Raw genomic sequence first — 144,179 nt, 5'->3', positions numbered from 1 at the left:
GGGTCTAAATACAACACAAATAAAGGCAACAGTAGTATACCGCTGTTCAAAACTCATAAATCCATGGACAAAAAACAAAATCGGGATAACAAACCAAAACCGAGGGAAACGCATTAAATATAAGAGGAGAACAACGACATAACACTAAAATGTAACACACATAGACAAAATCCCGCGAGAATAATATATATAAAAACATTTTCCAAAAGACCAAAAAAGTACAAAAGTATATTTGAACAAAACGCATTTGACTTGCAGGTCGAACAACAGATGTGCTAAAAACCCTGCTGACTGCCATTGGCGGTTGCAAAATAAACGAACCATCAGATGTAACAAAATGGATATTTACAACTTAATTTAATACCAAACAAAAAACAATAAACTTACGGAAAAGATGGTTTACCACAAACACGAGGTGCTAAAATCAGTATATATTTCTATTCTCAATTTTATATCTAAATTTCGACAATTAATGTCTCTTCAGTGATGTTAGGGATCGAAACGGTGTTTGGAAGGGCCATATAATTTATCTCAATTTAGGATAGATTCTTGAATTTGGATCAGTCGAAATAGGATGAACAGATCATATAAACCCGAAGGTGAAAGATAATACAAGCTCAATCGGAAAATGTAAACAAGTCTCAATTGAAAACAACATCCCAACATATGAATGCGTTGGATAAAAATCGCAATTTTTATACGTATTTATGCAAAACATCTCTGGTAGAGGGGTCCAAATACAGAACAAATAACATTTTATAAGACAAAAAAAGTGAATAAGTATATTTCAACAAAATGCATTTAACTAGCTGGTTAAATAACAGATGTTCTTAAGTCCTGCTGACTGCCATTGTCGATTGCCAAAAAAAAGGATGACCATATGTAACAAAATATATCTTATTATTTGTTTATTACCAAACAGAAAAGATGGTAAACCACAAAGATGAGGTGCAAAAATTTCTACACCATATCCGGATTCAGCAACATCTCAGATTCTTGTAATTGTCTTGCTTTAAAAGGTAAAAACAAGCAAAAGGATTGAACATAAACAACTTTCCTGTAATGTTCTTCTCATAATCTTCATGTTTGATATTCCCCTTGACTTATATGCGTGTTTTTAACAACACGGAAAATCAGAATTAAGCAGTATTTATATCTAGTGTTTTTATAGATTTAGAAACACGTCAGAGGGAATTCCCCAGTTTTGATAAATGCGAGAGTTCTCTGAATTCCGATAATTCTATTTCTGTCATATAAAAACTGAAGTGGAGTTTTTCTATATTTTACTGTTATGAAACTGATATTTGATACTGTACTCTCATAAAGAAATGGAGAACCATTCTTCATATCATTTAATAAACGTTTTTGTTCCAAATCGCAAGTCGCGGGTTTGTTTATGTATTAATGCGCATGCGTATAGTTTTCTTGATTTCAAGGGGTATCAGATTGAGAGGTTGCTCTGGATTCCCCGCTTCATTGATTAATTTGAAACTCATGGGATTATTTCTATGTCTGTCTGCTTTTGAGGGTTATTGTTGTTGCATAATTTTAAATCGTATGCATCATTTAAATTATAAAAATAAATGTCCACATCGTAACGGGTTTAGCTATAATACTCCTTCAGCCGAAATGGAGTCTTCCATATTATCGTTTCGAATTGTCTCCCTTCCGGAAGTATTTTCCGTCAAAATTGAAATACAGTACGACTCGTCAAGACACTCGTTAGATGTCGATAAACGTCGTATTACATGTATATTAAGAACGAATTTAAACAGAGGAGTGTGTACGGAAAGGAGTCATGCCCACTGACCCAAAGGAAATTAATATTTAAAGCGTTAGAAATGGGGTTCCTCCTAGAATTAACGGTGATAAGATACGAAGTGAAATACCTTCTCTCATTCTAAGTGACTGCTGTGGAAAGTAAACTTGGAATTGATAGTACAAAAAAAACAACACAATAAGTACGTTGCTCATACACTTGCATGGTATTGTATCCGGGATTGGCCATTTTTAAAGTTGAGTGACTATTCTGATTATTACATTTTGCATGTGCAGTCGAATTAGTTTTGCAAAATAAATAATACTATCCAGCTGTACCAGGGTTGCCAAAAATGCGCGAGACTCACGCATGTTCATGCTTTTTTGCGGCAGTATCCTTGGATCTATTATTTCCCTCTTTGATCTTTTAAATTTTGGCCAAATCTCACGCATTCGCTTAATGAAAAGTTGGCAGAACTGCTATACATGTGTCAATGAAAACTATGGCAATCGTATCCCTCAGAGCATTCTGCTCTTTGATTTGATAATCTAATGACAAAAAACAATATATTATAAAGATCAATATCACAAGTTGCAATGTCAAATATAAAAGTTACTATGTAATTATTATTATTAAAAGTACATGCACACATGCAGCACTTCAGTTAAAATAGTTTAATACGCCCGTTTCGTCTACAAAAGACTCATCAGTGATCACGCTCAGACCAAAAAAGTTTTAAAGCCAAAGAAGTACAAAGTTAAAGAGCGTTGAGGACCCAAAATTCCCAGAAGTTGTGCCAAATACGGCTGAGGTAATTTATGTCTGGGATAAGAAAATCCTTTGTATTTCGAAAAATTTATACTTTCGTTAAAAGGAAATTTAAAAATATTACCATATAATTGATATTCATGTCAACACCGACACGCTGACTACTGGGCTGGTGATACCTTCGGGGACGAAACGTCCACTAGCAATGGCATCGACCCAGTGGTGTTATTATAGTAATAAACGTTTCCAGGCTTAGAATTCAATATGCCAAACGCGCGTTTCGTCTACATAAGACTCACTAGTGACGCTCAGATCAAAATAGTTATAATGTCAAAGAAGTACAAGAGCATCGAGGACCAAAAATTCCCCAAAAATGTGCCAAATACGGCTAAGGAAATCTATTTCTGAAATAAGAAAATCCTTAGTATTTCGAAAAAAAACATACTTTTGTAAATAAAATACAAAATGCTGCATTAGTAACTTGAATCATGGTAGGGTTTTCCCCTTAAAACTAACATATGCACTATATCAAAAACAAACATAGCGTTTGGAAATCTGTATATTGTTGGGGTAATTTCAATTATCTTAAAGACATGACATTTTGTTTAACATAATTGAAGTATGTGACATTCATTTTCACTCAATTTTACATATGGTTGATACGTTCTGTACATTATTATATGTCTCTGAGATAATTGTAGATAACTGAACAAGTCAACAGGTACCTGAAAAGTAAACATAAATATAATTAGCATTTTTATCATCAAAGGTATGATTCAATGTTAAAAAAAAAGTTCAATACCAATATTAACCAATTTTCTAGATTATAGTTGATAGGAATTGAGAAAGGGATTACTTTAATCAATTACTTAAAAAAAGAGAAACGCCGGAACAGTTTTAAAACAAATGAGAAGAAGGGGGAAAATGTTCCTATTGAACAAAATACTCAAGATAGTGGATCCGGTATAGACATAATTGTATACATAATTTATGGACCTATGACACTACTTTCAGAAAAGGTTTATTGTGAGCTTTGCACACTAAAATGTTTTACATATCTCGTAGCTAGTGCCCCTTTACGGTTGTGCATTTATCTATACTCTGCATGGATAAAATAATTTGACGGCGGTAAAACCGAAAGCGCGAGTATATGTACATTTAGCAATGAAGGATAATAGACAGTTAGATAATTGACATAATGTCAAATTCTATACGTTGTAATACTAAATCTAACATCGACAATAACATGACTGATCTTGACTGAGATCAAAACTTATCCTTTTCTTCTACTTTAGCGTTTAAGTAACAAGTACTTAGTCTAACAAAGTCAATCATATGATGGGAGTAAAGTTTTACTTGGTAATATCTTATATTCTATTCTTATTGTGATATTTCACACTGTGTGTTCTTGGTATTTCATTGTTTAATAGTTGGCTTTAATTAAGCTATTTGATTTGAATAATATATTATTTGGTTAATTTAGACGAATGGCATGAAAATTATATCATGATATTACCAGTTCAAGATTTCCATTGTTTGTGTCCGATGAATCTTACCTTTATCAGTCCTACATACTAATGTATTAGCCTATATGATTCCCCATCCTGTAAGCAGTGGCCAGAACTGATATAAATAAACTGTAAATGTAAGTAAATAAGACAACTATAATATAAAATGCTCATTCGAGTTTTAAAAAAGTCACATAAAATAGACATCTGTTGTATCGACCAACTGAGCAAGCCTCTGAGACCATCATTATAGAACCTTTTAAATTATTATTTAAAAAAATATCGAGTACCTAGTATCTAAATGCAGGTTTATATTGTAAAATATAATTGTCTATTATTCAATCTGTGTGTACCATAAACACGTTTCAATTAACTGTAACAAAAAACGATCAGCAAACTAAAAGACTTGTTAAATTAGTACTCACATCCAACCTGTTTAACTTTCTTGAGAAATTTTTCATATCGAGGTGGATCAGGCTTGTAGTTGTCACGGTAGTATTGATATTCTATCCCGCCTTGTTGGTTGGGTTGCTGTCTTTGGTTTAAGTACTGCTCAGGTGGTTGATGATATCCATTTTGAGACATGGTTTGTACTTGATTAGTAAACTAAGGAAATTGCTGTTGGATTTGTTGCATTTGTTCAGAAGTCATATCTAAATTTGGTAGTTGATTTTTCATTGAATGAAGTTGTTGAAGTAAAATATTTTGTTGTTGGTCGAAATCTAATGGATGAGAATTTTGATTGACGTAACCAAGAGTGTTTGGATACTGGTGGTTAAGGTTACTTTTACGTGCTCCCAGGTGTGACACATACTGTTCATGGAAATTCTGGTCTTGTATCACATAGGCATCAACTGACCACCCACAACTAGCAAAATCTAGTGTTACTGTCCATAGTATCAGATGGCTCACTGTCTGCCGATGGAAAATATAATACATTGAAAACTTACCCATCAAACTTAAATATGTCTTGCCTTGAAATTACCACTTTCGGACGGGACGATAATTCTCAGATTGTTTAATCAATATGAACCGTCATGTGTCCAAAACCAATTTATTTGACCTTTTCTCACGCAATGTGTTTAGTCTGTGCAAAATTTTGTATCAATGATTTGTAAGGTTTTCAGCAATGGAAGTTTTTTTTATGTTTCCTTTCAGTAAACGTTTAGTGCTGAAAACTAACTGCATCTGACGATTCGACAGGAACCGTACAATGATGGAATTGTTCCCGTCTTTAATGTCACCTATTGGATGGGATCTACCAATATCTCTCGTTTCAATTTTAATTTCAAATGCTTATGACAAATACCAAGGATAAGTGCAGGAACATAATGAAATCGTAGACTAGTTCTTCGAAAATACTGTTCCTGTTCCTCGACTCTGGCTTCGATCTTGTCTATTTTGCTTTTTAAAGAATTCATTTGCTCTCTTTGATTGTTAAGTTCAATATCTTTCAAAATAAGTGCTTCTTTATTGTGTTTAATGGTAAGTAAGTGAGGTTGAACACATTCGTCCACGATCAGTGCAATTTTAGGTTTGACCATTGCAATTACTTTTTCAGTGATAAGAGAAATGATGGCGACCAAAAACTCTTGATTTGTTAGCGTAACGCACATAACATCAGATAGCTTAAATACAGTTATATGGTGTTTGTGCTACGCTACAAAAAAAATCAAGAGTTTTTGGATGCCATCCTTCCTTTCATTACTAAAAAAGTAATTGAAATGGTCAAACCTAATTGAACGGGAATATTAGTATTATATTTTTTTTCTTCATTAAAATTGTTTGATTGAACACATTCATCTATTACGAACAAGTCATACAAACATAAACCATATATGACGTAATCCGTCAAGTAAGTCCTATATGTAATAACCTCAGAGGACATACAACATCTAGTAAGCTCTACATACATTAAACCCGAAGGAAAAAAGTCATCAAGCAAGTCCGACATACAATAATCCCGTAATAACGTAAAACAACAAACATGTTCTACATACATTTAACCCGAATAAAGTAAAAAGAAAAATCCCCAAAATACTTAACTTCGAGGAAAATTCAAAACGGAAAGTCCCTCATCATATTGCAAAATCAAATGATAAAACACATCAAACGAATGGACAGCAACTGTCATATTCCTAATTTGGTACAGGCATTTTCAAATGTAGAAAATGGTGGATTGAATCTGGTTTTATAGCGCTAAACATCCCACCTGAACAGTCGCATCAAATTCCATTATATTGATAATTATGCATGAGCAAAATGACACAAATAGGGGTACAACACCAACTTGAACCTGGGGTGATATCAGGTGTTCCAAAAGGGTAAGCAGATCCTGTCGTGTTGCTTGTGTTATTACAAATCCGGTAAAAAGTCTAATTCGGTAGGTCACATTCATGAAAAGGGAAAAGGATTGTAGTTACGACATTAAAAAAAACATATCCGATATGGTATGTATAACGGATATTTCATAACGGTCAACCAACTCATGATGGCGTCCGTAAAATTCACTACAATGTAAATGATGATTTTTAACTTCACCATTCGGAACTCTTGGTTAAAGGAAAAGGTCACAATTGGGATTCTGAAATCATTTCTTTCGTCGTAAGCTTTGTTGTTCAATCGACCCTCATAGTAAATTTCTAGAAAAAAACGTAAAATATCAAATGAAGTAAACATCAAGCAAGACCAATAAACAATAACCCCGAAAGGACGTAAAACATCATGCAAGCCCTACATACAAATGGCCCCAAATGACGTACGACACATCAAGCAAGCCCTTCATACAATAAACTAAATGATCCCCACTTCAAGTAAGCCCTACATACAATAAACCAAATGATTTCCTACATCAAGCAAGCTCTTCATACAATTCTCAAAAAGAAATCAAACACCAAGAAAGCCATACAATAAGCAAAAGTAAAAAAAATCCGGTTGTCAGTCAAATGGTAGCATGATACATTGTTATAAGAACCATGTAGTTCTAACTGTATCATTATAAATGGCTAACCGAATTCCGAGTGTCTAATGGTACCAATAGATTTTGTTAGTAGAATGAATTATGTGGGTCTATTGTGACCTCGATATTTTTTTAGAATAATATTGTGGGCGAAATAATATCATGATGCATTGTTAGAAACAAATACCATTGATATAATGGTATATGCATATAGGGTAAACCCGTATATGGATATAGCTATAGTGTACGAAGAGTTCTTTGGTATAACGGTCACATGATACTTTTTTGGTTATCCCTTCTTTGATATGTTTGAGCTTTGATTTTGTCATTTGGTTCGGAGTTCATTTTTTTTTCATTATACTTTTTGTTAGACGAATCACTTGAGTTTAATGGTATCCTGGTTCATTGTTAGAAGAATCTTGTGGTTTAATAGTAGCATTGTATATTGTTATAAAAATCATACAGATTTTATGGTTGCCTCATACATTGTTAGAACCAGTGGGTTCTATATGGTTTCATGATATAGTTAGAAAAATGTCGTGTTCATGATATGCACACTTCAATATAGATAAGATGCTCTGGTATTCCCTATAGTTATGGACACTTGAACTTAGTTTAAATATATTTATTCATAGTGAATTTGGAAACAATTTATTGCAACTTATACTGATCTCTTTCCACTCTGCGGATGCGTGTGCTGCCTTGTAGCAGCATTATCCTGCTCTTTTTCGAAATCTACAAGGGTGTCGTTAACGTGCAAGAGATATTGCTCTCTCAGAACACGGCTCAGCCTTTTAGCGTCCCCTTCCGACTGACTATCGTCGTTTCCTCTAGACAATACTCGAAAATGGTGTCGATCTGCGAAAGGTTTGTTATAAATCATGTAATTACCGGGTCACTGCCGATGATACCTTCGCGGACTAATAGTACACAAGAAACGATACCAAACCAGTGCCCGTAAAAATGAAAATAACACTAAATAAATTCCATGCGTTCGAAGCACTTTTCTGGATTAACCTTCATCGGGAACGCTTAAAGCCGAACATTTGAAAGCAAAGGATGTTTAAGAACTCAAACTTGAACAGCTGAATGACCAAGAAAGTCCTAAATTCTTATATGACTCATTCTTTAGCTTTGTAAACAAACCCATGCTTGAAACCCAATATGTTTTTGCACATGCGTAAACTGACAACTGCAGAAAAATGAATTTTTAAACTCGAAAATGATGTACATGTTGTTTCTTATACATATATAGAATGAATGACTACTATGTGTTACAATTTGCAGATGACATGTATGACCTAGATACGGCAACGTTCGTGTTTGCTATTCAAAGCTACTCCCTCTGAAAAAACACATATATTTGCATGCGTCTGCTTGTTTACCAAATAAAGAACATGCATGGAAGAGCGTATCACTATCGCTCAGGAAAAAATAATTACAAATATAATGCCTACCATGTTAAAATCACAATATAGTAAAGCTTGCATCAATTATTTCTTAATTAATAGACAGTCATATGTGTTGATTAATATTATGTTTCGTAAAGTGCATGTAGGGATTTTTTGTCTTGAAATGATCCAGCAAAAACTTTCAATCAGGTTTATTTATGAAAGTAAGAAATAACAATTTCGCTACCAAATTACCCACAGTAGATACAAGATAGTATTTAGTGTCTTCATCAATGTCGAGGCCTAAATATAAGAAAAACTAAAACCTTATACAAACGTTGGAGCCGCAATAAAATGTTCAATGTGTAGCAAACTATGGTATGGTTTAATAAGATTATAGTACATAAAAAACACATTTGTTGAATGCAAATTAATTTTTTATTAGTTTTTCATACATTTAATAAGATATCTGTTTCAGAACAAAAATAGCTGTACAAAGAAAAATGTCATTGAATACTTGAAACACTTGTTTCTGGCCTCTAATTGTTTTTTAGTATATATCTTCTGATATAAAAGCAAAACTAAAAAGAGAATGTCGGTCAATTTAAGCTGGACTAACAGGTACATTTTTAGAACAGATAACATTAGTCAGTTAATTGACTTTTCAGTTCACACAATATCGAGTAGTGTAACAAACTAATTACAAGAACCGGTACTCAATGTTATATCATCAATTGCAATATCACCTTTATTCTTAATACTTCCTTTCGACGCCTCGAACATAATCTGAAAAAAATATCAATATAGAAAATACTATTGCGAGAATTTGGAAACCATTTGCTATTCACACTTTACAGTCTTATAACTAATTTGAACTACATTTTACGTTATTTTTTTTTTTCGCACAGATAAATCATTCAACATGATTTAACTCCCTCAGGCAAAGTTGGCTTTAGATGAATATGGCTATTTATTTTAGGTATTTTTGACATATAGCTCTTCAACGATTTTCGGTTTCTTATACATCTTCGGATTTCAAATGTTTGGCTTTGAGCGTTCTTGATCAAGGTAAATCAGAAAAGCGCTTCGGACGCTATAAATTATTGAACGTGTTGTTTTCCATTTTTTTCATTCAAGTGTTTTGAATGTTTCAGTCGGTAGCTTTATTTAATTGATATTTCACATTCTGATTAGTTTGAAATGTATTTATTTCGCGTACCTTATTTGGAAAAAGCTGGAATTGTGACATGTTCACCATTTAACCTGGTTTTTATTGACACACATTGGAAATTAAAGAGTGAAATTTTTGATTTTATAGGATAAAATCATTTAGTAATGTTTGTTCATATATATGGCTACATCATAAAAGTAACCATATTGTACCAAGTAAGGAATATTACAGTATTTCTTAATTTTGTTTGATGAGTAACAGTTTGATCTTTTGAGTTTGCCATTTAATAAGACACTTTCCGTTTTTTCCTTTGTATTTATGTTATTTGACCTCTTAAATATTTCTTGCTATGCATACACTTAATTTTATTGCATACGTCAAGGATAAATCGTGTTACACAAAATGTCGTCTTTCATACATTTACCCTATTATAAAGGACAAGCGTGTCATCAACGAAAGTATATAGACACCTCTACATATTAAATGAGGAGGGAAGATAAATTATATCAAGTTAGAAAAACATATGTTGCATCGATGAAGTATAATGATATGAAGTTGACTTACATGTAATTATAGCATCCGTATTTAAGGAATTGCAACGCAAGGTTAAGTTTTTATTTTTCCAAATTACAAAAGCTAATGTTAATGTCATTTGATCAGCAGAATCATTGTTGAATCACCAGGCTGTCGAATTGACAGCAAGACGGATTTTCATTATTTTTATTAGTGTTACTATTAAAACTATCAAGGGCTATAACTCCTGAACTACAGAAATGAAAATCGTCGACCCCGTTAATAAACTCCACTGTGTTATCAGCTACAAAAAGTAGAATCACAACAATACTGAACTCCGAGGAAAATTCAAACGGAAAGCCTTTAATCAAATGGCAAAATCAAATGATAAATCACTTCAAACGAATGGACATCAACTGTCCTATTCCTGACTTAGTACATGCATTTTCAATTGTAGAAAATGGTGGATTGAACCTTGTTTTATAGCGCTAAACCTCTCAGTTGTATGACAGTCGCATCAAATTCCATCATATTTACAACGATGCTTGAATAAAACATACATAATAGGTAACATTTTTATAATATGGGAACAGCAGTCATCCCTGTCACAATCGAAAAACAAACAAACATTTAACATAAAAAAAACAACTATCAAATTTTACAAGCACATGTATTGCTTACTTATATATGTATTTTAAATCAACCAGAAAGGCTTGAAATAGTTGAAGTCATGTGACTGCATTCACATCAACTCCTATATCATAACCTGAGATCACCCCTAGTTTTTGGTGGGGTTCGTGTTGCTTATTCTTAAGTTTTCTATGTTGTGTCATGTATACTATTGTTTGTCTGTTTGTCTTTTTCATTTGTAGCCATGGCGTTGTCAGTTGATTTTCGATTTATGAGTTTGACTGTCCCACTGGTATCTTTCGTCCCTCATTTAGTGTATAGAGTCGCATGTTTGACGTCAGAAAATGACATCGTCACACAGGAAGAAAAATATCCAAATCCGAAAAGCATTGGTGTGATAACTTTGAAGCTACTGCATGGACATTGCCATTTTCCAAGCACTTAAGGACCATAAAATACTAATTCTGACGAACAAAAGTTAAAATCATCAATATAGGACTTAACCTCCATTGTAGTATAAGAAACAATAACAGCGCATTTAAGAGCAATGTGAGAATGGTTGTCAAGTAATTACATGAAAACACTTGCAGCCGCTCGTCCGTCTGTTAAGCAAACGTTTTTACCCGAATCTTAGATCAGGATAGATATTAATGTCAGTTAAGCGTTGGATATAAATTTCAAGTCCAAACCGACTTGAAACTAATGATATTGACGAGTGTTATGTTTTATGACAGTGTTTATATTTCTTATAGTTAAAAAATGTTTTGAATTTTTGCGTTATAAAATCTTTATAACACATTTTCTTAAATCTGTTCTGGTCGAGATTCTACTTCCACCTCCCGTGTTGAGCAAGGGTAACATATTAAATATCTAGATAAGAACAGGTACTCCTTTGTCATTCTTATTCTTTTTCTCTCGCTAAAGTTTCCTGTGCTTATTTTATATTTTCGCTTAAATATCCGATACTTTGACACTCAAACTCCGTTTTTAATCGCTCAAATATTTTGTCATTTAGCTTAAATGTGAATTGCTGCAAAAAAAAGATACGGAAGGCACAAACTAATTTGTAATATCAAATAACAACAAACAACAGAAGTGTCAAAAGTAACACTCATTATGATGCCATCGATATGCAATATATAGTGACTCTCTGCTAAAAATCGACAAGGTGAATCCACCAGAATAAGCCTGTACCAAGTCAGGAACATGACAGTCGTTATCCATTTGTTTCGGATAACTTTTAGCATTTGGTTTTGCCATTTGCATTTGATTAGGGACTTCCTTTTATGATTTTTCCATGGAGTTCAGTATTTTTGGGATTATAATTTTTATTTATTTGGGACAAACATTTGATTGAGATGAAGTTCTAATATTTTCAGTACATTTTCTATAATATACTAATGGCGATATTAAAAATTGCTAGTTTATTTATACATTTGTATTTTTATATTAGAACCAGAATAATCACTTTGGAAAAAAATGTTTCTACCATACATAGTCCCAATATTTTCTAACACTGACAGTCCAATCAAAATTGAGTTTCTCCTCTCTAAAATATGATACTTCATAGCAATTACCGAAGTCAAAGATCAACGTATAAGATTTATTTAAGGTCATTGCTAATAATAAAACGCTAACGCAATCTCAGTGAAATTATATGAACCGACAAATGAAAGTGTATACGAGGTTTACTCTGTTACAATGTAAAAGAATAACTGGTTTTCTAAATGTATACTTACAACAAGGTCTGACTCTGAATTACCAGTAATATCAACACTAGCTTTTATCCATTGATTTCCTTGATCTCCAGAAAGTTGCCAAGCATTGGACCAACTCTCCGAGTCGCGTTCTTTGACGTACACTGATAGGTATCCAATATGTCTGCCATACATGTGATAATAAAACCTTAGGCAAAACGAAGAGGCTGAAATAAACACAATAATAATTCGACAAGTGAACAACGATGTTAGATATGATTGTTGGAACACAAACTGTAATATTTATATAATTCATTATCAAAACAAGTGAAATATGAGGTTCATACAAATGAACAGGGAAATTTAACAACTTTTAATAGCACGCTCATATACTCCCATGGTCCTAAATTAATTGGAAGATGGCAATTTCCATGCAATAACTCCAAAGATATCACACCGATGCTTTTCGGATATCATTGTTTTATAAATTAAACTATGTCTTGCTATTCTTAAATAGGGTAGCAATATGCAATGGGTAAAGTTAGGAGCTCGAGTTGCTTCGGTTTTCTTACCAACTAAACAACATGCATTCAGTTATTTAAAAAATAGTTTTGAAAACAAAAAACTGTTCCAATTTGTTGTTTAGTTTTAAATTACTACTAATTGATACCATTTTTTTAGGGATGCATTCTATTTGAACATACATTTCAGAATAAATTGATGAAAAACAACATAGCTTTCATAATTATGTCTGTTGTTAATATTGAAATATACACTAAAACTGAATATATGTAAAATGTGTAAGACTAAATGATAAGATAATGCCTAATTTTTCGTATACGGCAGTAACAAACTTTCATTTGGTAATAAAAAATAAAGATTATTGCATTTGTATATAGTAACGCTACTGATCCTTCAGTAACTACCATGACAAAAAAAGCATCACCATTGACAACACAGTTCAACTTTTACTTTTATTAAGTACTGAAATAAAACAAAAAACACTAAGCAAAAAACAAATATAACATAACATCAATTACTTAAAATGTCAATAGTGTTACTAAATAGTGTCATTGGTGTTACCAGCACACACCAGTTTGTGGGAAAACTTCGTAACTCAAGTCACAATTTGTAAAAGTAAACCATTCTAGGTCAAAGTACGGTCTTCAAAACGGAGCATTGACTCACACCGAACAGCAAGCTATAAAGGGTCACCAAAATGACTAGAGTAAAAGCAAAGAACAGATATCAGATGACAACTTTGCTGTTACAATAGTTAAGCAACATTAAGGGCAAAGGGGAAATTTCGTAAATCTACCAACTGCATCGGAAATAAAGAGACAGATATCCGATAATTTTAAAATCGACGGCTGGTTGTAATTGATATTGAAAATAAAAATTCGGAATATGTCAAAGTGACAACAACCCGATTGAAGAGCAGAAAACGGATGAAGGCCAATAAATCATCTCTCTCTGACACACACTCCATTTACTTGCATATTATAATAGCATAAACCTGGAGCACGAGGAGACCCTCTACTGTCTTCACGATGCATAAAGACAACATGAAAGCTAGTAACAAGAAAAAAAAGTGCAGTTGAATACTCAAATAATCACAAAAATACTAATTAAAGACCTGTTAGATAATTAAGGGTAAAGTCATAACATATATAAATAAATGTCTGATATACTTACAGAACAGGTCAGTATTCTTTGAGCTCAAAGAGGCAACAAAGTTCTGTGCTTGACCATTTACCTCAATATAGGCATATTGGTCACCACTGTGTGCAGAAGAAGGACCAGTCTTTTTGGTGGGTGTTGAGCCCTGTATTGCAATGACATTTATAATATAAAAAATAAAATTGTGTTTGTTGTCATGTTTTACAGTTCACACGATTATTTGTTCAACACAAGAAAACATTTCAGCGACTGATATAATACAATACTTTGTTCAACACAAGCAAACAGTTAAGTGATTGTTATTTCACAATACTTTTTTTAGACATAAGAAAACATTTCAGTGATTACTATAACACAATACTTTGCTCGACAAGAAAATATTTTAGTGATTGCTATAGCACAATACTTTGATCGACAAAAACAGGACACATAGACGACGACAAATACAATCAAAATAGCAGAACTATGTGATACAAATGTAGATAAATATCCATTATTCATTTGATTATTAATAAAACTTACTGATTTATCTAAAGTCCAATCGAAGTCGTCGTCATTAGTATTTTCGAATGCGCATGTTTGTCCTTGTTCAAATCCACATTCAATAACTGAAGAGAAAAGAGGCAATGATAAAGTCTGTATATTTTTTTCTTGAAAAAAAAACCAGTACTTGATATAGCAACTGTTTGAGACCGAATGCTGAGCTCAATCAACAAGTTACATCTCGTCCCGCCCTTTTATTATTTCCTTCATTTGAATGAGAATAAGTAAAGTATTGCGTTCAGAGTCAATAACTACAGGTACTTGTTTCCATCCAGGTGATGACCCACTATCAATGTATGTTTACGAGAAGGTACACAACTACCTTTTGTTCACCTCTCCGCTTCATACCCTTCATTTCGCTGTATATTCGTTCTCAGATTTATTGTTCCATACACCATTCGATTCACGAAAACTGTTTCTTTCAGATGATTGCATTGTTTTTACCCTTAGAGTACCCCTTACTTCCAATACACAAGATTTCTCAATGAATTTTCATGTGATCGTGTTTGGACCGCCTACCAATAAAATTGAAAATGGAAATCGGGAATGTGTCAAAAAGACAACAACCCGACCATTAAACAGACAACAGCAGAAGGTCACCAATAGGTCTTCAATGCAGGGAGAAACTCCCACACCTGGAGGCGTCCTTCATTTTGGTCCCTAAACAAATATATACATCAACTACCAGTTTGAAGAATTTCAAGGACTGAATACTTTTAAAAAAAGATAAACAATGCTAGAAATATTATTTCAATGGTGTATTTTTCAGTTAAATGTTAGAAAACAGATAATATATGGGATATATTTATTCATCTAGTCTTTACAGTTTAAGTCTTAGATAATTTGCATAAAACAGTGAATGATAAGTATAGAGAATCACAAATGATTAAGTTAAATCGAGAGAGTGTGATGACCTCTTACCTTTGAATGACACTATGAACCGACCAATCACAAGCGGTATTGAATTTGGCTGCTTTAAACCCGTAGTTGTTGTATTTTGTAGGCGAACTACATGATCGCATGAACATTTATTGACAAATCTTGTGTATTGGATGTAAGGGGTTCTCTAAGGGTAATAACAATACATATCATCTGACAGAAACAAAATCCTGAATCGAATGGTATATGAAACTAGAAATTTGAGAATGAATTGACAGCGAAGTAAGGGTTTGGCGCGGAGAGTTGAAAAAGTAGTTGGGTACCTTCTCGTGAATATACGTTGATAGTGGGTCTTCCCATGGATATAAACAAGTGCCTGTATCAATAATCATGAATAGAAAGCAGCTGAGAACTCCTCGTTGCTACTTTTATTTTATTTTTTAATCGAACTGATCATTATCTCCTTGCAAGTATTCTTGTCTTTAAATTTTAGTTAAGTCTGAAAATCAAATACTCCATAAGACAGAAAAAAGGATGCATACATTACATGTGAACAATCCTTCAAAATGTCTCAAGAGGTGATTGAGAAGGGGTATACAAGAATTTCATCAAATGATAAATAAAATAATAAAACACTGCATCCACATTTTCGTCCATGCCACTTCATTATACCTATGTCAGTTGTAGGAACCGTTGTCGTTGTGGTCGGAGTAGTTGGTGTAGTCGGAGAAGTTGTTGCAGTCGGCGTAGTTGTTGTGGTTGGAGTAGTTGGAGCGGGTGTTGTTAGAGGACTTTCTGTAAAATTGACATACATTAAAATGAGATTGGAAATAATAAAAATTGGGTAAATGAATTAAAAGAAAAGCCCAAATAAGTAAAAGAAAAGACATTTTCCTTTCTTAAAGTTTCTTTGTATCTATTTCAGTTTTCAAGGTAATTCGGAAAAATTAGGAAAATCGCCATTACATACCATAGCTTCAGTAAGCAGTTGACTAACCCTTACGTCATTCTATTTGATTGGTAGATTTTGTCTTGCTGGTCTTTTCTTTTATTTAAAGTGGATATTTATCTAGTATAACTTCCAAAATAATAAGCAAACATGCTACAAATTGATAAAAATCGTCAATAAAGACCAATAACTTCAACAAAAGAATGGCGAAGGATACCAGAGGAACTGTCAAATCATAGATCGAAAATAAACTGACAACGCCATGGTTACAAAAAAAAAGACAATAAGGTTTGACTGACGATTTCGATCATGTTGAATTATTTGTAGATCTTGTCTTGTTGTCCCTTTTTGATATTCAAAGTTTCTGCATTTCTGTTATAATTTTCGAGATAGAAGTCATAAATAAAGCAAACCAGTTTGGAAACATTCTTGTTAAGGGTCAACTATATATAATTACTTCTACAAGTAGTCGTCTGACAGTTATGTAGATCAATTTGTCTCTTTCTGTAGCGGTTTTCGTGTTTTAAAAGACTAAAAATACATCTTATCCCTATTGTTAGCAATGCTGGTCATGCTTGTTTGCAAGCGTATTAATTGGGAATATTTTTAAATCTAAATACCCCATTGATGATTATAGCAAAGTTTGGTTGAATTCAGGCGAGTAGTTTCAGAGAAGATGATCTTTGTAAAAGTTAAGGGACGGCGATTCAGGCAAGGGGATGAAAAAATCTCACGATGGCCCTTCGATCTAGGTGAGCTAAAAATGTGAAGAAATGAAGGTAAAACTTAAATTTCCTTTAAAAAGAAAATAACATGACCTAGCATTTTGAAGGTATAATGCATGCACTGCAAAGCTGCTTTGTCGACAGACACCAATGATTAGATGAGTTGACACATTACATTGAGACAATGCATTTAATTGTGAAAAAGGGATAGACTGATTTTTTTTTATTTCACAAGGTGAAAATATTGTTACTAATACAGTTAAGATTTCAGACAAAAGTTTGGGTAACAGATGTTTTTTTTAACAATTTACAATTTTGGAAGGCTACAAATTTATAGATTGAAACATTTTGAGCAAAATGTGCTGAAAAGTTAAAACAACTTATATAATGTCAAAGGACAACATAGTCTGTAGAAATAGACCAACCAGAACAAAACTTACTAACTAAATGTTCATTTAACAAATATCCGATTAATATATTGAAGCTGTGCAAAGCAAATACGGAAGCAATTATCTAACTTAAATACGTACAAATAAAGGAGTAGGCCCGGTAAGAACCCATTTTGGCCTCAAATTTCAGGTTCATCTGCCGAAAAATTTTGACCATTTTTTAAACACTTCAGTGTCTATTTCATTTGATTCAATTAGTCAATGTGAAAGATTTTAACTGATTTAGTCAATAAGAACGATCCGATTCAAGCTTAAATATGAAAAATCTACCAAATATGCAGAAAATGTCACTTTTCAGATGGTTTTTGTCAAAAATGAAAGTGGCCGCATCCGTGTTCATTCTCAACATTTATATATGTTATGTATTATCATAAAATACAACTTGCATTTCAATATTAAGGATGAACACGAATGCGGCCACTTCCGTTTCACACGAAAACCTTATAAAATTTAACTAAAATGCTAGAATTGTGAAGATTTCAGTAATTTAGCATGATTTAATGGTGCTAGTACCCAATATATGTGCATTGTTTTGTCAAAAACAGCCCATATTTATGTAGCAGAAGCATTCTACTGTCCTATAAATAACCAAAAGTTTACATTTAAACAATATTGTAAAACAGCTATATTTTGGGGCCAAAATGGGGTCTTACCGGACCTACTCCTTTACATGATAACGACATTCCAAGCATATAACCGATTTTGCCAGACTTTAATGTGGCATTCCCAATCCTATACTATTTATTTACCTCTAAATACAATAAACCTGAAATATATCAAATGAGGTTTAATATAAATTCGGTTATTGTGCACTCCCTCTAGCTTTCTGTGATGTATGCCACTTTTCTCCTGATTTACATACTCCAGATGAGCTTTAAAAATGACAGTCAGATCATTTGTCTAATAACGAAGTCATACTTACCACAGGTACCAGGAACCAAATATATACCATCTATAGCCATATCTGACATCCAACCAGGCCCTGATGTTCCGTTAATTGTAAGCTGTGAGGATAAATAATTCTGTAATATACTTTAACAATGGCTGTGATATCGAGTCTTTAAGCACAAGAAAGAAAGGCAAAACCTCTAAATGCATCCAAATATTAGGGACTTCAAGAAGCTTGGGTCGCTGATTTAGGAAGCAATATGCAACATTTAGATCTTGAACAGCAATTGCATATTGTGATCTCTTGGTGAGATTGTTACAAGGTCTGTTCCTCTCAGAACGCATTAAAAAAAATAGGAAACATACAGCTTTGTGGATACAATAGACAACATGAGGCATTACAGACTATTTGTAGATATGATCGTACTGATATTTTTTGGCTATTTAAAATCCTACTAGTTGTTTTGAAATAATCAACTATTTCAAGGTTGAAGGGGTCCATTGATGACTGTGTTACTTTAACTCATTAGTGTAGATATTATCATGCTTATCATATAGGTTGTTTTGGACGTATCGATAATAAAGGCGAGTAAACACAAAAGCGTCTTCAATGTTTCGTATGCTTTACTAGAGTCTAAGATATACAAAGAGACGTCGTCAAGTGACGACGTTGCGGGCCTATTGTTACGTAAAATGGCGGTAAAACGTTAAGCAAATAAAAGAGTATAAAATACCAAACTGAAACTATAACTAATTCACAACATTCTAGGGGCCGCAAAATGCAATTATTGTTCATGTATTGTTCATAAAAAGGGTATTGAAAAAAACACTTTTAACAATTAAAGTTCATATTTCCAATGGCACCAGTTTCACAATTGGTCTTGTTGTAATCAGTCCATTTGATGTACGAAGTTTGACTGCTCTCACTACTCCATCTTTCCCGGTGATCAAATCTTCAATTACTGCTAGTTTCCACATCATTCTCGGTGAATTGTCCATGATTTGTACGACGGAACCGATTTTCACATGTGCGCTTTGGTCTCCGGCGACGCGATGAAATTCTCTTAATCCGGTGAGGTATTCCATTCTCCATCGTTTTGCAAAGTGTTCAATCAAAGTTACTTTATGATTAAAACGTTTGTTTGCTTCTGTGAAATCTAAATTTAAATTATTGTCCTCTGAATCAGAATTGTTCTCTTGTGATAATCTTCTTCCCTGCAGTAGATGTGACGGCGTTAGCGGCTCTGGATCTCGGATGTCGGACGACACATATGTAATCGGACGATCGTTGATTACACGTTCAATTTCTATCAAAGTTGTTCGTAATACGTCAGAATTTACTTGAGATTTCCCGAGCACTTTTTTCAATGTCGTTTTCGTAATTCCAACTAGTCTCTCCCACCATCCACCAAACCACGGTGCTGCTTTCGGAATAAATTTCCAATTAATCTGAATGTTCATTTTCTTCGGAATATCATGTGAAGCGGAAACAAAGGTTGGTGCATTGTCGGAATACACAGTACTGGGAATTCCTCTCCTACTAACGAATCGTCTAAACGCTAATTTGAATGATTCGATTGTCATATCTGTAACAAGTTCTAGGTGAACGGCACGAATACAAGCACATGTGAATAGGCAAATATACGATTTTGTAACAAGTCCATTATCTTTAACGAATAGTGGTCCAGCGAAATCAACACCAGTTGTCGTAAACGGAATCATATCGGTGACTCTATCCTTTGGTAGCGGAGGCGAAATTTGCTGTGGAAATGCTTTTCCGGTCACTTTTCGGCACTTTACACATTTCTGAACGATGTGGTTAACGCATTGTCTAATGGAAGGTATCCAATATGATTGACGGATTTGCGTAATTGTCTGTCCAGCACCAGAATGCAACATCTGCAGGTGCGCGTTCAATATAATTAAGTCCGTAAATTGATTTTTCTTCGGAAGTAACACTGGATATTTCGCGGAGTCGTCTAGCTGTGAATTGTGTATGCGCCCGGCGCATCGAATAACACCTTCTGTATCTATGAACAAGCGCAATTGTCTTACTAACGGTAGATTCTTGTCATGTGACGGGTTTGCGAGTTGCATCTTTTCACTACTGAATTTTTCATTTTGAATATCTGTAATCCATGTATAAGTTGCGTGGTCGATTTCATCTTTCGTAATATCTTTTCCGTGTCTAGTATATTTCCTCAAGTTATACGGTCGCTTACTTTTACATATATTCACAAATTTAAACACGTAGCATGTAACTCGTAGTAACTTCTTCAATGACGAGAATCTTGATAGATCGATTATTTTCGAAATTCCATTTAATACAGACGGTTTTATCTTTTCGCTGTCATCTGTTGTCGTTAACAAAAGAGTTTCTTGTTTAACTTGTGGGGTCCATGTAGGCCAACTGGTCTCATCCGATATCCATGACGGTCCTTGCATCCACAAAGTCGATTCTTTGAATTGCGTTGATGATATTCCTCGAGTTTGAAGGTCGGCTGGATTTGAGTCTGTTGGTACGTATTTCCAGTCGTAGTGCTGTGTCGTTTCTTTAATTTCTATCACACGATTCTGAACAAATCTTCCAAATGATTTTAAAGACGAAATCCAGTGCAGAACGATCTGACTGTCACTCCATAGTACTGTGCGTTGTGGTTTTAGGGTTTTCGTGAGGTTTTTAGCCATTCGAGCTCCTCTTACTGCAGCCATCAATTCTAGCTTTGGTAATGTCATTTTTTGCAATTACTAGAGAAGAAGTGTTTTCTTTACATAAGTAGGCACTAGCTCCATAAGCGCGTTGGCTGGCATCAACAAAGACATGTAATGTTATTTTCTCGTTGCTTTCGTTCTCATTTTGATCGTTAAAATAATGTCGTGCGATTTTCGTTTTAACAGTTACATCTCGGATGTCATCTAAAATTTCATACCATGATTTGACTATGTTGCTAGGTAACACCTGGTCCCAATCGTATCCCTCTTTCCATAATGTTTGTATCAGTAGCTTAGCTCTTACAGTCACTGGTCCAAGAATTCCGAGTGGGTCGTAAATTGACGATGATTTACGCAATACTTCTCTCTTTGTCGCTTGTGAATTATCAATACCTATGCGATCTTCATTTAGTTTCGCAAATGTCAATATGTCTGACTTCGCATCCCAACGCATTCCAAGAATTTTCGTCTCGCTATCCTTATCAAGTACGTTTGCCTTTGTAGCTTCGTTGCTAAGTTGATTGCTATTTGACTTCCATGTTCTCAAATTGAATCCTGCATTTGTCATGAGTTCTCTAGATTCTTCAAAGAAATTTAAGGCGGCTTCTTCCGTATTGACACTTGTAACTACGTTGTCTACATACAAATCACGCTTGAGTATTTCAGCAGTAGCACTTTTAACCGTTGATAAATGTTTCAATAATGTAGCGTTCAGAATAAATGGCGAACACGTCGCTCCGAATAAAATTACCTTGAATCTGTAAGTCTCGAGTCCGCCCTTGGGGTTGCTTGGATCTCTAAGCCAGAAAAATCGGGTGGAATCGCGGTCTTCTTCGTCTAGTCCAATCTGGAGGAATGCTTTCTCAATATCAGTTGTTAATGCGTATTTCCCGTAGCGGAATCTTGTAAGTATATCTGTTAGCTTATTAAGCTGTGGCGGTGTAGAAGAAAGGCAATCATTTAAGCTGGGTGATTCTGAATCTTGACGACAACTGCAATCATATACTATACGTATCGGTGTAGTCGATGAATCTTTTTTCACTGGGTGGTGCGGAATATAATGCACTCGATTAGTAGTCTCATACGGGGTTTCAACCTTCTCTATGAAACCTCGATTTTCTTGATCGTTGATAATATTACCGTATATCTTTAGCATCTCTGGTTCTTTAGCTAGTCTGTTTATCACGTTGTATGTTCTCTTTTTGGCGATCATCTCGTTGCTAGGCAACTCCGGATGTTCCTGTTTCCATGGGAACTTGGCAATGTACCTATTGTCTTTCAAATGAATGTTATTCTCTTGGTAAGTGGTCATTTCTTGTAAGTCCGTTTTCGCTTTTACTTCACTGTCATTTTCTGTTCCTATGGATTCGATTTCCCAAAATTTATGTATTTCACATTCTTCTAGTCTGTGCGGGGTCAAAATATTCATAATCGATGACGTTGATTGATTATTACTGTGTGTTCAATTGTATAGGTCCTGATAGCAAGTATCCAACTTTGGACTGTACAGCGGTTGGTCCGGAACCTCTAATTACTCTGTCTCCAACTATATCCCAATAATGATCGGCGCCAACTAAGACTGATATCTCAAAATCCTCGTCCTGTAAAGCTGAGTGGGCTAACTTCAATCCATTTAAAATGCGTAAAACTCGACTGGTTCCTTGAGTATGTATGCATCGGATAAGCAGTCTGTGGTACTATTAGAACTTCAATAGGGATAAGCGTATTCTTTATGCCTTTTATATAGATAGTAGCAATTTGTAAATTTCTAACCTTCTTGTTGGATTCACCGAAACCGGATATCGTTATCGCTTCTTTCCTATGTGGTCTCAGGTTCAATAAATCGGCCATCTCTTGAGTTATAAAGCTTCGCTGGGCTCCTTCGTCGAATAGTATATTAGCGGTGTTAAAATGTGTCTTGTCATACGTGATAGGTGCTATCGCGGTTTTCAACAATACCTGCGATCTAACCGATGATGTGGATGAATGCATGCTTGCGACTGCGGCATCGGTATCTGGTTTTGATGTACTGCTATCTTTAGACTTGGTATACAAGTGTGTTTCATTCTTTGAACAAATGCTAGTATGGTGTCGTTTATTACAGTTTTTACATGTTTTATCGGATTTGCAATCGGCAACTCTGTGATTTCCTAAGCAATTGAAACATGCCTGTTTTTCCTTAACAATTCGTTTTCGATCTTCAATTTCCATGACATTTTTACAAGCTAATGGGGCGTGAACTCCTTGACAAAAGATGCACGGTTTCTTGGTTATGTCTCTTTTTCCTTTTTGATTAGCGTAGTTGCGATTTGTACCCGTGAAGAATGCTGATGTGGGTGTGTAATTTGGCTCTATATCATCCCCGTTTACCGACTGACCTGCTTCCTTAATTGTTATCTCATGTTGAATAGCTTGCCGTAACGACGGCAAGTTCCAGTGGTCGCGTCCGTGGGCACGTACCATGTTTTCTCGTATATTCCCAGGTAGTTTATTTAATATTATGGGCACTAAAAGGCTCCCGAACGACTCGTGAGACTCCCCTATACTTTCAAGGCCACGGATGTAGTCTTCCATGCTGTCGAAGAATTTTTTCAAATGTGTAATATTTGACGTTGGACTAGGAAGGCTGATTAAACTCTGCATGTATGTTTGTACTATCTTGTGTGGTTGACCGAATCTTTGTTTCAGTACATGTAATGCTTGTCCGTAATTTGTGTTAGTTATTTGTAGACCTGCTATGCATTGGGTGGCTTCTCCGAACAGTTGAGATTTCAAATAATTAAATTTCTGTACATCGTTTAAAGACAGGTTATCGTGTACGGCAGCACTAAACGAATCCCAAAAGGGTTGCCATTCTAACATATTCCCGCCGAACGTTGGTAAATTTAACTTGGGAATTTGTGGTACATGCTGGAGTTTGAAAAAACGGACGCTGATGTATTTGCGTGCATGAAACTGGGCTGTGGCTGACTTTCTTGATGATTCGTGAAATTAATAAACTCGTGTGCATTTGGGTTTAGCAATGACTTACTTGACTGTTAATATCCTGGTCACGGCACCAATGTTTTGGACGTATCGATAATAAAGGCGAGTGAACACAAAAGCGTCTTCAATGTTTCGTATGCTTTACTAGAGTCTAAGATATACAAAGAGACGTCGTCAAGTGACGACGTTGCGGGCCTATTGTTACGTAAAATGGCGGTAAAACGTTAAGCAAATAAAAGAGTATAAAATACTAAACTGAAACTATAACTAATTCACAACATAGGTATTCGGATGATGCAAAATGTATTATTGCTGCCACGTATGCCAACCAAACAGTAAGAAGTATACTTACACTAGATCAATGCTTATAGTGTGCGTCTTTCATAATTGGAATTAAAAAGAATTAAAAAATAGACAATTTTACAAAAAAAAACAAAATAATTCGATTGATATGTCGAAAATTGTTCACTCGGGGTTAAGTATTTTTGTGGTTTTAATTTTTAAGTGTATAATGGGCATTCATAAAACAATAATTCTTATATGATTTGCATATCTATGAATACTTGAATTGGATTGGTCAATTAGAATTTTTCTCTAAGTTTACACTTCGATAAACCATGTTTCCGAAACTACTTTTGTAATCTATTCATGCGCGATACACAAGCTTGCAGTGATCCCGGGATTTTCAGCAAATTGAGATTTAAAAACAATTGCATAACAGTTGTGACTATTCTAGTGCATATATAACAAACAAAGAAATAAATTTAATGCACTAAAGCTTCGAAAATTTATAAAAATAAAATTTAATAAAATTCCGCGAAATTTCATGATAGATTTGGCGAATTTCGTCATGGCAGAATACGACGTCATACGAATAGAAATTTTCAAGGGAAAGATTATTTCGTTACGTGTACGTACGCTTCAAATTCGGATAACATTTAATTAAAATGAAGTTTTTGAGGTAGGTGCTATTTTATTTAAGATTCCGTTGTATTTATCGGACATTTATGATTTTTAGAAAGTCAAGATGGCGGCGTACTCCTTATAGTTACGACTTGTCATTGTGCTTTTGATCAGTGGTAAATATATTTAGTAGCCATCAACAAAAAAAATGTTTTTTAAATATGGCAAATGTTTGGCTGAAGAATTATAAGGATTAAACACATTTTTTCTAGAGGTTATTGATGTGTAAACCGGGGCTCTTACTCACAAACTCAACATAAAAGTCCTTCGGACTTTTATTCAGTTTTTGAGTTAATCGCCCCGGTTTACACATCAATAGTCTCTAGAAAAAATGTGTTTAATCCTATAGTGTTGGCAGTCTTGTTTATAAGTTATATTGATCCGTTCTACACGAATCTATGAAGACCGTGGGATCAGGTTCAGATTTGTGTTGGATTTAGAAAACATTTATACTTTATGAATATTTCAATATGAGCGTCACTAATGAGTCTTATGTAGACGAAACGCGCGTCTACCGTACTAAATGATAATCCTGGTACCTTTGAAAACTAATTATATAGTTTCAAATTTTTCTATCAACAATATTTCATGTGTGAAGGGTAAACTTGGTCATTAAAATGAGTGACGTGTTCAGTACTTTACGACTGAGTTTTAGTATGTTAAATTGCGATGCTGTTTTACAATGGCCAACGTACGTCTTTGTGTGAATATCTCAAGTCAATAGCCTTTGTTTGAATTCAGCCTCATGTTTCTGCCTCATTGTTTTGCTTTAAATTGTTTTTCATTTTTACCCAAGGACCTTGTATATGATTCCCTTCAGTCTTACTTTAATGTGTTCATTACAAAAGGTCATACGATAACATGGTGTTATTTCCAACCTTCCTTATCCGTGGATGTTTATTGGATAGTTGTCTTAGAGGCAGTTATATTCCAGATCTTCTTATTATCCTATTAATGAGAAACACGTCTTTTAAATTGAGAAAGAAGTAAAATTTACGTACCTTCAAATTATCTACAGCTGGTATGTTTATTTTTTCTTCTATCCACTCTTTGTCCTGATTACCCGATCGGGTAAACAATAACGTTTCTTCTCCAGTACCATCTGTCATAGTAATCGTTAGTGTCCCCATATGTACTGCATAATAACTGCGCATGTGATACCAGAAAGTTAAACATCGCTCGACCTCTATCAAGCAAAAAAGTAAAACAAGTGCATTGTGAGTAATATTGATGCAAACGAATTAAAAGTTAAATGTATCCTTTCTAATAAATTCCTAAGATTCTTGGAAATAATATTAATACATAAACAATCATCTTTAGTTCTCGCACTATTCAACCAATTTCGAACGGATTAATATTATTTGTATTCCTTGTTAAAAGAATTTAACACTTAATGCCGAATCAATATTAAATTCTAAAATAAATTTCTTTATTCTAAGATTGCCTTTTTTATTACATGACCTTGAATGAAGATGTGCAATATCTTTTGGCTATAGTTGTTCCTAATAAAAAAAAATTCAAAGATGAAAATGCTTACCAAATGTGGCAAAATATGTTCGTTTTGTTTTGTTTAACTCAAATCGTTAAGAGCTTAACAGCATCTTTCGACAGCATATATCCTTCAGATTTTTATCATCAGCAACCCGTGTTTCTCTCATCATCAATTTGGTAAGCCTGGTACCTTTGATAATTATTAAGTATAGACCAGGAGTCAATTTCACCAAAATACTTACGACTAAGATTTATCTTAAGTCAGGAAGAAATAATTTTACTTACGATCAAACTTAGTCGTAAGATCTGTTGTGAAACCGACTCCAGACCTCATAAGCGAGATTGATACAAAGCTAGTATCAGTATCTTTTTCAATTAATGTTCTCATATTTAGTCGATTTTCTCTCACTTTAAAAAACCTGGTAACTTTGATCACATCCATCCAATCGGATTTAAAATAAAGGACATCACAGATATAGCTACATCATTGTTTTATTTATTGACTTACACCTAAAGATTTACAATAGTGATCGATTAGCGACACAGATATTTTATAACGGCGAATCAAATCTGTTGGCTTCAGTATAACTTTAGCCGAAAATTTCAATCTTGGTTAAATAGCTTCAGTGTTTTTCATGCAATATTGCATTTACAAGGGAATAACTCCTGGTAAAGGTGATGTTGAAATGTTGCTACATTAAACTGTTCACAATGGAGCACCACTTATGTTCTCAATCGATCACCATGGTAAATCTTTAGATGTAGGTCAATATTTGTGTGATGTCCTTTTTACGTCCTTTTTGGTCATATAGCCCGCTCTTCGATTGTTTTGATTCTTATACGCTGGATTTCATGACAATCATGAAACTCATTATGTGTTATTTTCCATTTTAAAAGTTAACATCATCAATTTTAATATTTTATCGGTTTGTCCGTGTCCTTAGTCTTGTTAGTAGATACAATTGTAACTTCCAAAGCGTTGTGGATTTATTGAAGGGTGAACTGCCTGTCTACGTGACCAATCTTATTATAAGAATATGAGTGTCATTACCATATAGTATACATTGAGAGAAAAAAAAATTTTCATAGGTTGACATATATATATATATAGGTAGTTAAAAAAGTATTCTACCTGTCAACTAACAATTAAGTAAATAAAAAAATCAAAGTATTACAAGCTCTCACTTGGAAAAGATATCTCAGTAGACATAACTGCATCATCGCCCGGTCTCCTTTCTGGATAAGTCCTTGTATATAAATATACAAATCCTTCTTTTGCACCACCAGGACCAGTCACGCCCGTTATTCCACTATATGTATAATATTTAGCTGGACCCTGAAGAAAAGTGGAGTGTTTTAGACTAGGGAACAACCACGCTCGTGAAAAGATTAAAATTACTTTCAACGTATTGAATTCGAACTCCACATTTCGCTAAATTACTCGAAATGTATGTTTCATAAAGGCAGGTACCTATAAGTAAAACTTGCATCTGGAGTTCTTTCATTGTCCATAAACAGCAACAAAGATTATTTTCAAAAACAAAAATAACATTTACAGAATGAATGAATTGAAAATTGTCACTGAACCATGCATTCGACCACACAATTTAATGTATACCACTGTTTATGTTGATATATAAACTCATCTTAGATACAAGCTCAATATATATGATAGAATCAAGACATTTAATAGGCCTCACAACAAATAAGAACAACAGCATAGGGAGAACAGTGATTCCATGCTCGTCTATGTTGTGTCTAGATCTATATCTCATATCGGAGAAACATGTCCAACGCCTTTCGGAGTTCATGTCGATTGTTAATTAGATAGCGAACCATCTTAAAATTTGCAGGAATTGTTGATATTATCCTTGCATTGATTATCGTTTTCTCTGAAACGTTTGTACAACTTAAAAGTATGGTAAAAAATAAATTTAAATTGTGAATCAATTTGTTGACACCAACAGAAAACAAAGAAATGTTATAACTGTAAAGACTAGTTCATGTTACCTGTAAGTAATGTTGTGTCAAATTCTTTCATTTACGTGTCTGAGCAATAGTAGTAAACCAAAAACTGTAACTGCCTTATCTAGCTTCGATTAGAACGAAACTTATTTGACCCTAGTTTTCAAATGATGTTATTTTATTCCTTAATCAAGTAAGGGTTATCATTTGAATATATTATACATTGTGTTTCAGCTAATCCCATATAGCTGATCTCAATATGGAAATATGGGTCTTGATTTAACCGCTCAACAGTTTTTGACTGTACACAGTCATGGTCTCTAAACTATGTGCTGTTCGCTGTGCTAGTTTACAATGCTTAGACTTCATTATATCATCCAATAAAAGTGTTGCCCATCTTTTTTTTTGTAATTCTTGATGTAAGGTTCGATTGTTTTCTAAACGTCAAAGACTTAAATTCCTATAACTGAACAACATTTATAAACTTTGGATTTTGGCCACGAGCATCACTGAAGAGACATGAATTGTCGAAATGCGCATCTGGTGCAAGAAAATTGGTACCGTTAATTTTATTATAAAGAATACTGATATTTTTACTCACTGATCGTTTCCCCCAGTTAAATGTATCATCAGTGGATTGAACGAAAACACAGTTTCGGTCGATCTCTGCAGTACACTCGAATATTGAATACACTGTAAAACAAAATAAAAGTATGTGTGAAGCCCTAAAGATGAAACTTCTTTTATAATATGACATAATTGTGTATTGTTTTAAAACCATGCAGCTGTTGCATTGTATATAATTCAAACCTAACAAAAACGTCTTATTTTGAAATCTAAGAATTGCAATAATGTGAAGGTTGAACATGTTCAATAGTATATCTGATTTGTCACAATATACAATAGACAGGCAAGGGAGTAGTAATATCATAAACACGAAAATGAGTAATGTCTGGTCAAATAAAAAAAACCATCTGAATTGCAAGTAACACTGGTCATCAGCACCGGTCAGAGGAATTCAAACTCACGATCCATACTCAGCGTGAAACTTAGCTGCACTACAAAACCGGAAGTATTGACCTATGCACCACGACTAAACTGGAAGTAATAGCCCTTGAATTTATGACAAAGTTTATTCTTGTTCTTCTTCTCGCTTACGAACAAAACTCTGCAACTGATTGTATTGACCGGGCGCTTCCCAAACAGACAGGAGGCCACTGCTCTGGCCAAAAGTAAAAGTCCAAGCAAACTGGATGGTATTTACAAATAAAATATAAATCAATTACAACTATATAAACTGGTTATCCTGTGGTGTTCTTCGTTGTTGTTTTGCAGTTTGCATGGTGTATCATTTGTTTGTGCATTTTTCTGTGATGAATATTCTTGCGTTTGTTTGTACTTTGTTTCTGTCACTTTGTGTTATCATTTTAGCAACATTTTGTAACATTGTCGTAAAGCGGGAGGTTTTCAAGTAATTATACCAGGTTGAACCCACCATTTTCCCTTAAAAGTCTTGTACCAAGTCAGGCAAATGGCAGTCGTTATCAAATAGTTTGTTTCTCTGTATGTTGGTGTTTGTTTTGTTGCACTTCAGTGTTCCTATTATTCCTTTGTTTTCCTCTTCTAGTTGATGTGTTTCCTTGGTACTAGTCTGTAACCCAAAATGTTTTTCTCTCGATCGATTTATGACTTTTGAACACCGGTTCACTAATGTTGCCTTTATTCATTCTGCTATCTATTCCAGATGTGGCTAGGGCCTTATAGTCACTATAAACAAAGCGAGCTGCTTGTCTTTGTACCTGATCTCTGTCGCGTATGCTAGTAATGTTGTGAGAATCACATAACGGGGAAGCATAATCTAGAGTGTGTTCTAAATCAGATGAAGTAAGCTGATGCTTTTCCTGTCGGAGTACATTAACCAGATTTCTCTGCAGGAAGCCAAGTGTTTTGTAGATTTTCCCTGTGGTCTATATATATAGCTAGTTGATGTCATTTGTCCAGATGAGGTCTTTGCTGATGGTGAGCCTAAGATATTTTCCTATTCCTTCCTTTAACTCTCGATTTTGACATTACGGAAAGAGACTTTAATATACTTACCATGGGCAACATTTGTGTGCCACGCGTGGAGCAGGATGTGCTTAGCCCTTTCACAAAAGGCGCCTAAAATCTACCAGTTTTGAATGATTTCGTGTTGCTGAGTCATAAGTTCTCTATGTTGTGTTTTGTGTACTTGTCTGTTTTCGGTCGCCTTTCTTTTTTGTTTTTTGCCCGATCACTGCCAGTTTCTTGTTTCAAGAGTCTTCAATATAGCATTAGTATCCTCCGTCTTTTGGTCATATAGGTCATAGCGTTGAAGGTTTTTACATGAAGAGTTTCGGACGCACAAAATTAATGTGATTTCTATTTTCCGTTTCTTTTGAGTTTAACAAATGAATGGGGAGACATATCATACAAATTTTCGTACACTGTTGTGTGCGTTATATTGTCAATACATTAACAATGAAAGAATATGAAATCAATGTACACCAATACCTCAATCAAAATTTAATAACCTATTTAACTGCTGCAATTACAAAAAGGTGGTATCTCATGGAATAATATAAGGGTTTTGATTTTACTTGGCAGAAAAAAAGTGGTTCGTATAAGATCTGAACGCTTTTAAGAAAACAACAATGTCATATTTGATATGTGAAATATCGCTTTCATTCACCAGGAAATCAATGTGTATAATTGCAATGATACGATATCATATTTCTAATGATTTTGTATAAAATACAGTAGTATGTGGGTTTTTTATACCTGAAGGTACGTCACAGTTGGTTCCAGAAAATCCCTGGTTACATGTACAGGTATAGCTGTCTGAATTCATTGGACTGTAACATGAGCCATGAACACACGGATTATTCTCGCATCCTATAACGAACAATAACATTTATAAATATCTGTCATCACTGTAATGCATGTTAAAAAAACATGACTGATAGACTTTGTTAGATTATCATGCTATTGGGAATGATATCACAATCATACGTCGTTGTATTTCTTATTGTTAATAAACACCGACTTTAAGTGGTAGTCTACCTAAGAATCAGGCAGTGGTGAAAACATGACAAACAAAACCCCACTCAGGTTGACATTAATTTATGTTCAAAATGTATAATGATGCAAAAATATACCATTCGTTTCCTTGTTCTGTTCTGGTAATTGGAGATAAAATTTGGTTACAATACACTAGAAATTAACAATTAAGGGGAGCTAACTCTGTCATTTGCTATCATTCTAACCAAAGTTTATCTAAAGATTTCTTAAGTTACCAGACACGCAGACACTAAAGACCTACCATTTCTAACTCAGGATGAGTGTTACTTCAAAATAGAATGGCTGGGTAGGTGGGTTTTTTTCAGCCATGTTTTGATTTTTTTTCAAAATTGCCTGATTCTTACAAAGACTGGCACTTAAATAAAAACAAATACACTTTAAAATACACTGGATTAAATGCACTGAATGATATGGTGTTTGACTTTTCGTCTATAATCCAATTCAACACGTGTCAACCAAATGGAAATGAAAGATATGAATTCAGCACACTTATATATTACATGTGATATTAAACTACTTTAAAAGTTGATCCGATACTTCCCAAAGGGTACCTGACTTTTGCAAGAGTTTACGGGTGCGAATATTTGAAGTCAATTGAGATTATCAGATTCGTATATTTTAAAACTAGGCGTCAAATTTGATCTATGTGTAACTCAAATATGGCTTTTTTGTCATTATTTTGTGCATATGCAATTGTTTTGAAGTAAAAACGAACTCAGAAGCATTAAATGGTCAACTTTACTTATGATTGACATTCTTTTATGAAATCAAACTTTAAAATCCAGTCGTGAAGAATAAGAATTTGATAAATATTTAATCTGATATTTTAGCACCTTTTCATACACAAACAAGTATAAATACAATACCGAATTCCGAGGTTGATTAAACATTGGGGAGGCCGTAAATTGTGACATAACCAAACGCCCGACTTTATCAATGAACAAAACGAATAGAGAACAACGGTCATATTCCTTACTTGGTACAAGAAAATTGTGGGTTAAACCTGGTTTATAATTACATATTTATTGGATTGTAGGTGTTAAGAAAAAGATACACCTACCGTGCAGATGATAAACAACAATACCGATGTAAATTTTAAGCGTAACATTTATGAATTGAAAGCTTATTATAGTAAACTTTTGGGTCATATCTGTATCAGATGACATTAACAATTTGCATTGGAACATTGTTATTTTTTTATATAAAATTAAAACATTTCAAATATTATTGTAAAGGATCATCGAAATTTATGTAAATGTATCACTTTATATTCCTGTGAGTTTTAGATTTATTTTTATCACGGTTGTGAATTTAAGGCCTTTTTAGGCCCAAATATAACTGCAAATTTTAAAGTTTTCATACATATTCTTTGATTTGTCCAAACTAGATTAAGGTACAAGGTATTCAGAAAATAAAAACAAATTACACATTGAATGAGTTACCATGGCAACACAGCATGACAAAATTTACATGTTTTGAAAAATGTCTTGATTTTCCTTGTTTTTCATCATTTTTTTAAATTAAATCAAGGTATGTGTGCACCCGAGGAACAAATTAAAATTTAATGAGATTATGTCAATAGTTATCATAAAGCTTCTGTTAAATGATTTTTTTGTTTCTTACCTTCGCACGATGTTTCCATAATACACCTTATCGCTAGCCCCGGCTGACCCGGCCGCTTGAACTTTTACGCATACAACAATCACTTTTTCATTGTGGCGTCAGATATTTTGTTTTATGATGTAAAATTTTTGCGGGAACCTATGTGATATCCAGTAATAGCGGACATGTAGCGGTAAGTTATATCGAAACGACGACAGATAAATTCTGTATTTTTCGTCGTTTTTGTGAAAACAATACATATTATGACGCAAGTATGATGTCATCAGATAATTTTTTTTATGTTTTTCGTTTATATTTTTTGACCCTTTACATTTTTAAACATTATGTGCAAATTTGAGACAGTTGTCAAACGTTATATTTTCTTAGTTCAAAACCGGGCCTTAATGCCTCTCAAATAAATGAGCAACATATATATAAGTATAGCTTCGCTTGATCGGGGTATTATTTTTAACTAAGCTTTAACTAGTATTAAAGATCATTGCTTCGTTAACAATTAAGCGCTGCTAGAATCTACAAATTCCCTTTTTCTTTATTCTCCCTTTTTACGTAAGTCTCATTTTTGAGTTTATAAAAGGTAAAATAATCTTCACTCTTTCCAACAACAAAGAATGTCAATGAAATTAAGATGAACTATTACGTGACAAGTTTGTATTTCTACAAACCTCGTGACTAATGCTATACGGTTAGACATACCGGATAAAACACCATAAATATTCTCAACAATTTCAAGCTTAATACATTTGCAGTCTATTTTGCAGCTCTGAGACAAATTGCCAAATGTGAAATTATTCCCAAAATGAGTAACAATCAATCCATTAATGCATCATTTGGTAGTGCTAAACATCTAAATTTTTGTAACTGAGTCTTTTTTTCTTTAAAATGGCACATCCTCATGAAAAATGCATCAAATGTTTGAAAAGACAGAGTTACTAAGAAGTTATAAGCATATGAAAACTTCCAAAATTGACACTAAAAGAGGGACGAAAGATACCAAAGGGACAGTCAAACTCATAAATCTAAAACAAACTGACAACGCCATGGCTAAAAATGAAAAAAACAAACAGAAAAACAATAGTACACATGATACAACATAGAAAACTTAAGAATAAACAACACGAACCCCACCAAAAACTAGGGGTGATCTCAGGTGCTCCGGAAGGGAAAGCAGATCCTGCTCCACATGTGGCACCCGTCGTGTTGCTTATGTGATTACAAATCCGGTAAATAGTCTAATTCGGTAGGTCACATTCATGAAAGGGAAGGGGATTGTAGTTACGACGTAAGGAACATATCCGATATCATTTGTGAAACGGTTATTCTATAACGGTCAACCAACTCGTGATGGCGTCCGTAAAATTTACGAAGGGATGATTTCAACTTCACCGTTTGGAACTCTTGGTTTAATATCTTCCTTGTGAGCAGTAACCCTCTATCAAGAAAATTATGATAGGAAATGCAAACACGGGAATATCGTATTAATTGGGAGATATATACCCCGTATGCAGGTGCTGCTGGAATGTTGCTACTTAGAAATGGAACTTTTACAAAACCCATAATAAAGACATAGTTCTATGAAAAAAGTTATTCCATTTTATATAAATTCGTGCCATTTTAAGCAAAAAACCCATTTTTAGAAATTTATGTTTTTATAGTACTATCAAATGATGGATTGTTCCTCATTTAGGAAATAGTTCCCCTTTGGCGAATTTTCACCAACCTGTTCAGCTCATCACCGTACACAATACCAGTAAAAATAATCCATAATGAATACTGGCTATGGCTTTTAATTAATCCTTATATACTATGATACAAATTTATGTAAATATTTATTTCGAACAATCATATGAGGAAACGAATAGCCTTCTTTGAAATAGTATACAACTAGATAGCATTCAGTTACTAACACATTACATGATACTTATATATACTTTTAACCGACCTGTTCCAATTGATTCTAATGTAATACTGAATCCCCGTGCAGTCGCCTTATCACTTCCTATAAAGCTGTCAAATTTGATGATCATTGTATTCATTTCTTCGTCGGACGATGTATCCCAGACTTCATGGTCCGAAGTACCGCATCGCCTAAAAATAATAACTATTTATATGTTCATTAAGTTTTAGAAAATTGTAGTATCATTTGTTAAAAAAATATTTTTCAAACAAAGCTATCAGGCAATCAACAGCAGGAGTTTTAATAACTGCAATGATTATGAAAGTTTGAAGGTCACAACTTTGAACGCATTTAGCATTTTTGAAAATTTCTAAACGATAAAAATTTGACTTCGACAGTGTTATCCTTCTTTGTAAGAGTATCTATGAATATTTGTAAGTTTGAATATCTTTATGATTCCATTGTTAACTTAATTACATAAGCAATTTTCGTATACAACTTTGTTTCATACATATAGATTACATAACGTACTCTGGACCTTTGTTGGCAAGAAGGTCATAAACTATTTCTATCCAGTGATAGCATGCATTGCCGTTATTGCTTATATTCATATCGGTAACAGTTGCTCTTATATGGTTGCCAGGATCTCCCTATAAAATAAAGACTTTAAATATCTCATTAAAGAAATTATTTGGATTATAATTTGCTAAAAAAGACGTGTATTTCGTCTACATATTAAGCATAATTTAGAAGATGTGATATGAGTGCCAATAAGACATCACTCCATCTAGATCACAATGTATAAGAAGTTGATAACTATAGGTCAAAGTACGGCCTTCAACACGGAGCCTTGGCTCACACTCGAGCAGCCGAAAACTTGTCATTCGTATTTTACATACAAAATTAGCTAAATCTTACAAACTTCTGATGAAACTAACTTTAGTAGATCCTTTTTTTTTATCAAAGGTGATAATCAGGAGTTCCAATACCACAGTAATATGTACACACATACCACTTTAACATATTTTTAATACTGTATCCAAATAGTAATACAATACCACTGCCTATTATTTGTTTTATTAAAGTTCTGTATGATGATTTTATTCAAACCACTTGGTCGATGGCATTGCTGGTGGAGTTTTTATTCCCCGAGGGTATTACCAGACCAGTAGTCAGCACTCCTGTGTTGACATGAATGACCATTGATATGGTCATAATTATAAATCATCTGTTTACAACACTTTGATTTTTTTAATACTACTGTAATGATTTTAATATGGAGGTTATTATTAATTATAGATACCTGTATTAACCATACGCATTCCAAACCGGTGTCATAATTCGATGGGTAACTTGGTGACGTCAGGACATATGTTTGACCACCTATTATGTTTATAATACCTCCACAATTGGCTAAAATTAATATCAGTACTTTATATCGTTTCTTTAATTCAAAATTTCCACCATTTCTATCATATTTCCACATTAATATATAACAACAATTTCTATATCATTTTATTATTCATTTTTTGTCTTTAATGTGTGCGTCAATTCGGTAAACCTTTAATTTGACTTATTAATTTGTTTGATACCACTGATGGTAGACTGTCAGTCTTCGAGTGCATCATCAGCTCATTGGTCAGTACCTGGCAACTGACTTGATATATAATATATGTATTTTTCTTAATCCCCGCTTTGATATATTACGATTCACTAAGAAAATTCCAAATCCATCAGGCAGTACTGACCGTGTATCAACTACACTTTACTTTTTATTTCCCTTCATTCAGATAGCTTCTACCACGAAAGAGTCAAAACATGTATACTAGTATACATGTAAAAATGTTAAAAAAAAATCATGGCATAACGTTTGGTTTTATACACTTTATACTCAGATTTTATTACGTACCGGTACTTGGATCAAGTTGTTGACAAACAGTACCCATTAAAACTGCAGGACAAGAACATGAACAAGTTTTATCAACAAATCCTCCATGCTGACAGGTAGGTGGTGAGACACACGAATCTAAAATAGAAGTACAGATAAATATCTTATTGGGGTTACTTGAAAACAGACCGAGAGACCTCATGGTCCTTTTTTTATATAAAAAATAACTATTATAAAAAATGCGAAAATCTGATAAATTTTTGAAATTTTATGAAATAATACCCGTAATAAATCTCAAACAGTTACATGACAATTGTATCACTTTAACACATAACACATAAGGAAATTGTTCGGACATTTTGTTTTTCATTGGAGATAGATATTTATTTTTTCGTTGATTTTTAGGAATTCCTCCTATGTGTAATATAGTTTACTATATTCATAACTAGTTAGATAAGATGTAAAAGGGTTTATTGGTATTTTGGATTAAGATTTATTGGTTATGAATGCATTTGAATTGCTTTGGCGATTTAAAAGGCAGGGTTCCGGCTTGTTATATCAAGAAATTGTTCAACTATCAAATCATTGAATGTGCTCTTAGAAACTACAAAGTACAGTTTACCATTAATTGTCATATTGGAATATGGATCGATCATATAGGTTATGTTCATTTACATATTACGATGTGTTGCACAATTTTGTGTATGCAAATGTCTGATAAAACATATAAGATTATTATGTTATTAAACATTGTTCGTGGAGAGAAAAAGAAGTTCCTGCTAGCAACCAAGCCTAAATTATAGTTAGGTCTTATTTATTTAAAGAAATTAGTAAGAAACAATTCAATTTCGGGCGAGTAGGCGATTGAAAAATTGAAAAACTATGAATTATATGTTAAGGAACGACAACCTTTAGATAAAAATATCTAAATATAAACACTTAACAATAACAAAGTGTCTATGAAATACGTCAAGAATTATATATTACTAGTTAGATAGTTATAGATAATGTTGACAAGTGCAATAAATAAGATTTTTTTTAAATCTTTTGATAATCGTATCCTGCGTATTAAATTCAAAGATATGTTCATTACTCAGATATGATTTTGTGGTTTTAATGTTCGATAACATGTTAAAAGCGAAACACAGAAAAAATATTCCTTTTTTATAAGGGAAAATGTTTCGGTAAATTTTCTGATCATTAAATGTTTGAAACATTCAAATAACTTTACTAAGAAAATGTATTGACCGAGCCAGATTTAAAATTAAAAATCTGAATTTGTTTCATTCACTCATCTACATCTCGTTTACCTTAATCTTTCATCGTATACTTAAATTGCACATAGAGTTTATTGTAAAGGAGGGGGCGAAAAATACCAGAGGGACAGTCAAATTCATAGATTGAAAGGTAAGCAGATCCTGCTCATTATGTGGAACCGTCGTGTTGATCATATTTTTACAAACGCGGTAAGTATTTTCATATGGTAGGTCATATTCGTGGAAAGGAACATATCCGATAGCATCTGTGAAACGGTTATTTCATAACGGTGATCCTATTCGTGCTGGCGGCCTTCACATTTACGAAGGGAAGATTTCAACTTCACCCTTTGGAACTCTTGGTTTAATAGCTTCCTTGTGAGTGGCAACCCTCTATCGAGGAAACTATGATAGGTCATATTACCAGAACTATCAGCTGGGAGATATATATTTTGATGGAATGTTGCTACATAGAGCGACTCATACAAAACAATTAATTCACAATGACAAATGCAAACATATAGGTTCTATATTTCAACAATTTAACAGAATAAATTGTAATATTCTTACCAGTACATCCATAAGCCGCAGTTACATCAGCAACATCATAGAAACTTAGAGTTTTACCAGTTCCTGCAAGAAACTCTTGTCTCCAGTCATGGAAGATTTCTGTTTTATCTCCATTTTTTGTGAATGCCTACAAAAGAAAGTGAAAAATAACTGCAAAGAATACTCTACCTATAAAGAAATAAAAGCCCAGTATATTTATTTCATCACACAACATATTGCTGCCTTTTGTACGAAAAAAAGTAAATTTATAAAGACAATCAAAAACGCAGGAATTATTAATTTAGCACCGTTGTGTAATGAATAGGAAAGAAAAACAAATATAATAGAGCATTTCAAAGAGCAACGTGTATGCAATATTTTTAGGCAACAGTAGTCTACCAATGTTCACATCTCGGAAATCCATGAAGTAGACAAATCGGCCCTCAAACTATAACCAGAGGAAATCTCATAAACTGAAAGAGGCGAGACACGTTAAGTTGACACTGTATTCGTCCCCTGCTATGCATTCAGTATCTGCAATCCCCCACACTCAGTTAAAATGGCATGTTAAATTACATATTAAACGATTTTGTTCTGTTGTCTTAAGATATTTGTATAAAAAGCAATCATGCACAATATGCGAGCGTCATAAACCTGGGAGAGGTTTACTTCTGAGAAGTTGGTGTTTATTGGAAATTTATATCATCACATCCAAATGTGTGTCAGTATCGAAGAAAAACTCGAGAAATGAAGTAAATCCTTTATTTTCGTTAGTACGTTAGATATATGAGATTGCACCACCGCCGGAGGAATACATATACTCATAATATTTCTAAACAAAACAGCTTATTGAATATACCTATCATAATGATTTTTTGAATTCCATCTTTTACTGTTAATGCAGAACATTTTAAAGTTCAATTTCAAATCCATTAAGTTTTGCAAATTTAACATCTGGGGCGTGGGAGGATAAAAAACAGACTTTACTTCTGATGAAAAAATCATGAACACCAGCCCTCGTATCAGCCAGATAGTCTTTCTATTAACGCAATATTTGTTACACAAACACAAGACTATCACAATCAAATGTGATAAGTTAGTAACCAAATTGTCCGCATAAAGCTTACCAACACCAATACCATATTACTGTTTGTGAAATCGGAACAAACGATAAGCTTCACATAAAGGTATATTACAAAATTAATAGCTAACTATATATGTATGTATATCTGATAATGCATTTATAAATGGAGATGTTTGTTTTCCAACAATGATACAGACACCCGAACATACAATACAAACACATGTTGATTCTAAATAAGACTTACATATATACCGTACATAACATTGGATGCTGGGTCAAATGGAGAATCAATACTTGTTTGTCTTATATAGAAGTTAGCTCCCCTTCCATCTTGTATATTATCCATGTCAACAGTCATGTAGTTATTTCGGTCCTGTCGAGACTGTTCATGCCAAGAACCAATGGCATGTAACATTTCATGAATAATTGTTCCTGTCTGTAATAGTAACAATAAAAATTGAAATATAATAGGAAATAAGAACATTATATTACTCATAGTGTCAGGGCTTATTTTGTTCATTTTTATTTGTATATTTGAATGTTATCAGTTGTTATTTTGATAACGACATTGTACGTTTTACCATGGACAGGCCAGGTCAAGTTGATCAGACCTCTTATGACTAGTCTTAACAAATCTGCTTAAAATCAAGTAATTTGCTTATCAAATATATGAAATCTCTTGGTGCTTATAGTGTAATTAAACTAACTGACGTTAGATCTGTAGATGCTTACTTTTTTCACTGCAAATAAATTGAATAAGCTGAATTATACATATCCCTACGTATTTATCACAAATTTTTAAAATACTTTTTTGCAATTATGGTTACATTTGGATCAAAATCTATAATTGAAGGGTAGGGTACAACCCCCCCCCCCCCCCCCCCCCAACCCCTAAAACAATAAACACGGACTAACAATAATAAAATTGCGTTTTTTTTTTCTAAAGACAATATTTCCCTTTACTCTAAAACCCATTGCAACCTTGTCTTTTGTTTAAATAAATCCAGTATCATTTCAATAATGATTTTTTTCATTTGGTTTGAAATTGTAAACTAGATACATTGTTTTAAAGAGGACATATTGATATTTTTGAATGTCCCTGTGGCATCTTATGCCTTTCTTTAATATAAGAACAATTATATTCGTTGATGTAAATCATATTAACACAATTTTACGAAATTTTCCTTTGATTTTAGTGACTGGTAATTTCCTTTCTCAGCACAGTAGAGTGATATGAAAAATTATCGCGTGAAACTAAGGGCACACGTGCCCGTTGTAAATGAAATTAACAACGAGGTAACATAGCGATAAACAGATTATAATTGATTATCTCAACTCGATTGATTTTTCTCACTTTCGCCGTACCGGCTCAAGCGAGAAAACCAATCTCGTTGAAATGATCAACGATAATCTATAAATATCATGAATGTTAAAACAATAAAATTATCATAAGGCTAATAATAAAAGAAACAAAAAACAAAAATACCCAGTACATACGTTTACACAGCCATTTGTCAAACCTATCAGTTGTGGAATTGCTGACATTTTTCCAACATACGAATAGCAATTTCTACAAGTAGTAAGAAAACAAATGTTTAAATGATATGTATGGCTGTAAATCTGTACAAAAAGCTTTAACAGGCATTTCATAAGGAGCTGTACTAGTATACACTATTAATTAGATACCCTTGAGTTATCACATTTAGCTCCTGATCGAGTAACTGTGGTATAGTGTTCTTGCAGTCCGTTCAGAATGAAAACGTTTAATCTGATGCCTCGTGAAGGGACATTTCAACGATTCTGCGCGATAAAAAAAACTTCGTGAGTTCTTATGAGATCTAACTGAAACTCAAATGTTTGAATCTATTATCTTATTGTTTAAAAGTAGCAACTAAACATTTTCGTCTTTCATCACAAACCACCAATTGGTAGCATCTTCATATTGTAAATATTGTTCATATGTTCAAATTGGAATATTTTTGCGATTTGACCACGTTAAAAAGTAAAATTCCCAAAATACTGAACTCCGAGGAAAATTCAAAAAGAAAAAGCTTAATCAAATGACAAAAGAAAAAGCTCAGAAACATCAAACGAATGGATAACAACTGGCAAAGTCCTGATTTGGTACAGGTATTTTTCTTATATAGAAAACGGATTAAACCTGATTTAAAAGCTAACTTAACCCTTCACATGTATGACAGTCGCATCAAATTACATTATATTGACAACGATTTGTGAACAAAACAAATAGACATAATATGTCAAAATGTCAAAAATAGGGGTACAGCATTCATTGTGGTATAATCTGAATCACTATAAAAATAAAAATAAAAATAAAAAATTTAACAAAGAAGCACAAAATGGCATATCAACCTAGTATATTAGCAAATATTAAAGACAAGAATACACAAACTTACCATAGTACAATACCACAATGACGGGATGTATAAAAACAGAGCAACGGCATATATGTATCAAAATAACATTGAAAGACATATAGACAAAGCACATCAGCACAAACGAAAGACAAAATATAAAACAGTTTTGTAATAGCACAATAACGGGATGTATAAGTACAGAGCCACGTCATATGTACCTAAGAAACACCTAAAGGCATATAAGGCATATATTCAAAGGACATAAACAACAAGAATGTGTCCAAAGTACACGGATGCCCCACTCCCACTATCATTTTCCATGTTCAATGAAACCGTGAAATTGGATAAAAAATATAATTAGGCATTAAAATTAGAAAGATAATATCATAGGGAACATGTGTACTAAGTTTCAAGTTGATTGGACTTCAACTTCATCAAAAACTACCTTGACCAAAAACTTTAACCTGAAGCAGGACAGACGGACGAACGAACCGACGAACGAACGAACGGACAGACAGACAGACGGACGAACGGACGCACAGACCAGAAAACATAATGCCCCTCTACTATCGTAGGTGAGGCATAAAAATGAAAGACAAGAATACGAGGGTTATCATAGAACAATATCAAAAGTACAAGATGTACAGATACCGATCCACATCAAATGGGTGTCAATAAACACAGACTAAACAGTAAAAGTAATATTCATAAAGACAAATAAAATACAAGTATAACACGTTATTAAGATGATTAACAGTGTCAGTACCTAGCATCTATACTTCAAGAACATCGTGTATTCTTTTAAAATTGGTACGGAATATTTATCAACATATCCAGAAATCAACGCCACTTTGCGTATTTGAATATTATACTAAAGAAATCGGATACGGGTCACGGAAATTACATTAAAATGATAGGGAATTTTGAAAAAATGTCTGTTTTAATTTTAATTTAAGTAATAGACAGGTTGCCGGGGCAGAAAATGAATATACACAACAATATACACCATTTAAACGAAACATAATGACTGTTGTTGCAAAAATACAGGTTCCTGAGCTATTTTAAAAATCGAAGCGAGAGGCTTTTAATATTGCAGTGTAAAATACAGGCTAAAATGGCTGAACCGTCAAATTTGCAGACTTCGTGTTGAAAATTGGCTACTAAGGTCATTACAAAAACAGGTTGCCGGGGTGAAATTTGAAACTTGAATTTCCAAAGAATAAGCAAGTCCAAACCTTGTATGTGTAGTCGCTGAACTCTAGGTTCCCACGTAAAGTTAAAATGTCACTATTTCAAGAAGAATAAACTCACGAAAGCACGAAAAATTCACTAAATTCGCGTTCATTGTTTTGATTTTGACCGCCTGACAACTTTACGGAAATATCAAAGTGATTGTAAATAAGGACTCTGTGACGGGCAACTTATAATATCCGTGTTTTAAAGATTTTAATGATTTTAATGATATCAAGCCAGTCAAGTTCAAACTACTATCACGTGGTACAATTCTCATTTACATATTATGAATATTAATTAGCAAAACCACTACTAATTTCTGGCTATGAAGAAGGTCTTGGCACCTTCCGATGAACTTATTTTTTAGAAAAATGACGAGACGTTCTTAGGAATGTCCCTGTTTCGTAAACTTTCTGTTCAGACACTGGTGACGTTTTACAAAGTCTGAGTAGGAGCAGCAACTCTTGAATATCGAATAAGTTGGGAAATGTATATCCCATATGCAGATGATGTTGGTATATTGATACTAAGATGTGGGAAATTGATAATTTCAAAATTGAAATCATCTTGTTTGTCATAGATTCTGGTACTGAGATGACCGTGTCTGTCAAATTCGATGTATAGGTCTAAAATGAGGCAGAGGGAGTCGTGTCTGTTGTTTCTTTAATTTAAAGTTCTGAGAGAGATATCAATGGAAACCAATCTGAAAAGTTTGGATTGTTATTGGAAAGAACATCATAAATATATCTGAAACTGACATTAAATGACCTGGCTTCTTTGAGTTTTTTGTTTTTACAAGTGTCTGAAGATACTCCGATTCATATGAAAATAAGAAGAGGTCTGCTAGAAGTGGCACATAGCTCGTTCCCATAGGAATGCCGTCAATTTAATGAAAAATTTTACCTCCAAATTCAACAAATATCAACTTGATCTGATAGAAGTTAGAATTATAAAATAGAAAATCGGGAATATTTTTAGATTTAGCGTGATAAGCTTCCTGAACTGGCGAACACATTGTGGTCCTCTTTTAAAAATTCGCTACCGCTTTTTATCCAATTTACAGGTAGAGGTCGTCTTATTTATAGCCTTACTGTGAAAATATTGTATTGTGTATTTAAGGTAAATAACATACGACAAAGTGCAAGGTTTGGACGCATGTACAACTAGTTAACCCCAACTACATGTTGTTCCTGTACCAAATCAGACTTTCTGGCACTTGCGTTCCTCGGGGTAGGTTTTAGATGAGCTCAGTTTTGGTGGTTGATGTAGTCTGTTATACTGTGCGGTATTATTCTTGATTTTTTTCTTTGACACATTGAATGATGTTCCTATATTAACTCACTTTGTATCAATAACGAATTCAACGTAGTGAATATGAGTATTGTTGTCATATGGTATCCAGTTTACACATGTTTTATCATTAAAGTCTGCTATTGCATTAATAATAACTGTTCTTTGATTAGCACCTGCAAATAAATATTTGTCTACATAATTTAATGTTTTAGGTGACTTTGCCAGGAGCAGAAAGAATAATGATACTACTGGGTTTTAGATTTATCTATAAGGCTATGTTGAAGGCGTTTTCAAATTGATTTAGTTAGAAGTATTTTACTTGTAAAAGAAATTAAAAAAAATAGATAGCCAAAAAAAATAAATTAAAAAGATATCAGAGAATAATCAATTAGGTAAATGTAATACATAACTTTATACCTTGATAAAGATGTTCTGGAGAATTGCGAGGCCTTGTTCTTATATTATGTCGAATTTTTGAATCATCATTAAAAGTTATCGTAATAATGATAACACAGAATATTGTATTTGAAGTAATATAAACTTTTAGGAAAACAAATAGATAAATTAATTTAAATATTAAGAAAAAAATAGATAGCCAAACAAACAAAACTAATAAGATATAACGAATAATAAATTAGATAAACTAAAACGCAGCCTTAACTAAAAAAAATGATTATGGTGTCATTGATATAGAACTGTAAGGGTCTGTTCAAATGTCGAATGATCGAATCACTAACTGTTTTTAGGACTCTAAGTTTTTGATTGAAGGTTAATATATGTTGCAAACATGCGCACAGAAAAGCAACTACCAAAAAGATCGGCACACATTCCATTTGATTTGCTACCTTAAATTTACACATACATGCTTCATAGTGACGAATGTGTTAACTATCAGAAGTGTTTACCGAAGTTTAAAAACTTATTTGGAAAATACAAACCAAGACTACCAGACGGAATAGAATGAACTCAAAATGGAACAGTACTAAGTCCATCTAAATGTTACCTTTGCGTCATCTCTTATAATGCACGTTACTCGAATGTTTGAAAATGAGGCTTGTTGACTGAGTATGGTTGAAGACTATTCTCAAAAGCTATACAAAAATGTCTATTCTTTTATGATAAATTCCTTTCATGTGGCATGGCAACAAATAATACATGTATGTATGTATATGATAAAATATAATAAAATTTACCGTTTAACTCCTAGTAAAACATTTATTTACAATTGTCTTAAATACAAATCAACCTACTAAATGCTGAATTAATCCAATAAGGAACAATTCCGTCCGTCCAAAAATGTACAGTTTGGTCAAAATTTCTCTTATTTGGATCCTAAAAAGAAACATATATATACCAACATTAAGACTACAAGATCTATGAGTATAGGAAGCTAATTTGTTACCGGTTCCTTAATCATGTGATAATTTCATTTACATTCATTACGAGATGAAGAAGTAATGGCGAGAATAAAACTGCTATCCTGGTATCTTTGATTAGTTTATGAATACCCGAATCTTAAATACTTGTTACAGTGTTCTTTTATTTGTCTTTGGAATTTTTATCTTTTACTGTTTAGTCCATTTTTAAGACTATTCATTTGACGAGGCTCGGTACTTATACATCCCGTCTTCGTGTTCTTGTGCTATGATTTTTTGTGTGTCATTTTCTTCGTTTTTGTTAATGTGCGTTGTTTATATGCCTTTTTTGTATTTCTTTGTTGACATATTTGGTTTATTTATAGTGATTAAGGTTATAACAAAATGTTGACTGTTGTGCCCTATATTTTACATATTAACCTTTTATGTTTGTTTGTTTTGTTCACACATTGTTGTAAATATAATTTTTTCTAAGTTCAAGGATCATAACTCTGCATAAAATCACCAGACCGGAACAAACTTTGGCCTAGATCTGTAACTTATTACGATAAAACGATATGCAAACTATCAACTCAGTATCTTTAAGCATGACGAAACAAATGCGGAAAACAATTATTTGAGTGAATTTTCCAAGGACCACAACCCAGCACACAATCATCAGACCAGAACAAATTTCAAGCTTGATATGTAACATGTCATGATAAATTATATTCCAATTATCAAATCAATATCTTCAAGCATGACAAAAAAGTGTGGAAAACTGGATATTTAATAGTCCGAGAACCATAACTCTGTACATAACCAGCAGACCGGAAAAAATTCTGACTTGATCTGTAACGTGTTATGGTAAAACAATATACTGATTATCAAATCAATATCTTAAAGCACAAAGAAAAAAGTGGGAAAAATTGATTTACAGGAAAGGCGGATGAGCAGAGAGACAGACAGACGACAGAAGTGCACACCTAAAGTCACCTTCGACTTCGTCGGTAGGGGAATAAAAACAGTCAGACTTTGAACAGGCGCTAAAATATCGATCAACGATACATTCAATTAAGGGGTATTTTTCAGTGGCGGATTAAGGTGTGGCGTAGATGACAATCCGTTTTTATTGAAAAATATATGATTTTTGTAGCATAAAATCGTCCCATTAATGTTTGACTCGATTCGCTAACCGTGAAGTTTCATATTTTCGATACCCTCTTTCGTCCGTTTTTTTTCTTCATTTTCATTGAATGTTAAATGGATACACGATACTTTAAACCTAGGTTACAATTTTGCATCGTTAATGCTAATTACAACATTATTCTTAAGCAAAAATATTCATTATTTAAACAAGGTCAAATAGCAATTATTTTTTATACTCTTGGGATGCTCGAATCGCTTTTTATTTGGAACCAGACGACAATGACTATTTTTTTATTTTATATTGGTATACATTTTTGTCATTAGCGGTTAGAGGATGCTGACAACAATTGCAATATATTTCACCTACTGGGATGAACAAACTTTGAATTGACGGGTCCAATACCTAATAATACGACAAGATATGCTGCTTATCAGGCGGCGATGGAAATCATTTTGTCGGAATTATCTATTTTAGTTTTGTTTCTACAGTCAAAGTTGAACTTAGATTCATTCAACTGTGCTTGATTTATACATGTATATACATGTACAAAGTCAATTCGGAAAGGACGTTGAGAGATCGGTTCTTGTTCTGCATGTTAACAAATTCTTGAAATATCTTTCAGGTAGCTTGATAGCAAGTTGAAAATCTGTCCATATCGTTCATATCGTCTATTCCAGTGTCAGCCCAAATGTTTTGCCCTTCATTAGGAACTAAGTATTTTTCTTTTATAATCATCTCACTAGACATTACTTTTATTTTTGTTATTATGACAGAATGTGTATAATTGACATTAAAATGTTGTCATAAACTCGAACTCTCTATATAAAACTACTCACTGAAGGAGGTGCTGGATGGTAATCCAAGCCGTCTGCAATGGCTCTCGTTTTATCCTTGACATTACGTCCAATGGGCTAAAAATTGTCATAAAATGGTTATGGTAAGAAAGGAAAAACGCAGACATGTAAAACAGCATTATGTACTTACTGCGCTATTTTAACACTTTTGTTATTGTAACTGGTTTTTTACTTTTATATCAAAACTATTTTGAAGATGACTTCTATGATAACGTGTAAACTAACTACAAATCATTAATATCAATTCTGCCAAAGAGAATGTATGTCATCAGAAACCGCTTTTTTATGTAAAAAAAGGGAATATTTTACCAATGCAATGTTCAATGTTAACATTTGGAGTATACTGCGTCCGAAGCCCTAAAACCCCAAACATTGAAATCCTAAGATGTATAAGTCAATATAAAAAATGAAATTGAAAACGACAACAGTGTTTGGGTGCTTTACACATTCAACACCAATGCAACTCTTAAACGTTTGAGATATAACTTTCATTGGATACGGTTACGACCAAATGTTTAGATGTTAAAACAAACGATTGTGAACATAATAACGCACAGCCTGTACAATACATATACATCAAGTCATCATCGTCAAACATTTTAAACCAATTAAACATTCCAAGTATATTGACAAATTTTAGAACTTACTAAATAATACCCCAATATCGCAATTGAATGTAACAACCTTATTTCAAAAGAGGTACACACAAAACCAAGAGGGCTCTAAAAAATCCCTAGTCGAAAAAAATAGGCAAAACCATGATAAAAAAGAGGAAAGACAGAAAAAAAACAATAGTCAACACAACTCTACACACAAAACTAAACATTGTACAATACAAAACCCCCCGCGTAAAGCATTCAAGTGCTTACAATTGATCAATATTTCCAGGTTATTGAATCAAAATGTAAAATATGATAAGTAAAATTAGCTGATTATGCATGGTGCAATAACTGATAGGTAAATACCGCTTGTCTAATTCTGGCTAAGACATCACCAAAATCTATTATTTAACCCCTAGCCTTGAACGAAAGTGAAATTTAAAAAGGAAAACTATTTTCACAAATATTGTTTAAAATCTACAATGAATATACTACTACAATATATAGAGACTTTATGTTACAGTTAAAGGTCGCGAGGACTTTTTTGCTTTTTTTTTGCGACACATTGTCATTCTTCCGTGGAAGTTTTTCATCATTTTAGATTAAAAAATCTGAATAATCTACTTACGTTTACACTTAAATAGTAGTTTTAGTTTTCTCATTTGAATTGGTGTACACGTGATGATGTCTTTCACATGTTATGGTTATTGATAAAGGCCGTGTGTTTGATTGTCGTAATGGTATCCAGTGAATAGTTGCCTAACTGTATCATATTACATCTCCTTATTTTATATTTTATAATAGATTTAGTTTAGTTCATTTAAATTATGTAATAGTACATCTTTTATTATTCTCAGTTGTTTTAACAATGAGATGAACAAATGATAAAAAAAGGGTGCGTGTAAGTTTCAATTTGTAATCACTCATTGTTTATCTTAAAAGAACATGAATCATAATCTTAAGATAAGAAGGCTATAAAAGGGGGATTGTGGAATTTAATCCAATACAGTCGACGGTAACCACGGTCAACGCATTATTTTTCTAATGACAATATGAAGATGACTTTAAGACTGAATGCATACACTATCTATGAAGTAAATTGTACCTGGTATACTTTCCCGTGGTCATCAATACTCATTCCATCCAATAAAAACGCCAAATCCGAATCAGGGTCAAGATCCTGGGGGGAAAAAAGAATAAAATCAATGGTTTTAAGTGTAAATTGATCGTCAAGTATTGTTTTGCTGTGCCGACTTGTTCGAATGTCCAACAGCCTGTTTTGATAATGATTGGACGGTGATACGTAACAGTATTAGTCCATATAAAACATGAAAATTGTCGACCCCGACTTTTGCCTGCAAGTTTCTATCCCTAAAAGGACATTAGATCTTCATCAGAGGAAAATCTCTTTCAGATTATTTTTTGGTTTGCTTTTTTGTGCATTATCTCTATTATAACTCCCTGAATAATTTGGTTATTTTAGTCGATGTACATTTTGAGTTTCAGCCAACATTCATAAATTATGCTTGCATTTTACGTTACATATATGTAACTCTACACCTCTAAATGCATCGTGTATTTAGATATTTATTGTTATCAGATTACTGTCTTAGGAAGTATTCAGTAAATGATTGTTTTTCTTCTCATAAAAATACATATATATAACTTTGTTTAAGTTAGAGGAACTAACAATCTCCAGTCCAAAGACACTTGTTAAATGGGATTAAACAGAAAACTGAACATTGAGCAACAAGCCCTTTTGTTTTGTTATAGAGACGGTAGATACTAGTGCTAAAATCCATTGATAAATTGTTTCACATATTTTGTCTACTTAATGGAATTCCATGCGACTGTAATACAAGTGAAAGGTTGAGCTAGCTATTAAACCAGGTTTTGTCCACAAATTTCTACATGAGGATATATCTGTACCAAGTCATGAATATGTCAGCTGTTGTCCATTCGTTTGATGTGTTTGAGCTTTTAATTTTGCCATTTGATAAGTTACTTTCCGATTTGAATTTTGCAAGGAGTTCTGTTATTTTGTAATTTTATTTTTTATAAGATGCGCTTTGAAGTGGTTCGAAAGTAATGACTTAACAACTTATCGAATGTATATATATCGCTGTTTGATGTGATTATAAGGATTGACATGTTTATTTAATCATATTGCCAGGTTCGCTTTTTACTTTGATATTTCAGAATCTATTTAAGGTTCTTCATTTCGCTTTGTAGAGGCTTTAAACTAAACAGGTTATTGCCGTAAGAACAGACATTATATTCCAATATGATTTCATAAAGTAAAAGACCGTTTTGTTCTTAGCCTCTGTTGAATGAGGCACTGTTTTAATGGATGATTTTTTTCCGATATAGGCAACTCAACAGACGATTATTTCTATTACCTCTACTGAAAATAAGACAACTCTTACTAAATAACATATATATTATGTACAAAGAACTAATAACCTTTCAATTCTAAAACCTGAAAGAATCCAGTTCAACCTCCTCTTTTAGATTAAATGTGTTGTAAGATAACTACTAATTATTTGATTTCTCAGAATATAAATAAAAACACATACCGTTGGTTTATCAAATTTGTAACCCTCTTCGAGACCTTTTTTTCCATTTCCCTTCGGCTTGTCTACTTTCTTTCTTTTCTCAAGGCTTGCTTTCTGGTCAAGTGTCCAAGAGTTTTCAGTAAGTTTTCTGTTGCCTCGAAAGGCATTTCCATTGCTGATATAGCCTTCGTCTTTATTCTTTAATCGCCTGTGTTGACTTATCTAAAATAGTCGTATTTTACAATGCAATTGTATATATGTTATTAAATCATAGCTTTATGTGCAAACGGAAACAGCTAGCGTAAAACACAGAAACAAATAGCAAAGTGATATACGATGAAAGGTTATTTCTTCCTTTTTTCTTAGCCACGTTAGACATTTATGTACAATTAGTACACGGAAAAAATACGGACAAAAGTTGAGGTTCAGACATGAGTAGAAATAGTTGTGTTACGGAACAAAACATACAATTAATTGATGTATGACAGGATTCCGGGAATTTTTTCCGAGACAACTACACATGAAAGATCTTTTTACATGTCTTATAAATAATATTATAACATACGTTTCTCGGTTGTAAAAATGAACTGTCGTAAAGAGGAGATAATTTTAGAATCCTGACATTTGCAGCATCTTTAATTTACACTCTTAAGCATTTACAAAATCTAATTTGGTAATTGCATCAGTTTAACTTGAGACTGGTCCACGCCAAGATAGTTTGGATGTTAATCGTTGCTATTTTTAGACCCTTTATTATTATAGCTAGTTTAAGAATGTTTTACAAACTAACCTCACGTAATTGTCTTCCATAAAGGTTATCCAATTCATTAATGGTTTCTGCTACTTCTTTTTCTATATAAAGAAAATAGAAAATGAAACACATATCCTAAATAAAGGTTGTACAATTCCTGAATAGTCACTTTGAGTTTTATTTGTAGAAAAAAAAACAATCAGACGGAAAAGTAATACAATCAAAACAATTCCTCTTCCTACTCAAATCATTTGCCAGATAAACAAATTTTAAAAAAATAAGAAAAAATGAAGAAAAAAAATAACAAAGGCAATCAAATTACACAAAAGTCGTTCAAACTTTTCTTCACTAGTATAATCAATAATATGTGAAACAACTTATGTATCAAGCAGAAGGTAAACATTATCTTTTCGAAAACTAAAAAATTAAGAAACTATAAAAAGAAACGAAATATTCTTGAAATTATTATTTGTCCGACATGAATAAGCCAATATTGCAAATCATGTTATGACTCCTGAATTCCATGTTGTTGTTTAATAGTTACCCTAGTACAAAACATTTTTGTTAATAAAATTGAGAAAGGAAATGGGGAATGTGTCAAAGCGACAACAACCCGACCATAGAGCAGATATAATCGAAACAGTTCAAATAAAGTTTGAATTATGAAAAATTATGAAATAAATAGATCTCGGACAATTAAAGCTAAGTGATTTTTTTCTAAAATATAGATTCCTCAAGCATAGGTGTTATTCCTTGTAAGCGTTCACCAATGCAGCAGCATTTTTCAAAAATTCTATACCATTTCTATATAAATCTGGCTTTCGACTTTTGAATTTAATTTCGAATATTAAAATATATAAACTTTTACCTATAGCATAAGTGTAACTCACCCTTTTTAACTTGCATGAAAATACGGACATTGATTTTATAAAATGTTCAGTGGTATAACCTAAGAAATCGTTGATAATAAGGAATGTACAAGCATATATACGCATAAAGTGATTTGTTGTCCAGATATGTCTACACTTTTGAACTGTTTCGATTATATCAGCTCTTTATCGTACTTTTTGAATATAATTTTACTTCAATTATCACTTAAGAAAATTAATTACATTGGTACAGCTTAGTTTTATTAGTTGTGTATTGCAAACCAGTTTAAAAATGGTCAAATATATGAAATAAATATCTTATATTATCGACAAGCTGATATTTGACAATAGTCTATATGAGGGAAATATCTAAAAACATTGTAATGCATGCACGTGTTAATACAGTTTTTCCATTTATTTCAGAATCGAAATGGAAGACGGCTGGCTAAATTCCTAGTAAAATCCGGGATTTAAATTTTATAAGGAGCTTAGGAAAGGTCGATAAATGTCTGGAATGGATATAACAAGTGGGCTTGCATAGACTTCAAAATGACTTTTAAGGATGTCTGCTGCTCTAACAAGGATTTCATGTGGTTGCTTAAAATGAAAACAACTTTGATATTTAAACAAAATAAAGTAATAAAATCATTAGTCTCGTGTGTAGTTTTCAAAATACGAGACATTTAGAAAATGGCGGGAAAAGGGTTTTCTTCAGACTTTACTATTTGTTAACATTGGAATTGTTTTTTACCCTTTAAACCAAGAAAAAATAACAAGGATTTCATGCCGCCGGATCGCTAAATCTTAAATGATCTATTGAACAGATTTATGAAGACAAAAGTGGGGTGTCGTGTAAAAAAAAATTTAATACATTTGGATGGATAAAACCTGAGAAAATCGAAAATATGACAAGAATTCAAAAACATGACCAGCAGACATCCTTAAATGGTAAATGATTTAAGTCAGTAAGAAAAACAACCAAAGGTAATATGTAAAACAATTCAAATGAAAAACCAACGGACAGATTTATGATAAAACAACAAACATCTAAAATCTATAGCAGACAGCAATCATCGACAATTGCTTCAAACTACATGCTCCTGATATTCAGGATTCCGTCGAGAATGTTTTGTAGTAGGTAAAAAAATGTAATTGAAATAGTTATTTATATTTGATGTACATATCTTGGTGATCGCTTACCTTTCTTTATATGAATAGCTCCACTCAAAACTGCAAAATGAACCAGAAAAATAGCGTGACGGATGTACATTTTTAGTCAATCTAGTTGTCTCACCAAAAAAGCAAATAGCTATGACATTTTACTGGACTTAAACACTTTAAATACTGGAGTTCCAATAAATGTTGCTCAACATAAAACATCTTTCAATTGGTCCTCATAATTGAATGTATAAAGATTGGATATTATTGGGTACGAACTATTCACAAATAACAGATGAAGGAGGATCTTTAATGAATGAATTTATTTTCGTCGATTTTACATTTAAGTGATAATAATCATGTGTACTGTTTGAGATTTTCATATCGTGGACACGCGGGTATCCAACGAACTGTTTAGAGCTATATCTGGTGTTTCAATATTCTTTGTGCTACTGTAATGCTTAATATTATACGATTTGTAACTTTGTAACAAGTTTCACGTAACATGGAACATGACACAAATGGGAATTTTAATAGAAACTTCAATAAACGCACAACTGACGTATATATACCAACTGATATGCCTGGAATCTTTGATACTTTTTCATACACTGTGCTTATGTCACTGCCCATATAACAAATAAATGGTCCTGGGACACAGCTATCGTCTTTTGATTTTCATTGTCTACAAATTTGGTCCTTACTATGGTCGGTGTGTCAATAGCATTTTTTATACACTTTAAAAAATAATTTCTTTATTCCTTATGCATAAATTGCAAGTTAGGGGATGAAATGCTATGTTAATATACTTTTTAAACTAAATTTTCAATTTTGATTTTAGGAACAAATAGGTTCGATTCTTCTAATTTGTATATGGGTTTTTTTCTTTTTAAATAACGATTAGTATTGGGTGATTGTAGTTCATTCATATACTGTAATGTATATTATAGGCGATATTGTTCTTTCATCCCTCAATATCTATTTGACATTTTTATCCACCCAAAAAAACGAAAATACCCTGGTATATATTTGGGGAAAATACTTAAATGGTTGAACGTCATCTTTCAGAAAATACATATACTGATTAACTGTATAGTAACATACATAGGCGGTCTATTGTTAATATCTCTACATAAGTACAATGTAAATCAATATTTGGAGTTATCTATCATTGTCTATTGCGAACATATAACTATTATACAATTACTGTCTTCAGTGGCGTAGCTAGGTCATTTTAACGTGTACGCCCCAACCTTGGCAAGGGGTCTGAGGACCCCAAACTGCTCCATGTCAAACAATTTCTGGTAATGGATTAGATCTAGGGAGCGAGGCCCCGGACGCTAATGAGTTATCGAAAATGAATACCATTCCTGTCATTAAAAACTCATCAGTAGCAACATACTTTACAACCTAAATGGTTTATTTGTTAAGTTAAATTATTCATTTTGTTAATTTGAAATATAATAGTCATTGGATTCAGAGATAATTTCAAAACCAGTAGCTTTTAAATATGTTTTAAAAGAGCTGTGAGGGTAAAGCAATTAACCAACAAAATCACCTTTCTATTTCCAAATTTCGTAAATGAACATTAATCTTCAGAGATGTTCAGGTGCAATTATAGATATCGTAAAGGGTTCTGTGGAATCCTGGTTTTTTTTTATCAAGGATTCCTCTTGCAAAAAGTGAATCCATTTATCAGTCCATTACAGGATTTTTTAACAGGATTTTTAAAAAATCCAACATTTTCTTTAGATATTTTTTCTTGATCTGGAGTACTACTAGTTTTGGCCCAAGTTTCATGACAATTTATGAAGATTGATGCATTGATAATTTTTAAAAAAGTCATATAGAATCGCTATGTCGCGCTTTGGCGTCATAAATACAAATGTATGTCACAGGCTCAACAAAACTGTAAACCACAAAACGATTCTAAGGAGATAAAGGATTGCTTAAAACAAAAGGGAAGGGAGTATATATATAAAACTCACAGTAGCTTCAGACTTGACAGAAAATGAACAAATAAATGATATGATACCATTTGACTGAAAGTAAATTTCGTCAATTTTATCCACAATTACAAGCCAACGAAGAAAGAATTATATTTAAGCTGATGTGCTTCTAACAAGTTTTTTTTTTTTTTATTTTCTTTAGATTAAAATATTTTTTTTGACAAAATTCAAGTGTACGCCCGGGCGTTTTGACGTAAACGTAGCTACGCGCCTGGTCTTTTGATGAGGTAAATGTGTGGTTTTATTGACTTTTGAAAAACTGATATTCACTGAGGGCAACGGCCGAATTGAATATCAGTTTTTCAAAAGTCAATAAAACCACATATTTACCCAAACAAAAGACAGTAATTGTTTTATTCCATATTCCGTTAGAAATGTATGTAAAGGAAAATATTCACCAAAATCAATTGTACATCAAACGATTTTTACCAAAATTATACACGTAAAATCACGCGACGTTTTGCGTGGTGAATATTCTTTTTCGCAGGTGAATATGCTTATTAATTCAAATTCCAATTCATATAGAAAAACCTACTAAAGTTTTAGCCATATGGAATAATAATTTTTATTTTATTTTATTTTTTTTGGGGGGGGGGGATAAAGAGAATTTGAAGTAATATTATAAAATCAGAAATAAAAACAATGAACTATTATGATCAACCGTTAGATTGCAGAATTGAATACTTTTTTTTTTTTATGTTGACACTTTTTTCAGCTCAAATCAGCCCTGACTTTTCAGATTTTAATGTTAATCCTAACCCATCCCACCCCACGAAATATCGAATTGTCATCCCTCACAATTTAAACACGATTGAACTATTATTTTGAAATATTTAAAGTCAAAGTTATCATTTTCAATTACGCAATTTGTATGGATGAATATGAATACTCTGCCAATTCATTTCAAAAACATTTCTGACAGATTAGGAAATTTTAAAGTAAAAATTAGACATGTATGATAAGTGCATATACATATGATAATATCATTAGTTCATAAGTAATCAACCAAAACGTCAATCATATGAATTGTATACATATGTTAAAACCTTTTCTATTTCTATTGCTAAAACTGTGTGACTACCCAGACTACCCGAATTAATATTCCATAAATAAAGTTTTTCAATTCATGTTTTAATAGTTTGAGAACAGTAACACATTGCACACTCGAAACTCCTACATACAGTAACCTCGTTTCTTAATCTGTCCAAAAACAATTTATGTTTGTCTGATTTTTTAGTGCAAGTTATTTTAAAATTAGATATAAAAAGGTCACTAGTATCAGATAATAATAAGTAAATATAAGTTAATGGAATAAACGCTTTGTAATTTTCGTGCTTTCGAAGAGTTTTTCTGGATTTACCTTTCATATGGGAAAATTACATGACCACATTGATTTAATTTAATTTGATGGACCAGACTAGAACACAAAATCATTACATTTTTATGGCATTTAGATAAATGTTGTAATTAGCTGGCCGATTCATGGTAGATGGATTATATAATGAATGCTATCTTCATATATTGTAGTTTCATCCATTAAGAATAGCGGTACATATCTATTATGATGATGTTGTAAAAATATCTTTTTTCATACTTACCAATAATTTATTTTAGACATATTAGTTACGATATGTAAATGTGTTTATCGGCATTCTCTTGGGAACCAACTTCTTTCCGACTTATTTCTTTATTACTATGAGACTAACATCATACAAGAACTTTGTAAGAAGAAAGAAAAGAAGTTAGCAGTATCAATTAACTTTACTTTCCGCTATATATATGATGTTCTCTCACTAAATAATTCAAAATTTAGTGACCATGTTGAAAGCATCTATCCCATCGAACTGGAATAAAGGATAAAACAGATACAGTCAATTCTGCTTCATATCTTCATTTATTTTACCTGCTATACATTTCTAGGAATGTGATTGGTTAACAGCGCCCTCGTGGAGACCGTGTATATTTCATATTAGGTTAGTAGGAAGGCGGGGCTTATTTCATACACGGTTAGTAGGGTGTTACGCCCCTTTATATACCATATAAGGTGGAAGAGAGGCGGGGCGTATTTCATATACGGTAAGTAGTGGTGTTACGTCCTTTTATAAAAACAAAACCGGTACTGAGAAAAAATCGTTAGGGTTTCAACAGACGAAGAAATTGATGATTAAGATTAAAATAAATTCATAAAACACATTTATAATTAAACCTAACAAGTTGTTATTGTTGATATCTGTTTTTTTGTAGGATCAATGGAAGTAGTTTCTTAATGCTAACAGTATTGAAGACTTGCTCATTTTGATTGTTCACTTGTCTAAATTTCACACGTTAAGGTAGTCGGTAAGATACATTCGTTACATAGTGTGCTAGTGACCTAATACGGTAAATATGGGGTCAGAAAATTCCATATGGGGATTCGAGCTTTGCTCTTACCCCATATGGAATTTACTGACCCCATATATATATATATATATATAAATCCGGATCTGGTGTACTAAAAAAATATATATATATATAAATCCGGATCTGGTGTACTAAAAAAATATTGACATCGTATGTTTGTGGCATAACATCGTTAATTTTTTTTCTGTTTAGTATTAAATTTATATTAAGATCCATTGGCAATGGCAGTCAGCAGGGTTAAAGAACATCAATTGTTCGACCTGTTAGTCAAATGCGTTTTGTTTAAATATACTTTTTCACTTTTTTGGTCTTTTGGAAAATGTTGTTTATTCTGTTTTTAGACCCTTCTACAACGGAATTTGTTTTACATGCACACGTATAAAAATTGCGGTTTTTATCCAACGCAATCATAGGTTTGAACGTAGTTTTCAATTTAGACTCGTAAATATAAATATATATATATAACAGTTTTAAGTAAAATAATATTAAAAGCGGTATTTCTAGCTCTTGAAATTCAAAACATAGTACTTTGCCAAGTTTTGATATAATGATAATTACTGACCCCATATATATATATATATATATATATATATGACGAGGAAAGGTAACACACGGCCAGCGAAAGCTCTTTTTTGAGAGCCCAGGTGGTCATGTGGTCTATCGGGACGGCTGCAGTGCAGGCGATTTGGTGTCACGATATCAAAGTAGCATGGGTTCGAATCCCGGCGAGGGAAGAACCAAAACTTTTGTAAAAGCAAATTTACAGATCTAACATTGTTGGGTTGATGTTTAGACGAGTTGTATATACATTATGTACACAGCCATGTATCACCATCATTGATGGCGATCCGATGGATACATCTGTTGTAGAGTTGTCACTGACTCAGACGTACTTATAAATATAATTATTTTCTGTGACTGTATATTACATTAATTTGTAGGATCCTTTACTATAGATACATGTAATTTAGCTGATCTGTAACACTAACATCTCCATGCCTTATATATCATGTACTGTAGTACGCAGCTAGATTAAAACTGACGAGGAAAGGTAACACACGGCCAGCGAAAGCTCTTTTTTTGAGAGCCCAGGTGGTCGTGTGGTCTTGGGTTCGAATCCCGGCGAGGGAAGAACTAAACATTTTGCGAAAGCAAATTTACAGATCTAACATTGTTGGGTTGATGTTTAGACGAGTTTTATATATATATATATATATATATATATATATATAATAAAACAGTTTTGAGAAAAAAATTATTAAGAGCGGTATTTCTAGCTCTTGAAATAATTATAAATGTGTTTTATGAATTTATTTTAATCTAAATCATCAATTTCTTTGTCTGTTGAAATCTTAACGATTTTTTCTCAGTACCGGTTTTGTTTTTATAAAAGGACGTAACACCACCGCTTATTTCTCTCACCCCATATGGAATTTAATTATTCCATATATACCGTATTAGGTCACTAACACACTATGTAACTAATAATATCTAAATAAATTGACAATAAGGGTCGGTTGAAAACAAAACTTTACGACAAAAGATATGACTTCAGCTTCAAAATTTGTGAACTTGCCATTTCTATGTAGCAACATTTCAGCAGCACTTGCACACGGAGTATATATTTCCCAATTGATACAATATTCTCGGGGTAGTATTTCCTATTCAAACGAAGTATTTCAAATGATGAAACTAAAATAACCCATGTGTAAATGTTACGGAAGCCGTCACGAGTTGGGTGACCGCTTTGGAATATCTGTTTCACAGATGATAGCGGAAATGTTCCTTATGTCGTAGCATCAGTCCCGTTTCCTTTTTAAGAATGTGATTTACGGTTTGAGACTTATTACCGGGTTTGTACTAACAAGAGCAACACGACAGTTTCACACGTGGAGCAGGATCCGGTTACCCTCTCGGAGCACCTGATGTCACTCCTAGTTTTTGGTGCGGTTCTTGTTGCTTAGTCTTTATTTTTCTATGTTTTGTTTTTGTATTTTTGTCTGTTTGTCTTGTCTTTGAGTTTGAATGTACCTCTGGTATCTTTCGACCCTCTTTGATAACCAATGAAATTATCATTATATCAAAACTTGGCAAAGTACTATGTTTAAAATTTCAAGAGCTAGAAATACCGCTTTTGATAAAAAAAAAATCTCAAAACGGTTATTTGAAGAAGTGCCCTAAAAATAATCTCTAAAAAAAATGGTTTCTAATAATGTGAAGAGATGAAATAGAGATTCTGACAACCGTCTTTCTTCCAAAAAAAACCCCAAAAAAACTCAAGGATATCTTCAACAATAGAAACAGTAATCACGTTGTTAGTATCATATCAGGGTCTTATCTATTGATATGATTTTATTATTTGTTTTTATTGACTGTGAACTAGCTTCTAGTAACTGCGAGTACTCTCTGATCTGTACATAGTGTCTCTTGTGGGTTTTTTAGTGTCTTTTATGTTTAATCATATTCAACTGATGCTTATAGTTTGTTCTTATATTGTACTGTTACACCACTGTCAAAGATTGGGGCTGGTCGCTGATTGGCGCCTTTAAACATATTTAACACCGTATATCTGTATGTGCTTATCCAAAGTTATATAAAAAGCCTGTAATTCAGTGGTTGTCGCTTATTGATAAATATCATATTTATTTCCCGTTTTTGGATTGTAGGCCGCTATTTTTTTTTTTCATTTGAAATTATCTACTTTCGTCATTTTTCTGGTCTTTAATAATCACTACTTGTATATAGTATTGGTTTTACTCATTGTTGAAGTTCGAACGGTGACCTATAGTTATTAAATGTCATTTTGGTTTCTTGTGTAGAATAGTTTCAATAGCATATAGAACGATTGCTCTCTTTCTATTTGCAGGATGATATAAAAAAAATGTTTTCATTAGAAAATCCCTACTTTTTTGTCTATTTTCAATATATCTTTTAAATTCAAGACATGAATATACTTAAAATCGAACCATAATTGACTATGGTATGAAATAACTGCGATATAACATACATCCCCAACTGTGAATGTACTGTTGAAGGTCGGTTTGATTTTTAATGAAAAACAAAACTGAAATGATGTTGCACTGGACTAGTGCAATCACACCAAGAATAATATCCTAGATGAAATGATTGTTAAAAAATGAAATTCTAGTTTGAAGGGAACGATAAGCGAAACCTGTTTACCGAGACAAGTGCATATACACAGACAAACTTAATGGAATGTAAAATTCTCATCACACATTTTTTTTATTTATACTTGTACTTTTTTATTTTGACACTAAAACTTGGATAATTTCCAGACTAAAGTTTATGTAATGACGTCTTTCGTGAAAATTACTGTATTGTCGTAAGTTAATCATTTGAGATCACCAGCTGTTATTTATTTAAGAATTGAATGCTTCTTTTTGTAAATTTATTGGGGTGTAAAAGCGTTGACCGAAGTACATTTTGTATGAAGCGCGGAAGCGCTTCATTCTAAAAATGTACGCACGGTCAACGCTTTTACAACCCTATTAAGTTACAAAAAGAAGCATTCAATACTTATAATTACATTTTTTAGCTATAATCATGAAAACACGAATTTTATATATTTTATTATTTAATTCACCTGTGCACTTTATTGTTGGAGCACGTGTTATCATGAAGGAAAAGTTGTATTGAGCAAACCAACTGCTTACGGAATAACACGTGATGTGCAGTTAGCCAATCAGAATAAAATATTAAAATGAAACATACATCTAATGTAATCATATATAAGTACAATTTTATGTAAAGATAATTTTCATGTATTTTGTAAATATTATTAGTGTTCAGCATATCCCAAATAATATCTGAAATATTTATATCTGCGTCTGGTGAATCATCGTATGGGCCTAGCATTGTTGCTGAGCCTTTAAGTATAACAGTTTCAAAGATTTGATATTCAGATTTGTTGTTACTGAAATAAATGCATGTGCATCCAATTGATACAAGATGATGGAGATATTTAAGGTTTGCAATGTGTATAATTTTTATAATTGTGCTTAAGAAATTATCAAATTATTATCATTTGGTATGCCAGACACTTAATGATCGCTCAGTTGTAAAGTACATAATTTGACCATGTCTTTTTTTTTCAGATTGGGCTGAGTTTTATGTTTTTCTTTTGATGTCAAGAGTTCTTCCAAGAAGCTCTTCGTAACGTCAACATATAATGAAGTATGAGGTTGACAAATTATTGAGTTGTAAGATTTAAAGATCGAATATAAACTGCGCGTCACATGAATGGATCAACGTATTCTTTGTTACGTTTATATCATCACAAGTAAATTTCTAAAAATAAAATAGATTTTGTTTCATTTATAAACACGTACAAGAAAAATTATATCGGGATTGATTTTGCAATGATGTTATTTTATTTGTTTTCCAACAATAACAAAAATATTCAAATTGAATGTGTTCGTAGTGGTGTTATTATTAGTATTTTCGAACCATGTTAGGTATTCTTCGAATAGTTTCTTAAACAAAAATTCATATTAATGGGGTAGCTGATTTTTTTATTTCACCTTTAACATACTTATGGATAATCAAAATGAAATAACTGCAATCTAAGGCAATCTAAGGCCAAATCATGTAATACCAAACAGTAAACACGCATGAAACCAACCTGTAGACCGACAACGAGTAACTCGACTGTGCTGACAATTAAGGCATATGTGAAATATGCTGAAAATACAGAATTCAAACCGCAAAAGACAACAATTTAGCAAAAATTACCAACCGGACCTACACGAAAAAGAAAGTAACAACGAAATACCCGAGAGAGAGATTTAAAAATATTCAAACAGCGTACATAAGACTTAACAAAATATCTAACCGGACTAGCAAAAAAAAATAATCATAAATAAATACATGAATTTCGTGACAAACATACTCAATATGCAGACGCTGTTGTGGTGTTGGTTATACTCGTAATGTTTTTGACAACGAGGGTATAACCTTCCCAGTTTATAACACTCTTATATACTGACATGATATCATTGAACGGCAATTTTCTCTAAATCTACTGTTTGTTAATGATCAAATTATAATAAATCGTTCGAGACACTTACGTTGTTCTACCTCGGCTTGATGGCCTAATTCGGATTTGAACATTAGCTCTATCCAATCGCTACTTATATATGGTTAAATCAATCGAAAAACTAGATTTTTTCCATGTACTGACATCTAAGACCTCAGTCGATTTCGGATCCCACTGATGATGATTGAGTAGACGAGACGTACTTGTTTGTAGGTCTGATTGATTTTACAAAACCCCTGGGTCAATGAATCTACTAGTTAACGTTCCCCTGTACATTATTGTACTGACATGAAATATCATTGATGCGGTAATTTTTTGAAAACTATAAATGACAATATTATTCGAAATTGTTCAAATCTATCCTGGCATAGATGGCGTTATCCCGATTTGACATAAATCAATTTTCTTTTTGATTGGTTTTTATAATTTGGTAACATTTCATCAGTGTATTTCTTACTAAATATCTTCTTTCTCAAATACCGAAGTTCTTGTCGTAAATACGCGAAGTGCTTACATTGAACTATGGTAACGTTGTAACCCATAACGCTAAAGTGAATGACGTTATTGTATAAATTCATTAGCTATTACGACGATTAAACGTATATAGAAAACACAACGTATTTATTGAGATTCTTCAACATTTAATGGTGCCGTGACCAGGATATGGATTCAAAACTTGACCAGGATATGGATTCAAAACTACAGTCAGTTCGTCCTGGGCAAAAAGGAGCCGTCACAAAGTTACTGGGAAAAAAAATGAAAACAACACGTTTAATAATTCTATGCGTCCGAAGCGCTTTTCTGGATTTACCTTCATCGGGAACGCTCAAAGCCAACGATAAAATTCGACGAGTTAAAATCAACAACAGACACAGAAGTTTTCGAAGTGGAAGCTTTCAATGATGCCGTCACGCAGAAAAAGAAAACATTGCTTGACCCGAATAACGCTATTGGATCAGACATTGGACGAGAAAATCTGGAGCAGGAAATCACCGACTCAGATGAGTATATGTACGAACTAGATTGTAAGCTCAGACAGATTAGAAAATTCATCAATTTTTTAGAATCAAACAATAAAACGTCACAGGAAAATGTTGAACCTTCAACAAGCAAACTTAACGCTTACGAATTAAATTTCAAGCCCGAGGTCAGAGTTTATAAGAACACATGTGCAATAGACTCTATGCACTAGCAGTATTCAATTCACGCCCCTGCAGTGCATACCCGTCCGTCAGAAAATGTCATGTTTCAAGTCCCGTCAGAACCGAGATCTTCAAAAACTAATTAACATAGGATTCCAAAGTAAGACTTGTCCTATTTTAATGGGTTTGCTTTAACAAATTCAAATTACGATACTGCAGTCAACCTTCTCAGAGATCGGTTTGGACAACCTAACAAACTGATACATGCTGACATGGAAAACACACATGAACTTACCCGCAACGACAAATGATGCATTCAGCATGAGGTCTTAGGGAGACAAACTGCAATCATATGTGCAAAGATTAGAGTCACTTAGTCAAACACCAGAGATGTATGATTCGCTATTGGTACCACTAGTTTTGGACAAATTACCGATTGACTTTAGAAAATCTATTGCACAAGAACACGGGAGAGATAATTTGAAATTGGAAAAAAGCTAAGCAAATCTATAACCAAAGAGATCGACATACTCGAAGCTGGAGAATGATTCACAGATTCAGACAGATTGTACGCCACTGCATTTTTTATGGATTACGCAATCAAACTTCTCAGACTACAAGAAGCTTACCACATTTAAGAAAACTGAAACTTGCAGATTGTGTACAAGGTACAGAACGTTCCGAAGTTGTCTTACTCATAGGCGTTGACTACTATTGGGTTATAATCGAGGACAAAGTTATTAAAGAAAACGGACCCACCGCTGTTCAGTCAAAGATCGCTTATCTATTATCAAGACAGATCAATAGAAACATCAGCCAGCCGTCAACATCTACAGTTTTTGAAAACGACATTTCATACAAAAACACAGCTATTGACAACAAGAAAGGAAACTCCACGGCAAAGTTGCCATGGAAACATGACCATCCAGATGATATACTTTCAGGTATGACCAGAAAACAAATCGCAATGGCTCGTGAAAAGTAGGTCGCACATAAACCCATTTCAGGAAAATCTCCAAGGAAGTAACTTGCTACATAGACCGCCCGAACGTACACACCCTCATCTGATGGAGTCAAGAAGCCACACAGATACAGGACAGAAACTTAAAACGCGCGCGCAAAGATTACCGTTTCGTGTAGCTGTCGTATGTGCCAGAAGAAATATCCATGAAGAGATAAACGTTAATTGTGATCAGTTAAGGTTAGGTGACTTCAGTATTTTATTGGAGATAGACATTAATTTTAAATTTCATTTATCTATATTGTGAACTTAAACTTTTCATTTTTCGTTACATATTTAACTTGTGTCGGCCCCAAGAATGTCGGAAAATACGCGAAGTACTTACATTGAACTATGGTAACGTTCTAACCATAACGCTATAGTACATCACATAATTGTATATATTCATTTGCTATCACGACGATTAAACGTATATGGAAAACAGTTCTAAAAGTGTCTATTCCGATTTCCTCATTTTTGAAGAATAATCTTCTTAATCGTTCAAATACACGGCGACAGGAGGTACATTCTCTCTATGACTTACACCACAGTCACGTCTTAAATGATTCAGAGTATCTCTTAATATATGTCACAATGCTTAGGACGCATTAATTATATATAAATTATTAAACGTGTTGTTTCCAATTTTTAATGAAAGTGTTATCTTTTAATCTGGGTCATGTTGGATGTTTAATGGTTATAACAGGCTGGTGAAATTTAAAATGTGATCACAAGCCCATACAGCGGTTTGGGTATAGCTTATTCATGTTTGTTCCCCTGACGGGAGGAATTGTGCCTGATATTTATATGATGAAGATATAATCTTTCAATCAGTTAATTGAGGTCTGGAGCAGGCATGTCAGTAACTGCTAGTAGTCTGTTGTTATTAATGAATTATTGTCATTTTGTTTTAAAAAAAAATTTTGTCTTCTTGCATCGGACTCGGACTTCTCTTAAATTGAATTTTACTGTGCGTATTGTTATGCGTTTAGTTTTCTACATAGGTTATAGGTATAAATGGGGGGGGTTGAGATATCAAAAAACATGTTTATCCCCGCCGCATTTTGGCACCTGTCTCAAGTCAGGAGCCTCTGACCTTTGTTAGTCTTGTATGATTTTTAATTTTAGTTTCTTGTGTATTAGTACGGTGACCAAGTAAGAAAAGTCGCTTATTTAAGGAGTTTAGTCGTCATTCGGACTATACGGCTATACATTACAGTATCGGTAGTTCAAAGGTTACACTTCACATTTTGACTTGTCGTCAAAAAATCGTACGGTGCAATTTTTGTAAAATGGGCTTCGAAGTTCGTTCCCTTACTTTTATTTTTTTTTAGAGAAAAATTTACTTTCAAAAGATTTTAGGCCTAAATTCTAAAAGAACATTCGTGATATGTTTTTTGTTATTATATACATTGTTGTAACACCTTATTTCAACAATTTTAAACAAAGTTTAGCAAAATTAATCCGTTATTGAAGAGTTTTTTTGTTAAAATTGAACACTACGAAGAATATTTTGCATTCATTTTTCATCATTTTTTTTACGCAAAATGTAAAATAATCAACATTTATATGATATTTCAAACCTTTATAAAACAAGAATTTCAAAATCATTTATCTCAAAAGCATAATTTCGACTTGTGCATTGAAACAAAATATACACTACAAAATGAAGATACAGGTTTTCCTCTTGAAATTCGACTTGTACAAAAATATTGAACCGGACCGATACTATTATTTTAATCTATAAAATTTAATGCTATTTCGTATCACAACGATTTTTCGATGCTAAAATTTGTTCAATACGATCGATCTTTTTTGTTTGTTCATGGTACTATTTCGTGTTCGTTATCGTGTTTTTTTTTTTTATGTATTTTTAAAAGATTTCTTATTTTCGTATGTTTATTGATATGGATTTTTTTCTTTTTATATATTTCAAAAATTAACAACCAAGTCTGAATTTGAACATGTAGATATCTGGAAAAGGTTTGATTTAGGAAGTCCTTTGCGATTAGGTCCTAATAGTTAAAAAAGGCAACACATGTGTTTTAATTTGAAAAATGTATCGTGAGCCAGAGAAGAAGTACTGAATCACTTTCATTACTGTAAAGAGTAAACGTTGCCTCTTAAGTTCTGTTGAAAGACTTAATCATGGAATCTGCCAGCAATGTGTTGAAGAGTATGAGTCGTTTGTTGAGGTGGTATGGCATTGCTTAAATGTATTGATGATAATAAAAAAAGGAAAAAAATTGACGACCTTGCAGCTGACTATTATAAAAAAAAGTATCCAATGCTTTTCTCTAGCGCACATAGTAGCAGACATTTTTTTACCGCTACGACATGAAAAACTCAAAAAAGTTGTCTGCTGGAAAGGAAAGCCGCACAAAGACTACAGCTTCCACCAAAGTATATCAGATTATTGAAGGAAGAATGATTCCTGACTGGAAAAGTTTCTTTCTGTTAAAGAAAACCAACAGGCTCTCCCTAATTTCTTTTGTGGTTTTTCTTCTTCAAAACTATGACATATCCCCTGTGATTCCACCTTATAGTGAACTTTACTTAGCTGGAACGTTTGTAAATCCGAAATTGTCGAAGTCATTTCAAACAATAAGGTTAATGGCTGTAGTAACTTGGTTAGCACTCAACAAGGGCCAATACTCGTATGATAATTAATGCCTTATACTTTGACATGAAGTTAACAGAAATGAGAAAGAGCGACAGAAAAATCACACGGACCTCTGATACGGGTGTATAAAAAAGAAGATGTTCTGTGTGTTCACTACTCTAAACAGATGACACATGCATTCGATTTGTAGGTGCAGATGGGGAACATTAGCAGTGTAAAGAATAGTTGAAGATGTTTACCCGTTCACCAACTTTGTGCTGGCTTTCCCCAAACAATTTATAAACTGCCTCCTGCTGTACATACTCTTACCGGATGCGACACAACTTCGTCTCTGTAAGTAAATAGTCTACAAGACTTTGAAGGACACTATTGTAGTTACAGAACTTTGGGAGTACTGACGAAGATGCAGCCTTTGTTTTTGCAATAATTTAGTTTCTAAGATGTATGAGTTGAAGAATCTCTATAAATCATGATATGATTAAAATGCATGTCACGCTTGCCACCAGTGAAGATGTAGGTTAAGTCAGGTTACCTCTCTATGAATCGGCAATTTTGACCGCATCGCACATTGCTAAAAACCCTGTTCCGTCATCCTTAGAATACGGTTGGCGAAAATTAACTAATTCATTACATCCCATTTATTTTGAAGGGCACATGTCAGCAGAATTCTTGCAGGATCTTGTGTGTTCATGTAAGGGAAAATCTCCATGTAAAAAGTGTTTGTTCATAACAAAACCTTACATGTACGGAGCTTTGCTCCCGTCAAGGGTCAGAATTATGTAGAAATTCCTTGACAGATGAATTAGAAGATACTCCTGGATGAAATTTGTTTTGTGGATCATTTTCATTGGATTTTTTAACTGTTTTGAGGTACATTTGTAATAAGTGTTTTGTTGTTGTAATGAATTACATGCATGAGCTTTTGAAAAATAAACGTTTGGGATAGAAGGATTGCTGAAGTTGAATGTCACCCGGCACCCAGCAAGGTAACTACTGTAACTTTAACGGAATTGTATTGATCTTGTATAATAGAACAAATGTTTGAAAAACGCCAATTTTCAGAATTAATCGATTACTAAGTAATAAGTTCCTCTTTTTTTTTACATTTTCGAGATAATTCATTGTCAATTGATTAGAAATTTAACACAAAACGCTGCTTATATCTTTCAATTTTTTAAATATAGAAAGAAAAAAAACGAAAACAGTATGTTGATCTTTGACCTTAATTTGTGCAAAACCGTTACCACATTTCTTTTTGATGACATCAACAGGCGCGAAGCTACGTTTACGTCAAAACGCCCGGGCGTACACTTGAATTCTGGTAAAAAAATATTTTAATCTCAATAAATTAAAAAGATCTAGTTTAAAGCACATCAGTTTGTAAATCTTCTTCAATGAATAGCTGTAATTGCTTATAAAAGTAACGAAATTTACTTTCGATCAAATGGTACCGTATAAGATATTTGTTTATTTTCTGTCAGTCAAAGTCTGAATCTTTTGGGAATTCTTTGTACTTTCCTTTTGTTCAAAGCAATTCATAATCAGCTGTAATTTGATATGTGGCTTGACTTTTAGCCGAGCCTGTGACATTCATGTCGCGAAAGCTAGAAATAGCGTACCTTTACTTTGTCGGCGGCGTCAACATTTAAGTTCAAAATGTGCATGTTAAAGTTTTTTTTTTATATCAATATTTTTTCAAACCTTCATGAAATTTTACGACAGTTGGACACAATTTTTATTCTCTAAAAAGTATCGAGAGCTATAATGACGAATTCATATTTTTTATTTTCCCGTATTTTACAGATAAAAGGGTTTTGTTTGCAGTTAACAAGTAGATACAGTCTGTGGTTAAAGCTGGTGACACTTCAATTACTATATATATGTCAACCCTTCAACGAATTTTATGAAACTCTGGCAGAAGCTTTTTTTGTGATTAATATCTGAAGCAAAATTTTGAAAATAGTTTTTTTTTATTTTTCAATTGACTGTAATACAGACTTATCTTTTAGTAGTTAACAGACGGTCTGTGATTAATATTTCTTGCACGAGAATTTTGTAAACCTTAATTTCGATCATGATTGTCATGCAAATTGGGCCGAACTTAATATTCCAGATCAAGAAAAAAAACTCTAAAGGAAATCCTGTAATGGACTGATTAATTGATTCAATTTTCGTAACAAGCAGTAATTCTAGGCGAGAACCACGGTTTCACCGGCACGGAACTCTTTACGAATTTTCATAATACACCTTAAAACATCTAAGCAAATTTATCATTTCATATTCATTAACGACATTTGCACAAAAAGGGGTTTTAGTTGAGTAATTGCTTAACCTCACGGTTCATTTTTAACATATGTCAAGGTAACTGGTTTGGATTTTTTCTCTAAAACCAAAGACCACTAGTTTCCAAATCAACACTATGCATATATTAAACATAAACGATTTAGAAAGAGGTATTCTCTAAGGTATGTTCAACTTGCTATTGGTTAGTTTTTTTGATGACAGGAATAGGCCTCCACCTCGAACCCACTGCTAGTAGGTGTTATAATCTGGATCCGATTGGGGCTCTCAAACCCCTCGCCGAGGTTGGGGCGTACACTTCAAAATAGCCTAGCTACGCCACTGATCAATATTCCAAAAGTTCTCATTTTTCCGAATCCAATGATATATAATATAGCCATATAGTATGTTTGACGATTAAATTTTTTTTAAATATTGGGTCTGGTCACCGTACTATAATTATAATTCAGAGTTTAGTATGACGTTCATTATCACTGAACTAGTATAGATGTTTGTTTAGGGGCCAGCTGAAGGACACCTCCGGGTGCGGGAGTTTCTCGCTGCATTGAAGACCTATTGGTGACCTTCCGCTGTTGTCTGTACTATGGTCTGGTTTTTGTCTCTTTTACACATTCCCCATTTCCATTCTTAATTTTATTCAGTAAAACGATTTAAATAGTAACAGTTATTTACCAATATTACCATAAATATAATATAAAGGAGCCAAATGAAGCTAACAGACATAAAACATGTGAAATAATCGCACGAACTCTAGAAGGAGCGAGAACTAGTGCGTCGACAGGGTAAGCATCTCATGCCATGCATGGATCTTACGCCATGCGAATTTACATTCATTCGAAATTCCACGATCGGTTTAATTACAGATCAGATGTCATATCTGGTATTTATTGATATAAAACCGTGAAAACTTTAAGAGTCAGTTGTATCTTGGCATCAATGTTAGATTTATAGGTACGGGGGGTGGTATAAAAAAAACATAGGCGACGTTGTGTGAAGAATTTTGAGTGTTTAATGGTACCATGATACATTGTGAGAAGATTGCCGTTGGTCTAGTTGTGACACATGTTAATTACCGCATTGCTTTAACACGAAACTTCCAAAATACGTGATTTATATTATAATGGTTATATATACTAAAGCACAATCTGCTGGCGTAAACATAGATTTATAAACCTTTATATACATTAATAGAGTTTCTTTTCCGAATTTTCTTTTAGCATATGAATGATTTAAGTTTACAAAAGTAATAGTTAGAAATGTGTAAGTTCATAGAAATGTAAACACATCGTTAGTTCATCATAAATCAACCGAGAAGGTAATCATCTTACGTATACCCGTTTGAATGGTTTTACATTAGTAATTTTGGGGCCCTTTATAGCTTGTTGTTCGGTGTGAGCCAAGACTCCGTGTTGAAGGTCGTACATTGACCTATAATGGTTAACTTTTTTAAATTAATATTTGGATGGAAAGTTGTCTCATTGGCACTCACACCACATCTTCCTATATCTATATATGTTAAAACCATTTCAATAACTGATTATAGAATTAAAGCGTTGTGAATATTAGTATTCATTTTTTCCCTCATTAAAATTGTTAGATTGAACACATTCATCTAGTGCGACCAAGCCATACAAACATGAACCTTGTATGACGTAATCCGTCAAGCAAGTCCTACATTTAATAACATAAAAGGACATACAACATTTAGTAAGCTCTACATACATTGACCCCAAAGGACAAAAGCCATCAAGCAAGTCCTACATACAATAACCCGAATGACGTGTGAATAAAAAAAAGAAACTGTACATACATTTAACCTAAAGAAAGTACACCTATAAACAAGTCATACATTCAGTAATCCCAAAGAACGTAAAACATCATGAAAGTCCAACATGTAGTTACCCCAAATGAGGTATATCATCAAAGCAAACCCTATATACAATAATCAAAAAGGACGTTAACCTATAAACAAGCCATACATACAGTAACCCAAACATATAATAACCCCAAATGATGTATACCATCAAAGAACCCTACATGCAATAATCACAAAGGACGTACCATATCAAGTAAGCTTTACATACATTAAACAAAACGGACGTAACAGATCAAACAATCCCTACAAACAATAACCCTGACAGACGTAATACATCAACCAACCCTTAAATACAGTAACCCCTAATGACATATATGTCATGAAAGCCCTACTTACACTAACATTAAAGGACGTAAAACATCAAGCAAGCTCTACATACAATATCCAAAAAAACGTAAAACATCAAGCAATGCAAACTCTATATACAATACCCCAAAAAACGCAAAACTTCAATTAAGCCTTACATACAAATAAACCATAATAACCTAACGCATCAAGCAAGCCCTTCAAACAATAACCCAAATGACGTCACACATCAAGCAAGCACAATATCCAAAAACCAAAATGATGTTATAAATCAAGCAAGCTCTACATACAATGTCGACCAAAGGGACATAACCCAACAAGAAAGTTATACAAACAATAAGCAAAAAGTAAAATCACAAAAATACCGAGCGCAGAAGAAAATGCATGACGGAAAGATTTATTATCACACGGCAAAATCAAAAGGGCTACATACAATAACCCCAATGCACGAAATAATCTAGCAAGCTCTTCGAACAATATATAACCAGCAAGGACGTAAAATATCTACCGAGCCCTACATACAATAAACCCAAAGGATGTAAAACATCAAGCTAGCTTCACATACAAAGCCAATAACCCTAAATGACGTAAAACATAAACCAACAAGAAAGTTATACATACAATAAGCAAAACTTAACATCACAAAAATACCGAACGCCGAAGAAAATTCAAAACGGAAAGTTTTTTTATCACACGGCAAAATCGAAAGCGCTACATACCATAACCCCAATGCACGAAATCATCTAACAAGCCCTTCGAACAATAACCAGCAAGGACGTAAAATATCTAGCGAGCACTACATGGAATAATCCCAAAGGAAGTAAAACATCATGCAAACCTAACATACAAAGTCAATAACACCGAATGACGTAAAATATTAAGCAAGCCCAACTTCTTATTACCTCAAAGAAGGAAATATCAAGCAAGCCTTTTTTTCACATAAATAAGACCGTTTATTTAGTGACTTAGTTTTCTCGTTTGAATAGTTTTACATTGTCATTTCGTGGCCATCTATAGATGACTATGCGGTATGTGCTTTGCTCATTGTCGAAGGCCGTTCGATGACCTATAGTTGTTAATTTCTGTGTCATGTTGGTCTCTTGTGGAGAGTTGTCTCATTGGCAATCATACTACATCTTCTTTTTATACTTACATACAATAACCAAAAAGGACGTAAAACCTCAACAAGCCCTACTTACAATAACCGAAATGACATCAAACAAGCAAGCGTGCAAGCTCAACATACAATTCCAAAAAAATCTCAATGCAAGCCCTTCAAACAATAACAAGCAAGAATGTTTAACATCAAGCAAGCACTTCATACAATAACCCCAAAGGAATTTAAACATCAAGCAAGCCCTACATACAATAACCCCAAAGGAGTGAAACCTCTTTGAGGCCGCGGAACATTCAAAACGGAAAGTTCGTAATCAAATGGCAAAATTAAAAGCATTACATATAATTAACTCAATGCAAGCCCTTCAAACAATAACCCCAAAGGAAGTAAAACATCATGCACGTCCTACATACAATAACCCAAAAGGAAGTTAAACATCACGCATGCCCTACATACAATAACCCCAAAGTAAGTAAAACATCAGACAAGTCCTACATACAATGACCCCAAAAGCCGCCAAGCAGTTGTCTACTCCTTACTTATGTTAAAGGTTAAGCTATGTGAAAATACGCATGCTCATACGTCCAGGTGGAATTAACCGCAGGATCATTCTCGTCGGAAAGGTCTACTACGTTTTACAAATGTGTTCTTCAGATTAAATGTGCATGCATTTTTTTTTCTCTTAACCGCCTGATTTTCATTAGATCGTAAGCCATAGGATAGCGTGAAACGTTTATAAAGAGTTATAATATTAAGGAACACAACCCTCGAATCAGGAATATGTGCATAACATGGCCTACCCTTTTTAATCGTGGTTGATAAAGAATTTAAAAAGTAGTCTATAATTAGTATAAAATTATAAAACCATAATACTATGCTAGAAAAAACACAAAAAAGATACTTAATCCCTTTGCAAATCTGTACTGAACATGTTTAAATCCCCTTTGCCTAAGTTCTGAAATCAATGGTCCAATCTCAACAAACTTTATTTACCAATGTCGTACACACTAACATGAGGACTATGTTAACCATGCACAGGACTAGTAATAGAAAAGAACTTCGGGTCATTTTAATTTCTTGAATTGGATAAGTACAGCACATCGGTCGGTCCAGGACAGATTATATTTGTTAATACTATTAGGTACCGCCTTACATTTATTATTATTTAAATTGCTTATATGGTCGAGTTACTAGTTTCAGTTTTAGAAACATCAGTTGTCATACTAAAACCGTCATTGAGGATTCCAATAAAAGAAATAAATGGACATTCTGTAAATTCAAAGAATCAAACGTTGGAAAGTATTTAGTTTTTATTAACTCTGTTGATGTTTTTTAAATGAAATATTTAGTAAACTATCTAGTCTTAGATACACGATTTATTAATAAATTGTTATTTGTTTTGAATAGCTTAATGTAACTGTAAGTACCTTTATTGAATCGATTCAAAATATTCATTTCGGGGCCTTTCATACCTGATTATGCGGTATGTGTTTTTCTCCTTTTTGAAGGCCGTAGTGTTTCCTATAATTGCTTACGTTAAATATAACTTCATTTGGTGAAATTTTGTGCAACTGTCATACAAGTGAGAGGTTTAGCTAGCTATAAAACTAAGAACATATCTGTATCAGCTATTACCTATTCGTGTTAGGCTGTACAGCGTGTGATGGTAATCTTATGTTACATCTTTTTACGAATCTTGTGGTTTAATTTTATCATGACACATTGTTTCAAGAATCTTCTGGGTCTAATCGTATCCTGCTCCATTGTGTTAAGATACATGTGGCCTTATTATATCATGATTCATTGTAGACGGATCCTGTGGTATATTGGTATCATGGTTCATTGTTAGAAAGAGCATGTGGTCTAATGGTATCATGATTCATTGCTAGTAGGATCATGTAGTCTACTGGTATCATAGTTCATTGGTAGAAGGACCATGTGGTCAAATCGTATCATAAGTCATTGGTAGAAGGATCCTGTGGTCTAATGGTATCATAATTCATTGCAAGTAGGATCATGTAGTAAAATGGTATCATGATTCATTGCTAAAAGGATCATGTGATCTAATGCTTTCATTGTTAGAAGGATCCTGTGGTCTAATTGTATCATGATTCATTGCTAAAGGGATCATGTGATCTAATGCTTTCATTGTTAGAAGGATCCTGTGGTCTAATTGTATCATGATTCATTGTAGGAAGGATCCAGGGGACTAATGGTATTATGGTACATTGCAAGAAAAAGCATGTAGGTGAAATGGTATGATGATACATTGTTAGAAGGATCCTGTGGTCAAATGGCATTATGTTACATTGAAAGAATAAGCATGTAGGTAAAATGGTATGATGATACATTGTTAGAAGGATCCTGGGGTCATATGGCATTATGTTACATTGAAAGAATAAGCATGTAGGTAAAATGGTATGATGATACATTGTTAGAAGGATCCTGGGGTCATATGGCATTATGTTACATTGAAAGAATAAGCATGTAGGTAAAATGGTATGATGATACATTGTTAGAAGGATCCTGGGGTCATATGGCATTATGTTACATTGAAAGAATAAGCATGTAGGTAAAATGGTATGATGATACATTGTTAGAAGGATCCTGGGGTCATATGGCATTATGTTACATTGAAAGAATAAGCATGTAGGTAAAATGGTATGATGATACATTGTTAGAAGGATCCTGGGGTCATATGGCATTATGTTACATTGAAAGAATAAGCATGTAGGTAAAATGGTATGATGATACATTGTTAGAAGGATCCTGGGGTCATATGGCATTATGTTACATTGAAAGAATAAGCATGTAGGTAAAATGGTATGATGATACATTGTTAGAAGGATCCTGGGGTCATATGGCATTATGTTACATTGAAAGAATAAGCATGTAGGTAAAATGGTATGATGATACATTGTTAGAAGGATCCTGGGGTCATATGGCATTATGTTACATTGAAAGAATAAGCATGTAGGTAAAATGGTATGATGATACATTGTTAGAAGGATCCTGGGGTCATATGGCATTATGTTACATTGAAAGAATAAGCATGTAGGTAAAATGGTATGATGATACATTGTTAGAAGGATCCTGGGGTCATATGGCATTATGTTACATTGAAAGAATAAGCATGTAGGTAAAATGGTATGATGATACATTGTTAGAAGGATCCTGGGGTCATATGGCATTATGTTACATTGAAAGAATAAGCATGTAGGTAAAATGGTATGATGATACATTGTTAGAAGGATCCTGGGGTCATATGGCATTATGTTACATTGAAAGAATAAGCATGTAGGTAAAATGGTATGATGATACATTGTTAGAAGGATCCTGGGGTCATATGGCATTATGTTACATTGAAAGAATAAGCATGTAGGTAAAATGGTATGATGATACATTGTTAGAAGGATCCTGGGGTCATATGGCATTATGTTACATTGAAAGAATAAGCATGTAGGTAAAATGGTATGATGATACATTGTTAGAAGGATCCTGTGGTCATATGGCATTATGTTACATTGAAAGAATAAGCATGTAGGTAAAATGGTATGATGATACATTGTTAGAAGGATCCTGGGGTCATATGGCATTATGTTACATTGAAAGAATAAGCATGTAGGTAAAATGGTATGATGATACATTGTTAGAAGGATCCTGGGGTCATATGGCATTATGTTACATTGAAAGAATAAGCATGTAGGTAAAATGGTATGATGATACATTGTTAGAATGATCCTGGGGTCATATGGCATTATGTTACATTGAAAGAATAAGCATGTAGGTAAAATGGTATGATGATACATTGTTAGAAGGATCCTGTGGTCATATGGCATTATGTTACATTGAAAGAATAAGCATGTAGGTAAAATGGTATGATGATACATTGTTAGAAGGATCCTGGGGTCATATGGCATTATGTTACATTGAAAGAATAAGCATGTAGGTAAAATGGTATGATGATACATTGTTAGAAGGATCCTGGGGTCATATGGCATTATGTTACATTGAAAGAATAAGCATGTAGGTAAAATGGTATGATGATACATTGTTAGAAGGATCCTGTGGTCATATGGCATTATGTTACATTGAAAGAATAAGCATGTAGGTAAAATGGTATGATGATGCATTGTTAGAAGGATCCTGTGGTCTAATGGTATCATAATTCATTGGTAGAAAGAACCTGTGGTCTAATGATATTATGATACATTGTTGGAAGATTCCTGTGGCCTATTAGTATAATGAAACATTGTTAGAAGAATCCTGTACCCTATTAGTATCATGAAACATTGTTAGAAGAATCCTGTGGCCTAATGGTATCATAAAACATTGTTAGAAGAATCCTGTACCCTATTAGTATCATGAAACATTGTTAGAAGAATCCTGTGGCCTAATGGTATCATAAAACATTGTTAGAAGAATCCTGTGCCCTATTAGTATCATGAAACATTGTTAGAAGAAGTAATCATGTGGTATCATAGTACATTGTAAGAAAAAGCATGTGGGTCAAATGTTAGCATGATACATTGTTATAATAATCATGTGGGTCTTATTGTATCATTATATATATAAGGGGAACAGAATTCTGAGTGTCTAATGGTACCAAGATATTTTGTTAGAAGAATAAATCATTTGGGTCTATTGTTACCGCGATATTTTGTTAGAAGAATATTGTGAGTTGAATAATATCATGATGCATTGTTAACAATCCTGTGGGTAAAATGGTATAATGATACAGTGTACTGTGGTATAACAGTTACATGATACGTTTGTGATTCGTTATAGACAAGATCGTCTGGTTAGTTTTCCTATAGTTTTGGAATTTTGAACTTGTGATCGCAACTCCTTTTGACATGGCTTTCTGGATTCATATAAAATCCAGCCGTTTGTTAAAACTTCGTGATGTGCCTGTAGGTACAATATTCTGCTCCATTGAGTTTCCCACAAGTTATACCCATTTGGACAATACTTTTGAGCTCATCCAGTATGCACCTTGGTCTATCTTGACATTGCAACTCCATTAACAGGGTAGATTGAATACACATGAAAAGTAGTAGACTTTTTCGCTAGAATGACTTGGTTCATCGAATTTACCCTAAGTTATAACCCTTAGACTCATTATTTATGTATCCGTGTTTAACTTGTCATTGTCACTCTTCAAGTATGGTATGCTAGATAATCGTGTGTGTGCGACGAGGTTCATGGACCATTGATGATCAACCCCTTCACCAGCAAGGACTGGTTAGAGAAACGGAGATGTGTTCACAGTTCTAAATTTCTCGTGAAGGGGGAAAAGAGGCATATCTGAATGAAATGATAAGTTAAAAGAGGAAAGCAGGAGTCGATGAGGAGGAGAGCGGGGGTCAAGGAGGAGGAAAGCGGGAGTAAGGGGAGGGAAACGGGAATTGAATACCCCCTGTCCACCGTTCTCTAATGGTATTCATTGTAAATACCCACGTGTATTCTTTTCTAACTGTCACAATATTTTAATGAATATACTAACAGATTAATGGTTCGTTGAATGCGAAAATTAAAATTTTAGATTCGATAATGTAACCTCTGCACGTAAACAGAGACATGTATAGTTTATTTTTCTTTACAATAGAAATAGTATGTCTTAAAAGGCATCAACTTGATATGTATGATAAGTGAATACAAATATGGTCTCGTCAGTCCATGAGAAAGTTAATCGTCTTACAAACATACATTGCGTTCAAACCATTTTAGTAATTGATTCTAAAATTGAAACGTATTAATGATTGATTAAACCCATTCATTGAGTACGTATAAGCCATACAAACACTAACCCCAGGATGTCAACCGTCAAGCCATTATTTCAGTTCTTATGGATGTTTAAAATGAATACATTTTAAAAGGCATATTCACAATCCGTCCCGGAAGAATGATAATGTCATTATGACCGAAAGAGTCTATGTCATAAACTTCAGAGTAAATGCGCATTACCAACTACCAATTTACTTTCGAAATATCATTGCTGGGTATTCAAGAAATGTTGCATCTAATTTCCTAATGCATGTAGAACAAAACTTTGGTTAACTTGCTTGCTTTGTTTGTATACTTGTACAATCATTAGAATAACACCCAATTAAGTTCAAATATGATATATACAGGTTAAACTATGCCTATATGAATTGTTTAAAGATGTCAATCTTATTTACAAAGCTTGTATAAACAATTATACAAACAAAGCAAGCAAGCCAACCAAAGTTTTACATTGCAAGCATTAGGAAATCAGCTGTAAGCCATGGCAGGCATTTAAAACTGTTTTATAAAAATGATAATTATGATAACAGCAACCCTAGAATCAGGAATGACTTATAAATGTTTAGTTTGTATACATTGTCACTCAGATGGAGAATTGTCTCATTTTAACTGTTCTGAAATTGGAATAAAATAATCCATGATATAATACATGTATAAAACAAAAAAAAACAAGCCCTTTCTAAAACAGTGTTAAACAGTGTCAATTCAAAACATGTTATTAAGCCCCTTTAGCCTATATGTACTGAAAACAATGACAATTGCTAATCTTCATCTGTATACCAATGTAGATTACATTGCTCAGAAGTTATCTCCTTTGGAATTGTCAGGAAAATATCATCATCAATTTCCCGACCACACTATGCCATTTAATCGGTTCGACCACAATTACTTGAACCAGATTAAATGTATGTGTGTAAACGTCAAAACTCAGAATAAACCTGGATTAGGATTACCTCTCACTTTATAATGAGTTAATGAGGGGCGACCCCGGGTTAGTTACCTTGCCTTATATATAGGTGCGTAAAGTGAAATTAATGTGAGTTTTCTGATATGGTAACACATGACTTTTGCTTACGTTATTCGAAATAACATAGAATTCCAGATGATGGGCTAAATACAAGAATCAGTTTTTAAAACAAAAAATGTAGTCTTATATGCATACACGAGGAAAAGACAATAATCTAGCTATCTTTATATTGGGAGATCATGAGCTTTACTCCTCCATTACGAATATCTATGTATTCGGAAACATGTAAAGGAAGGTGGGTTGATGATGCAAGCAGTTCGCAAAAGAATTTCAGACTTTGAAATACTGCAACTGTGGTGTTAAGAATGTAAATAACTAGTTTACCAATGGACAGATACGTGAACCTATGTGAGACATAGTCGCATATGTTACTATTTTTGTTGAAAGAGAAAATCCCAAAGTGGGTCAACTATACCGGGTTCGACCGGCTGCATAAAACAGTAAAATAGAGAATTAATCGATTTTTTTTAGTATACCGGATCAATGAAAAACAACTCTTTTTCCATATTTTAATAACAAAAGAAATATAAAAAATAGTTTGACTTTACATAGATAAATTAAGTCGTATAAGAAAAGCAATATGAGTATGTTAAATTTGATGTATGCCTTTTTGTGCTTCTTCGTTTCATTTGTTGTTTTTATAGTGATATTAAGATGATAACACAATATTGACTGCTGTACCCCTATTTTTGACATTTTTACTCTTTGAGTATGTTTGTTTTGTTCATACATCGTTGACAATGTAATGGAATTTGATGCGACTGTCATACAAGTGAGAGGTTTAGCTAGCTATAAAACCAGGTTCAATCCACCATTTTTTACATTAGAAAATGCCTGTACCAAGTCAGGAATATGACAGTTGTTATCCATTCGTTTGATGTGTTTGGACTTTTGATTTTGCCTTTTGATTTTGGATTTTCCTCGGAGTTCAGTGTTTTTGTGTTTTTACTTTTTGCTTTACACAATTTTCTGTTCACATTTGCTTTTTTAGGCTTATGGCGATGTTAAATCGAGATAAAAAAAAAAAAACATTATTTAATTTGAAGCAGAACTTTATAATTAAATTAAAGAATACCTAGATTAAAAAATTTCCTTTACCGGAGAGACGATACAAAGGTTTTACCTTGAGATACCATCATGACCATACGACATTTTTTGTTAGAAGTGAACGAAAAAGTAAAACATGCTACACAGAGGAACAGGTGATCAGTATGCTGTAGTTTCTTATTGACATAAAATTGAGAATGGAAATGGGAAATGTGCCAAAGAGACAACAACCCGACCATAGAAAAAAACAACAGCAGAAGGTCACCAACAGGTCTTCAATGTAGCGAGAAATTCTCGTACCCGGAGGCGTCCTTCAACTGGCCCCTAAACAAATATATACTAGTTCAGTGATAATGAACGCCATACTAATTTCTAAATTGTACACAAGAAACTAAAATTAAAATAATACAAGACTAACAAAGGCCAGAGGCTCCTGACTTGGGACAGTCGCAATAATGCGGCGGGGTTAAACATGTTTGTGAGATCTCAACCCTCCCCCTATACCTCTAGCCAATGTAGAAAAGTAAACGCATAACAATACGCACATTAAAATTCAGTTCAAGAGAAGTCCGAGTCTGATGTCAGAAGATGTAACCAAATTATTGACAACATATTTGTTGAATTTGAAGGTACATTTTATTTACTTTTTTAAATTGTTGGCATTCCTTTGGGAACGAACTGTGTGCCTTTCCTTATTCTTGTGTTCATATGAATCGCAGTTCCTTCAAACACTTGCCAAATCAGGAAGATCAAAGAACCAGGTCATTTGATTTCACTCTCAGATATATTGATGATGTTCTTTCCATTAACTATCCGAACTTTTCTGATTGGGTCCCCTTAATATATCCCCCTGAACTAGAAATTAAAGAAACAACAGACAAGGCTTCCTCCGCCTCATTTTAAGACTTATACCTCAAACTTTACATACACAGTCATCTATGTACCAGAATCTATGACAAACGAGACGATTTGACTTTTGAAATTATCGATTCCCCCCACCTTAGTAGCAATAAACCAGCTTCACTTGCATATGGGATATACATTTCCCAACTTATTCAGTATTCAAGAGCTTGCAGAACCTTCTCATACTTTGTAAAACGTTTCCAGTGTATGAGCAGAAAGCTGATGAACCAGTGGTACATGTATGTCGAAGAACGTCTTGTCCTTTTTCTAACAAAAAAAGTTCATCTGACTTTGTTGTAGAATATTCCGTATCAAACTTCACAAATAGTACACGATTGTCCTGAAGTATAGATTCTAGGAACTGACGTTGCTTTTCATCTTAATAACATGTTATAGTATTCTTTTATTTGTCTTAATGAATAATACTGTTACCATTTAGTCTGTTTTTGATTAAAAAAAAAAAAAAAAATCCCATTTGACCTGGCTGTGTACTTATACATCCCATCATTGTGTTATTGTTCTATGGTTAAAAAAAGTCTTATATTCGTGTCTTTCATTTTTGCTAATGTGCTATATGACTTTTGTGTTTCTTTGTTACATTACATGGCTCTGTACTTATACGACCCGATATTGTGTTACTATGCTTTAGCATTTTTTTTAATTTTTTTTTATTCTTTTCTTGCCTATATGCCTGTTCGTGCTTTTTTGTTAGATATATGTTTGTTTTCATAGTGATAAAGATTATAACACTATGGTGACTGCTATTTCCATATTTTATTTATTTTTACCTATTATGTCAGTTGATTTTGTTCACACATCGTTGTTACTATAATGGAATTGCATGCGATTTCATACAGATGATAGGTTAAGCTAGCTATAAAACCATGTTTACTCCACCATTTTCTACTTGAGAAAATGCCAGCCCGAAGTCAGGAATACCGGTATGAAAGTTGTTAACCATTTGTTTGATGTATTTAAGCTTTTGATTTTGCCATTTGATTTCAGTATTTTTTTGGATTATATGTGTTACTTAACTAAATACTTTTAGTGTATCATATCATTGTTTTATTACACCAACTGAAAAAAAATCAGAATAAACATAGATCAAATTTATTCGTTCATTGTGTGTAAAATTGTGTTACTACGTTTTTTGATTGAGTTAAGACATTCCAATTGATATTTTATAGTATCTTTTTATGCTGTGATGTTACATTATTGTTTCAGAAAAGGGTGAAAGTTGGTACCATTAAAACGTTTAAGCCTGCTACAATTGTTTGCACTTGTCACAAGTCTGAAATCTGATGTTCAGTAGTTGTCTTTTGTTTATGCGGTTCATACGTGTTTCTCGTTTTTTTCTTTTATGTATAGATTATACCGTTGGTTTTCCCGTTTGAATGGTTTAACACTTTATAGCTTGCTGTTCGGTGTGAACCAAGGCTCCGTGTTGAAGACCGTACCTTAACCTTTAATGATTTACTTTTATAATTGTGACTTGGATGGAGAGTTGTCTCATAGGAACTCATACCACATCTTCCTAGATCTATGTTCTCATGTTTATATTAATTTTTAATAGTGAATGAAAACCTACCATTTACACAACATCAACATCTATTATTTATTTGATTCATTCATTCAAGAATGTTCCTATGTTTGACTCCTTCGTTTATTTACACGAAAGTTTAAACAAACGCCTAGTCCAATAGCAATAAAGGACACAACACATGTTAGAATATATCCGTTACGTGTGCAGTGTAGCCCTTTACAAAACAACCCATCAGTATCCTTAATTTCTATGTCATAAAAAGCACCAAATATCACATGTAGGATTATTATCAATATCGCTCGCATAAACATCACTATTCCCCAATTCCGCATAAAGTTGTCGATATGGAATTGTTCACTCATAGTTGTTGGTCCTATTGTATAAACCATTCCGGTTCCAATGGCTGCCAGTACTAAGGCTGTTGCTATAACAGCTTTGTGTGATGACAAAAATGCATTCAGCAAAGAACTTAATGCAAGAAATAATCCCCCGATTATTAAGAATGTAATGCGTGACACGACATTTTTGATTTTATCCGATACTGCACTGAAAGATAATGCTGAAACAATAACAATAGGAGGATATAACAAGGTCGTCACGTTATCAAACGAACTCAATTCCTCCTCTTTTGTCAACACTGTCATGTTGTTACTAAGCAACAAGGACACAGCGAACGTCAAAGAGCACATCCACGCCAGTAGATGATAATCTGCATTTACAAGAAGATCCCTGAAAGAAGTTTCTTTTAAGATTTGACGTTCTTCTTGTAATGTTTCGTACTTAAACCCTGAAGTTTGAAGTTCAGATTCATCAACAGACGGTATGTTAGATGAAGGAGGCCTTAAAAATATCATACAGAAAATATATACAACAGCGTTAAACGAGACAAGTATTATCAACAACCTTTCAAATCGAGTTTCTGGTGGGAACGCGTGATAGTAGATGAGTGTAAAACTGATCATTCCGGAATCTATGAAAACAAACATTACAGCTATGACTCTGCCTCTTTTATCATCTGCAAAATGGTCTGCATTGAATCTTAATGCCATTATATATCCAACAGATCCACCTAGACCTAAAATCAAAAATAGAAAACAAGTCATTTTTTAAAATGTTTGTGTTAGTATAGACAAGTGACATTTTTGCGGACTTTCAGAGGGATAAACTTTGATTCGGGAAAAAGAAGAAAAGTGACTCTTTATGCGATGTTTTACAATATCTATTATCAAATTTAGGAAGTTCTTTTAAAAAATAAATTAACTGGTTATTAGATATAGGAAGATGTGGTGTGAGTGCCAATGAGACAACTCTCCATACAAATAACAATTTAAAAAGTAAACCATTATAGGTTAAAGTACGGCCTTCAACACGGAGCCTTAGCTCACACCGAACAACAAGCTATAAAGGGCCCCATTACGATTTTAGAGTGGTGTATTATGTTTCCAGTCTGTATTGTATGTCCGTCCGCAATCAAACAAAAAAAATGTTTGAACGTAGTTTGAAGTCGCATTAACTTCAAAATTAGTACATATAAAATTGAGAATGGAAATGGGGAATGTGTCAAAGAGACAGCAACCCGACCAAATAAAAAACAACAGCAGAGGGTCACCAACAGGTCTTCAATGTAACGAGAAATTCCCGCACCCGGAGGCGTCCTTCAACTGGCCCCTATACAAATATATACTAGTTCAGTGATAATGAACGCCATACTAATTTCCAAATTGTACACAAGAAACTAAAATTAAAATAATACAAGACTAACAAAGGCCAGAGGCTCCTGACTTGGGACAGTCGCAATAATGCGGCGGGGTTAAACATGTTTGTGAGATCTCAACTCTCCCCCTATACCTCTAGCCAATGTAGAAAAGTAAACGCATAACAATACCACATTAAAATTCAGTTCAAGAGAAGTCCGAGTCTGATGTCAGAAGATGTAACCAAAGAAAATAAACAAAATGACAATAATACATAAAAAACAACAGACTACTAGCAGTTAACTGACATGCCAGCTCCAGACTTCTATTAAACTGACCAGACTCAAGCTGGCAGCCACTTTTATCGGCCAATCAAGATAGCAGCCACTTTTTTCCAGCAGCCAATTTTGACGATATGTCTAAAAACCAAAAAACTGCGTGAGGCACAAACGTTCCAAAAATCGCTAAATCTTAGTTAAATGCAATCTAACAGCGGAAATCGACAATTTCACGGTTTCTGCTAATTTCTAAAGCATTTCATTCCGTTTTAAATATGTATGTAAGCGGTCTGTCCTTTATTTGACATTCGATAATTGATATTCAATATCCAACCGACTGCTAGCCGTCGGTTCAATATTTAAATTTAGTTGAAAATCACTCAGTCGGAAACCAGGTTGAAATAGAACAAAAGAATCGAAGCTCTCTATTAGAGAAGGCGATATGTTTACTATAGTGACAAATTTTTAAAAAGTTAATAGAAACAAACAAAACTGCAATTTTCTTCTCAATTACGAGGTGTTTTATTTCAAAAACACCATTTGCATAAGTTTTCAATTTATCTAGTACATAGTTAAGCAGAGCAATTAGATATCAAGTCGACGACATGGGTATCTTTCAAGTTGGATGACAAAAATGCATAACCTCCGATTTTTAAAAAAAAATTACCACGGACGGAAAAGATATCAATCTATTAGTTCAGTAATTTTCGTGTCTGCCCTTCCATTATGTGACTGAAGAAAAAATTCCAAAAAATAGGTAACAATTGTATCGAAAAGAGAAAATCGAGTGCACCTTTTTATGTTAGGGCGTGTTTGAGTTGAGTATTTTGTCTTGATATCGTTCAAAGTAAGAATATTTCATACATCGTCTCGCTTCAGATTCTATCATTTTTATATATTAAAGCTACAGGTTGACTTTATAACAGAAAAAAATAACAGTACTAAAAGATGAAATATATGGGTCAAGTGAAATACCTATCTAATGAGTCACAAAAACAGGGAAGGTGTGTTCGAATAGCTATTTTTTTACTGAAAGTACTTGACGACAGTCTTACAAGTTGGATGATGAAAATGCATATCTTCGAAAAATTCTAATTTTTTGTGTGTGATAACTAGGGTTTATAGTCTCCAACCACTAAAAAAATCTAGTCTGCCCTTCCACGAAATATTTAATTAGATTTTTTTTTAAATGTTTATGATTTTTCGAAAATTCCACCTAACAACCGATCAGACAATAGTTTTAAGTTGAATCAATGCAGACAATATCATTAACTGATGCTCATTAGCTAGTTGATACATTTGTCTTTTAAAATATAACTGACATATAAGGATCGTATTGGTGCAATGTGGATAAATTTATCGGTTTCCAAGAGCAAAATTGGTAGCGCGTCATCGCTACAATGGCTTCCATTTTTACGATTGTGAAAATGAACTGGCGTAATGGGGAGATAATTTTGACGAAGTAGGATCCTGACTGCACTATAAAGCCTGAGGGAAAAGATACCATTCTATGACCCCTTCAAGCTGTCATAAATTTTCGTTGTCCTCGAATATAAACCCTGATACAAGTTGTATATTTGTCTTTGTGTTATATAGATTTTTATCAATAAAACATTACAGAGGATTCACCAAAGATGTAATTTAATATATAAAATATGAAACAAAATCCAATTACTCCAGAAACATATAGAAATATACATAGAAATACTTATGGAAAGCCAAAAAAGAAAAGAAATTTATAGTGAACACCTACCAGAGACTGCTTAAATGACGGTGACCACCCAAAGACGACTTTGGACCTCTGTGGTGGCCAGACGGGCCCGGATCCCAGAAAAATATTTAAGTGGGGAATAGCTTGGGTCAATACCTTTAAAATGAGCTAGGTCCGGTTCGGAACTTTGCCGTAGGGATATGTCGAGGAGTACCGAATGTGTGGTTGATATGGAAAATACGTAAATGGGCAACTTTGAACCTCTGTGGTGGCCAGACGGGCCCGGATCCCAGAAAAATATTTAAGTGGCAAATAGCTTGGATCAATACCTTTGAAATGAGCTAGGTCCGGTTCGGAACTTTGCCGTAGGGATATGTCGAGGAGTACCGAATGTGTGGTTAATACGGAAAATTACGTTAAGGGGCGCCTTTGAACCTCTGTGATGGCCAGATGGTCCCGGATCCCAGAAAAATATTAAAGTGGGGAATAGCTTGGGTCAGTACCTTTAAAATGAGCTAGGTCCGGTTCGGAACTTTGCCGTAGGGATATGTTGAGGAGTACCGAATGTGTGGTTGATATGGAAAATACGTAAATGGACAACTTTGAACCTCTGTGGTGGCCAGACGGGCCCGGATCCCAGAAAAATATTTAAGTGGGGAATAGCTTGGGTCAATACCTTTAAAATGAGCTAGGTCCGGTTCGGAACTTTGCCGTTGGTATATGCCGAAAAGTACCGAATGTATGCATATGGTTAATACGGAAAATTACGTTAAGGGGCACCTTTGAACCTCTGTGGTGGCCAGACGGGCCCGGATCCCAGAAAAATATTTAAGTGGGGAATAGCTTGGGTCAATACCTTTAAAATGAGCTAGGTCCGGTTCGGAACTTTGCCGTAGGGATATGTCGAGGAGTACCGAATGTGTGGTTGATATGGAAAATACGTAAATGGGCAACTTTGAACCTCTGTGGTGGCCAGACGGGCCCGGATCCCAGAAAAATATTTAAGTGGCAAATAGCTTGGATCAATACCTTTGAAATGAGCTAGGTCCGGTTCGGAACTTTGCCGTAGGGATATGTCGAGGAGTACCGAATGTGTGGTTAATACGGAAAATTACGTTAAGGGGCGCCTTTGAACCTCTGTGATGGCCAGATGGTCCCGGATCCCAGAAAAATATTAAAGTGGGGAATAGCTTGGGTCAGTACCTTTAAAATGAGCTAGGTCCGGTTCGGAACTTTGCCGTAGGGATATGTTGAGGAGTACCGAATGTGTGGTTGATATGGAAAATACGTAAATGGACAACTTTGAACCTCTGTGGTGGCCAGACGGGCCCGGATCCCAGAAAAATATTTAAGTGGGGAATAGCTTGGGTCAATACCTTTAAAATGAGCTAGGTCCGGTTCGGAACTTTGCCGTTGGTATATGCCGAAAAGTACCGAATGTATGCATATGGTTAATACGGAAAATTACGTTAAGGGGCACCTTTGAACCTCTGTGGTGGCCAGACGGGCCCGGATCCCAGAAAAATATTTAAGTGGGGAATAGCTTGGGTCAATACCTTTAAAATGAGCTAGGTCCGGTTCGGAACTTTGCCGTAGGGATATGTCGAGGAGTACCGAATGTGTGGTTGATATGGAAAATACGTAAATGGGCAACTTTGAACCTCTGTGGTGGCCAGACGGGCCCGGATCCCAGAAAAATATTTAAGTGGCAAATAGCTTGGATCAATACCTTTGAAATGAGCTAGGTCCGGTTCGGAACTTTGCCGTAGGGATATGTCGAGGAGTACCGAATGTGTGGTTAATACGGAAAATTACGTTAAGGGGCGCCTTTGAACCTCTGTGATGGCCAGATGGTCCCGGATCCCAGAAAAATATTAAAGTGGGGAATAGCTTGGGTCAGTACCTTTAAAATGAGCTAGGTCCGGTTCGGAACTTTGCCGTAGGGATATGTTGAGGAGTACCGAATGTGTGGTTGATATGGAAAATACGTAAATGGACAACTTTGAACCTCTGTGGTGGCCAGACGGGCCCGGATCCCAGAAAAATATTTAAGTGGGGAATAGCTTGGGTCAATACCTTTAAAATGAGCTAGGTCCGGTTCGGAACTTTGCCGTTGGTATATGCCGAAAAGTACCGAATGTATGCATATGGTTAATACGGAAAATTACGTTAAGGGGCACCTTTGAACCTCTGTGGTGGCCAGACGGGCCCGGATCCCAGAAAAATATTTAAGTGGGGAATAGCTTGGGTCAATACCTTTAAAATGAGCTAGGTCCGGTTCGGAACTTTGCCGTAGGGATATGTCGAGGAGTACCGAATGTGTGGTTGATATGGAAAATACGTAAATGGGCAACTTTGAACCTCTGTGGTGGCCAGACGGGCCCGGATCCCAGAAAAATATTTAAGTGGCAAATAGCTTGGATCAATACCTTTGAAATGAGCTAGGTCCGGTTCGGAACTTTGCCGTAGGGATATGTCGAGGAGTACCGAATGTGTGGTTAATACGGAAAATTACGTTAAGGGGCGCCTTTGAACCTCTGTGATGGCCAGATGGTCCCGGATCCCAGAAAAATATTAAAGTGGGGAATAGCTTGGGTCAGTACCTTTAAAATGAGCTAGGTCCGGTTCGGAACTTTGCCGTAGGGATATGTTGAGGAGTACCGAATGTGTGGTTGATATGGAAAATACGTAAATGGACAACTTTGAACCTCTGTGGTGGCCAGACGGGCCCGGATCCCAGAAAAATATTTAAGTGGGGAATAGCTTGGGTCAATACCTTTAAAATGAGCTAGGTCCGGTTCGGAACTTTGCCGTTGGTATATGCCGAAAAGTACCGAATGTATGCATATGGTTAATACGGAAAATTACGTTAAGGGGCACCTTTGAACCTCTGTGGTGGCCAGACGGGCCCGGATCCCAGAAAAATATTTAAGTGGGGAATAGCTTGGGTCAATACCTTTAAAATGAGCTAGGTCCGGTTCGGAACTTTGCCGTAGGGATATGTCGAGGAGTACCGAATGTGTGGTTGATATGGAAAATACGTAAATGGGCAACTTTGAACCTCTGTGGTGGCCAGACGGGCCCGGATCCCAGAAAAATATTTAAGTGGCAAATAGCTTGGATCAATACCTTTGAAATGAGCTAGGTCCGGTTCGGAACTTTGCCGTAGGGATATGTCGAGGAGTACCGAATGTGTGGTTAATACGGAAAATTACGTTAAGGGGCGCCTTTGAACCTCTGTGATGGCCAGATGGTCCCGGATCCCAGAAAAATATTAAAGTGGGGAATAGCTTGGGTCAGTACCTTTAAAATGAGCTAGGTCCGGTTCGGAACTTTGCCGTAGGGATATGTTGAGGAGTACCGAATGTGTGGTTGATATGGAAAATACGTAAATGGACAACTTTGAACCTCTGTGGTGGCCAGACGGGCCCGGATCCCAGAAAAATATTTAAGTGGGGAATAGCTTGGGTCAATACCTTTAAAATGAGCTAGGTCCGGTTCGGAACTTTGCCGTTGGTATATGCCGAAAAGTACCGAATGTATGCATATGGTTAATACGGAAAATTACGTTAAGGGGCACCTTTGAACCTCTGTGGTGGCCAGACGGGCCCGGATCCCAGAAAAATATTTAAGTGGGGAATAGCTTGGGTCAATACCTTTAAAATGAGCTAGGTCCGGTTCGGAACTTTGCCGTAGGGATATGTCGAGGAGTACCGAATGTGTGGTTGATATGGAAAATACGTAAATGGGCAACTTTGAACCTCTGTGGTGGCCAGACGGGCCCGGATCCCAGAAAAATATTTAAGTGGCAAATAGCTTGGATCAATACCTTTGAAATGAGCTAGGTCCGGTTCGGAACTTTGCCGTAGGGATATGTCGAGGAGTACCGAATGTGTGGTTAATACGGAAAATTACGTTAAGGGGCGCCTTTGAACCTCTGTGATGGCCAGATGGTCCCGGATCCCAGAAAAATATTAAAGTGGGGAATAGCTTGGGTCAGTACCTTTAAAATGAGCTAGGTCCGGTTCGGAACTTTGCCGTAGGGATATGTTGAGGAGTACCGAATGTGTGGTTGATATGGAAAATACGTAAATGGACAACTTTGAACCTCTGTGGTGGCCAGACGGGCCCGGATCCCAGAAAAATATTTAAGTGGGGAATAGCTTGGGTCAATACCTTTAAAATGAGCTAGGTCCGGTTCGGAACTTTGCCGTTGGTATATGCCGAAAAGTACCGAATGTATGCATATGGTTAATACGGAAAATTACGTTAAGGGGCACCTTTGAACCTCTGTGGTGGCCAGACGGGCCCGGATCCCAGAAAAATATTTAAGTGGGGAATAGCTTGGGTCAATACCTTTAAAATGAGCTAGGTCCGGTTCGGAACTTTGCCGTAGGGATATGTCGAGGAGTACCGAATGTGTGGTTGATATGGAAAATACGTAAATGGGCAACTTTGAACCTCTGTGGTGGCCAGACGGGCCCGGATCCCAGAAAAATATTTAAGTGGCAAATAGCTTGGATCAATACCTTTGAAATGAGCTAGGTCCGGTTCGGAACTTTGCCGTAGGGATATGTCGAGGAGTACCGAATGTGTGGTTAATACGGAAAATTACGTTAAGGGGCGCCTTTGAACCTCTGTGATGGCCAGATGGTCCCGGATCCCAGAAAAATATTAAAGTGGGGAATAGCTTGGGTCAGTACCTTTAAAATGAGCTAGGTCCGGTTCGGAACTTTGCCGTAGGGATATGTTGAGGAGTACCGAATGTGTGGTTGATATGGAAAATACGTAAATGGACAACTTTGAACCTCTGTGGTGGCCAGACGGGCCCGGATCCCAGAAAAATATTTAAGTGGGGAATAGCTTGGGTCAATACCTTTAAAATGAGCTAGGTCCGGTTCGGAACTTTGCCGTTGGTATATGCCGAAAAGTACCGAATGTATGCATATGGTTAATACGGAAAATTACGTTAAGGGGCACCTTTGAACCTCTGTGGTGGCCAGACGGGCCCGGATCCCAGAAAAATATTTAAGTGGGGAATAGCTTGGGTCAATACCTTTAAAATGAGCTAGGTCCGGTTCGGAACTTTGCCGTAGGGATATGTCGAGGAGTACCGAATGTGTGGTTGATATGGAAAATACGTAAATGGGCAACTTTGAACCTCTGTGGTGGCCAGACGGGCCCGGATCCCAGAAAAATATTTAAGTGGCAAATAGCTTGGATCAATACCTTTGAAATGAGCTAGGTCCGGTTCGGAACTTTGCCGTAGGGATATGTCGAGGAGTACCGAATGTGTGGTTAATACGGAAAATTACGTTAAGGGGCGCCTTTGAACCTCTGTGATGGCCAGATGGTCCCGGATCCCAGAAAAATATTAAAGTGGGGAATAGCTTGGGTCAGTACCTTTAAAATGAGCTAGGTCCGGTTCGGAACTTTGCCGTAGGGATATGTTGAGGAGTACCGAATGTGTGGTTGATATGGAAAATACGTAAATGGACAACTTTGAACCTCTGTGGTGGCCAGACGGGCCCGGATCCCAGAAAAATATTTAAGTGGGGAATAGCTTGGGTCAATACCTTTAAAATGAGCTAGGTCCGGTTCGGAACTTTGCCGTTGGTATATGCCGAAAAGTACCGAATGTATGCATATGGTTAATACGGAAAATTACGTTAAGGGGCACCTTTGAACCTCTATCTGTGGTGGCCAGACGGGCCCGGATCCCAGAAAAATATTTAAGTGGGGAATAGCTTGGGTCAATACCTTTAAAATGAGCTAGGTCCGGTTCGGAACTTTGCCGTAGGGATATGTCGAGGAGTACCGAATGTGTGGTTGATATGGAAAATACGTAAATGGGCAACTTTGAACCTCTGTGGTGGCCAGACGGGCCCGGATCCCAGAAAAATATTTAAGTGGCAAATAGCTTGGATCAATACCTTTGAAATGAGCTAGGTCCGGTTCGGAACTTTGCCGTAGGGATATGTCGAGGAGTACCGAATGTGTGGTTAATACGGAAAATTACGTTAAGGGGCGCCTTTGAACCTCTGTGATGGCCAGATGGTCCCGGATCCCAGAAAAATATTAAAGTGGGGAATAGCTTGGGTCAGTACCTTTAAAATGAGCTAGGTCCGGTTCGGAACTTTGCCGTAGGGATATGTTGAGGAGTACCGAATGTGTGGTTGATATGGAAAATACGTAAATGGACAACTTTGAACCTCTGTGGTGGCCAGACGGGCCCGGATCCCAGAAAAATATTTAAGTGGGGAATAGCTTGGGTCAATACCTTTAAAATGAGCTAGGTCCGGTTCGGAACTTTGCCGTTGGTATATGCCGAAAAGTACCGAATGTATGCATATGGTTAATACGGAAAATTACGTTAAGGGGCACCTTTGAACCTCTGTGGTGGCCAGACGGGCCCGGATCCCAGAAAAATATTTAAGTGGGGAATAGCTTGGGTCAATACCTTTAAAATGAGCTAGGTCCGGTTCGGAACTTTGCCGTAGGGATATGTCGAGGAGTACCGAATGTGTGGTTGATATGGAAAATACGTAAATGGGCAACTTTGAACCTCTGTGGTGGCCAGACGGGCCCGGATCCCAGAAAAATATTTAAGTGGCAAATAGCTTGGATCAATACCTTTGAAATGAGCTAGGTCCGGTTCGGAACTTTGCCGTAGGGATATGTCGAGGAGTACCGAATGTGTGGTTAATACGGAAAATTACGTTAAGGGGCGCCTTTGAACCTCTGTGATGGCCAGATGGTCCCGGATCCCAGAAAAATATTAAAGTGGGGAATAGCTTGGGTCAGTACCTTTAAAATGAGCTAGGTCCGGTTCGGAACTTTGCCGTAGGGATATGTTGAGGAGTACCGAATGTGTGGTTGATATGGAAAATACGTAAATGGACAACTTTGAACCTCTGTGGTGGCCAGACGGGCCCGGATCCCAGAAAAATATTTAAGTGGGGAATAGCTTGGGTCAATACCTTTAAAATGAGCTAGGTCCGGTTCGGAACTTTGCCGTTGGTATATGCCGAAAAGTACCGAATGTATGCATATGGTTAATACGGAAAATTACGTTAAGGGGCACCTTTGAACCTCTGTGGTGGCCAGACGGGCCCGGATCCCAGAAAAATATTTAAGTGGGGAATAGCTTGGGTCAATACCTTTAAAATGAGCTAGGTCCGGTTCGGAACTTTGCCGTAGGGATATGTCGAGGAGTACCGAATGTGTGGTTGATATGGAAAATACGTAAATGGGCAACTTTGAACCTCTGTGGTGGCCAGACGGGCCCGGATCCCAGAAAAATATTTAAGTGGCAAATAGCTTGGATCAATACCTTTGAAATGAGCTAGGTCCGGTTCGGAACTTTGCCGTAGGGATATGTCGAGGAGTACCGAATGTGTGGTTAATACGGAAAATTACGTTAAGGGGCGCCTTTGAACCTCTGTGATGGCCAGATGGTCCCGGATCCCAGAAAAATATTAAAGTGGGGAATAGCTTGGGTCAGTACCTTTAAAATGAGCTAGGTCCGGTTCGGAACTTTGCCGTAGGGATATGTTGAGGAGTACCGAATGTGTGGTTGATATGGAAAATACGTAAATGGACAACTTTGAACCTCTGTGGTGGCCAGACGGGCCCGGATCCCAGAAAAATATTTAAGTGGGGAATAGCTTGGGTCAATACCTTTAAAATGAGCTAGGTCCGGTTCGGAACTTTGCCGTTGGTATATGCCGAAAAGTACCGAATGTATGCATATGGTTAATACGGAAAATTACGTTAAGGGGCACCTTTGAACCTCTGTGGTGGCCAGACGGGCCCGGATCCCAGAAAAATATTTAAGTGGGGAATAGCTTGGGTCAATACCTTTAAAATGAGCTAGGTCCGGTTCGGAACTTTGCCGTAGGGATATGTCGAGGAGTACCGAATGTGTGGTTGATATGGAAAATACGTAAATGGGCAACTTTGAACCTCTGTGGTGGCCAGACGGGCCCGGATCCCAGAAAAATATTTAAGTGGCAAATAGCTTGGATCAATACCTTTGAAATGAGCTAGGTCCGGTTCGGAACTTTGCCGTAGGGATATGTCGAGGAGTACCGAATGTGTGGTTAATACGGAAAATTACGTTAAGGGGCGCCTTTGAACCTCTGTGATGGCCAGATGGTCCCGGATCCCAGAAAAATATTAAAGTGGGGAATAGCTTGGGTCAGTACCTTTAAAATGAGCTAGGTCCGGTTCGGAACTTTGCCGTAGGGATATGTTGAGGAGTACCGAATGTGTGGTTGATATGGAAAATACGTAAATGGACAACTTTGAACCTCTGTGGTGGCCAGACGGGCCCGGATCCCAGAAAAATATTTAAGTGGGGAATAGCTTGGGTCAATACCTTTAAAATGAGCTAGGTCCGGTTCGGAACTTTGCCGTTGGTATATGCCGAAAAGTACCGAATGTATGCATATGGTTAATACGGAAAATTACGTTAAGGGGCACCTTTGAACCTCTGTGGTGGCCAGACGGGCCCGGATCCCAGAAAAATATTTAAGTGGGGAATAGCTTGGGTCAATACCTTTAAAATGAGCTAGGTCCGGTTCGGAACTTTGCCGTAGGGATATGTCGAGGAGTACCGAATGTGTGGTTGATATGGAAAATACGTAAATGGGCAACTTTGAACCTCTGTGGTGGCCAGACGGGCCCGGATCCCAGAAAAATATTTAAGTGGCAAATAGCTTGGATCAATACCTTTGAAATGAGCTAGGTCCGGTTCGGAACTTTGCCGTAGGGATATGTCGAGGAGTACCGAATGTGTGGTTAATACGGAAAATTACGTTAAGGGGCGCCTTTGAACCTCTGTGATGGCCAGATGGTCCCGGATCCCAGAAAAATATTAAAGTGGGGAATAGCTTGGGTCAGTACCTTTAAAATGAGCTAGGTCCGGTTCGGAACTTTGCCGTAGGGATATGTTGAGGAGTACCGAATGTGTGGTTGATATGGAAAATACGTAAATGGACAACTTTGAACCTCTGTGGTGGCCAGACGGGCCCGGATCCCAGAAAAATATTTAAGTGGGGAATAGCTTGGGTCAATACCTTTAAAATGAGCTAGGTCCGGTTCGGAACTTTGCCGTTGGTATATGCCGAAAAGTACCGAATGTATGCATATGGTTAATACGGAAAATTACGTTAAGGGGCACCTTTGAACCTCTGTGGTGGCCAGACGGGCCCGGATCCCAGAAAAATATTTAAGTGGGGAATAGCTTGGGTCAATACCTTTAAAATGAGCTAGGTCCGGTTCGGAACTTTGCCGTAGGGATATGTCGAGGAGTACCGAATGTGTGGTTGATATGGAAAATACGTAAATGGGCAACTTTGAACCTCTGTGGTGGCCAGACGGGCCCGGATCCCAGAAAAATATTTAAGTGGCAAATAGCTTGGATCAATACCTTTGAAATGAGCTAGGTCCGGTTCGGAACTTTGCCGTAGGGATATGTCGAGGAGTACCGAATGTGTGGTTAATACGGAAAATTACGTTAAGGGGCGCCTTTGAACCTCTGTGATGGCCAGATGGTCCCGGATCCCAGAAAAATATTAAAGTGGGGAATAGCTTGGGTCAGTACCTTTAAAATGAGCTAGGTCCGGTTCGGAACTTTGCCGTAGGGATATGTTGAGGAGTACCGAATGTGTGGTTGATATGGAAAATACGTAAATGGACAACTTTGAACCTCTGTGGTGGCCAGACGGGCCCGGATCCCAGAAAAATATTTAAGTGGGGAATAGCTTGGGTCAATACCTTTAAAATGAGCTAGGTCCGGTTCGGAACTTTGCCGTTGGTATATGCCGAAAAGTACCGAATGTATGCATATGGTTAATACGGAAAATTACGTTAAGGGGCACCTTTGAACCTCTGTGGTGGCCAGACGGGCCCGGATCCCAGAAAAATATTTAAGTGGGGAATAGCTTGGGTCAATACCTTTAAAATGAGCTAGGTCCGGTTCGGAACTTTGCCGTAGGGATATGTCGAGGAGTACCGAATGTGTGGTTGATATGGAAAATACGTAAATGGGCAACTTTGAACCTCTGTGGTGGCCAGACGGGCCCGGATCCCAGAAAAATATTTAAGTGGCAAATAGCTTGGATCAATACCTTTGAAATGAGCTAGGTCCGGTTCGGAACTTTGCCGTAGGGATATGTCGAGGAGTACCGAATGTGTGGTTAATACGGAAAATTACGTTAAGGGGCGCCTTTGAACCTCTGTGATGGCCAGATGGTCCCGGATCCCAGAAAAATATTAAAGTGGGGAATAGCTTGGGTCAGTACCTTTAAAATGAGCTAGGTCCGGTTCGGAACTTTGCCGTAGGGATATGTTGAGGAGTACCGAATGTGTGGTTGATATGGAAAATACGTAAATGGACAACTTTGAACCTCTGTGGTGGCCAGACGGGCCCGGATCCCAGAAAAATATTTAAGTGGGGAATAGCTTGGGTCAATACCTTTAAAATGAGCTAGGTCCGGTTCGGAACTTTGCCGTTGGTATATGCCGAAAAGTACCGAATGTATGCATATGGTTAATACGGAAAATTACGTTAAGGGGCACCTTTGAACCTCTGTGGTGGCCAGACGGGCCCGGATCCCAGAAAAATATTTAAGTGGGGAATAGCTTGGGTCAATACCTTTAAAATGAGCTAGGTCCGGTTCGGAACTTTGCCGTAGGGATATGTCGAGGAGTACCGAATGTGTGGTTGATATGGAAAATACGTAAATGGGCAACTTTGAACCTCTGTGGTGGCCAGACGGGCCCGGATCCCAGAAAAATATTTAAGTGGCAAATAGCTTGGATCAATACCTTTGAAATGAGCTAGGTCCGGTTCGGAACTTTGCCGTAGGGATATGTCGAGGAGTACCGAATGTGTGGTTAATACGGAAAATTACGTTAAGGGGCGCCTTTGAACCTCTGTGATGGCCAGATGGTCCCGGATCCCAGAAAAATATTAAAGTGGGGAATAGCTTGGGTCAGTACCTTTAAAATGAGCTAGGTCCGGTTCGGAACTTTGCCGTAGGGATATGTTGAGGAGTACCGAATGTGTGGTTGATATGGAAAATACGTAAATGGACAACTTTGAACCTCTGTGGTGGCCAGACGGGCCCGGATCCCAGAAAAATATTTAAGTGGGGAATAGCTTGGGTCAATACCTTTAAAATGAGCTAGGTCCGGTTCGGAACTTTGCCGTTGGTATATGCCGAAAAGTACCGAATGTATGCATATGGTTAATACGGAAAATTACGTTAAGGGGCACCTTTGAACCTCTGTGGTGGCCAGACGGGCCCGGATCCCAGAAAAATATTTAAGTGGGGAATAGCTTGGGTCAATACCTTTAAAATGAGCTAGGTCCGGTTCGGAACTTTGCCGTAGGGATATGTCGAGGAGTACCGAATGTGTGGTTGATATGGAAAATACGTAAATGGGCAACTTTGAACCTCTGTGGTGGCCAGACGGGCCCGGATCCCAGAAAAATATTTAAGTGGCAAATAGCTTGGATCAATACCTTTGAAATGAGCTAGGTCCGGTTCGGAACTTTGCCGTAGGGATATGTCGAGGAGTACCGAATGTGTGGTTAATACGGAAAATTACGTTAAGGGGCGCCTTTGAACCTCTGTGATGGCCAGATGGTCCCGGATCCCAGAAAAATATTAAAGTGGGGAATAGCTTGGGTCAGTACCTTTAAAATGAGCTAGGTCCGGTTCGGAACTTTGCCGTAGGGATATGTTGAGGAGTACCGAATGTGTGGTTGATATGGAAAATACGTAAATGGACAACTTTGAACCTCTGTGGTGGCCAGACGGGCCCGGATCCCAGAAAAATATTTAAGTGGGGAATAGCTTGGGTCAATACCTTTAAAATGAGCTAGGTCCGGTTCGGAACTTTGCCGTTGGTATATGCCGAAAAGTACCGAATGTATGCATATGGTTAATACGGAAAATTACGTTAAGGGGCACCTTTGAACCTCTGTGGTGGCCAGACGGGCCCGGATCCCAGAAAAATATTTAAGTGGGGAATAGCTTGGGTCAATACCTTTAAAATGAGCTAGGTCCGGTTCGGAACTTTGCCGTAGGGATATGTCGAGGAGTACCGAATGTGTGGTTGATATGGAAAATACGTAAATGGGCAACTTTGAACCTCTGTGGTGGCCAGACGGGCCCGGATCCCAGAAAAATATTTAAGTGGCAAATAGCTTGGATCAATACCTTTGAAATGAGCTAGGTCCGGTTCGGAACTTTGCCGTAGGGATATGTCGAGGAGTACCGAATGTGTGGTTAATACGGAAAATTACGTTAAGGGGCGCCTTTGAACCTCTGTGATGGCCAGATGGTCCCGGATCCCAGAAAAATATTAAAGTGGGGAATAGCTTGGGTCAGTACCTTTAAAATGAGCTAGGTCCGGTTCGGAACTTTGCCGTAGGGATATGTTGAGGAGTACCGAATGTGTGGTTGATATGGAAAATACGTAAATGGACAACTTTGAACCTCTGTGGTGGCCAGACGGGCCCGGATCCCAGAAAAATATTTAAGTGGGGAATAGCTTGGGTCAATACCTTTAAAATGAGCTAGGTCCGGTTCGGAACTTTGCCGTTGGTATATGCCGAAAAGTACCGAATGTATGCATATGGTTAATACGGAAAATTACGTTAAGGGGCACCTTTGAACCTCTGTGGTGGCCAGACGGGCCCGGATCCCAGAAAAATATTTAAGTGGGGAATAGCTTGGGTCAATACCTTTAAAATGAGCTAGGTCCGGTTCGGAACTTTGCCGTAGGGATATGTCGAGGAGTACCGAATGTGTGGTTGATATGGAAAATACGTAAATGGGCAACTTTGAACCTCTGTGGTGGCCAGACGGGCCCGGATCCCAGAAAAATATTTAAGTGGCAAATAGCTTGGATCAATACCTTTGAAATGAGCTAGGTCCGGTTCGGAACTTTGCCGTAGGGATATGTCGAGGAGTACCGAATGTGTGGTTAATACGGAAAATTACGTTAAGGGGCGCCTTTGAACCTCTGTGATGGCCAGATGGTCCCGGATCCCAGAAAAATATTAAAGTGGGGAATAGCTTGGGTCAGTACCTTTAAAATGAGCTAGGTCCGGTTCGGAACTTTGCCGTAGGGATATGTTGAGGAGTACCGAATGTGTGGTTGATATGGAAAATACGTAAATGGACAACTTTGAACCTCTGTGGTGGCCAGACGGGCCCGGATACCAGAAAAATATTTAAGTGGGGAATAGCTTGGGTCAATACCTTTAAAATGAGCTAGGTCCGGTTCGGAACTTTGCCGTTGGTATATGCCGAAAAGTACCGAATGTATGCATATGGTTAATACGGAAAATTACGTTAAGGGGCACCTTTGAACCTCTGTGGTGGCCAGACGGGCCCGGATCCCAGAAAAATATTTAAGTGGGGAATAGCTTGGGTCAATACCTTTAAAATGAGCTAGGTCCGGTTCGGAACTTTGCCGTAGGGATATGTCGAGGAGTACCGAATGTGTGGTTGATATGGAAAATACGTAAATGGGCAACTTTGAACCTCTGTGGTGGCCAGACGGGCCCGGATCCCAGAAAAATATTTAAGTGGCAAATAGCTTGGATCAATACCTTTGAAATGAGCTAGGTCCGGTTCGGAACTTTGCCGTAGGGATATGTCGAGGAGTACCGAATGTGTGGTTAATACGGAAAATTACGTTAAGGGGCGCCTTTGAACCTCTGTGATGGCCAGATGGTCCCGGATCCCAGAAAAATATTAAAGTGGGGAATAGCTTGGGTCAGTACCTTTAAAATGAGCTAGGTCCGGTTCGGAACTTTGCCGTAGGGATATGTTGAGGAGTACCGAATGTGTGGTTGATATGGAAAATACGTAAATGGACAACTTTGAACCTCTGTGGTGGCCAGACGGGCCCGGATACCAGAAAAATATTTAAGTGGGGAATAGCTTGGGTCAATACCTTTAAAATGAGCTAGGTCCGGTTCGGAACTTTGCCGTTGGTATATGCCGAAAAGTACCGAATGTATGCATATGGTTAATACGGAAAATTACGTTAAGGGGCACCTTTGAACCTCTGTGGTGGCCAGACGGGCCCGGATCCCAGAAAAATATTTAAGTGGGGAATAGCTTGGGTCAATACCTTTAAAATGAGCTAGGTCCGGTTCGGAACTTTGCCGTAGGGATATGTCGAGGAGTACCGAATGTGTGGTTGATATGGAAAATACGTAAATGGGCAACTTTGAACCTCTGTGGTGGCCAGACGGGCCCGGATCCCAGAAAAATATTTAAGTGGCAAATAGCTTGGATCAATACCTTTGAAATGAGCTAGGTCCGGTTCGGAACTTTGCCGTAGGGATATGTCGAGGAGTACCGAATGTGTGGTTAATACGGAAAATTACGTTAAGGGGCGCCTTTGAACCTCTGTGGTGGCCAGATGGTCCCGGATCCCAGAAAAATATTAAAGTGGGGAATAGCTTGGGTCAGTACCTTTAAAATGAGCTAGGTCCATTTCGGAACTTTGCCGTAGGGATATGTTGAGGAGTACCGAATGTGTGGTTGATATGGAAAATACGTAAATGGACAACTTTGAACCTCTGTGGTGGCCAGACGGGCCCGGATCCCAGAAAAATATTTAAGTGGGGAATAGCTTGGGTCAATACCTTTAAAATGAGCTAGGTCCGGTTCGGAACTTTGCCGTTGGTATATGCCGAAAAGTACCGAATGTATGCATATGGTTAATACGGAAAATTACGTTAAGGGGCACCTTTGAACCTCTGTGGTGGCCAGACGGGCCCGGATCCCAGAAAAATATTTAAGTGGGGAATAGCTTGGGTCAATACCTTTAAAATGAGCTAGGTCCGGTTCGGAACTTTGCCGTAGGGATATGTCGAGGAGTACCGAATGTGTGGTTGATATGGAAAATACGTAAATGGGCAACTTTGAACCTCTGTGGTGGCCAGACGGGCCCGGATCCCAGAAAAATATTTAAGTGGCAAATAGCTTGGATCAATACCTTTGAAATGAGCTAGGTCCGGTTCGGAACTTTGCCGTAGGGATATGTCGAGGAGTACCGAATGTGTGGTTAATACGGAAAATTACGTTAAGGGGCGCCTTTGAACCTCTGTGATGGCCAGATGGTCCCGGATCCCAGAAAAATATTAAAGTGGGGAATAGCTTGGGTCAGTACCTTTAAAATGAGCTAGGTCCGGTTCGGAACTTTGCCGTAGGGATATGTTGAGGAGTACCGAATGTGTGGTTGATATGGAAAATACGTAAATGGACAACTTTGAACCTCTGTGGTGGCCAGACGGGCCCGGATCCCAGAAAAATATTGAAGTGGGGAATAGCTTGGGTCAATACCTTTAAAATGAGCTAGGTCCGGTTCGGAACTTTGCCGTTGGTATATGCCGAAAAGTACCGAATGTATGCATATGGTTAATACGGAAAATTACGTTAAGGGGCACCTTTGAACCTCTGTGGTGGCCAGACGGGCCCGGATCCCAGAAAAATATTTAAGTGGGGAATAGCTTGGGTCAATACCTTTAAAATGAGCTAGGTCCGGTTCGGAACTTTGCCGTAGGGATATGTCGAGGAGTACCGAATGTGTGGTTGATATGGAAAATACGTAAATGGGCAACTTTGAACCTCTGTGGTGGCCAGACGGGCCCGGATCCCAGAAAAATATTTAAGTGGCAAATAGCTTGGATCAATACCTTTGAAATGAGCTAGGTCCGGTTCGGAACTTTGCCGTAGGGATATGTCGAGGAGTACCGAATGTGTGGTTAATACGGAAAATTACGTTAAGGGGCGCCTTTGAACCTCTGTGATGGCCAGATGGTCCCGGATCCCAGAAAAATATTAAAGTGGGGAATAGCTTGGGTCAGTACCTTTAAAATGAGCTAGGTCCATTTCGGAACTTTGCCGTAGGGATATGTTGAGGAGTACCGAATGTGTGGTTGATATGGAAAATACGTAAATGGACAACTTTGAACCTCTGTGGTGGCCAGACGGGCCCGGATCCCAGAAAAATATTTAAGTGGGGAATAGCTTGGGTCAATACCTTTAAAATGAGCTAGGTCCGGTTCGGAACTTTGCCGTTGGTATATGCCGAAAAGTACCGAATGTATGCATATGGTTAATACGGAAAATTACGTTAAGGGGCACCTTTGAACCTCTGTGGTGGCCAGACGGGCCCGGATCCCAGAAAAATATTTAAGTGGGGAATAGCTTGGGTCAATACCTTTAAAATGAGCTAGGTCCGGTTCGGAACTTTGCCGTAGGGATATGTCGAGGAGTACCGAATGTGTGGTTGATATGGAAAATACGTAAATGGGCAACTTTGAACCTCTGTGGTGGCCAGACGGGCCCGGATCCCAGAAAAATATTTAAGTGGCAAATAGCTTGGATCAATACCTTTGAAATGAGCTAGGTCCGGTTCGGAACTTTGCCGTAGGGATATGTCGAGGAGTACCGAATGTGTGGTTAATACGGAAAATTACGTTAAGGGGCGCCTTTGAACCTCTGTGATGGCCAGATGGTCCCGGATCCCAGAAAAATATTAAAGTGGGGAATAGCTTGGGTCAGTACCTTTAAAATGAGCTAGGTCCGGTTCGGAACTTTGCCGTAGGGATATGTTGAGGAGTACCGAATGTGTGGTTGATATGGAAAATACGTAAATGGACAACTTTGAACCTCTGTGGTGGCCAGACGGGCCCGGATCCCAGAAAAATATTTAAGTGGGGAATAGCTTGGGTCAATACCTTTAAAATGAGCTAGGTCCGGTTCGGAACTTTGCCGTTGGTATATGCCGAAAAGTACCGAATGTATGCATATGGTTAATACGGAAAATTACGTTAAGGGGCACCTTTGAACCTCTGTGGTGGCCAGACGGGCCCGGATCCCAGAAAAATATTTAAGTGGGGAATAGCTTGGGTCAATACCTTTAAAATGAGCTAGGTCCGGTTCGGAACTTTGCCGTAGGGATATGTCGAGGAGTACCGAATGTGTGGTTGATATGGAAAATACGTAAATGGGCAACTTTGAACCTCTGTGGTGGCCAGACGGGCCCGGATCCCAGAAAAATATTTAAGTGGCAAATAGCTTGGATCAATACCTTTGAAATGAGCTAGGTCCGGTTCGGAACTTTGCCGTAGGGATATGTCGAGGAGTACCGAATGTGTGGTTAATACGGAAAATTACGTTAAGGGGCGCCTTTGAACCTCTGTGATGGCCAGATGGTCCCGGATCCCAGAAAAATATTAAAGTGGGGAATAGCTTGGGTCAGTACCTTTAAAATGAGCTAGGTCCGGTTCGGAACTTTGCCGTTGGTATATGCCGAAAAGTACCGAATGTATGCATATGGTTAATACGGAAAATTACGTTAAGGGGCACCTTTGAACCTCTGTGGTGGCCAGACGGGCCCGGATCCCAGAAAAATATTTAAGTGGGGAATAGCTTGGGTCAATACCTTTAAAATGAGCTAGGTCCGGTTCGGAACTTTGCCGTAGGGATATGTCGAGGAGTACCGAATGTGTGGTTGATATGGAAAATACGTAAATGGGCAACTTTGAACCTCTGTGGTGGCCAGACGGGCCCGGATCCCAGAAAAATATTTAAGTGGCAAATAGCTTGGATCAATACCTTTGAAATGAGCTAGGTCCGGTTCGGAACTTTGCCGTAGGGATATGTCGAGGAGTACCGAATGTGTGGTTGATATGGAAAATACGTAAATGGACAACTTTGAACCTCTGTGGTGGCCAGACGGGCCCGGATCCCAGAAAAATATTTAAGTGGGGAATAGCTTGGGTCAATACCTTTAAAATGAGCTAGGTCCGGTTCGGAACTTTGCCGTTGGTATATGCCGAAAAGTACCGAATGTATGCATATGGTTAATACGGAAAATTACGTTAAGGGGCACCTTTGAACCTCTGTGGTGGCCAGACGGGCCCGGATCCCAGAAAAATATTTAAGTGGGGAATAGCTTGGGTCAATACCTTTAAAATGTGCTAGATCCGGTTCGGAACTTTGCCGTATGGATATGTCGAGGAGTACCGAATGTGTGGTTGATATGGAAAATACGTAAATGGGCAACTTTGAACCTCTGTGGTGGCCAGACGGGCCCGGATCCCAGAAAAATATTTAAGTGGCAAATAGCTTGGATCAATACCTTTGAAATGAGCTAGGTCCGGTTCGGAACTTTGCCGTAGGGATATGTCGAGGAGTACCGAATGTGTGGTTAATACGGAAAATTACGTTAAGGGGCACCTTTGAACATCTGTGGTGGCCAGATGGTCCCGGATCCCAGAAAAATATTTAAGTGGGGAATAGCTTGGGTCAATACCTTTAAAATGAGCTAGGTCCGGTTCGGAACTTTGCCGTAGGGATATGTCGAGGAGTACCGAATGTGTGGTTGATATGGAAAATACGTAAATGGGCAACTTTGAACCTCTGTGGTGGCCAGACGGGCCCGGATCTAAGAAAAATATTTAAGTGGCAAATAGCTTGGATCAATACCTTTGAAATGAGCTAGGTCCGGTTCGGAACTTTGCCGTAGGGATATGTCGAGGAGTACCGAATGTGTGGTTGATATGGAAAATACGTAAATGGGCAACTTTGAACCTCTGTGGTGGCCAGACGGGCCCGGATCCCAGAAAAATATTTAAGTGGCAAATAGCTTGGATCTATACCTTTGAAATGAGCTAGGTCCAGTTCGGAACTTTGCCGTAGGGATATGTCGAGGAGTACCGAATGTGTGGTTGATATGGAAAATACGTAAATTGGCAACTTTGAACCTCTGTGGTGGCCAAACGGGCCCGGATCCCAGAAAAATATTTAAGTAAGGAATAGCCTAGGTCAATACCTTTGAAATGAGCTTGGAAAGGTTCGAAAATTATCGTAAAGGTATTCTAAGGAATTCCGAATGTAAGATTGTTGAAGAATCTCAATAAATGCGTTGTGTTTTCTATATACGTTTAAATGTAGTGATAGGTAATGAATAATACAATAACATCACTTACTATAGCGTTATAGTTACAACGTTACCATAGCATAATGTTTGTACCTTGCGTATTTTCCGAAGTATGTAACGAAAAATTGTAAGAAAATGTAAGTTCAAAATATAGATAAAAGAAATTTAAATTGATGTCCACCTCAAATAAAATAATCTAGTTTCTTAACCTTAACTGATCACAACTAAAGTTTATCTCATAGTCCATTCATGGATTTTTCTTCTGCCGCCTACTGTAGCATCACTCAGCGGTAATTTTCTTTATGCGTTGTAAGTTCCTTTCTTGTATCTATTTGGCTTCTTGACTCTACCAGTTGAGGGTGTGTTCGTTCGTCTAGGTAGCAAGTTACTTTCTTTGAAATTTTCCTTAAGTGGGTTCATGAGCGATCTACTTTGTACGAGCCATTGTGATGTGTCTTCTGGTCTTCTTTTGGCAACGGTCGTGCCTGAAGGTATATCATCTGAACGGTCATGTTTCCATAGCAACTTTGCCGTGGACTTTCCTTTTTCGCTGTCTTCAATGACGTTTACCAGAGCTATAGATGTTGTCGGATGGTTGATGTTTCTATTGATTAGTCCTGATAACACACATCCGAACTTGACTGTACAACGATTGGTCCTTTTCCTCTTATAACTCTGTCTTCGATAATTTACCAGTAGTAGTCGGTGCCTATGAGTAAGTCAATTTCGAAACGTTCTGTACTTAAGTTTAAATGTGGAAAGTTCCTTGTAGTCTGTGAAATCCTGTTTTAAATCTGAACGGCAATCTCTGGAACAATGAGTGTGTCGATATGGACTATTTCTCCTGTGTCGGTCTGTAAATGTATTGTTGCAGTGTCTAAGTTGCGAACCTTCTGGGATAAATTTCAAATCACAGACAGATGAATGCTTACTTTTTCTGTAGGATTTATTTCTAATTTATCAGTTAATTTCTGAGTTATAAAATTGAAGAAGGCTGTGCTCCCTCGTCAAATAAGATGTTACTTTCTAGTTCTTGGTCGTTATTTACAACTGGTGCAGTTGTTGTTTTCGGGAGAATGTCGTGACTCTGATGTGATAGATACATTACTGTAGTCTCGTTTGGTGTTTCAACTACGTTGATTGCTGACTATTGTATTGTAGGCTGCGGTGTCATACCTGGAATTACCTCTTTTCCTTTACATATGCTAGTATGATGTATTCCGTTACACTTTTTGCATCGTTCAGTAGAGTGGCATGCGGCTACTTAGTGTGACCCTTTACAGTTAAAGCATAACTGTTTCTGTTTTACAATTTGATTTCTTATGTTTACGTCTGTTACTTCAGGGCACTCCGCCGGATAGTGCTCAGCTAAACAAAATATACATGTATGTGTATTTACCATCTTACGTGTGTCTTTGAATTCGCTCTTGTATGAATGTGATTGCGTACCCATAAAAAAGTGCAGTGGCGTACAATATGTCTGAATTCATGACTCCTTCACCAGCTTTAAGTATTTCAATCTCTTTAGTTATTGCTATTCGTAGATTTTTCAATATGAAGTTATATCTCCCGCGTTTTCTTGCAATAGATTTTCTCATGGCAATCGGTAACTTGTCAAAAAATAAAGCGAACCATACATCTCAGGTGTTTGACAAAGTGACTTTAATCCTCGCACATATGATTCAAGTTTGTCTCCGTAAGATCTCAAGCTAAATGCATCATTTGTCGGTGCGGGTAAGCTCATGAGTGATTTCATGTAAGCATTAAAAAATTCTGTGAGTTTCCAAATCTCTCTCTTAGCAAACAAACGGCTGTCTCATAATTCATTTGTAATTGGTGTGCGTAAGCGCAAATCCTGCTATGGTTTGGGCGGCGGTTCTTATAAGCTGGGCTTTCAGATAACTAAATTTCTGTATTGGTGTAAGGCTACTATTTTAGTGTATGGTACATTCGTAAAAGTCCCAAAATGTGCTCAACTGCAAAACATACCCGTCAAAATGTGGCTAATCTAATTAAAATAATCTATGATTTACATTACTAAATACATTTGGTAGTTGGGCTGGTGGTTGTATATACGAACAATCGTCCTGAGTATTGTATGATTGTAAAATCGGACCAATAAAGTTGCTTGATTGATTTCCGGTAGGATTTTCCTCCGATGGAATTCGTTTTCTAGTGTTTAGCATGTAAACGGCTGATGTGTTTGTATAAATAGCGTTTGATGTAGGTATATAGCATTCAGTGTTAGCGTTCATTGTTTACTTTCTTTTAAATTAGAATTATTGTTTGGGGATTTGATTGTTTGCTTAAGTTTTCGTATTTGCCTTAGTTTACTGTCTAAATCAAACATATACTCATCCGAGTCTGTAATTTCTTGTTCAATGTGATCCTCGTGTTGGATTTCTTTCATCTTCTCGTTTAAATCATGAATAATCTTCTTTTTCTGGGTTACGGCATACTCTATGCATGGCTTTGAATTCCTCCATTTTGACGTTTTCAGGAGTCTCTTTCAGCTCCTCGAATTTGATCCATAGCTTCGTCACTGCTGCTCTGTTGCCGACACGTATTGCCTTTAACGTCCGTCACGGCACCAAAAATGTTAAAAAATCTCAATAAATGCGTTGTGTGTTCTATATACGTTTAATCGTCATGATAGCTAATGAATAATACAATAACGTCACTCACTATAGCGTTATGGTAACAACGTTACCATAGCATAATGTTTGTATTTGTGTATTTTCTGACTTGATTATTATGAAAATATGTTAAGGCACAACTTTTAACCCCAATTGTGGTCAGGATTGCCATGATCCCAGAAAAATATTAAATCGGAACTTTGCCGTAAGGATATGCTAAGATGTTCCGAATATGTGGTTTGTAAGTTAAATACGTCATATGAATTTCGGAACCACTGTAATGCAGATGGCTCTGGATTATATAAAAAAAGTAGTGAATAGCCTGGGTTCATACCAGTGGTGTAGAATAGAGAATGCTGCAACACTTTCAATTTTAGTAATTAACAGTGAACGTGAAAGTAGGAAGGTGACAGTGAAAAAAGTGACGTCATATTAGTAAGTAAAAGTTATGACGTAACATTATACAGGTAAATAAGCATCATGGTGTAAAAGTTAAAGTAGTCTGATTTAAAACTGGTCATTAAGGTGTTTAAGGTTTTAGAGTAAGGTGTGTTAGGGTAAGGGGTGTTAGGGTTAGAATTTGAATAGGAGTACGGGGTGGTGTTTTTTAAATTGAAAAAAAACAGAATATAGGAATATTTTTATAAGTATTAGGATTATGAAGGCATCTTATAATCAATATTATTTCATTGATCTGAATACCTTTGACACAAAAGAAAAACAAAAAATGGAAGGACCTGCCAACAAGTGAGGTGAACCAAATTATTGACACTACAAGTGGGGATGAAATTATTTGTGATACGTACCTACTAATCTTGAAGTCAATAAAACGGGTAACAAGTAAGGTGTGGGCTTGTAGTGGGTTGTATTACGAAACAAGAACGTTGGAAGGACCGTTCATCAGAAGTACGACTGCCTATACCCTTATTAGACAGAAAACCGCGTAGTAGTACGTGTCCTTATTTTTCTTTTCACATCTAGTAAACATTAGATTAAAAAAATTACAAGTGGTGGTTAAGGGTGTAAAATTGAAGAAAAAATATTCATAAAAGACATATGTGTGTAAGTATTAAATAAACAATGGCATTAACAAACAAAAACATACCGGGTACGCCTAGATTGTCAGTTAATATACATGCTATACATAATAAAGAGGTTGCGCTAGATTTATAAAGACAATACCAACGGGTCATTTACAAATAACAGTAAACTAATTACATCGAATGGCAAAGGATTTGGGGTTAAAAGGATATAGTATAAACCCAAAAGACGTGTTGGTAAAGCTTATTGAAGACAAAACGCATCAAGTGTTACCCCATACAGAAGTGTTCACTAAAAATGAATTAATACTAAAAGCAAAGAAACGTGGTATACCTTATATAAATATCAAGATAAAGGAAAAAGGACTGCAACAAGACATAGCTAAGAAACCTGTTATTAAGATGAAAGATGGTAGAAAAGAACTACAGTGTTTATTGAACAATTTGTTAATTCATTTTAAGGCAAGTCGAAGTGCTTTACATACATTTGATTCGTAAAATTTCAGAAGACAACTTAAAGTAGGCATCGAAGGTGCTTCTAGTACAGTTGGTAAAAAAACCTTGCAACAGGTGACAGTGATTCCACTTTTAAGGTCAACTCAAGCATGGCAAGTTAGTATTACTGAATCAACCAACTAAGACACTGAACTAACAGTAATGATAGAAAAGGCAAAAGAAAGCATAGCAACTTGCATGCGTGATGGAAGTGAGTGAACGTTAGTCATATTGTAGAAGTACACCTTCATATGAATAAATTGTATCCCTGAAGTTTGAGTCTTACCTACGCCTTTCAGTAAAACTAGCACAGAAGAAGGCCATTATTAACGTGAGCTGTATTCTCACAATCACATCATGAATAGGTGGATCAGAAAAGTACATTTTACGAGTGAGTCAATACAAAAAATACAAAAAAGTACCCGTTAAAAATTCAAAAAACATCAGAAAGAATAGAACTCACACAAACACGTTGTATCTAACCAATGCTACTAAACATCATTACTGTTGGATAAAAAGTTTGTACTTGTTTGGCTTTATAAATATTTTGATATGAGCTTCACTGATGAGTCTTATGTAGACGAAACGCGCGTCTGCCGTACAAAATTATAATCCTGGTACTTTGATAACTTTTATCACATTTGTTAAGTCCCCAAGTGTCATCCCACAATGGTAAAGTGTTTTTGTCGAAGATGTTTCAATCATTGTTAAAGTGAGGACTTTTTAGACGAACATTTAATGTATTGTGATAAGATGGATGGAGTGAAAATCAACATTCCAGAAGAAGATACCATTACAATATCTTACAACATAGTACCAACGTAAAATGCGATTTCCTTATGTTATTTATGCTGACATTCAATGTAGCTCAGAACAGATAGACACTTGCCAACCTGACAAACTAAAAGCTTACACGGATGTTAACTAACAAAATACACCTTCTGGTTTTACTACCGTGTCCAGTATGCTCATAGGGAATATAAAGAAACAAAAGTGTACTCACTGGAAGACATTGTTCAGAGATTTGTGGCTTGTATGGAAGAGATAATGAAGGCGATTGCAGACATCTACATTGATAAAAGACCTGGTGATGATTGAAGAAGATCCCAATGTTTTACAGCGAGTTAAGATTGTCACATGTGCGATGATGAATTAGGTGAAGACAAAGTGCGTGATCACGAGCGTTCGACAGGTAAGTATCGTGGTGCAGCACATAAAAAAATGTAACTTAGACTGTCAATTACCGGTAAGAAATGATTTTCATTGATTCGTGTAAGTTTATGTTAAATTCGTCCGACACCTTATATATTTAGCTTATAATTTAAAGTTGAATCAATTTAAGGTATGAAAGTCGTGATTTAGGTAGAATAATGAATTTATGATAAATGATTAAAAATAAAATGTTTATCTTACGATTTCATGAAGGGTCATTACGACATGACGAAAACACAACTACTATCTGCTGACCGACTGAATAATAAACACATTAGTGTGGCTGACTATGTTCATGTACTACATGTGTTTACTATTTTTTTTTTTTTAAATTTGAAACAGTGTTGTTTCCAATGGTTGGTATTAACCAAAGTGCATCGTGTGTCAAAACTTTAACAATCAGTTTGGCTTAAAATTTTCATTGACCTGAACACTAACCTTAGAATCATAGCCAGCATCGTATTTGAAAAGTATTCCTTTAAACTGATGAACAACTCAATGTTTGAAAATACCATGGAAAACACACGTTAACGGGTGAATATAATATTAATGACTACTGATAAGCAACCGTTGAAACTAATAGCTACACCCAACTGTGACCAATTCGTGGTGTATAACGAGTCCATGGTAGTAGTAAACATAAGGAAAACCAAACTAAAGTTTAACAAGCCTGTGTACTAAGGAGCAATTATCTTAGACATTTCAAAGCTTTTAAATGTACGACATTCATTTGGACTTTGTGCGTAAACCAACGGGAACAAAGTTCGACAATTGTTTACCGACACTGATAGTTAAGCCTATTAAATTTAAACCAACGACTTTTACAAAGACATAACAAGATTGACACATCAAACTATTGTATGGACAACCCGTTTTCGAATTCCGACCAACGTCAACAAAAAAAAATATTGGTATGCATGTGGTGGTCAAATGATGGCTAACTTTGTATGGATTCTTACAAGATGTGTTAATATCGAATGGGTGATGGTCAACACACAAGGAAAGCTAAAGGAACGAAGAAACAAGTCAATTGACAGAACATTACATTTAACGATTGCAAGACGTTTTTGATGACATTTTAACCCTTCCATTATGAGACCTGGAACCCATTGGACGTGTTAGTTTACGACGACAACAAGCAAATCGTATTTTGATTCTTACGGACTTTAATTCCCCCTTACGTAATGGTAAATTCTTGAAACTTAAGATCTACTACATCACCGATGAACTTCAGATAAGAGCACCAGTGGTCTGTGGACACTTTTGTTTGTATTTGTCACAATTGTTGTCTGAAGGAGAACCTTGATGAAGTTGCGTTTCCAAGACAGACAAATTTGGACTTTATGGAAATTGAGAAATAAATAGGAGTCAATTGCTTGAAGAATTGAACATGAACAACAATCGTATCACTAACATTAAATCTTAGAATAATAATACGGATGCTGCAACAAAACGACGAGTCATGCGTCAATTGAAACACTATACGAAACCGTTAGAATTAAAATTACAATCCGCGTGTAACCAGATAAAGAGAGATATAAAACGGCTAGAGAAAGGATATGATACAGTCATTAAAGAACTCGAGAAAAAGTTAGATGAGTTTAAGACCACTCTGCACCAAGAACTCGAGGTAAATCAGATTAAAAACTCGACACATAAAACATTGATGAACTCTTGAAACTTTAGTTGTCAATAGAAGCTTAAGACCAAAACAAGGAAAATCAAGAGAGTCTGAGGATGTGTATTCTATCGAAACATGCTGGTGGGAGATTAAAATCCGTTAGTGGTTTATTATTTGGTAAAGACGTAGTCCAGATGTTTAAGCCTTCACCACATTAATACTCGCATAACGAAAGTATCCTTTATAATCTTGGGCAAACTGTCAAAGCCTATACTTGCTAAAAGGTTGGTACTGCAAATCTTATTGTTTAAATCAAGAGTTTAAGGACTTAGGTTACCCTTTTCATGGAACAAAGACCTCTTTTATCCACACCTGTTTTGTTTTCGCAAGACCTTTCCGATGCGGTTCAAATCCGGTGACGTCTTTTAAGTTAAGGTTCATAAAAAGAACTTTGTACTTTTTCGTCAGTAAAATCCTTGATGCGATACCTTTGGGCTTAAGTGTTTAACACTTGGGACACCAGTTAAGACTTTTCTCGGTCCACCTTTTTAAACATTCTTTTCTTTAAAGTTTAAAACTGTGTCCGTCCCCTACTTTAAATTTAACCTGTTTAAATGAAAGAAGGTTACCAAACAAGTTCCATACACTTTATATTCGTGTTCTTTTTTACTAGCATTATAAGAAGCCATCTTAATTTATCTATATTTGGAGGTGTTGTACCAGGAACATATATATACTGTTCCCAGGTTGTACTAATGAAAGATATTGGCCATTATAGGGATTCAAAGGTGTGCCTTAACGAACTTTTCATATTAACCACACATGCTTTCGGAAATCCTAGGCTTATCTCTACGGCAAAGTTCCGAACCAGACCTATCTCATTTTAAAGGTATTGACCCGAGCTATTCGCCACTTCAAAATTTTTCTAGGAACCGGCACTGTCTGGCCACCACAGAGGTTCAAAATTGTCCATTTACGTACATGTATTTTCTATATCAACAAAACATTCGGTATTCCTCGACATATCCCTACGGCAAAGTTCCGGACCGGACCTGGCTGATTTTAAAGGTACTGACCAAGGCTATTACCAACTTAAATATTTTCTGCGATCCGGGCCCGTCTGGCCACCACAGAGGTTCAAGGGTGCCCTTTAACGTCAATTTCCGTATTAACCACACATTCGGTACTTTTCGGCATATACCAACGCCAACGTTCCAAACCGGACCTATCTCATTTTAAAGGTATTGACCAAAGCTATTTGCCACTTAAATATTTTTCTGGGATCCGGGCCCGTCTGGCCACCACAGAGGTTCAAAGTTGTCCATTTACGTATTTTCCATATCAACCACACATTCGGTACTCCTCGACATATTCCTACGGCAAAGTTCCGAACCGGACCTAGCACATTTCAAAGGTATTGATTCAAGCTATTTGCCACTTAAATATTTTCTGGGATCCGGGCCCGTCTGGCCACCACAGAGGTTCAAAGGTGCCCCTTAACGTAATTTGCCGTATTAACCATATGCATACATTCGGTACTTTTCGGCATATACCAACGGCAAAGTTCCGAACCGGACCTAGCTCATTTTAAAGGTATTGACCCAAGCTATTCCCCACTTAAATATTTTTCTGGGATCCGGGCCCGTCTGGCCACCACAGAGGTTCAAAGTTGCCCATTTACGTATTTTCCATATCAACCACACATTCGGTACTCCTCGACATATTCCTACGGCAAAGTTCCGAACCGGACCTAGCTCATTTCAAAGGTATTGATTCAAGCTATTTGCCACTTAAATATTTTTCTGGGATCCGGGCCCGTCTGGCCACCACAGAGGTTCAAAGGTGCCCCTTAACGTAATTTGCCGTATTAACCATATGCATACATTCGGTACTTTTCGGCATATACCAACGGCAAAGTTCCGAACCGGACCTAGCTCATTTTAAAGGTATTGACCCAAGCTATTTCCCACTTAAATATTTTTCTGGGATCCGGGCCCGTCTGGCCACCACAGAGGTTCAAAGTTGCCCATTTACGTATTTTCCATATCAACCACACATTCGGTACTCCTCGACATATTCCTACGGCAAAGTTCCGAACCGGACCTAGCTCATTTCAAAGGTATTGATTCAAGCTATTTGCCACTTAAATATTTTTCTGGGATCAGGGCCCGTCTGGCCACCACAGAGGTTCAAAGGTGCCCCTTAACGTAATTTGCCGTATTAACCATATGCATACATTCGGTACTTTTCGGCATATACCAACGGCAAAGTTCCGAACCGGACCTAGCTCATTTTAAAGGTATTGACCCAAGCTATTCCCCACTTAAATATTTTTCTGGGATCCGGGCCCGTCTGGCCACCACAGAGGTTCAAAGTTGCCCATTTACGTATTTTCCATATCAACCACACATTCGGTACTCCTCGACATATTCCTACGGCAAAGTTCCGAACCGGACCTAGCTCATTTCAAAGGTATTGATTCAAGCTATTTGCCACTTAAATATTTTTCTGGGATCCGGGCCCGTCTGGCCACCACAGAGGTTCAAAGGTGCCCCTTAACGTAATTTGCCGTATTAACCATATGCATACATTCGGTACTTTTCGGCATATACCAACGGCAAAGTTCCGAACCGGACCTAGCTCATTTTAAAGGTATTGACCCAAGCTATTCCCCACTTAAATATTTTTCTGGGATCCGGGCCCGTCTGGCCACCACAGAGGTTCAAAGTTGCCCATTTACGTATTTTCCATATCAACCACACATTCGGTACTCCTCGACATATTCCTACGGCAAAGTTCCGAACCGGACCTAGCTCATTTCAAAGGTATTGATTCAAGCTATTTGCCACTTAAATATTTTTCTGGGATCCGGGCCCGTCTGGCCACCACAGAGGTTCAAAGGTGCCCCTTAACGTAATTTGCCGTATTAACCATATGCATACATTCGGTACTTTTCGGCATATACCAACGGCAAAGTTCCGAACCGGACCTAGCTCATTTTAAAGGTATTGACCCAAGCTATTCCCCACTTAAATATTTTTCTGGGATCCGGGCCCGTCTGGCCACCACAGTGGTTCAAAGTTGCCCATTTACGTATTTTCCATATCAACCACACATTCGGTACTCCTCGACATATTCCTACGGCAAAGTTCCGAACCGGACCTAGCTCATTTCAAAGGTATTGATTCAAGCTATTTGCCACTTAAATATTTTTCTGGGATCCGGGCCCGTCTGGCCACCACAGAGGTTCAAAGGTGCCCCTTAACGTAATTTGCCGTATTAACCATATGCATACATTCGGTACTTTTCGGCATATACCAACGGCAAAGTTCCGAACCGGACCTAGCTCATTTTAAAGGTATTGACCCAAGCTATTCCCCACTTAAATATTTTTCTGGGATCCGGGCCCGTCTGGCCACCACAGAGGTTCAAAGTTGCCCATTTACGTATTTTCCATATCAACCACACATTCGGTACTCCTCGACATATTCCTACGGCAAAGTTCCGAACCGGACCTAGCTCATTTCAAAGGTATTGATTCAAGCTATTTGCCACTTAAATATTTTTCTGGGATCCGGGCCCGTCTGGCCACCACAGAGGTTCAAAGGTGCCCCTTAACGTAATTTGCCGTATTAACCATATGCATACATTCGGTACTTTTCGGCATATACCAACGGCAAAGTTCCGAACCGGACCTAGCTCATTTTAAAGGTATTGACCCAAGCTATTCCCCACTTAAATATTTTTCTGGGATCCGGGCCCGTCTGGCCACCACAGAGGTTCAAAGTTGCCCATTTACGTATTTTCCATATCAACCACACATTCGGTACTCCTCGACATATTCCTACGGCAAAGTTCCGAACCGGACCTAGCTCATTTCAAAGGTATTGATTCAAGCTATTTGCCACTTAAATATTTTTCTGGGATCCGGGCCCGTCTGGCCACCACAGAGGTTCAAAGGTGCCCCTTAACGTAATTTGCCGTATTAACCATATGCATACATTCGGTACTTTTCGGCATATACCAACGGCAAAGTTCCGAACCGGACCTAGCTCATTTTAAAGGTATTGACCCAAGCTATTCCCCACTTAAATATTTTTCTGGGATCCGGGCCCGTCTGGCCACCACAGAGGTTCAAAGTTGCCCATTTACGTATTTTCCATATCAACCACACATTCGGTACTCCTCGACATATTCCTACGGCAAAGTTCCGAACCGGACCTAGCTCATTTCAAAGGTATTGATTCAAGCTATTTGCCACTTAAATATTTTTCTGGGATCCGGGCCCGTCTGGCCACCACAGAGGTTCAAAGGTGCCCCTTAACGTAATTTGCCGTATTAACCATATGCATACATTCGGTACTTTTCGGCATATACCAACGGCAAAGTTCCGAACCGGACCTAGCCCATTTTAAAGGTATTGACCCAAGCTATTTCCCACTTAAATATTTTTCTGGGATCCGGGCCCGTCTGGCCACCACAGAGGTTCAAAGTTGCCCATTTACGTATTTTCCATATCAACCACACATTCGGTACTCCTCGACATATTCCTACGGCAAAGTTCCGAACCGGACCTAGCTCATTTCAAAGGTATTGATTCAAGCTATTTGCCACTTAAATATTTTTTTGGGATCCGGGCCCGTCTGGCCACCACAGAGGTTCAAAGGTGCCCCTTAACGTAATTTGCCGTATTAACCATATGCATACATTCGGTACTTTTCGGCATATACCAACGGCAAAGTTCCGAACCGGACCTAGCTCATTTTAAAGGTATTGACCCAAGCTATTCCCCACTTAAATATTTTTCTGGGATCCGGGCCCGTCTGGCCACCACAGAGGTTCAAAGTTGCCCATTTACGTATTTTCCATATCAACCACACATTCGGTACTCCTCGACATATTCCTACGGCAAAGTTCCGAACCGGACCTAGCTCATTTCAAAGGTATTGATTCAAGCTATTTGCCACTTAAATATTTTTCTGGGATCCGGGCCCGTCTGGCCACCACAGAGGTTCAAAGGTGCCCCTTAACGTAATTTGCCGTATTAACCATATGCATACATTCGGTACTTTTCGGCATATACCAACGGCAAAGTTCCGAACCGGACCTAGCCCATTTTAAAGGTATTGACCCAAGCTATTCCCCACTTAAATATTTTTCTGGGATCCGGGCCCGTCTGGCCACCACAGAGGTCCAAAGTCGTCTTAGGGTGGTCACCGTCATTTAAGCAGTCTCTGGTAGGTGTTCACTATTAATTTCTTTTCTTTTTTGGCTTTCCATAAGTATTTTTATGTATGTTTCTATATGTTTCTGGAGTAATTGGATTTTGTTTCATATTTTATATATTAAATTACATCTTTGGTGAATCCTCTGTAATGTTTTATTGATAAAAATCTATATAACATAAAGACAAATATACAACTTGTATCAGGGTATATATTCGAGGACAACGAAAATTAATGACAGCTTGAAGGGGTCATAAAATGGTATATTTTCCCTCAGGCTTTATAGTGATTTTCAACTAATTTAAATATTGAACCGACGGCTAGCAGGCGGGTGGATATTGAATATCAATTATCGAATGTCAAATAAAGGACAGACCGCTTACATACATATTTAAAACGGAATGAAATGCTTTAGAAATTAGCAGAAACCGTGAAATTGTCGATTTCCGCTGTTAGATTGCATTTAACTAAGATTTAGCGATTTTTGGAACGTTTGTGCCTCATGCAGTTTTTTGGTTTTTAGACATATAGTCAACATTGGCTGCTGGAAAAAAGTGGCTGCTATCTTGATTGGCCGATGAAAGTGGCTGCCAGCTTGAGTCTGGTATTAAACTGACTGAAAGATTATGATTACATCATATGAACATCAGGCACAATCATTCCCGTTAGGGGTTTAGTATCATACCATCATAACATATATGAGAAGAACATAACCCGTGTCATGCCAACAACTGTTTTTAGAATGAATGTGTTTAGTTCCGATGCAAAGACCTTATCAGTGACTCAATATTAACGCCAAAATATGCAATCTTTAATGACTTGACAACAGTATCGTAATTATATCCCTTCTTAAGAAGTCTATTCAAAGGTTTTGTAAGTTTCTGAGGTGAATACTGACACCTTTGTGCTTTATAAAGAATATTTCCATAAAAATTGGATGTGAAATACCTGAACGTATTAGAGGTCTGCATGTTGAGCTATATTTACGAATGATGTCTTTATACCGATGATCAAATTTAGTAAATGTTTTGACTAGTTTGTGATATCGAAAACCCTGGTGTAATAATTTTTCAGTAATACATAAATTTCTCTCGTTAAAATCTAAAACATTGTTACATACACGAGCGAATCGTACAAGTTGAGATATATAAACACCGTAAGATGGTGACAAGGGAACGTCACCATCTAAAAACGGATAATTAACGATAGGAAATGAAAAATCATCCCTTTTATCATAAATTTTAGTATTCAGCATATGTATGTATTTAAAAAATTGATAGACTATGATAGTTTGATATATACATGTAAAGATATAACTATATAAAGAAAGGCGTTCAGTTGCTTGTATAAGTTATTTTTTTTTATGCTTTGTTTCCCACAACTCTGAAACAACTACGCAATTTCAATTTAAACCTTACATAGGAAATATTTTCCACGAAGATTCGTCAACGCAAAAATTGTCTTGTTTCTGAAGATGAGGGTCTAATAATTTTAGTGGGTCTTAACAATCAAACCGAAAAGGTAGCCATAGTCTTCACAGAAACTTACATAGACTTGCATATATATACAATCATATAACTAACCACTGATAAGAAAGTACAGGGCCATTAACCAGCTTTTATCTTCATAGAACGATACCATTTTTGTAGAACTCCATAACATTAGTATACCGATGGTACTCAAAACCATTCCAAAGGCTAGTACCCATGCTGATTTCAATTTTTGTCCAATAAGATTTGGTACAAAGCCAAGTCCAATTCCAGCATTTAACATTGAAGCAAACGCTTCCACTGGAAAAACAAATAACATAAATTAATTTTGATGACCAGTCCCCAAACACAATTTCATTTTAATGTCTAATTGATCTATTTAATGTCTAAACTCATTTTAGAGTAAACATGGACGGTAAACTATAGTGAGGACTCGGTATTTCAAATCATAAAAGTATAAACAGATAGGAAAGATATAACTGTTTTTCAATGTTTGTGTATTTTCCGGAGTAATGGTCTAAAATAATACCGCATATTGCGACATTTTGACCGAGTGTGTGATTTCACATACTAGCGTATGAGGCATGACTAGCAGGATATGCATACATTCCCAATGTCGTCTTCCGTTTAAATTACACAAGATTCCCTTATCGTTGGTTTTTCGTTTTGAATGGTTTTACACTAGTAATTTAGGGCCTCTTATAGCTTGGTGCTCGGTGTAAGCCAATGCTCCGTGATGAAGGACGAACATTTAAGTGTCATGAATACCTATGGAACGCCACAGCTGCCTTATGATAACAATAACCATATCATTACGGGTAAAGATATATCATGAAGCAAATGTTCTATACTATAACGACATTTGACTATAATATTCTGTCAATTTGCTATATCACTAAGTTATAGATATTTCATATCTTTTGGATAGTTTTATGGTGTTTCGTAAATTATACCATAGTTTTTGGTGAATCCCCCGGCAATGACCCCACGAGACGAAGTCGAGTATATAAAGACACTTTGATACAACATGGAGCTACCTTTTCATACTATTCTGTCATTTCACTTTGTTATGAAGATAATATTTCGTACTTTGAAGACATATTGATATAACATGGAGCTACATTTTCATACTGATTTGTCATTTAACTAAACTATTATGTGATATTGCTATGTCATAAAGATACATTTTTTACTATAAAGATATCTTAATATAACATAAAGCAACTTGTTCATACTATTTTGTCACCACAGTATATTATAACGATAAATTTGTATACTATACAATCATCTCGATACAACATGGAACAATTTTGTCATACTATTATGACATATAACTATCTTATAAAGACATATTTTAATATCAAGCTAGAGGTGTAATCTATATACCAGTAGACTATTTGATTACAATATAAGACCATTTCGTCATACCATAATACCATTTCACCATATCATAAGACCATTTCACTATATCATAAAACCATTTCACTATATCATAAGACCATTTCATCATACCATAATACCATTTCACCATGCATATCATAAGGCCATTTTATCATATCATAATACCATTTCACCATGCATATCATAAGGCCATTTTATCATATCATAATACCATTTCACCATATCTCAAGACCATTTTATCATACCATAAGACAACTCTAGGAATAGCGGCGAAAATTCCCGCGAAATTCATCCGCAACATCGATGGTAATGAGAGAGAGAAAAAGGCCGTGAAGGAAATTTTTTGGCGGGCCTTAAGAGATCGCCTTCTAGATGAATGAATTTATTGACTCAAATGTTGCATTTACCCTCAGCAATGCGGAGTTGCAAAGACTTGGTGCGACAAGATAGGCGACACATACAGATTGGTACCTCCCAAAAATAAATAACAAAAACTAAATAACATACAAGACAAAACCAAAAAGATGGTCTATATTCTTTTCGCCAAATTTTAATTATTATGACAGCAACCTGTTTGTTTAAGATGGTTTACTTAAAGCGCATCTTTGCAAATCATGTTGACAGGTACAATGCAAAATGTGTATAAACCCGTATCCCGTACCCATTACAATTAGCCGTATTCTTGAATATTATTATTTATTAATACAAATGTAGATGAGAGCCAGATCGGCATATGTTTAAAATGACATTATCGTTAAAATCATAATGATCTTTTAAACAAAGTTAACAAATCAATGCTGACAGTTGATAAATCTTTTCTTTTCTATATAAATTTTACAATTTTATCTAGTGTTATACATAGACACTTTCGGGTCAAAGGGGAAGGGGTGCATTTCAATACTCAATTGATTAGGGTGACTCTGGGGGTTCCTGTACCCTACCCTTTTCGTATGGTTAAGATTCTACAAATGCATACAGCATTTCAAAATTTGCGTAATGTAAAAGTGTGACTTTTTTCCATTTTGGTTTGGTTTCATGAGTTGTGTTAGAAAATTCACTACCAAAAATTTATTTTTTAACTTATCATATATTTCTGATATTTTCTCCTACATATTCACATAACAAGTAGCAGAAAAATGTAACATATTCCAGCCGCACGTCCTATAACCAAGGATTAATTTTGTAAAGTAACTATACAAATCCTTGCTGTAACCTAGTATCCTAGTATATAGGAAGTCTATGTTGAGATGACAATGTGCTGAAAACAATTATGTTTTGATATATTATTATTTGAAGGTGTTCAAGAAGTGTTCATCTCTGATATCCGTACTCAAACCGAACGGTAATTCCAGTATCAACATCAGACAGGTACGATACTATTGGGTGACTATAAAGTGCGATACGACATAGAAACGAATGAATAAACAGAAATAAACGAAACAAAATGAAAATAAATAAAAAATATAATAACATCGATGAGAAATATATATACAATATCCCGTTGAATTTGAAGTCTTAGGCTGGATTGTTCACGATTGAAAATAAACAACTGTGCCATGAGCGCATGATACGCCCTTCGTCTTGTGTGTGAAGTTTTATGCAATAATCATAAATAGTTTCTGAGATACGGCGCGACATGTGAATACAATCCTCATTTTACAAAACTAAAATTTTGAATCATCACCAAAAACTATACAGATCTTTATATTAATATAACAAAGAAATGTGTAAAGTTGTAAAGTATTAAGTAATAATCATTAATGTTTTTTGAGATACGGTGCGACATGTGCCCCCTCCCTTTTTATCCAAAAACTCAATTATAACTCTAAAAAAAAAATTTGTATCATCACCAAAAATTACACAGATCTACGGAAGCCGGTTAGTGTCAGGGTAGAGTTTTATTCTTAAGTCGTTATAACGACTTAGCTAACTTGTTTAAACGACTTAGCTAAGTTGTTATAACGACTTAGCATATTTATCTTGTTATAATAACTTAGCTTACTTGTTTTAACGATTTAGCTTACTTGTTTAAACAACTTAGCTAACTCGTTTAAACAACGTAGCTTACTTGTTAAAACGACTTAGCTAACTTGTTTAAACAACTTAGCTAACTTTTTATAACGACTTAGCTAATTTAACTCGTTATAACAACTTAGCTTACTCCTTATAACGACTTAGCTAAGTCGTTTTAACAACTAAGCTATCTCGTTTAAACAACTTAGCTAACATGTTTAAACGACTTAGCTAAGTTGTTATAACGACTTAGCATATTTATCTTGTTATAACAACTTAGCTAACTTGTTTTAACGATTTAGCTTACTTGTTTAAACAACTTAGCTAACTCGTTTAAACAACGTAGCTTACTTGTTAAAACGACTTAGCTAACTTGTTTAAACAACTTAGCTAACTTTTTATAACGACTTAGCTAATTTAATCGTTATAACAACTTAGCTTACTCCTTATAACGACTTAGCTAAGTCGTTTTAACAACTAAGCTATCTCGTTTAAACAACTTAGCTAACCTGTTTAAACGACTTAGCTAACTCGTTTAAACAACTTAGCTAACTTGTTTAAATAACTTAGCTTACTCGTTTAAACATGTTAGCTAACTTGTTATAACGACTTAGCTAAGTTAACTCGTTATAACAACTTAGCTAACTTGTTATAACAACTTAGCGAATATATCTCGTTACAACAACTTAGCTAACTTGTTTTAACAACTTAACTTACTCGTTAAACAACTTAGCTAACTCGTTAAAACGACTTAGCTAACTTGTTTAACACGAGATAGGTTCGCTAAGTTGGTATAACAAGTTAGCTAAGTTGTTTAAACAAGTTAGCTAAGTTGTTTAAACAAGTTAGCTAAGTCGTTTAAACGAGTTAGTTAGCTAAGTTGTTTAAACGAGTAAGTTAAGTTGTTAAAACAAGTTAGCTAAGTTGTTATAACGAGATAGATTCGCTAAGTTGTTTTTGGATTCTAGTAACATAGATGCGTCTGCTAGTACGATTGTATATGTTGTATACACTAAAAGTCATTTCCAAGCATCCGACATACAGACGCATTTGAAATTACTCATTATATTTGAAGGTGGGTTAATAACATTTATACTCTTGAAGCACAACACGCTTTGGTACTGGCTGTTTCCAATCGATATAAATGCCTAGTCCTAGATACTTGTGATGACGGAATTCTGAAACAATTGACATGCTTGGGCAGTGACAAATATTTGAAATACACACTTTCATTTTGTTAAGAACATGATGTCAAAAATATATACTGGTAATCAGTCATGTTAACATGTTTTTTTTTTAAATAAATAGTTAAACATCAAAATGCAAGCCGTTTAATGAAAAGCTGCAAAGCTTTGACGTTTGGTACAGAAGTAGGATGAAATAATTGAAAAACGACGTCAACTAACATTACCATTACTAAACCGAACACCGTGCGTAACGTACATGTATTATAGTCAAATGTCGTTATCGTATAAAACATTTGCTTCATGGTATATCTTTACCCGTAATGGTATGGTTATTGTTATCAAAAGGCAGCTGTGGCGTTCCATAAATACCACCTATAGCCATAGCCATAGCCTTTGTATTTTTTTTTCAGAACCGAAGCAACGTAGAAGCGCTTCACATTAAAAAATGAACGCACGATGACATAAAAAAGAGCGCACGATGACATTATAAATAAAATCATTCAAATCTTATAATTACATTTGTATGCTTCTTCCATGACAAATTAAGAGTTCTGTCAAGCATTATTTTAACATTGTCACGGAAAGTGCGTGAAGTCATATCCGTTGTATTGTATACGGAAACAAAATATGATATTGCAATTCGTGCCTCGAGATTATTGTCAGCCATTAAAATTACGCGTTCCAATGAAAAATGCATGTAACTGTCAACTTCTACGTCATTTTGGTCTCTGATTGAGAGTTGTATCATTGAGAGTTATACCACATCTTCTCAGTTTTATATGTAATGAAATAAAATTGATTTTAACATTATATACACTACTGTTGCCTATAGTTCATCCGATTTCTTCAAGCAATATTTTTATACATATATACATATTTTATTTCCATAAGCTTAACATACATTTCATTTGTTCAAGTTCTGCTTAGTGCAGGTGTACATGTACATGTATATGATCTCACCGTGTTTATGTACGATTATAGTATATATATAATAATATAAAAGGGAGTACATAATAATTAAAAAAATATAGGGGTTCATGTCTTTGTCTGATTTTTGTTTTGCCATCTACAAAATAGAACATAAACTAAGTTCTAACCTTCTTTTTGGTCATAACGAAATCTTGCTTTAATGTCATTTATATAAACATAAAATATTAGATTAGAGGCTAACATGGCGTGAGCGAGTCCTCCGGCTAGTAAAGACATCCATTTTAGATAATTGCTTTTTGTAGATAGCAAATTGGTGTTTTCTTCCTCCTGAAATGAAAACAAATATCTGATGACATGCATCTTAAGTGTACCACTTATTAATGTAATTAATGTGCTGGAAGTTACTATATCTGTAAACTAGTTTAGAGATTTGGTGTTTTTATGTGTGGGTGTGGGTGTGGGCCTTCTCCATCTACCACATTAAATTAATGTGATCACTTGTAGAATGTAGTTTGATATCCGTAATATTTTATCATTTAGTTTAAATGATCTGGGCAAAAGTCTTGTTTAAAAGGAGTCGTTGTCGAATGTCTATGCGATCGATTAACACTTTTTCATTTATACATAATGCTGTAAAATTATAATTAACTTCTGTGGAGTTGTAGGTGTTAAGTTTCATTTAACATGTTTAAGAATGTTATCATTTTCTCAGAAATTCGAAGTGTGTGGGATCGAGACCATTTATGCCAATATTTCCCGTTTATTAAGAACATGGCATTTAAAAATATATCTAAAATAAACAACTTATTCAAATGACAACAAGCTCATTGTCTTTAACGAAAGGCATTTGTATAAAACACCCCAAAAGTTTAAAACAGCAAAGCACCAAGAGAGAAATGATTGTGAAAGAATATCTAACGGCGGTCAAGTATTGAGAGACGATCGTGAAAGCTCTGGTAACGGATCGTGAAAGACATTTTTACAGAGGATGACCTTGAGGTCACTCCGATGTATTGTTATCGCTTAAATTTCCGTCATTCATAAATTATAGTCAAATTAGTTTTGGGTTTTCAACACCAGTGAAAAAAGTGCATTTTCATACCTGCGATTTCTGTTCTCCGGTTGTACGATGTTTCAACAAAATATGGAATCATTTCAGTTGTTGATTTAGTGGTGAAAATTTGACTGAATTATATCTTAATAAATACGATTTTATATGTTTAATTGGTGTTTCAGAAAGAGGTCAAGTGCTCTTGTTCATTCATAAAATTATCGTTCATTCATAAATTTATCGTAAAATAAAAATCACTACACAGGTTATACGTGTAATGTAAATGACCACCTGTAATCTAAAAATAGCGGTCTCACTAATAACGACAAGAAGAATTTTAGCGACAAGAAGCGTCAAGAACGGACAAGAAGAATAAATTAAGCGACAAGAAGACTATTTAGCGACATGAATATTAACTTCTCGTATCTCATGAGGATGACACATATCAAATGAACAATTATGTGTGGGACTTAGTTTTAAGAAATGATGCCGTCAAAGTAACACTATGAAAATATTTTTAGTAAGCTTAAATATATATTTATTTTTTACATGTTTATGTCTTGTAAGTTATTGTATTTCTGTCCCATTTTTCAACATTAGCGTCTCGAAAGGTGAAATGTTTTAACTGAATGGTTAATTTAAATTAATTATGAAAATTGTTAAAATTAAATAAATAAAAGTAATTATTGCCCAGTTACAAACACTACCAGGGGATAATCCATAATTACCCCCAACTTTAGCCTGGTAAACTTGTTGTCTCCTTGTGAAATATAAAACATATTAAAAATTATTTCCTGCTTAAGTCCTTTATTGATATAAAGTCAAAACATTCTTGCTTTTCACTAGACAGCAGGGGCGAATGCAGGAATTTTCGAAAGGGGGGGGTGCTAACCCAGGGCACCCAGGGCAAAGGGGGGGTGCAAAACATATGTCCCGATACAAATGCATTGATCGGCAAAAATAAAGGGGGGTGCGCACCCCCGGAACCCCCCCCCCCTGGATCCGCCACTGAGACAACCATATCCTGTCAGGTTTAATTCTTATATATGTAGATGAAAAATAAAAGTCCCCAAAACATTAACATGGCAGCAATTGCTTTTACAGCCTTTAAGGCTTTGATTTTTTTACAGAAGAGTGTCCACCATGCACTTGCACTGCACTATAATAATAGTAGAATAGAATTATCATATACAAATAGATGAAAATTATATATACATGCAATCGTAATATTAATAATATATATAACAACAAACCAGTGTATTCTCTACGACTATTATTATATAAGTATAATAGTCCAAGGTATACTGATTTCTTGCACTACAATATAATAGTTATTACGGTGAGGTTGAATTTCCTGTCATTTATTCATCATCCAAGCACGAACTTCTATCAGAAAAAAATATCTCTGTAAATTGACCCAAGTTTCAGGTATAGAGATGTAATCGGTTTCTGTGACATGCGCTTTTGACCATCCACAAGAACCTGCGGTCATCCGATGTTCAGTACTTCAGTACTTTGATTAAAATCGAGAAGACATATGAAAGGTCAATAAATATTCTAATTTAATTAAATACACAGACAAATTAACGACAAAATAAAACTGTCTGTCAAAATGGTTCAACATTATAATGTGAGAATATCCAGTTTTAAAAGTACATAGTTATTACAAAACAACAAAAGGCAGATTGCTTCTCGACATTTCAATGACATAAAAAAACGTAAACAAACACGATTTGTTTCACAAATTCGACTAGAAAAAATACTTTTTTCCGAATAAGGGCATTCTATTTGAATTAATCAAATGGTTCTGATAGTTATGTTTGTATAAACATAATCTGAAACTTGGTAAATAAAGAACTATTTACACAAAAATTGATTTTTTCGGATCGTGAAAGATGACGTACCGCATTTTTGAAGATCATGAAGAGGATCGTGAAAGATCTGATACTACGAAGACGTTCAAATTATTCTTCAATTATATCATAATTAATATTTGTTATTGGTATTGAGAAAAGCTAGATAGGTCAACATCTTAAATAGGTTAAAGCATGTCAAAGTATTAATATTTTCAGAAAATGAAATGTAAAATAGTTGGATGATTGTAGGATGAATCTTTTTATTGTCATGTGAAGTACTCACGAGTTACAGGATAACCATATTTTGTATATTGGATTCTATAAACTACATGACCGTCAGACAGGATTCACCTGACCCCGAATTTGCATTATTTCATGGATGAAGATTCATGTTTGTGGTCGAAGTCCGTATCGCGGATTCGTAAAGTTTAAGGATAACTGTCTGTTGTTATGATTGTAAGGTGTACATTTTCGACTTCTGCAAGGTTTCAAATAACATGGAACTCATTATTATGCATCATTCGGCAATGTTTGTTTTATGTTGTTTAGCCTTTTGGATATATACCTGTGTGCTATGGCGTCAAGGTATTTCGTGTATGGTGTACATGTCTGTCTGCATGTTTCATATATGACCATGGTGACGTCAATTGTATTTGATATATTGAATGATAGTAAGATGTCTATGTCTGGCTGTCGGTCAGGGATCGGAACACATTTATTTGGTGTACGGGATAATTGTACAGATCTGTATGGCATGGTTCATCTGACCTTGAACTCTTTTTATGAACCATTGACAATCTTAAGCGCATTTGACACTTCTAGTAAAACCCTTGATATTATAGACGTTCAACAAATATACTATCATAAGTAAAGCAGACGAGACATTACAGCATTTGCGCTCTGGTATTCTATAGTCTGTAGTACATAGTTAAATCAATCCACATCTGCGTTGTATATAAAGAACTTAAGAAAGTACTGTTTCAAAAAATGTTGGTTATCCGTTCAATCTCAAATTATTCATGAATGATGCTGTTTTGCTTTAATTTTTTGTTTGATGGATATCATTTTGGTTTAAACGTTGCATATCCATAAGTTATTGGCTAAATAGTGTCGGTCTGCCTGAATTGCACTTGACAGATTCTCAGAGCTGAATCTTTCACTCTTATTTAGACACGTTTTTAGTTGTTGTTTTTTTTTTTAACTTTCGAGGTAAAGTGTGAAATAGAAAAAATAATAGCTATAGGTTGCATTTCTGTAAATATTGACAATGCAATTTCCCATAGGAACTCCTTTTACGGCTTAAACTGGTAGTACCACTTTTACTAAGAAGTTTTGAAAAAATCTTATCCTAGAATTGAAAGTTCATATGCACTACAATTTGTTTAAAGGTCAAAATAAAGTGCTGTGCGGCATAATTTCAACGTTTATATGTCCTGAACATTTCTAACACAAATTTTCCTAACTACCCTTACCTCGAATGAAGGGTTACCACAGATTTTAATGTAAACAATATGCACATGTATATTTACTGGTAACATTCCCAGGTTATGTCTCTATGAGATGGAACACAGAGATCATAACTGGGAACCAGTATGTAAACAAAATTAATTTTCTATGAATATTCTGGATCTCCCCAAAAGAGGCGTGGTTTGAGAAACAGCTGCATTTACAAAGTGCAACCTATAATGTTCATCCTTATCAAAATAGTTACAGGCTTCAACCAGTAGCAGGTTTATCAAATGGTAAAAGAAATACTGATTTCTGATTACTAGTATTAAGTCTGATCACGCACTATCTTTCACGATCAAAATAATGCGTTGCCTGATCTTTCACGATCAAGTTTGATGGAAATTCAACAAAGTCAAGGTTTTCATATACAAATTAATGCTTTTAAGGGAAGAACATACTTTAATTTTACTGTACTATCAAATACACCAAAGATTAAATTTCAAATAGATCATGATAAACTGAATTATGACCATTATAGGTATAATAAGCGTATTATTTGTAATTAATTTTATAGACATGCATCGCGCCTTTAGTGTTTTTTCATAAAGTACTGCATATTTTTTTCTTCGGATTTGTTCCGCGTTTTGAAAATTAAGCGATTTTTTCAAAGATTTTGAACTAGAATTTACATTAGATGTCTTTCACGGTCCGTTACCAAAGCTTTCACAACCGTTTCTCAATACTTAGCCGCCGTTAGATATTCTTTCACGATAATTTCTCTCGTTAAACCGAATGACACCCGTGATATTACTCGAAATAAACATAAATAAAATTAAAAACCAATTGTTCAGAGAACAATTGAAGGTCTTTCCACCAGTAAGAATCTATTTAAAAATGAAAATATAAAAATTTGATTTTAAATGTCAGTTTCAGCATCAAATGACAGCTTATTCTACGCTGATTCCAAAAATATATGATTTCTATTTAGAAAATCTATAAAAAAGGGAGATAATCTTTTACTTCCGGTTTAAAAAGTTTACTTCCGGTATTGTTTGATAGTTTTCTTGACACCGATTCCAAAAATATATGGTTCTATATACTTTTACATTGATTTAGTACAAAAAAAAGCTACTTCCGATTGACAAAATGTCACTTCCGGTTGTTTTTTTAAAGGTCACATTGCTTACAACCTAATGCAAAAAGTCCCATGGCTTTATCATGTGTACATATGAAGTAAAAGCAAAGGTCAAAGTCTAGAGCGTTAAAAAAGCATATGACCTTGAGCTCAATTTCAAGGTCATAAACCAAGGACCTCAAATAAAAAGACTCTAGTCTCTACTTTATATTGTTAATGAGTTATAAAAAATTAGAATATGACCTTGACCTTTGACCTTGACCTTATTTTAATTTTTTGGGACCAAGGACCTCAAATCAAAAGATCCTAGGTCTCTATCACTTATGGTTTACAAGATAGAAATGCATATCACTTATATCAAATGCATAAGGGGAAATAACTCTCATATGGAGCGTTCATATCGCTTCGGTCAAAATAGGACAAGTCATAAGAAGGATATAACGAGCAATTTTGTAAAATAAATTTGTTGTAATCTTTTACGGTTGCGAAGGAGTTGTGATCACAAGGAAAACAGTGTTTGGGGAGATAACTCCTATAAAGAAAAGTATTCGGTTACGCAGGGTAAATTTCAAAAGCGCATAAACTGTTCGATATCATATACCAAATATCTAAGCGACATACTGAGAAACAAATGTTTATCGCAAGAACAAAATTTGGCGGAAGAAAAAAAAAATAATCAGAAGAAAAACAATAGGTCTTTCCACAGAAAAGTGGAAAGACCTAAATATAAACAGATAGTATTTTTTACGATCTGCTTGACTTCTTCATAGTGTAGGTTTAAAAGTATGTTTATCAACGATTTTAAGTGTATAAAATTGACCTTTTGTGGATCGATTCAGTCAACTAAATTGTTCAGCCTGATTTCACTTTCAATGTTGACATTAATTTCCCTTTTATAGCTAAATACATGCGTAACCAATCTCCAGCTTAGTGCTAAGGAGGTAAATAGAAGGTCACATGAATATGGATTCAATTAGGTCTTATTTTTCACTCACCAGTGAATGATTTTTAAATGATGTTCTTATCTTTTGAATAAAAAATAAACCAATTTGAGATGCTTTAAGCAAATTAATATTACACTATTATATCACTTTCATTAATGATTAAAAAGGATTAGCTAATGCCTTTTTTATAATCATTATTGTTTTCGAAATATGTATACATTTCGTTTTCTTATTTGATTGTACTTTTGGGAAAACCAACCTTCACAGAAAACAAAGTTTAGAAATGCCTGCAAATCGTCTCTTCATTTCATGCCAAGAACAGGGAAAATTGATAAATAGAATGAGACGAACAATGGCTTACTAAAAAGTGTGCCATTTCAAACAAAAAAAGTATATCCTTAATATCAAGTAGTAGAACCATGGTGATACGGTCTGATTAGTCAGAGGCTAAACGTCAGGTTCGGGTAAATCTGTTAACGGTATTTCTGTTATTTCATTGGTTATAAATACTATCTAATGGCTGCTTCGTGGCTGTTTCCGGAATGATTATGGGGGAAATGAAGGTCATTTTAATGTCTGATTGGCTATTAATGAGTGGCATGCATTATATGTTCAACGCGTCCGTAAGTGGGGTCGGATTGAAATCATGATACTAGGTTATAGGTACATATTATGATAAAGTGTTCATTTGCTGTAGTGATTAGTTATGATGATAACTCACCACAAACTGTCAATTTGGTACAGATTATAGAATCATGTGACAATGTGATGATTTAATCTTGAAATTATGTTGCTATTTTGGTAAGAAACTGTACATTTATGTATTATTGCTAGTCTCTAAAAATAGAACAGTAATGTGTATAATTTACACTTTAAACTGCGTATTAAAACGGTTAAATGATTGAGATACTTTTGTGTTAGATTTCTTCGTATAAAGCTTAGATTTTAAATAATTAATACACAAAACGTATGCTCTATGTATAAAAATAATAACCATTTATTTTTCATTGCTTGGACATATATGATCATATATTGATTAGAAAATATTAAAATCACGGAATTTACCGAAGATGTAATTTCGTTTCCAGGACTTTCATCGCTTCATTGATTTCTGGTGTAAATAAACAAACCCGACGATACTGATTAGAAAATTACAAGGTGAGCAATATGGTTTCTTATGTGCAAAGAAGCCTACACCAAGCATCACGGTATTGTTATTGGCAAGGGTTTCAGTGCACTATAGGATATATAGTGTCAGCTGTTGAAAATTATATAATTTAGCTTTTTACAATGCACAGCTCTATATTTGACAATGACCCCCAAGGCAATCATTTTATACGATCCTTCGAACCCAAAAAACTTGCAACACAGTGAACTCCCAAAAAGATGTTTGCATGTGGGGTAGACAGTTTGATGATCTTTGATGTACTCGTACATGATGATTTATTCTTTGGAGTTGTCAGGAGGCTGATTTAGAAGGGGGTCAGGGGGCTTGCCATCCTTTTCTGGGAAATTTTATGGGCCTGCACTTATGAAAATTTCTGGATCCGCCACTGGTTGTTGGACCATAATAGTCCCAGTATGGACACAGTGGTGATCAGCAGTCATTATAAAAAAGAAGATGTGGTATCATTGCCAATGAAACAACTGTCTACAAGAGACCAAAATGACTCAGACATTAACAACTATAGGTCACCGTACAGCCTTCAACAATGATCAAAGCTTATACAACACAGTCAGCTATAAAAGGCCCTGATATGACATGTATAACAATTCAAACCAGAAAACCAAGGCCTTATTTATATACAAAAATGAAGGAAAAACAAATATGTAACACATAAACAAACGACAACCACTGAATTACAGGCTCCTGACTTGGGACAGAAACATACATAAATAATGTGGCGGGGTAAAACATGTTAGCGGGATTCCGATCCTCCCCCTAACCTTGGACAGTGGTACATGTATAACAGTACAACATAAGAACATACTATAAAAATCAGTCAAAAAAGGCTTAACTCATCAGATTGCCCATTGATATATCAAAAGCACTGAAAACTTCATTTGATATGTCTGATTTCAATTTATTCACATCATCAGGTCTTACACTTAGTATATTTTTTCGTGATGAACATTACTATTTGGTTGATTATGTAGGAAATCACTGAAGCATGACTGGAGAAGTTGCCCCCCCCCCCCCCCCTTATTGTCCCAGCTGACCTGAGAATCTGTCCCATATTAACCATTAACGTCATACGACAATTACTTTTCCATTGTGGCATCATATATTTTGTATTAAAACATCAAAATTTTACATGGAATATATGTGATGTACATGCATGTACAGTTTGTAATGGCAGACATATACATATTGTAGCAATAAGGTGTATCCAAAGCAAAATAATTAATAATAAATCAACTCAATGGATAGAAGCATACTGGTAAGTCATTTTTTTTTCACACAGCATCTGCATAAAGTGATGAGATATAAATCAGGAGATCAATCACTGGTTTTAGAAGTCAAGAATTTTTATATTTTACTTATTCGGGTAGATACATGTACATGTAACACAACATTTATCTTGTCATAATACCTGTACGCTCAGTGTTCTTCATGAAAACTATCACACTGATTTTAAATCATTATAGGAAAGCACAGTGTATAAGCAAACATTTCAGGAGGCAAAGAGTCTATTATAGGCTGACTGCAATAGTCTGTATATTATCTGAAAAAGCTTAGTTCTTGTCAACTTTCTTATTATTTCAAACATTTAAATAGATGTCTCCCAAATTTGGTGTATTTCTTTTAGCTTTTTTTAAAGTCATTTTCATTTATTTTTCAACCCGGCCCAGAAATATGTTTAATATAGCTGATTTAGAGAAAGACGACCTGAGTCACCTCTAACAAAGGCTATATTTATTGTCACTGCAAACATTTTACCTGTTCAACACCAAATGCTGTCAAGATTGGGGCCCCTGGCCATGGCTCTTTTTTTTCATAATTTATCTTACATGTACATCTCCTTTGAATTTGTTTGCTTATTTGTTCTATGGTCTATCTATACAGATCTATCTATATACCACATTTTCATGGTCCCACAAAAATGTTTAAAATGTATACATTTGACTTTTTTCTAGCTTCTCTCATGTGATAGCCATACCTTTTTGGTCACTATCTATGTGTTGCGTTTAAATATGAATTGTAACACTTTACAGTGACTGAACAGGTAAAACAAATACTTCTCAAGAAACAGAAAAAAGAAGACTACTTGGGACAGCACCAGACTACATGTGTGAATAAAAACTCAGATCGGAATAGCATGGAGGATATGATATGTCCTTGTGAATAAGCAAGGAAAGCTTTTAATAATAGTGCCTATTTTTTAATTTACTAGATTAGTCATTCATTATTTGTGCAAATTTCAACATAATTTGTCATAAATCCTTATCTAACTTTACTCAAACTTTCAGTGGTGGATCCAGAAATTTTCATAAGCAAGAGCCCACTGACTGCCTAACTGAAGGGACCAACTCCAGTCATGCTTCAGTGATTCCCCATAAAAACAACAAAATTTTTCCTAAAAAAGGGGTGGCCCAGGCCCCCGAAAAACCTCTAACTCCACCTCTGACTTTAATTTCATATGACATTCACAAGTGTTTCATTCACCAAAATACTGGTGCGTTTCTGTGATAAATATCATGCACAATTTTATAAATGAGAGGGGAAAGAAGATCTACATGTGGTGTACCTGCACATGACAATTGCAAACTGCTAAATTTTTCTTATCACAACCAATCAACTGATCATGCTGATACTGACATCACCAGAGAGTACACATCAAATGAAAAATCACAAATAACTGATACATATTATCAGATATTACAGAATTAAATATTATGTTTCAAATTTATTACAAAAAAATGTGTTCTCAATCTTGTAGATAGATATTACTGGATCTCATATACATGTAAGTACCAAAGACAACTGTCTATCCAAGTCACAATTTATAAAAGTAAACTATCAAAGGTTGTAGTTTGGTCTTCAACGCAAAGCTTGGTTCACACAAAACAGCAATTTTATATAGTCCATATCAATCATGACAATGGCGTTTGGGGTTAAACATGTTTTCGTAGGTAAATAATATTGCCATGGAACTTTTTTCATGAGAGTGTTATAGTCTATTGAGTATTTACTTCCTGTTTGATGGAATAGTGAAATATAAGTCAATACGTTCTTGCTCAATCCTATGTCGCTTTGAAGGTGTCATGATTGTAATCCTCAGCTTAAGCAATGTGTTACTGTAATTTGAATTTCAAAATGACTGAGCGAAGTTTTTCGATATTATACAAAGTCGATATAATGTAAAATTTAAATTTAAAAGCAGCTTCATGTGGCTTCATGCCTAAAATCTTCTAGTATGTCAAAGTAACGATGGCGTTACATTGATTTTAAATGCATATATAAACAGTGGGAGGGAGGTACGTTTGCAGTTGCGACAAATATTCACCAAAGATCAAATGAAGTGGATGTCAAATAGGCCCTTTAATTCATTCTGGCACCTGCCTTATGGAGGGTATTTATACCCATTTCAACGTTAGAAGAAGGAAGTCTTTAATTTCATTTGATTTGAAGCATCAAAGATGGGTCCACGTAAGCGCAACAACTCTCATTCAAAGCGCGTTTTATATGACGCGAGATATTTTTTGTCTGAAGTGAGCAAGTTTTATGCCGTAATAGGAAAGTCCTAGTGTGAGATATATATTGTCTGTATTTTTTTTTATGTCATGAAGGAAATTAGATACATTTTTTTGTTTATTTATATATTGAACAAGTAGTTTTATTGTATAATATTTTTATTTACACTTTACATTTTAACCATGAAGGATTCCGATGTAGATTCAGTCCTGGTGCGAGATATATATATTACTAGCTAGTATTGCCTTTCGTCATGAAGGAAGTATAGTCGCTGGTATAAGATATTTTTTGTTGATGTTATGGCATATGAAAGATTCCGATTAAGCATTCTCGTATGAGAGACTTGTATCTGTGAAATGTTATGAATGAAGTACTCTAGCATTTATTTGGATATATAGCGTATGTTTTATGCCATAATGGAGGAAGTATTTCGTGTAGTCCGAGATTACTTTGACGTCCAACGGCTGTTTTGCCAGACAAGCTGGGACCGTGGGACGTCAGAGCTCATCCCATATCTAAAAGTGGATATTTCCCCATTCAAAATAGATGCGCTACTTCATTTGCATAAATCATCACCTTTTCCCCGTGGTCACGTGATAATCTTGCCGTCCTTTTAAAAATAAAAGTAAAAATGTCGGAATCGATTGGTCACTGTGAAAACTGTTTAAATATGGAAAAATAAAGGGTGGCAGGTAGGTGAAGCTTACATAAATGAAGAGATAAATGAAAAATGAACAAATTGATACCCGTTTTATATAATTCCAAGGTCGTTAGTTAGCACCAGAAGCGACGAAGCAGCGCATCTATTTTGGATGGGCAAATATCCACTTTTTGAAATGGGACGCGCTCTGACGTCCCACGGCCCCAGCTTGTCTGGCAAAACAGCCGTTGGACGTCAGAGTAATCTCGGACTACATTTCGTGGTGTGATATCTTCTGGGGTTTTTGTGTATGTCATGAAGGATTCCGATGAAGTGATTCGGTAATATAATCTACTGCCTATAATTTAGTAGTAAAGATATTTGGTCAACGAGACGCACACATATCATTCTATATGACCTTTAAATTATGTCTAGTAACCTTTACTTGTGAAATAGGTCATATACATGTAGTACGCCCTACAGCTATGGTCATTTAATCTGGACATGAATCTTTTTAGCTGTTATTATTTATTATATTGACATTTTCAAAAACGGTTTTAGTTTTTATAAGCTGATATAATGTCTTCTCCTGTTCTGTTTTTATTCTTGATTTTTAGTTAATATGTTATTTTTCCTTTAAATGTATTATGTTATCTTTGCCGAAACTTCAATGTTAGGAAGACATTACAAAGTCAGATACAATATGACGCACAAACATTCAATCTTGCAAATAAACACTCGAGGCATATAAACATGTTAAAATTTGAAGAAAAGTATTGTTTTCCATTAAATTTTCGTTGTAAAAGTGTAACGAAACGAAAGTTTAACAGACGAGATTTATGGGATTAGTGTTCATCTTGGTGATGCTGAAAAAAAGTTAATACACGCTACGTTTTGGTCCGAGCCTACTCTCATAGTGAAAAGAATAAAATTACAGAAGAATGAAAACTTGATCAGTAAATATCAACCATATGGATATCATATAATCCTTATATCTATGATAAGTTTATTTAAAGGCAGTCTATTGAACTAAACATAGGATGTCATAGTATAACATGTATAATATTATTTGATAAACCATATAGATACACTGGTATACAAACTTGTTATGAATGAAAATAATTTAGTACTTACCTTTTCCATCCTCGTCAACCTTTTTTTGTATACGTAATCCATTAGAATTCTATATCAACATCTGTTACTTTGTTTTACATGAATTTATTAAAATCAATTCGATGAGGTGATTTCATTTTCACGCTAGAATGAACATTACTTATGATCAACAAAAACATGAAAAGTTTAAATACTTTCCAGTTCAATAGCTTTGTTGATAACGCACCAATGGTTCGTGTATAGTTTGATTTAAAATTCAACCTCTTTTTATGCCCTCGCAACTAAAAGTAAAGGGAGGCCTCAGCGCATATTGTTTTACCCCTGTCCTTCTTATTCCGTATAACTCCTCCTACAGTTTGAATCCTAGGAAGATTTCACTTTGGTGTCTGTTTGTTCATATATTGAAGTTGACGTGCATGTTGTCAGGGTTTTGATTTTTTATTAATATTTCACTTTTTTTGGGAGATAGTTGAACTTTTTAGTATTTGCATGCTTAAGAGGCGCGTTTCAGGATAACTCCTCCTACAGTTTGAATGCTAGGAAGTATTTCATTTTGCTGGCTGTTTTACGTATATTGAAGTTGTGCATGTGGTCTGCGGTAACATCAATTGTGTCTTCCAGACAATAGTATCTCAAAGATAGTCAGTCCTACATTAACTTTGTTATAAAACAGTTCCTTCAGAGTTGAGTGCGGGTGCACCACTTTGTCTTATTTAAATTTGAAAATAAAAAAAGATTCCAAATAACTGATGAATTTTAATTTTCTAAATTGAATATTTTAAATTATATTAGTTTTGATGCTAATAACCTCACAATTTAAAACGTGCTTCCGTTTTAAAAGATTGATTTTATGATATTGTAAAATTAAAAAATGAATTTAACTTTATTTATCTTTTTAAAATTTAGCATTTCTGTCACCAAAACAAGTCTAGAGGAGTCATTATGGTCCCTTTTTTGTTTCGTTCATATGACCTAAAAAAAACCACCTCAAACACCCAAAACCTTATTGAAAATGATTGTTAGATATATGTAGTCTTAGACTATAGTAACTACATAAAATAAACTGTTTCACCATTTATTAAATTTCTACAAAAAAAATCATGTTTCGGTCGAAGTGATTTGGCAAATTATTTTGTAAATTTTATGTTTTTGTCAAATTTTGCACCGAAGAACATTGGAATGACTTTACTTCAAACATAAATATGGTATTGGATCACGATGTCCGTCTTAATATACACTTTTCGAATAAATACTTAAAATTTCTCAAATCTCTCAAAATTGCTGTTGGAAATTTAAAAACATACTTTGAGCTATAGGACTGGTATATGGGAGACAACTCTTGCACTTGAATTGAAAGTCATTTCTATTTTGTGCGTTTTAAAATTATAATATATAATAGCAGCAATTTAAACAGTGATCAAACATTTATGTTGTTTACATTTGGCTGTGAGAATGGTGCAAACAGGTGGTCCGAGACCATGTAGTTATTTCGTAGTGCATTTCTTTTTATTATAGTGACAGCACAATTTTGACTTATGCACATAAAAAGAATGCAAAGATAAAATGTAGATGGTTTTGTAGGGGAGAATTGAATTTTGTCCCAAAATTATCCTGTGCCTTGTAAGCCAACTTGTTGAAATATTTTGAAAATTTCAAATGGTCAAATTCGATAAAAATGTTTGTGATTTTCAAGATTAATAAACAAGAAATTTTTAAGTCATTTTTATAGGAATTTTTTTTCTGGCAGAGTTTATATAGCAACATTTTAATATAAATTCAGTGAAATTTAGTCCTTTTCTTTTCTATCTCAGAAATAGATTACCTTAGCTGTATTTCGCAAAACTTTTAGGAATTTTGGTCCTTAATGCTCTTCAACTTCGTACTTTATTTTGGCCTTTTTCACTTTTTTGGATTCGAGCGTCACTGATGAGTCTTTTGTAGACGAAACGCGCGTCTTGCGTATATACAAAATTTAGTCCTGATATCTATGATGAGTTTATTTGCAGATTCTTTGACAATTGAGAACGCTTCTATTTCTTTTTTTTTTTCAACATGAAATTAATGACATGTAAAAAGGTAAAATAAAATCAATAAACCCGTCTGAGAATAATTTCGAATGACTAAATATTCGAGATTGCTTAAGAACCCGAATTATCTTTCAGAAAATTTTCTTGCCAAAAGAGCCATTTTTGGTTGTCGGTGTTTTTAACGCAAACACGAAAGTAAATATTTTATACATTGTAAGATTATCCTTTTTTTTTTTAAACTCGGTCGTCATCTTGACAAATTAGTACCGGTTTAATTTTTTTATTGCATGAATGCACAACAGAGTATATTAAGCCAAAAATAAATAAAAGTTCTCTATAGACTCTTGTTGAATTTGTAAGCTTTTTGACCCTTTGTTTAGTATTACTAACCCATACAATTAAAATAAAATATCATGTATCCGTAAAATGAGGTGCGGTGGTACTTCAATTCGACAGAAACACAATAACACAAATATCATAAGACATTTCGTAGTCAACATGCTGCGTTCAACAATAGACAAATGATGCGTCCGTTTTCTGCTTGCCATGACAGGTACAAGAGTTTGTTCAATGTATTGTTGCTATTTATTTTTGAAATTATATCTTATGATGTGTGTTACTGTTGATGTATTATTTCAAAAAAATATATAATATAAACAATTTATCTTATTTCATCTTAAACTTACAAGAGCTTGATTTATAATAAGAATTTTACTTCAAACAAAATTCAAAGTTAAACTTTTATTAAACTCGAAGGGATAGTTTTCATTGATTTGAAATAAAAATAAGCCAATTCGACGATCAACTTTAAGAAAAACAATTTTAACCGGTATACTGAAAACGTTAAATTTCAAATCATTTAGCAATCAATTTTTCACATCATTTGATTTCGGATTATATAATGACAATCTTGCTTCGTTTCTTCACAAATATTTTTAAAGGGGTCTGGTTGGGGTATTTCACTCTTTATATAGCAACAATTTACATGAGATTAGTCTGCCTACTGTGCATTACGTTCCGACATTATTCGATTTTTCTCAAATGACATAATCCAAACAACTGACATTACCTTAGATACTATACTTCGTCATATCGGGATGAATGGAGATGCGTCACACTAACGTATTTTAAAACAACCATATTTACAAGGACAATCCCAAACACAAAGGGAGTACTAGGATACCTGGAAGTATGTTATGGTGTTGGAAACCTCCGGCCCCATCGACAGGAATCGATAAACTAAACAGATATAAACCGATTGATCTCCATATACCAGTTAGGGGCGTCATTGACCAACCGAGGCCCCCAAAATACCCATTCTAGTTAAAATCTCTGCCGGGTAGAGGTCTGTGGTATGCATGTTCTGATGTACTAAATTTTCCAGCGCCCCGAATCAGTATAGAACCCGGGAATTTAAGCACCCTAGTCATCGATGATACCACTAGATCACAAACCCAAACTAAAATTGTAAACATACTATATATTCCATTTTCAATTTTATATAAGAAATTATATTTTATACTAGTCATTGTAGTTCAAACAAACGTTTATTAATGGAATACACATTACCTAATATACGAATTTATTTTTAGCATTGCATTAACCATGTCTTCTTTGACTATCCATGGCGTTAAAATACTAAATCCCTGGGATGTGTTTTATTTGATTTTATAAAAATCTCTGATGCATGTTTTTTTTTTTTTATTATTCATTGTTTTTGGCTTTTATCAAGCTTTCAGTAACTGCGAGTACCCTCAAATCGTACTTTCTAATATACTTTTTAATATAATACATGTACCAGCTTTGATAGTGTTTGGTATGACTATACAATCTATCAACAACACAATTATTTAGTTTATTTTAGTATAAAAATTATTTCCGTTTTCCATTTATACTGTATTCCTTACAACAAAATTATTTTTTATAAAGCTGTGTATATTGTTCCTTTTGGCGGCTTTTTATTCTATTTTGTTTTCTGAAATGTTTTAACATAATTATGGCCCCTTAATTTATTGATTTCGTATTCACATTGTGTCATAGATCAAATATATTCGTCCAGTGTATGTTCACTATTGTTGTAAAATATGTCTTTTGATAGAGATAAGCTATTTCAATTGCTATATTATAGTGTGTCTTTTTAGGTTGTGATGTTCCACTATTGTTTTAGATGAGGGCGAAGGTTGGTACATATTAAAACGCTTAAACCCGCTGCATTTGTTGGCACCTGTCCTAAGTCAGGAATCTGATTTTCAAGTGTTGTTTTTGTTGATGTGATTCACAAGTGTTTCTCGTTTTTATATAGATTAGACCGTTGGTGTTCCTCTTAGAATGGTTTTACACATATCTTTTCTATGGCCCTTGATAGCTTGCTGTTCTGTGTGAGCTAAAGCTCCGTGGTGGAGACCGTTCATACCACATCTTCTTACATCTATTTATCAATGGAATTCGCAATACCGAGGGAGAACACAAGAAAAACGTACGAATATCAAGTACAGATATGCAAGTCACAATATCAGTCATAATACACAGTTGCTTATTGTTATAACATAATTATTTCCAGTAAAAATCAATTATGCATTTACAGGGTTACGTTCAATGGCATATCGGCTACGTAGGGCTACGTAAATTTTGTCTACTGAACGAGTAGCTAGCCTAGCTGCTATCAATATCTATGTAGCAGCTAGACTAGCTACACGTCCAATAGTCACAAATCTACGTACATGTAGCCATTTGTAGCCGCTAAGATATTGAACGCAACCCTGTTATATTGCTAACTAAAGCAGAACAAAATTTACGATCACACATCCATGTTATCGATATCTACTTTTTTGTCATTCGTTTTAATTGACGGTAAAATGCATTGTTTCAAAGCTTACGGATGTCAAGTTGGTTCAATATTCAACATTCAACATTCAATTTTTTTTTGTTTTATTTTTTTTTCTTGTATTCATTTTCAACATTCGATTTCAACATTCAACATTCGATTTCAATATTCAAC

The 144,179-nt window shown here is 35.3% G+C and overlaps 2 protein-coding genes and 1 long non-coding RNA gene across 6 annotated transcripts; 1 reads left to right on the top strand and 2 right to left on the bottom strand.

Annotated features, from left to right (window-relative positions):
• Positions 1-8,800: 8,800 nt before the first annotated feature.
• Positions 8,801-54,531, bottom strand: LOC139513012 (uncharacterized). Its single transcript, XM_071301070.1, has 24 exons — positions 54,256-54,531; positions 52,226-52,287; positions 51,457-51,657; positions 49,986-50,060; positions 48,264-48,338; positions 46,173-46,254; positions 44,972-45,095; positions 41,516-41,588; positions 40,263-40,454; positions 38,956-39,082; positions 37,151-37,267; positions 36,545-36,654; positions 35,773-35,891; positions 35,287-35,432; positions 31,425-31,538; positions 29,227-29,318; positions 27,846-27,996; positions 26,171-26,355; positions 18,544-18,625; positions 16,171-16,293; positions 14,599-14,684; positions 14,092-14,221; positions 12,439-12,623; positions 8,801-9,171 (listed from the first exon to the last, which is right to left on the bottom strand). The coding sequence occupies exons 1-24, from the start codon at positions 54,323-54,325 to the stop codon at positions 9,082-9,084; spliced, it is 2,811 nt and encodes a 936-aa protein (XP_071157171.1). The 5' UTR covers positions 54,326-54,531; the 3' UTR covers positions 8,801-9,081.
• Positions 54,532-84,408: 29,877 nt separating this feature from the next.
• Positions 84,409-139,434, bottom strand: LOC139513010 (sugar phosphate exchanger 3-like). Of its 4 annotated transcripts, none has more exons than XM_071301066.1 (4): positions 139,176-139,428; positions 126,438-126,597; positions 120,833-121,039; positions 84,409-85,425 (listed from the first exon to the last, which is right to left on the bottom strand). In XM_071301066.1, the coding sequence occupies exons 1-4, from the start codon at positions 139,215-139,217 to the stop codon at positions 84,452-84,454; spliced, it is 1,383 nt and encodes a 460-aa protein (XP_071157167.1). In that variant the 5' UTR covers positions 139,218-139,428; the 3' UTR covers positions 84,409-84,451. The 4 variants fall into 4 exon arrangements, with proteins under 4 accessions (XP_071157167.1, XP_071157169.1, XP_071157168.1 ...); XM_071301068.1 differs by having other exon boundaries at positions 126,512-126,597; positions 139,176-139,427; XM_071301067.1 differs by lacking the exon at positions 120,833-121,039 and having other exon boundaries at positions 139,176-139,434.
• Positions 109,921-111,439, top strand: LOC139510686 (uncharacterized). The gene is made up of 2 exons (XR_011661958.1): positions 109,921-110,091; positions 111,203-111,439. It is a non-coding gene; the product is annotated as an uncharacterized lncRNA (long non-coding RNA).
• Positions 139,435-144,179: the final 4,745 nt, after the last annotated feature.

The sequence above is a fragment of the Mytilus edulis genome, chromosome 2 (genome assembly GCF_963676685.1).
Source record: "Mytilus edulis chromosome 2, xbMytEdul2.2, whole genome shotgun sequence".
NCBI lineage: Eukaryota > Metazoa > Mollusca > Bivalvia > Mytilida > Mytilidae > Mytilus > Mytilus edulis.
This window is presented reverse-complemented; position numbering and strand designations above follow the sequence as displayed.

Coding starts and splice junctions, on each gene's coding strand:
- LOC139513012 (XM_071301070.1), bottom strand. CDS start 54,325: ATGTACATCCGTCACGCTATTTTTCTGGTTCATTTTGCAGTTTTGAGT. Junction 51,658..52,225: donor ATGGAAGACAATTACGTGAG/GTTAGTTTGTAA, acceptor CGACTATTTTAG/ATAAGTCAACACAGGCGATT. Junction 14,222..14,598: donor ATTGGACTTTAGATAAATCA/GTAAGTTTTATT, acceptor ATTGCAATACAG/GGCTCAACACCCACCAAAAA.
- LOC139513010 (XM_071301066.1), bottom strand. CDS start 139,217: ATGGATTACGTATACAAAAAAAGGTTGACGAGGATGGAAAAG. Junction 126,598..139,175: donor GGTTGACGAGGATGGAAAAG/GTAAGTACTAAA, acceptor TTTTCATTTCAG/GAGGAAGAAAACACCAATTT. Junction 85,426..120,832: donor CCTGTACTTTCTTATCAGTG/GTTAGTTATATG, acceptor TTTTGATTTTAG/GTCTAGGTGGATCTGTTGGA.